A 120,676-nucleotide genomic window follows, 5' to 3' on the forward strand; every position below is an offset into this window, starting at 1 on the left:
CCAACCCGATAAAGAGCAGCCCAACCCGGTAAAGAGCAGCCCAACCCGGTAAAGAGCAGCCCAACATGGTAAAGAGCAGCCCAACATGGTAAAGAGCAGCCCAACACGGTAAAGAGCAGCCCAACACGGTAAAGAGCAGCCCAACATGGTAAAGAGCAGCCCAACATGGTAAAGAGCAGCCCAACATGGTAAAGAGCAGCCCAACCCGGTAAAGAGCAGCCCAACCCGATAAAGAGCATCTCAACATGGTAAAGAGCAGCCCAACCCGGTAAAGAGCATCTCAACATGGTAAAGAGCAGCCCAACCCGGTAAAGAGCATCTCAACCCGGTAAAGAGCATCTCAACCCGGTAAAGAGCAGCCCAACCTGGTAAAGAGCAGCCCAACCCGGTAAAGAGCAGCCCAACATGGTAAAGAGCAGCCCAACATGGTAAAGAGCATCTCAACATGGTAAAGAGCAGCCCAACACGGTAAAGAGCAGCCCAACCTGGTAAAGAGCAGCCCAACCCGGTAAAGAGCAGCCCAACATGGTAAAGAGCAGCCCAACCCGGTAAAGAGCATCTCAACATGGTAAAGAGCAGCCCAACACGGTAAAGAGCAGCCCAACCCGGTAAAGAGCAGCCCAACATGGTAAAGAGCAGCCCAACATGGTAAAGAGCAGCCCAACCCGGTAAAGAGCAGCCCAACCCGGTAAAGAGCATCTCAACATGGTAAAGAGCAGCCCAACCCGGTAAAGAGCAGCCCAACCCGGTAAAGAGCAGCCCAACCCGGTAAAGAGCAGCCCAACATGGTAAAGAGCATCTCAACATGGTAAAGAGCAGCCCAACCCGGTAAAGAGCAGCCCAACCCGGTAAAGAGCATCTCAACATGGTAAAGAGCAGCCCAACCCGGTAAAGAGCAGCCCAACCCGATAAAGAGCATCTCAACATGGTAAAGAGCAGCCCAACCCGGTAAAGAGCAGCCCAACCCGGTAAAGAGCAGCCCAACCCGGTAAAGAGCAGCCCAACCCGATAAAGAGCAGCCCAACCCGGTAAAGAGCAGCCCAACCCGGTAAAGAGCAGCCCAACATGGTAAAGAGCAGCCCAACCCGGTAAAGAGCATCTCAACCCGGTAAAGAGCAGCCCAACCCGGTAAAGAGCAGCCCAACCCGGTAAAGAGCAGCCCAACCCGGTAAAGAGCAGCCCAACCCGGTAAAGAGCATCTCAACCCGGTAAAGAGCAGCCCAACCCGGTAAAGAGCATCTCAACCCGGTAAAGAGCATCTCAACCCGGTAAAGAGCAGCCCAACATGGTAAAGAGCAGCCCAACCCGGTAAAGAGCATCTCAACCCGGTAAAGAGCAGCTCAACCCGGTAAAGAGCAGCCCAACCCGGTAAAGAGCAGCCCAACATGGTAAAGAGCAGCCCAACATGGTAAAGAGCAGCTCAACCCGGTAAAGAGCAGCCCAACATGGTAAAGAGCAGCCCAACCCGGTAAAGAGCAGCCCAACCTGGTAAAGAGCAGCCCAACATGGTAAAGAGCAGCCCAACACGGTAAAGAGCAGCCCAACCCGGTAAAGAGCAGCCCAACCTGGTAAAGAGCAGCCCAACACGGTAAAGAGCAGCTCAACCCGGTAAAGAGCAGCCCAACCCGGTAAAGAGCAGCCCAACACGGTAAAGAGCAGCCCAACATGGTAAAGAGCATCCCAACACGGTAAAGAGCAGCCCAACCTGGTAAAGAGCAGCCCAACATGGTAAAGAGCAGCCCAACCCGGTAAAGAGCATCCCAACACGGTAAAGAGCATCTCAACACGGTAAAGAGCAGCCCAACCCGGTAAAGAGCAGCCCAACACGGTAAAGAGCAGCCCAACCCGGTAAAGAGCAGCCCAACACGGTAAAGAGCAGCCCAACCCGATAAAGAGCAGATGGCTGTGTTTCTCTACGCCCAACCAGGTAAAGGGCAGATGGCTGTGGTTGTGCATTTTCGACTGGCATGATTGCCTCCCCATCTCAAAGAGACAAAGAGTACTTGCACAAAGTACCATATGCCCCAACGTTGCAGAGCATATGTTGCTGGCCGCATGAAATGGAAAAACATCATTCGAGTAATGAGGTTTCTTGTCAAAGCGTCCATGCACTTCAACCTGGAGGCTGGCACGGACATGGACTTCAGGCGCACAGTCCAGACGGTTCCACTTTAACCTTGGAATTGTAAAGGATGATATCATTCGACTGTGCCATCTTGAATGATATACTGATATGTGATGCAGGCAGCGGGGTTGTGTTCATTATGGGACATGGTGGAAACTGGTTTAAAATGTTATACAATGGAAAACAAAATTAGCGTTTCTTATTGGTCAAGTCCAGTGTCATAGACACTAGCCAACAAATGGCAGAAAACAGACTGAAAGGGGGAGGGACTACCTAAACTTGTCCAATAAGAAAATCTTATTACATTTTCCGTAGCGGTGTGCACTAATGAATACGACCCAGATAGTCCCTCTCTGTTTCTGTCAACTTTCATTCGTTTGATGCCTACTGAACACAACCCAGATATACTGATTGTGACCTTTGACCTTTGAGCATGAAACAATTACTCTTACAGCCTGTACGTGTGGAGGCAAAGAAAGAGCAACGGGAAGGCATGCATGTTACTGTGCCCAACACATCATGATTTATTACAAAAATCACAACCCAACCTCATGGTAAATAGAAGTGAAAATTAGCACCCTCACTTTAGAAGTGGTGCATTATTTCTCATGGCTCTCGGGACATTGATGTGTATGACCTCACTCAGTACAATGAAGGTGATTTAAACCGTTTCAGTGCACCATTGACTGTACAGTTTGAGGGGGAGCTGCAACGGGAGAATATAGTAGGTGCTATTCATCACCCATTCCTTAGTCACTTGTACTGTGGAGAATAGAGCACAGGGTCAAAGTTATTCAAGGTTATGGGGTTTACGAATAATAGACAGAGTACCCTGCTGTCATTATAGACTTCGTTATAAGAACCATTGATGGAATGTTGAAGCAATCTTTACTGACAAAAGTGTAAAGTGTGCAGGTGGCGCCACAGTTAGAGCAAGCCTTATGGGAGCCTTATGGGCCTTATGGGAGCCTTATGGGCCTTATGGGAGCCTTATGGGAGCCTTATGGGAGTGCTCGCCTGCAGAATGGGCCTGTGAGTAGTACCCTTGACAATAGAAAATGTCTCTGTCATTACAGTTTCATTCCTCAGGAGAAAAGTAACTGAAAATCAATAGAATGTTAGTATTCTTCTAGGAAGACTGAATCTATTCCAAAGGATGAAAACAACCTCTGTCTGTAACCTCCACCTCCCACTCACCAAGAGCAGACTGTGCGTGAAAGGGTAACTGGATGTGTTAAGCCTAATACGTAACAGTGTAGGCCTACACACGGTGGAGAGGCAAGCAGCATTTTGTCTGTGTCCTAGATAAACCTAGTATCTCCAAAACTTTCAGGAATTGAAAAATATATATATTTTCAGATCTATTGGCAGATCTATTGGCATAATGACTCAACACCTGAGATACAAGTTTTTTTCAGGATGTCGATGAATTTCTTCAACCATGGTGTTTCAATGTACTCTCTTAGGAAGCATATTATTTACAAAAAACATTTAGATTAACCATATGCATTTTTTGTTTCTGACTATCTTAAAAGGCCCGGTTTAGTCAGAAATGTGATTTTCCAGTGTTTAATACAATGAACAAAAATATAAACACAAGTTACAGTTCATATAAGGAAATCAGTACTTGAAATAAATAAATGAGGCCCTAAATCTATAGATTTCACATGACTGGGAATACCGATATGCATCTGTTGGTCACAGATACCTTAAAAAAAAAAGTACAGGTGTGGATCAGAAAAATAGTCAGTATCTGGTGTGAGCACCATTTGCCTCATGCAGCACGACATCTCCTTCGCATAGAGTTGATCCGGCTGTTGATTGTGGCCTGTGTAATGTTGTCCCACTCCTCTTCAATGGCTGTGCGATGGCTGTGCCAATGATATTGGCGAGAACTGGAACTAGCTATCGTACACGTCGATCCAGAGTATCCCAAACATGCTCAATGGGTGACATATCTGGTGAGTATGCAGGCCACAGAAGAACTGGGACATTTTTCCATGCTGAAACATAAGATGACGGCGGATGAATGGCACGATAATGAGCCTCAAGATCTCGTCACGGTATCTCTGTGCATTCAAATTTCCATTGATAAAATGCAATTGTTTTCGTTGTCCGTAGCTTATGCCTGCCCATACCATAACCCCACCGCCACCATGTGGCACTCTGTTCACAACGTTGACATCAGCAAACCGCTCGCCCACACAACGCCATACACGCTGACTGCCATCTTCCCGGTATAGTTGAAACAGGAATTAATCCATGAAGAGCACACTTCTCCAGCTTGCCAGTGGCCATTGAAGTTTGTGCATTTGTAACAGTATAACTTTAGACCGTCCCCTCGCCCCGACCCGGGCGCGAACCAGGGACCCTCTGCACACATCAACAACAGTCACCCACGAAGCGTCGTTACCCATCGCTCCACAAAAGCCACGGCCCTTGCAGAGCAAGGGGAAACACTACTTCTAGGTTTCAGAGCAAGTGACGTAACTGATTGAAACGCTATTAGCGCGTACCCGCTAGCTAGCTAGCCATTTCACATCCGTTACACTCACCCCCCTTTCAACCTCCTCCTTTTCCGCAGCAACCAGTGATCCGGGTCAACAGCATCAATGTAACAGTATAACTTTACGGCGTGCCCTCGCCACGAACCGGGCGCGAACCAGGGACCCTCTGCACACATCAACAACAGTCACCCACGAAGCGTCGTTACCCATCGCTCCACAAAAGCCGCGGCCCTTGCAGAGCAAGGGGAAACACTACTTCTAGGTTTCAGAGCAAGACCCTGGTGAGGACGACGACCACGCAGATGAGCTTGCCTGAGACGGTTTCTGACTTTTTGTGCAGAAATTCTGTCAGCTGTCCGGGTGACTGGTCTCAGACGATCCCACTGGTGAAGAAGCTGGATGTAGAGGTCCTGGGCTGGCATGGTTACATGTGGTCTGCGGTTGTGAGGCACATACTGCCAATTCTCTAAAATGACGTTGGAAGCGTCTTATGGTAGAGAAATGAACATGGTGGACATTCCTACAGTCAGCATGCCAATTGCACACTCCCTCAAAACTTGAGACATCTGTGGCTTTGTGTTGTGTGCACATTTTAGAGTGGCCTTTTATTGTCCCCAGCACAAGGTGCACCTGTGTAATGATTTATGCTGTTTAATCAGCTTCTTGATATGCCACACCTGTCAGGTGGATGGATTATCTTGGCAAAGGAGAAATGCTCACTAACAGTGTTGTAAACAAATTTGTCCACAACATTTGAGAGAAGTAAGCTTTTTGTGCGTATGGACAATTTCTGGGATCTTTTATCTCAGCTCATGAAACATGGGCCCACTATATGTAATTTTAACTTACATGTCCGAAAGAGCCCCTACAGATCCGAACGCGACTGCTACAATAGAGAGAAATTTAACAATTTATGCTGCTACTCTTGCATTTCACGAGAGCGGAGAGTGACGCTTGTTGTTGTTGGCCAATCATAAGTTATCAAAGCCGCAGTAGGCTAGTCATAGAGCCTTAGTATGTAGCAAAAGTTAGCAGATATCTAATTAATGGAATTAAAAGTTAAGGAGAAGGATAGGCTACAACGACCACGACTATATGAATGGAGTTATTTGTAAGTGTAGGATGAGAAAGCGCAAGCAATGCAGCCTCAATTGGCCTAGCTCGCTAGCTTCACTAGCTTCTCCCGGTTTGATGCAATCAAGATCTGTACTACGCAATCATATTTGATAAATAATTGAGCTATGGCAGCTATTCATATACTTGTTGCGTTTATAGTTTTGTTCAGTGTATATACAAAACTTCTGAGATCAAATTTGTTTTTTAAGGATAGAAGTCTAGTGGTTTAACATAACTGTTTACAATGGGCTTTGAGAAGATTGAAGATAATGAGTGATTTCTTGAAAATTTCTGCTCTAGAGCTTCTATAAATACATTTTCCCGATGGTTTGTGAAAAGTGTCACACTTGAATGGACTTGGTGTGTACAATTTCAGTTGTATTTTAATGTTACAGATCTATTCGTCTCTCGTTGACAAACTTTTTCTTTACAACATTTGAATCATTTTCAGTGGTGATTGGATGTAGTGTCCTAATATTTACCCAGAAAACACTTGATTCTAAATCGATCATATTCTATAACTTTTCACTTGACATCCTCAACAAGACACACAGATACCCATTCAAGTAATATCACTGAGACAGGTCAAATAACCTCCTAGACTAAGTCTAACAAAACCTATACAGGTCAAAGGCCATAACGATTAGGTTTTACAAGTCAATGATTGAGGCATTACTGTTGCAACACTTCAGTTTTAATTGGACAGCCCATCATGCTGTGTATTTTATGGCCGGAGATTGGTGAAATTTTACAGCCTTAGATTGGTTGAACTTGTCTGCTCATTAGCTAAAATCCAATGACCCATATGTTCGCCTCAGTAAGCCGCTCGTTGGAACAGAGGGGTATTTACCCTCAGATGTGTGTCTCTTTGTGCAGGTGTTGGTCCATTTGTGTGGACTGGAAGTTAATTGTGTAAACTCTTGCTCTTCAGTGAAGAGTGAATTTGAAATTATCTTGGGAACAAGCAATTATATGGCCACATTTACTACGTGTTTATTTTTTTCAGAGGAGAGTAAAAGACAGAAAACATAGCAACAGTTTAAGCTAGAATACCTTTTATGTTTCCAAATTCCTTCCCTTTGCTAATCAGCAGAGGACCCTATACAGCATATTCCTCAGCTTCACTAATATTCATTGTGAGCTGAGAAATATGACAACACCAGCAAAAGTGATACTCGCCATTGTTATACATATTGTTATATTGTCATGTTATACGTTGTTGTACGGTGCGGCAGGTAGCCTAGCAGTTAAGAATGTGGGGCAAGTAACCGAAAGGTCTCTGGTTCGAATCCCTGAGCCGGCAATGTGGAAAATTCAGCTGTTCTGCCCTTGAGCACGGCCGTTAACCCCCAACAACAACTGCTACAGGGGCACCGATGATGTGGATGTAGATTAAGGTAGCCTCACCTTTCTGATTCAGAGAGATTGGGTTAAATGTGGCACTCACATTTTGGTTGAATGCATTCAGTTGTGGAACTGACTAGGTATCCCCTTTCCCACCTTGGAGCATAACAAGGTGACAGAACTTGAAAGGGAAAAATCACTGTATCATTGATTGAGGGTGGAATTGTCAAATAATGTGAAATCAACAACAAATGTCACCATGTCATTGGATTTATGTTAAAAGTTGTGTGGAAAAAATATGAAATGCCCTTACATTGATGACTTTTGCAAATCCAATCAGTTTTCCACATTGATTCAATGTCATCACATAGATTTTTGGGGTTGAAATTACGTGGAAACATCGTTGATTCAACCAGTTTTTGCCTAGCGGGATAACACATGATTGGTTTCCTCTCGCCTCATACTGACAAAAGTGACAGCAAGAATAACCATCTACATGGGGGAAAGTAAACCCAGAAATACCGACACATACACATCTGAAAAATGTGATTTTCCCATTTGGCCCATGTTTTTTTTTTTGCGGCAGAGATTCAGATACTTGTTTTTCTTGCAAAAGTTTACGTCACTTTAAAGGGCAGATTACGTCAGTGACTGGAGCAGCTGCACAGAAAATGTAATTAGTAAGAGATGAACGCCACCCCGAGAAGCGCTGTGTATTTCCGAGAAGCTTTTTGGAAACAAATGTATCACAGCTCAAAACCCTTTCCATTATGACCTCATGCAGCCTATTGACTATGGTTTTAAGACCTAAAGTGCACCTTATGTGGCACCTTCAATTCTCCAATAGGATGTTGAGGAGACGGAACAAGGAAGTAGTGAAATAAATGGAAATACTTAAAGGTCCAGTGCAGCCGTTCCTATCTCAATATCAAATCCTTTCTGGGTAACAATTAAGTACCTTACTGTGATTGTTTTCAATTAAAATGGTCAAAAATAGCTTCTTAGCAAATAGCAATTTTCCAAGTAAGAATTTAGCTATGACTGTCTGGGAGGGGAAAACTGAAAACTAGCTGTTATTGGAAGAGAGGTTTGGAACTAAATTTCTTATTGGTCTATTAACTAATTTAACTACAGTATTTGAACATAGCTCAGCCTAGATCAGTTTACAGGCACCATAGTGATGTAATATTCTGGCGTTTCACATCTCCCAGAGGGGATAGAGACACGTTAATGTTCAATGCATCATTTGTCTGGCCCAGATGTGCTCCACGACATAACATGTTGTGCCAAAAATAAAATCACACAATCGATTGAATGTGTTCCCAAGCGGCTTTCCTGCCAAATAACATGCAATGTGGCTAGGACAAAACTCAAAGAGTGATTTAGGGGGGAAAAGGCATTGGTTTAGGTGGTGCTTCCCATACTGCTAATTCAATTAGCGCATCGGCTCTGGATAACTGAAATCATTCCTAACTTTTTTTCAAGGGGAGGAAAGAAAATGCATGTCCTACTAAACACACCGATCCACCACTAGGTTAATTTCATAAGGGAATGTCTCTCTCTGTTTTCAATGAAGGCTTGCACACTTTTAGAACTAGATTTAAAGATCTAAAAATGAATGTCAGTAAACTATCTCAAATTACAGGAAGGAAGGAAGTGAAGGAAGGAAGGAAGGAGGGGTAGAGGTGCATCTGCACATCTATCAGTCCAGTGTTAATGCTAAATTGTAATTATTGTTGTTTTTGTCGCACTTTGCTTTATCCTGGCCAGGTCGCAGTTGTAAATGACAACTTGTTTTCAACTGGCCTACCTGGTTAAATAAAGGTGAAATAAAAAATAAAAATAAAAAAGGAAGGAAGGAAGGAAAGAAAGAAAGAAAGAGACAGATACAAGGCTATCGAGTAATGTCTGGGGTATAGGGATCTGTGTCTATTTAGAAAAATGGGATGAACTAAAGAGGAATGTGCTCTGTGGGGATTTGGGGCTATACCTGCCTGCCACAGTGGAAACCGATGGAATTATGTTGAAATAAGGCCTTCACTGAGTGGCTTAACATACCGATTAAAAATGCCCCCAGCAGTCCCTTGTCCATCACGCTTCAATACTGCCAAAATCTGATGAGTCATTTCTCACCCTAGCTGTGTGATGAGGCTTCAAGCCTTCCGAATACTGGAGGAAGGGATTTGGATAGGAAAAATGCTAACTAGTCCCTATTAGGTAAATATTCATGAATCAGATGTGTAACACAATGAAGTATTTGTTCTTACCAATCCAGAAGATTGTCAACTGTGGCTGAATTTTGGTTCAAACAGGAAAAGCAGATGTTGGACGTGGAGACAGCAGCATTTCCAGGAAATGCACCACAATTTTGGCGGAAACAGGTCAGACCACACAATAAATTACTTCAAACAGGCAAATACAAAAGTATACACATTTTACTGTAATATAGGCACCTCTACCCTGTTACCCTGTTGACTTCGTTTTTAGGACATTTTTCAGTTTCATTCTGTGTAGGCTGTAAACTACGGCACCAAAATGCCCCAAAAATTATATTACATTTACGTGATTTAGAAGACACTTGTCCAGAGCAGCTAGGGTTTAGTGCCTTGCTCAAGATCACATCGACAGGTTTTTCACCTAGTCATCTCGGGGGAAACGAACCAGCAACCTTCTGCATACTGGACCAACGCCTTTAACCACTAGGCTACAGTTACACGGCAAACATACAGTAATGGCACTTTAACACATCAGCACCGAACCATCCGGATTTCACAAGAGCACTCTTGACATAGTATTGTCAATATGTTAAGAATTTGTGGTGCTTAAGATCCCGGACTGCATCTTTAAATACAGTAAAAGATGTTAATAGAATGTGAATGAAATCCACAAAGTATAATGTGGTTAATGATACACAGAGAGAGAGAGAGAGAGAAACAAAAGAAGAACAGGAATCAAAGAGCAATGCATGTCAGACAAAAGACATTGATTAGGTATTGTATATACGACATAAGAGAGGTTATGGGTGTAAATGTGAGTCAGAGAGCACGCGTGCCTGGGTGTGAATTGGTATTGCTCCATGCCCTTCCAGTGAACTTTAGGATACTTTTTTTTACCCTTCGTTGATTTATTGTATGTTGATTTATTGTATGTCTCCTCTCCATCGAGGAAGCTGACTACAGATCTTTGGCCAACAAGAGAACTAATTAAATGCAATTACGGAGGGGTTGGAGCAGGCTAGGCTAGGTGGTCTGTCCTAGCACATTATAGGAACTTAAGGTATTAGCTAACATGCTCCGCTGCCTTCAATCCCGACAGGCAAATAGCTAAGGTTAATGTCAAAACAGTCCACCAATGCACAAAACTGAGGACAGTTCTGTGCGACGAGGTCATTTGCACCAATGGTCATTCATTAGCAATAAAGCCCCATGTGCATGTGGAGTATTTTTAATCAACCCTCCATAGGGACTGACTGGCCTAGCTAATTATCATTGAATGACGTGTTTCGTAAGTCAAATAGTGGCTTTTACTTCTATACATTTGCTGAGTACAATTAACATGTTTTTTGATAGAAAGTCACAATTAGCTCTGTTTGATATAGCTTCAATTAAACCAAACAAGTCAAATGTCTGTCTACGAAACTGCAAAATACACATAGGCCTACTTTATCCTGACAACTGAATGATATATCTGACTGTGAGGGGGGAGACAGCCTGTATCTCTATTATTGTGCTCATGCTAAGTGCTATCAGGCCTAATTGAGGCCTGGGTCAGACTAGTGCTCTGACTTACAGTATGTTGCTCTTCGTTCTGTTTATTATTTTGTAAATATTGTAAGTATTTGGTGCTAGTTTATTTGCACTTTGCAAAATAAAAGACCTCACCTTGGGCAGAAAAACAATACTATTTGTGTGTGCCTCCTTACTGCAACAGTATATTCACTGTGGCAGCCTACCTCACAGACCAACACAAGCAAATGGTTTATATGCTAGGCCCACTGCGTTATAATACAATGGTGTTTTGAATTGATCCCATTCTAATGAAAGGGCTATGATAGCCTAGGCTTCTTCTCGGCCTGTCCTCTCCATGCCCTTTAAAGAAAATGCCATATCACAGTATAAAAATTAAAGTTTCCCAGCAGTCAGGAAACATAATTTGCACATAGGAGATAGGGAAATTATCCCAGGATATAAGTCAGTCCAGTTTCACACTGGGCCTGGTCTTTCAATTAACAGCTATTTCCTTTCTCCAGATTAGAAAACCATATGGTGTACAAAATCGATATAACTCATTATCGTGGGAAGATATGAACCTGTATGAATCCGCTCTGAACATCACATAACGTTAATGGTATTTGTAATTTGTTCATTCATATTTTTCTCCTTGAATATGGTCAATTTCATGTTTATTCTTCTTACGTTTATGCATGGATACAGTGCAATGACACTTTCCCTAGGCTACTTGAGGTGAAACATGTATTTTCAGCAGGCTATTATTATTATGATCACTTAAATAGCCATAGATTGTAAGAAAAGTACCCAAGTTATCCGAACAGTCAGAGATTGTGCCAAATGAGGTTTGATATTGACCTGTGACATTGAACTACTAACACATAAAATTATCAAAAACTGAACTTGATGCCCTCTCTGCACCAAATAGTTATATTTGCATAAAAGATAGGAGGCAGATAGGAGTTCATGTACGGCACTGGATGCATTGTAATACTGCAGCACTGTGAGGCACATAGCATCCTAATAATGCAATCCAGATACGCACCAATAGATTTGCATAGTTCAATTAGACATGTTGCGGAACACAATCTGATCATAAATAATGAGTGTAAATGCGTGGGCTGCCATTTTGGGAACAAATAGGCACAAGGTTCAGGCACGACATTTGAAGGCATCATTGCATAAACATCATTTATTTGCATTCTTAAACGTTAAAAGAGCTATAATGCCGCCTCTTAGTACGTTTCAAGCTGCAAAATAACCATCATTGTGTGTGCTAAAAGGGAGCAGAGTCAAGCCTCCCACTAGTGACTGCTAAACAAATGGGGTCAAAGCATGAATAAATGGCTGCACACAAGTACTCTTACAGTGCCGGCACAGAAGGGTGCATGTTCCTAATAGAGCACCAGCACTCAATCACAGAGATTATGTTGCAGATTTCAGTTGATTTCCCTGATAAGTGTGTTGCATTTTGTCATGGCACTTGTAACGGATTTCCTCTTCCTCTTCATCCGAAGAGGAGGAGCATGGATTGAACCAAGACGCAGCGTTGTGATAAGACATGATATTTAATAAACAAAACAGAAAACACGACGAACACTTGAATAATTACAAAACAATAAACGACGTAGACAGACCTGGACGACGAACTTACATGAAACACGAAGAACGCACGAACAGGAAAAATGACTACATAAAACGAACAAACAAACAAAACCGAAACAGTCCCGTGTGGCATAACATACACAGACACTGACACAGGAGACAACCACCCACGACAAACAAAGTGAAAACACCTACCTTAATATGATTCTCAATCAGAGGAGATGAAAACCACCTGCCTCTAATTGAGAACCATATCAGGTACCCATAAACCAACATAGAAACACAAAACATAGACTGCCCACCCAAACTCACGTCCTGACCAACTAACACATACAAAAACTAACAGAAAACAGGTCAGGAACGTGACATAACCCCCCCCTTAAGGTGCGAACTCCGGGCGCACCAGCACAAAGTCTAGGGGAGGGTCTGGGTGGGCATCTGACCACGGTGGTGGCTCAGGCTCTGGGCGAGGTCCCCACCCCACCATAGTCAATCCCAGCTTACGTCTCCCCCTTAGAATGACCACCCTCCTATTACACCCACTTAATTTAAATGGTAACATCAAGATAAGGGGCAGCACCAGGATAAGGTAGCACAGGACAGAGAGATAGCTCAAGACAGAGAGGTAGGTCAGGATAGAGAGGTAGCTCAGGATAGAGGGGCAACTCCGGACTGAAGGGCAGCTCCGGACAGAGAGACAGCTCTGGACTGAGGGGCAGTTCTGGATTAATGACAGCTCCGGGCTGAGGGGCTGCTCATGGCTGGCTGACGGCTCTGGACGCTCATGGCTGGCTGACGGCTCTAGACGCTCATGGCTGGCTGACGGCTCTAGACGCTCATGGCTGGCTGACGGCTCTGGACGCTCATGGCTGGCTGACGGCTCTGGACGCTCATGGCTGGCTGACGGCTCTGGACGCTCATGGCTGGCTGACGGCTCTGGACGCTCATGGCTGGCTGACAGCTCTGGACGCTCATGGCTGGCTGGCGGCTCTGGCAGATCCTGTCTGGTTGGCGGCTCTGGCAGATCCTGTCTGGTTGGCGGCTCTGGCAGATCCTGTCTGGTTGGCGGCTCTGGCAGATCCTGTCTGGTTGGCGGCTCTGGCAGATCCTGTCTGGTTGGCGGCTCTGGCAGATCCTGTCTGGTTGGCGGCTCTGGCAGATCCTGACTGACGAATGGCTCTAGCGGCTCCTGACTGACTAACGGCTCTGACGGCTCGGGACAGACGGGCGGCTCTAATGGCTCGGGACAGACGGATGGCTCAGACGGCACTGGGCAGACGGATGGCTCAGATAGCGCTGGGGAGACGGATGGCTCAGATGGCGCTGGGGAGACGGATGGCTCAGATGGCGCTGGGGAGACGGATAGCTCAGATGGCGCTGGGGAGACGGATGGCTCAGATGGCGCTGGGGAGACGGATGGCTCAGATGGCGCTGGGGAGACGGATGGCTCAGATGGCGCTGGGGAGACGGATGGCTCAGATGGCGCTGGGGAGACGGATGGCTCTGGCCGGATGAGGCGCACTGTAGGCCTGGTGCGTGGTGCCGGAACTGGAGGCACCGGGCTAAGGACACGCACCTTCAGGCTAGTGCGGGGAGCAGGGACAGGGCACACTGACCTCTCGAAGCGCACTATAGGCCTGGTGCGTGGTACCGGCACTGGTGGTACCGGGCTAAGGGCACGCACCTCAGGGCGAGTGCGGGGAGAAGGAACAGTGCGTACAGGGCTCTGGAGACGCACAGGTGGCTTAGTGCGTGGTGCCGGAACTGGAGGCACTGGGCTGGAGACACGCACCATAGGGAGAGTGCGTGGAGGAGGAACAGGGCTCTGGAAACGCACTGGAAGCCTGGTGCGTGGTGTAGGCACTGGTGGTACTAGGCTGGGGCGGGAAGGTGGCGCCGGAAATACCGGACCGTGCAGGCGTACTGGCTCCCTTGAGCATTGAGCCTGCCCAACCTTACCTGGTTGAATACTCCCCGTCGCCCGACCAGTGCGGGGAGGTGGAATAACCCGCACCGGGCTATGTAGGCGAACCGGGGACACCATGCGTAAGGCTGGTGCCATGTAAGCCGGCCCGAGGAGACGCACTGGTGGCCAGATATGTAGAGCCGGCTTCATGGCACTTGGCTCAATGCTCAATCTAGCCCTACCAGTGCGGGGAGGTGGAATAACCCGCACCGGGCTATGCACACGTACAGGAGACACCGTGCGCTCTACTGCGTAACACGGTGTCTGCCCGTACTCCCGCTCTCCACGGTTAGCCTGAGAAGTGGGCGCAGGTCTCCTACCTGCCCTTGGCCCACTACCTCTTAGCCCCCCCCCCAAGAAATTTTTGGGGTTTCTTCACGGGCTTCCGTGCTAGCCGCGTACCTTCATAACTCCGGTCTTGAGCTTGATTCTCCGGCTTCCAGCCACGTCTCCTTGCTGCCTCCTCATATCGCCGCCTCTCTGCTTTCGCTGCCTCCAGCTCAGCTTTGGGACGGCGATATTCTCCCGGCTGTGCCCATGGACCTTTTCCGTCCAATATTTCCTCCCAACTCCAATAATCCTGTGTAGCAGGCCACTGCTCGAATTCACGCTGCTTGGTTCTGGTTCGGTGGGTGGTTCTGTAACGGCGTTCCTCTTCCTCTTCATCCGAAGAGGAGGAGCATGGATTGAACCAAGACGCAGCGTTGTGATAAGACATGATATTTAATAAACAAAACAGAAAACACGACGAACACTTGAATAATTACAAAACAATAAACGACGTAGACAGACCTGGACGACGAACTTACATGAAACACGAAGAACGCACGAACAGGAAAAATGACTACATAAAACGAACGAACAAACAAAACCGAAACAGTCCCGTGTGGTGTAACATACACAGACACTGACACAGGAGACAACCACCCACGACAAACAAAGTGAAAACACCTACCTTAATATGATTCTCAATCAGAGGAGATGAAAACCACCTGCCTCTAATTAAGAACCATATCAGGTACCCATAAACCAACATAGAAACACAAAACATAGACTGCCCACCCAAACTCACGTCCTGACCAACTAACACATACAAAAACTAACAGAAAACAGGTCAGGAACGTGACAGCACTGCTGTGATCATGCTACACACGGTCTGCCACCAGCCGTTTCTATGGTTCATGGTCTGTAGACTGGCCAGCGTTTAGCATATGATTAAACAAAAACATACAGAGAAGAAAAATCTTAATGGTTTGATTAAACCTGCACTGTGTAACTACGTTTGTACAGCTGTTTTTGAAGACCCCTCTGGCAAGAATTTAGTATTTTTTCTAGTTTTAAACACGATATCCCAGAAACCCCATCTTTCATTGGTAGTCACCGCTGGGATGATGTAGCATCAACATCTGTTCTGAGACTTTGTGGCTCTGTTATCTAACTGAAAGTCAGTGTAGACCATTTTTACTTTGTGGCTGTGGTAACTAGTGACAACCCAACAGAGTCTGGAAATGTGAGACTGTCGATGCGATAACAGTTACGTACAAGATTGAAGATAACCCGATTCAATTTGAGCAACAATGTCGTCAGAAACAGTGCTAAAAAAGTTATAAATGTTATATTTACATTGTCAGCCAGAAAGATAGAAAGATAGCTGACGTTAATAATGCCCCTTCTTTGAACACTGTGTTAACTAACCTCGAAATGAGCTTCAATGCCATACAACTCTCCTTCCGTGGCCTCCAACTGCTCTTAAATGCTAGTAAAACTAAATGCATGCTCTTCAACAGATCGCTGCCCGCACCTGCCCGCCCGTCCAGCATCACTACTCTGGACGGTTCTGACTTAGAATATGTGGACAACTACAAATACCTAGATGTCTGGTTAGACTGTAAACTCTCCTTCCAGACTCACATTAATATCTCCAATCCAAAATTAAATCTAGAATTGGCTTCCTATTTCGCAACAAAGCCTCCTTCACTCACGCCGCCAAACTTACGCTAGTAAAACGGACTATCTTACCGATCCTCGACTTCGGTGATGTCATTTTGGAAATTAGCCTCCAACACTCTACTCAGCAAATTGGATGCAGTCTATCACAGTGCCATCCGTTTTGTCATCAAAGCCCCATATACTACCCACCACTGCGACCTGTATGCTCTCGTTGGCTGGCCCTCGCTTTATACTCGTCGCCAAACCCACTGGCTCCAGGTCATCCACAAGTCTCTGCTAGGTAAAGCCCCGCCTTATCTCAGCTCACTGGTCACCATAGCAGCACCCACCTGTAGCACGCGCTCCAGCAGGTATATCTCACTGGTCACCCCCAAAGCCAATTCTTCCTTTGGCCGTCTCTCCTTCCAGTTCTCTGTTGCCAGTGACTGGAACAAACTGCAAAAATCTCTGAAGCTGGAGACACTTACCTCCCTCACTAGCTTTAAGCACCAGCTGTCAGAGCAGCTCACAGATCACTGCACCTGTACATAGCTCATCTGTAAATAGCCCATCCAATCTACCTCATCCCCATACTGTATTTATTTATTTATCTTGCTCCTTTGCACCCCAGTATCTCTACTATTCATCTTCTGCACATTCTACCATTCCAGTGTTTAATTGCTATATTGTAATTACTTCGCCACCACGGCCTATTTATTGCCTTACCTCTCTTATCCTACCTCATTTGCACATGCTGTATATAGATTTTCTTCAACTGTATGATTGACTGTTTGTTTGTTTATTTCATGTGTAACTCTGTGTTGTTGTATGTGTCAAACTGCTTTGCTTTATCTTGGCCAGGTCGTAGTTGCAAATGAGAACTTGTTCTCAACTAGCCTACCTGGTTAAATAAAGGTGAAATAAAATAAAGGTAGCTGTTTTATTTATTTTATTTAACCTTTATTTAACTAGGCAAGTCAGTTAATAACTATCCTGGCAAGTTAGTTAAGAACAAATTCTTATTTACAATGACGACCTACCCCGGCCAAACCCTAACAACGCTGGGCCAATTGTGCGCCGCCCTATGGGACTCCCAATCACGGCCGGTTGTGATACAATCGAACCAGGTTCTATAGTGACGCCTCTAGCACTGAGATGCAGTGCCTTAGACCGCTGCACCACTCAGCAGCCTGTTGCATCACATTGGATGACCACTAGCAACTTATTAGAGCTTTTGAATATTTAAAAAATACAAACAGTTGCAGCTTTAAGTGTGTGATGTATAGCCATTTCAAGTGGTGTAGCCTACACACAAACCACCAGAGTAAGGTACAGGTATCAATATATCTGGGCCAAAAGTATGTATATTTCTTCCCTATGATAAGCTACATGCCCATACCATAATCATAAGTAGAGTACATTTAACCAATGTAATCCGTATCACATTAAGAATGTGTAGCAATTTGCATTTGAATTAGAAGAAGTAAGAATACTATAGGCCTATTCTGGACAATCTATGGATGTGTTACATTCTTGGTACATAGGAACTGCATGATTATGACGGAAAGGACTATTTAAATGGTTTTAAAATTCCTGTAACGGGCCTCCCGGGTGGCGCAGTGGTCTAGGGCACTGCATCGCAGTGCTAACTGCGCCACCAGAGTCTCTGGGTTCGCACCCAGGCTCTGTCGCAGCCGGCCGCGACCGGGAGGTCCGTGGGGCGACGCACAATTGGGCTAGCGTTGTCCGGGTTAGGGTGGGTTTGGCCGGTAGGGATATCCTTGTCTCATCGTGCTCCAGCGACTCCTGTGGCGGGCCGGGCGCAGTGCGCGCTAACCAAGGGGGCCAGGTGCACGGTGTTTCCTCCGACACATTGGTGCGGCTGGCTTCCGGGTTGGAGGCGCGCTGTGTTAAAGAAGCAGTGCGGCTTGGTTGGGTTGTGCTTCGGAGGACGCATGGCTTTCGACCTTCGTCTCTCCCGAGCCCGTACGGGAGTTGTAGCGATGAGACAAGATAGTAATTACTAGCGATTGGATACCACGAAAATTGGGGAGAAAAGGGGATAAAATTTAAAAAAATAAAATAAAAAATCCTGTAACTTTCAATAAATTACTTGGTTTACCCGAAATCTTGTTCGGAGGATTGTGGATTTAATGCTTAGTCACTCCTGACTCCGGGAATAATCCAACCAGGATTTCGGGAAAACCGGGGAATTTATTGAACATTCCAGGAATTGTGCAACCCTATACATAGCCCTGGGAGTAATATAGCACACTATTTTGTGTATCTGAGGTAAAAGAAGTATCGCCCCCTACTAATGCACCCATGTAAAACACCTACCTTTTACATACCTGAAGTTTCCAAGGTTTTCTACAGGTTTGATCTTCTGGTTAACATTCTCCTACTGTATTGATAATCATTACTCTCATTTTGGTTACATTTTTGTTGCCTGATACTGTAATTTCAGAGACATTATACCTTGTTAAAACACATTTCACCATGCCCGTTGAAACTATGGGGACAATTTTTGGGATACAATTATACAATACACTGAAATTATGCAAATCCGGGGATTTGGCCATAAATGCACCCTCAAAATGTTGTGCATGACACCACTGTTTTTCACTGTGAAGTGTTTCACTGACATTAGACCTACAAATACTTGTTGTTTGATGATGATAATTACATATTTTGTCACAGTGCCTTTCATTGAGTACGTTCACATGAACACTAATAATTTGATATTAATAAACTGATTATGGCAGTAGGCCGAGTATAGCATTAGTCATGTAAACACCTTACTCTTCTTATCTTAATCCGTGTAAACTCATAATCGAAGTAAGCATACGTTTATTAAAACACCTGGTTTTCTGAGCAATCTTTTGAATTATTAGGACATGTAAACGCCTTAATCAGAGTTAGAGCGATACATTTAATCTGCGCACGAGCAGCGCGAGTTTCCTTCTTTTGCGAGAGTAAAATTAGTTCGGAGAAACTAAAAGTATGCATTTAAGAAATAGTTTTCACATACAAACCATAAATGTCTGCACTCCGCATCAAATAGGCATCACAAAAATAACATGGTTGCTGTGGTACGTTTATTCTGATTGGCAATTTTCTGCATCAGGTGGCCTGATTTGAGATGTGTCGATGCAAACAGCATTATTAGGGCAATCATTCTTCTTGCAAAGCATGTAAACGTTTAAATCAAACCATTACTATTCACATCGTATTATTGTGTGCATGTAATCACACTCATTGTATTCATTCCTTAGGATAAATTAGACACTAATTATAAAACACATTGTAGATACCATATATGCTATAGAATATGTTGTTAATTCAGTTTATAATAGTAATTTAATATGGTTTTAGAGACAAGGAATTCCACTGTGGGCGTTGTATTGCAAACAAATAATTACACGTGTAGGCCTATAGGTAGCTTTTCTTGCGTGTGTGAGATGAACGTAAATGTGTGTTGAGAAGTGGGTGTCGCTGTGCATGCTGGTCCTGGAGCAACAGAACAACCGGGTTTTCACTGGTTACCACAGCCACAAAGTGATAATTGGTTATATTATATAAAAAATAAAAAAAGGTCTTAATTTGAGGTTAGGCATAAAGTTAGCAGTGGGTTTAAAGTTAGGGTTGAGGTTAGGTTAAGATTTGAAAATCAGATTTTAAGAAGAAATTGTAGAAATGGGCGGGATTTATGACTTTGTGACTGTGGTAACTAGTGACGACCGAACAACAGTGTAGAGGGGGAAGACGTTTCGAATGCTGCTTACTTTGGTAAGAAGCGAACAGTTCTTCTGCGGGAGCTGAGAGTGCTGTGACTGTCGGCGTAGCAAGGTTCAAAGTTGCTTCTGATCCGCAGCTTTGGATTTTTGCCAACTCGGATTGAGGTTGCTCTGTGAAAGCGGGCGAGATACAATGTATCCAAGCCTGCTCTCTCATTGCTCCGTGGTCCTCTGACGAGCTAAAACCCCACTGTCTATGGAGGGACAAACGAAGAGCGCAACGCTCAGGTACCAAGTACCCCCATTTCGGTTATCTGGGAGATGGTAACAAATGAACGGCACTGGAGGGAACATGGTTGAGAGGACCAGCAAATTTTTGTTGATCGTCGTCGGATCCGTCTTCTTCATGATGATTTTATATCAGTACGTGGCTCCTGGGGTGATGAACTTCGGGTCTCCACAGGGGTACCTCGCCGAGGACAATATGGATATTTTCCCTACTCCGGATCCCCATTATGTAAAAAAGTACTACTTCCCTGTCAGAGACTTGGAACGCACCGTTGATTTCGAGATCAAGGGTGAAGACGTGATAGTGTTTCTTCACATACAGAAAACTGGCGGAACCACTTTTGGCAGGCATCTGGTGCAAAATGTTAGACTAGAAGTCCCGTGTGATTGCAGACCAGGGCAGAAAAAGTGTACATGCTACCGTCCCAACAGAAAGGAGACCTGGCTGTTTTCGAGGTTCTCCACTGGCTGGAGTTGCGGGTTACATGCAGATTGGACCGAGCTCACAAACTGCGTTCCTGGAGTGCTCAACAAGAAGGAAAACAAATCGAAAAAACTGAGGTATGTTGTTTTGACATTCCGTTTGCCATCTCATCAGTGGTGCCGTAGGCTATATTAGACTAAAGAGCCACACAACCACAGCCTATGCTGTTGACCCTATGCCCCACTCAACCCAGCGGGCGGTGGAAACACAGGCAATCTGCTCCCAACTGTGAAGTGAAAGTGGAAAATTACTGCGTTATCAACAGCTCTTGTAAACACCGATGGGATTCCTGTTCTGTTTTAAGTGGTTGCAATAACACACCAGGGTACATGTTCACATCGGTGTCCTCAGGAGTAGAAAGTACACTTTTGCCACCTTTTTATCATGACATTATAGGCTACCTAAATGTGTCTATTTCCATGACTACATTATTTAGCACACTGAACAATATAATGATTCTCTATGATTTTATCACATTGCTGTAGCCTACCTCATGAATTCACTTGACTTCAAACCTGTGTTGTTCATGGTGCTGCAAAAAAGCACACACATACCATTAATTCACACATTCTGGGTTTGGACCAGATAGGGCCCACCCCATGCTTCATAAATGCCAGTTTTCACCTCAGTGTTGTTGAGATGTGTGGTACAGGCCTGGCTGCAGTGCAAACTTTGCAGTTTTTTTGGGGGGGAGGCTTTGTTACACTCTAGCAACTTCCAATGCTATTTTGACAACAGAGACCCTCTGCAGAGTTCTTCCCATTCATTTGGGTGGTGCGAGAGTTTCCCTCTTTGAGTCCGGGTCTCCTGGCACATGGTACCACAGTAAACCAGGAGCTTCACACTTGACATTTCAATAATCAGCATGCTCCCTAGCTGTGGACTACACTATTATGGGTGTAGTTTCACCTATCACTATGCTTCCAGGGCCATCTTTGTTTTATTCATTCCCTATGTAGTTTTAATGGCCAGAGAGTCCCAGTGCTGGTTTCTTTTAGTCCGGTGAAAACCAAGTTCCACATTGGGGCTTAACAACCACTAATAACCTAGTTAAATTTGCCTAGTTAAATAAAGGTAAAATATATATTTTTTTTAATAAATTAAACCCACCTGTCCTATGTTACTATCAAATCATCATACAAAGTTTGGTAACAGAATGACGGCACAAACGGTCATTCTGTTACCAAACTTTACATCTGCGCTGCTGTTCAACTAAATGTGTTTTTGTTCCATTTAAAGTTGTATGCACAGCGATTTTTGAACTTTTACTATTGAAAAGCGATATCCCAAGTATAAATACAGTGAGGTACACACACTAAAGGGTAAAACAAATTCCTTTTTAACAAAATAGTGTTGTTGTTTTTTTAGACACAATTGCAAACTTCTAGAAGTAGTGCATTCAAGGAGTTTGTCTAATGGTAATACGTGATGTCATCGGCCTTCCCCCTTCCTTGAGGAACAATAGAGAACAAAAGAGGAAAGCCCCCCCCCACTTGTGCCATGTCATGACTTATCTGGACCACCTATTGAGATGTGCCTTGTGTTAAGTAAATGAGGTGAAAAGCAGACTGGAGTGCCACTTTATCTTTGCAATCATTGGTTTTTATTTGGCATACCTACATTTTAAAGTGAAAAATCTTGAGTCTCGGCATCACTATGTTACCGTGAAATTGCCCTCATGCAGTATTATGAAAGTTGAGCCACAGTTTTAGGAGAGCAGTGGTTTGGAACATAGAATTGTGTCTGGGGTAATCATTCAAAAGGCATGCCGCCTGCATGTTGCATACCCGTGTTTCCATGGCCAGTGTTTTGTTGCCCTGATTCAAGGTCTCCTGACATGCTGTCAAATATGCATGGTGGTGAACAGTAATACATTTGGTTAGTTTTATTTTGTCGTGGCAGACGGAGCCAACATCTGAGATTGGTTTTATGAGGTTTATATTGGTTTACTGTTTTTTCTATGTACATTTCCATGTATATTGAGACATTCATATCTTAGAAATGCTTATTATATTTGTTTAGCAACATTTTTTGGAGCTCTATTTCCTGGGGGTGTTTTCATCTCTACCGTTGACCATTCATTGTGAGTGATTTGCCTCTTTCCCTTATATGAGCTCTGGATACCACTGGCTGTTGTCGTTCTAGTCTCTGATGTGCCTGTATCACTGAAGCATTTTAATAACGACTATATCCCTCCTTTCCCAACCACTGTGAAAAACAAAGCCCTGGATTGTGAGCGCCCCAAAATACATGAAAAGGGGGCTTTTTAGAATGCGGCACAATGGCCGACCATCACGGATGGTCCACCACAGGCTATACTGATGGAAATTGGGCATTTCATGGATGATTATGTCCAATCACTGGCTGAGAAGGGGGTAAAAATACAAGCTCAAGTGGTCTATTGCTGCACACTGCTGACTGAGCGCATCAATTATGTCCTGAAGCGCGGGTCTAATCTGGTTCTGCTGCCAGCAAAGCCTCATAGTTATTACAGATGTGCATCACAACCTGCAGCTCTGACCGATAGATCCACATCAACAAGTATCCCTCCCACCCACTTCTCTGTTTTTAACAACTTGGATTGTGTGAGTGAGTTGGCGTACCCTTTGGCTTAATGAATGCACCACGTTTTAGAAACCTGATTACGGTCCCCTCCAGCAGCTCATATTTTGTATTATATTCTACACAGCATGACATGGCATCTGTCTGATAATGAATATGCTAGATGCACATTACATTTCGGTTCAAAATAGACACATGATTATCTGTGTGGTAATGTGAAGTAAACATGAGCATGATGTTTAGGTACCTCAACCTCATCATTGCTGGGTTTGAGGAACTGGTCCCAGCCAGGGCATGATGTTCATGTGTTTGTTTGCACATCCAATTCAGAACCTCTAGAAAAGTAATGCAAGTACTTCAATCAAATAGTTGATAAGAGTGATGACATCAATGCCATTTTAAATTGTGTATTTGAAAGGAAAGAAATGCCCTAATCACATCATACAGGGCATTCAAAACCTGTCTGTTGTTTTGATTACTATAATGACCCTTTTTTTGCAGTTTTGAAAGTGGCTCCAGTAGATTGTGTGTATGTCTCTGATTAGTCCTCCTTGTTAGTTATATGTGGGTAATGTGGTCATATGATACTGGTGTAATTCAGTGCAGAGCTCAGACTTTTTTTTTTTAATATCCTTTAATAACCTTTAATGGATTTCATGGAGGGGGCAGTAACTCATTATGGCCATCATAAAGTCCACAGTAAAGGCTCATTATCAGCCCACGGGTTCTCCAATAGGCGGCCGGCGGGTCCCCCTCCCCCCACCCCCACGTTTTCTGCGCAAAAGCAAACCTCTTTTTTGTTGTTGTTGGTCGTAAGACTGTAAAGTCACCAGGGCATCTCCTCAAGGTAATTTTAAATTAGGAAATCTGTTCCCAAGTATTCCCATGCATAACTAGAGAGGCATATGTGATTGTAATGTAATCAATGTTTGCCAAATGCTATCTCTGTTTGGGATTCTAGTGGTCAATTTGCAGTGTACAAATGATTTAGAACTATGTTCCGGCCCCCCGACTACCCACTCAAGGAAAAATCGGTTGAATGTAATTGGGGACCCCTGGCCTATATGTTATCACACGCACTCATGCATATATTACATAAACACGTGTACTGTACACACACGTGGCAGGGGGGAAGAAGGTGATGAATGGGTGCTTTGGAGTTAATCTCCCTTGATGAAAGAACAGTCTGTTGCATTAAGGTCTTGAAGGCTCTAAATGAAAACATGAAAAAAGATCCCTGAGTGTTCTCACAGCAAAACCTCTCTGGGGAGTAGGACTCTCAGGGTACTCATGAAATATCAAAAGTGCTTCCCTCAAGTATTGGTGTCTTTTTCCCGAAGTCAAGCTTCATCACCGTTGTGGCAATAACAGCTGCAGTGAATGAGGTCTTGCGAGCCAACAAGTACCTCAAACTGAGGCATGGACCATCACCCTATCTCGTCACAAGTATGCTCATATCACCCATGTTAATCTCTTCCATATGTCATGGGTCATTCCACCTCAAAAACCACAAGAAAGAGGATTTTGACACCCACCATCTCGGATTGTTCTGAAAATGTTTCTGTTAGAAACTGATAAGATCAGCATTCCTGCAACATTATTTTGTTGAAATATAATTTGATCTCTTGAGAAATTAAGCTAATTGATTGTATGCAAATTGGCCATTTTTAATTTATAGGATTCATATAATATTCAATAAATATATAGTACCTAACATCCGATTTAGACTTTTTTCTAACAGTGAGTAGGCTGACATGAGGAATCCAAAGAAATGGTCAAAAGCCACACAATTAGCTTAATTTCTCAGAGATCAAATCATATTTCAACAAACTAATGCTGCAGGAATGCTAATCTTATGTGTTTCTAACTACAGAAATGATTTCAGAACAATCTGAGATGGTGGGTGTCATGGCTTGCTTAAATTACATGGAACGACCCTCATGTTTTCTTAACCTCCTTGCTGCCTTAAGCAGAAATGGGCCCATTTTCTAATCAGCTTGCATGATTAATTATAGAGTCCCTCAAGAATGAAGACAGATTTGCCCAGGTGTGTCAATGCTTTTGCTTGCATCGGTTTATATGGGTATGTGAACTTTGGTAGACTGAGTTTCTTTCACATTCTCTCAGATTCTGCAATATGTTTTTTCTAGAACGGCTGTGTCTGTATGTGCGTGGGACTGGGTCAGGAGAGTTGTCATATCAATTTTACAGTATATTGCCTAGTATGTGAAGTATGTCCTTCAAAATGCATTCAAAAACACTTTCTCCCCCCACAGCACAAACGATTAGTTCCTGGAAAACATTCCCGACCTAGAAACAAGTTTGTGTCTCTACTCTACCAGATTCACTTACAATGGTTGATTATTTGAGCACTAATCTCTTAAGTATCCCTTGGCAACAAACTATTTGGATTCCATGTGGGACTGACTGTCTTGTCCTTTGTCTGCCAACAACAGAAAACATAATATTTAGAAAATAGGTACAATTACCCTATAGCCTTTGTGTTTTAAAGGACCCTCCCCGAGGAAGTTGCCGACACTATTTCAACGTAATTCCCTGTCCTAGAGAGAAAATGCACGTTTAGGTTCCAGCTCTGAAGAATGACAAAGGCTACTTATACAAATTGGGTATTGGAATTTCCAGGTGGAGTTGATAAACATCAACAAATAGGGCACTGATGGCTTTCGGTGTAGCTAGCTAGCATGCTAAACTAATCTCGCTATTTTGCACATTTTTATCTAGCGAGCTAATGTTATCTGTTGCATTTTTTTTTCTTCTTTTTACTACACCATATTCAAAAGATTAGCCAGCTGGCTCTGGCTGATTCTGGAGCTGGATTTGTCAAACGCATTGATTTATGGAAATCTTTGCCACCGATAGAAACCACTGGCCTATCTTTGAAGTCTGATATGTGTTTTTCTACATTGTAATGGACACTGTGCAACGTTTGCCGGCTGCGGCACAGAAAAGCCAAGTCAGTCCATGCTCATGGTTCTCACAGGGGAAGTGAAATGATAGGCTACAATGACCTTTGAATTTTATTTTGTGGGTGCCTTTTCATTATCTGGTTTCTAGCTAACAATACACCAATGAAAGCAGTGGAGCATTTAGTGAAGCAAATCTTTAGTGGTCAAAAAACATTAATCTTGGGGGGACTGGGGGAGCAGGTCTGCAAAATGCTATCATATCATGCAATTATACAATTTTGTAAAATGGTCAGATACTGTATATGAATTTTTAATACAGACTAACTAAAAAGGAAGGGAAAATTGACCAATTATCCAATGGATTATGGTAATTTTCACGTAAAAATAAAAAGCAGAGGTGCAAAAACATACAATTTGCATCCCCTATTTTAATGTGCTCCATGGTTCAGGTGGCCAGGTGGACACAAGGCTGTTTGGCTCATCTCAGTCGCGAAGAGGACTGACGTTGCATCTGTTTCTGATTAATATACAATGCCAGGCTAGTGGGTGGTAACATTCAAATAAAACCCTTCTCTGAAACTAAATTTAGGCTGAAAAAATGTGAATGTCATATATAGGAAAAGACACCGCATTTACACAGATTTTCACAAAGTGGGCAGTTCAGATTTGTCACTTCAAGCCCAAATATATCATACTTTGAATAAAACAATGATTTATTGACGTAAATCGTTGAGCAACATCATGGATAAGATCTGGCCATCTTTAAGCTTTCTACTGGTGTGGCTGTTTTAAAATTGTCAGTCTAGTCTCTTGCTTTGTCATTTAGACAGACATCAACAATTCTTCCCCCTAGAAATTGAAGTGAAGAATTAGTTTGGAGTTTACCTACTCAACCTGCACACTGAAGAGGATCAGTTTGCTGAAACATTTCTGCATAACTTTGACTGCCACGTGCATTTACAAATTTGGCCTAATTATAATGAATAGAAAAATGTAATGTCCCTAAGAATGTTGTGTATGAACAACAATTCGCTAATGCGCTGGTATTCCTGCAATGGACAAATGTCGTCTACTAGTCCAGCAGCCCAGACTGCGGAACAACATTGGCGTTGAGTGTAACTACTGCCACAATAGCAGCTTGCCTTTCGCACAAGTGATGCCATTGTTCCAGATTTGCCACTGTAGCTTTTCTTGGAACTGAATGTGGTCTATTTAATCTATTAAAGGACACTGTATATCCCCCAGATCTGATTATTAGTGAGTGGTTGTGGGGATGCCCATTTGGGAGGTTGGACATTTTATTGGATGTACCACACTTACCACCTCAGATTTGAATGCTGGTGACAATAATCATTAATAATAATAATCAAATTGACTAATCATCTTGTATTTATTAATATTAGGAATTTTTTATGATTTATACTTTTACTTTTGATACTTAAGTATATTTTTGCAATTACATTTATTTTTGATACTTATGTATATTTTAAACCAAATACTTTTAGACTTTTACTCAAGTAGTATTTTTACTGACTCACTTTTATTTGAGTCATTTTCTATGAAGGTATCTTTATTTTTACTCCATTGCTGAAAACCTTTTACCATCCCGAAAAGTATTATTTGCACCGCTGCTAAATGCATATAGGGGAAACACTGCACACAGAGGGAAAGCAAGCCAGAGAGGCTTTGGCTTTTCATTTGTCTCCACAGACAGCCGTTAGTAGCTTAGCCATGGCCCCCATACCCTGCCACACGCTGGCCGGGCCCTGTCCCACAGCCATGCACTAAATCACATTCGTAAACCACCGGTGCTATTATTACCTCTAAGGAACACCTTTCAACGGGATTACAGGGGTAGGAGGATTCCCCAATTGACAGGTTATTTATATCTGCTCATCCCCCATACCCTCCTGACCCCTTTTGAAAAATCAGCCCAAGTCCATTGCTCAAGCTAGCCTATATTTTAATACACCAAGCACGTTATCCCACCGAGCCTCTATAGGTGATATTGTGTAGTTACTAGCTCACCACATTATCCTTCATCTAGAATAGGCTACTGAATTCCTGTTCTATTTAGAGGATGGTAGAGTATGCTATTAAAAATATCTAGGGTCTCTCTTTATATTTGCATCAATTAAGCATTTGTCACCTAATGATAAGAATTTACGGATTGCCAGCAGCACACTCAAACACTTAGAGAGCACAAATGCATAATTTGTGAGTCTGCCATATCAGAGGAAGTAGGGATGACCAGGGATGTTCTCTTGATAGGTACGTGAATGGGACTATTTTCCTCTCCTGTTAAGCATTCAAAATGTAATGAGTACTTTTGGGTGTCATGAAAAATGTATAGGGTTAAAAAGTACATTTATTTAGGAATGTAAGGGAGTAAAAGTTGTCAAATATAAATAGTAAAGTACAGATGCCTAAAAATTTACTTAAGTAAAAATACTTTCAAGTACTACTTAGGTACTTTACACCACTGGTTTTCAGTGTAAACTAAAATGACTAAAACCAGATATAAAGCATGTAAAAAGATAATGGAGTATTCTATTTTTTAATAACATCATCTTTTAGAACTAACATTCACTGTCCGGGAGAATATAAAATTCCAAAAATGTAAAATTCCATTTCGATGGCTTATGCCTTGTTCTTATGCTATGTCACAAATGTGTATAATTGAAGGGAATTAGCTTTGAAACTGACATTTTTTCTCTCAGCCCCATGACAAAATCTATAGAATTGCAGTAAACTAGCTTTATTTAAATATATGTGTGTGTTATATATAATATACACAATTGAAGTCGGAAGTTTACATACACCTTAGCCAAATACACTTAAACTCAGTTTTTCACAATTCCTGACATTTAATCCTAGTAAAAATTCCCTGTTTTAGGTCAGTTAGGATCACCACTTTATTTTAAGAATGTGAAATGTCAGAATAATAGTAGAGTGATTTATTTCAGCTTTTATTTCTTTCATCACATTCCCAGTGGGTCAGAAGTTTACATACACTCAATTAGTATTTGGTAGCATTGCCTTTAAATTGTTTAAATTGGGTCAAATGCTTCGGGTAGCCTTCCACAACCTTCCCACAATAAATTGGGTGAATTTTGGCCCATTCCTCCTGACAGAGCTGGTGTAACTGAGTCAGGTTTGTAGGCCTCCTTGCTCGCACATGCTTTTTCAGTTCTGCCCACAACTTTTCTATGGGATTGAGGTCAGGGCTTTGTGATGGCCACTCCAATACCTTGACTTTGTTGTCCTTAAGCCATTTTGCCATAACTTTGGAAGTATGCTTGGGGTCATTGTCCATTTGGAAGACCCATTTGCGACCAAGCTTTAACTTCCTGACTGATGTCTTGAGATGTTGCTTCAAGCACCAGTCCCTCCTGCAGCAAAGCACCCCCACAACATGATGCTGCCACCCCTGTGTTTCCCGGTTGGGATGGTGTTCTTCGGCTTGCAAGCCTCCCCCTTTTTCCTCCAAACATAACGATGGTCATTATGACCAAATAGTTTTATTTTTGTTTCATCAGACGAGAGGACATTTCTCAAAGTACGATCTTTGTCCCATGTGCAGTTGCAAACCGTAGTCTGGCTTTTTTATGGCGGTTTTGGAGCAGTGGCTTCTTCCTTGCTGAGTGGCCTTTCAGGTTATGTCGATGTAGGACTCGTTTTACGGTGGATATAAATACTTTTGTACCCGTTTCCTCCAGCATCTTCACAAGGTCCTTTGCTGTTGTTCTGGGATTGATTTGCACTTTTTGTACCAACTTACGTTCATCTCTAGGAGACAACGCGTCTCCTTCCTGTTCGGTATGATGGCTGCGTGGTCCCATGGTGTTTATACTTGCGTACTGTTGTTTGTACAGATGAACGTGGTACCTTCAAGCGTTTGGAAATTGCTCCCAAGGATAAACCAGACTTGTGGATGCCCACAATTTCTTTTCTGAGGTCTTGGCTGATTTCTTTTGCTTTTTCCATGATGTCAATGAAAGAGGCACTGAGTTTGAAGGTAGGCCTTGAAATACATCCACAGCTACACCTCCAATTGACTCAAATGATGTCAATTAGCCTATCAGAAGCTTCTAAAGCCATGACATAATTTTCTGGAATTTTCCAAGCTGTTTAAATGCACAGGCTACTTAGTGTATGTAAACTTCTGACCCACTGGAATTGTGATACAGTGAATTATAAGTGAAATCATTTGTTTGTAAACAATTGTTGAAAAAATTACTTGTGTCATGTACAAAGTAGATGCCCTTAACAACTTGCCAAAAGTATAGTTTGTTAACAAGATATTTGTGGAGTGGTTGAAAAATGAGTTTTAATGACTCCAACCTAAGTGTATGTAAACTTCCCACTTCAACTGTATATAATGGTATTTTTCCTTTTCTTTGTTTTTTTTAAACATTTGAAAACAAACTCTTTATACATTTCAACGACAACTTCTAGACACATAAAAACAACGACTACATCTGATCTGCCCAGCCCCGCCTGCTCACACCCCCCCCATCCCTAATGCCTGCGTTATTGTTTGCCACCTGGTCTTAAATTGTACCAATTTTGTTTTTCTCAGTCGCCCATGCTATTTCAATATTTCAATAATAAATCATTTGATATTTCTATTGTGTCAATGATGGTGGATTGATTGACTTTACTTTGTTTTCAAAATGAGTGATGACAAAATAGAATAGTCCAGCCCATCGAGTATCTCACTAAACACCTATGTCATGTCTTGAAATATGCAGACAGATGGATTAAAAGTAGGTTTATACTGTAATACTTCTGACAGCCAACTTTCTAGCTCCGCCTACAACTTCAGAAATTTGTAGTGTTACCAAAAAGCATGGAGTTTTATTATTAGTTTTACACTTATTTTGTCTCTTGCAGTCTCAGTGCATTCGAAAGTATTCAGACCACTTGATTTTTGTCCACATTTTCTTACGTTGCAGCCTTATTCTAAAATGGATTCAATTGTTTTTTCCCCCTCATCAATCTACACACAATACCCCATAATGACAAATCAAAAATACTCTTTTAGACATTTTTGAAAATGTATAAAAACTGAAATGTATCACATTTACATAACTATTCAGACCCTTCACTAAGCACTTTGTTGAAGCACCTTAGGCAGGAATTACAGTCTCAAGCCTTCTTGGGTATGATGCTACAAGTTTGGCACACCTGTATTTGGGAAGTTTCTCCCAATCTTCTCTGCAGATCCTTTCAAGCTCTGTCAGGTTGGATGGGGAGCATCGCTGCACAGCTATTTTCAGGTCTCTCCAGAGATGTTCGATCAGGTTCAAGTCCGGGCTCTGGCTGGGCCACTTAAGGACATTCAGAGACTTGTCTCGAAGCCACTCCTGCGTTGTCTTGGCTGTGTGCTTAGGGTCAGTCTCCTGTTGGAAGGTGAACCTTCACCCCGGTCTGAGTGGCTGAGCGCTCTGGAGCAGGTTTTCATCAAGGATCTCTTTGTACTTTTCTCCGTTCATCTTTCCCTTGATCCTGACTAGTCTCCCATTCCCTGCTGCTGAAAAACATGTCCACAGCATGATGCTGCCACCACCATGCAGTTTGGCATTCAGGCCAAAGAGTTCAATCTTGGTTTGATCATGTGCCTTTTACTGATGAGTGGCTTCTGGTCACTCTACCATAAACGCCTGATTGGTGGAGTGCTGCAGAGATGGTTGTTCTTCTGGAAGGTTCTCCCATCTCCTCAGAGGAACTCTAGAGCTCTGTCAGAGTGACCATCAGGTTATTAGTCACCTCCCTGACCAAGGTCCTTCTACCCCGATTGCTCAGTTTGGCCAGGCGGCCAGCGCTAGAAAATTTCTTCCATTTTAATGACGATGGAGGCCACTGCTCTTGGGGGACCTTCACAGCTGAATACATTTTTTGGTACCCTTCCCCAGATCTGTGCCTTTCAACACTGTCCTGTCTCAGAGCTCTATAGACAATTCCTTCGACAACATGGCTTGGTTTTTGCTCAGACATGCACTGTCAACTGTGGGACCTTATATAGACAGGTGTGTACCTTTTTCCAAATCATGTCCAATTAATTGACTTTACCACAGGTGGACTCCAGTCAAGTTGTAGAAACATCTAAAGGATGATCAATGTAAACAGGATGCACCTGGGCTCAATTTCCTGTTTTCCTGTTTTCACTTTGTGGTATTGTGTGTAGATTGAGGAAAAGCATTTATTTTATGAATTTTAGGATAAGACTAATGTAACAAAATGTGGTAAAAGTGAAGGGGTCTTAATACTTTCCGAATGCACTGTACACTGGATTAAGCATACAAACTGTATTAAAACTGTAAAATATATGTTACATCTGCCCCATTGCAAAATGAGTAGAAATGTGGAAAATGTGCTTTGACACAGCAATATTCTGGCTCTGCCGCCAAGAGGAGGGCCTCTAAAACCGCACAAATCCTAGTGGAAACAGTGTGTGTGTGTGTGAGCGAGCGACTGGTGTTAACCCAACCATATTTTACGAGTAATTTCTTTACTCTGGGATCTTGACCCCGAGTGTGTTATCCTAACCCTGTAGTATGTGTAGACAACAATCTCTCTTGCTCATTTCTTTACCCACACTGTTCTGCTAATAAGAAAACAAAGTGCTTAACCAGATGATGATGTGTTCAATAGCTGCTGTTTATTTTAAAAATGGTCACAGTTATCATGTGTGGTCAGTCTGGGCTTTTGACTGTGGTAGGTTATTTACGAGAGGGCATTTAGCTGACTTGATTCAATTGCCCGAGCCAATACCCAAGCCAATACCCGAGCCATTTGTCAGGCTATCAAGTGTTTCCCCTGTATTCATTTAGCAGGGGTGGGCAGTGGCTGCAAAATCGTTACCGCCACTCCAACAAATAATCATTTTCGGGATGGTAAAACGTTTTCAGTGTAAACTTAAACGTTGTTTTAGAGAATTTGGCAGTACATCAAACCGGCCTCACAACCGTGTAACCACGCCAGCCCAGGACCTCCACATCCGGCTACTTCACCTGTGGGATCGTCTGAGACCAGCAGCCCTGACAGCTGATGAAACGGTGGGTTTGCACAACCAAAGAATTTCTGCACAAACTGTCTTAGGGAAACTCCTCTTCGTTCTTGTTATCCTCACCAGGGTCTTGATCTGACTGCAGTTTGGCGTCTTAACCAACTTCAGTGGGCAAATGCTCACCTTCGATGGGCACTGGCACACTGAAGAAGTGTTCTCTTCACGAATGGCATCGTTTGTAGTTTGCTGATGTTCAATGTTTTGAACAGAGTGCCCCATGGTGGCGGTGGGGTTATGGTATGGGCAAGCATAAGCTACGGAAAACAAACACTATTGCCTTTTATCGATGGCAATTTGAATGCACAGAGATACCGTGATGAGATCCTGAGGACCATTGCCGTGCCATTCATCTGCTGCCGTTACCTCATGTTTCAGCATGGTAATGCACAGCCACATGTTGCCAGGATCTGTACACAATTCCTGGAAGCTGAACATGTCTCAGTTCTTCTATGGCCTGCATACTCACCAGACATTTCACCCATTGAGCATGTTTGGGATGCTCTGGGTCGAGGTACGGCTTGTTCCAGTTCCCGCTAATACCAGCAACTTCGCACAAAATTGTTGTCCACATTACACAGTCCACAATCAACAGCCGGATCAACTCTATGTGAAGGAGATGTCGTGCTTCATGAGGCAAACGGTGGTCACACCAGATACTGACTGGTTTTCTGATCCACGCACCTACTTTAAAAAAAAACTTCTTATGGCTGCAATCCCGTTAACAGCATCGATATGACAACAGCCAGTGAAAGTGCAGGGTGCCAAATTCAAACAATCTCATAATTAAAATTCCTCAAACATATATGTATCTTATACCATTTTAAAGGTAATCTTGTTGTTAATCCCACAAGTGTCCGATTTCAAATAGGCTTTGCAGCGAAAGCACCACAAACAATTATGTTAGGTCACCGCAAAATCACAGGCCATACTTGACACAGTCATTTTTCCAGCCAAAGACAGGAGTCACAAAAAGCAGAAATAGAGATAAAATTAATCACTAACCTTTGATGATCTTCATCAGATGACACTCATAGAACTTCATGTTACACAATACATATATGTTTTGTTCGATAAAGTTCATATTTATATCCAAAAACCTCAGTTTACATTGGCGCCATGTTCAGAAATGCCTCCAAAATATCCGGAGAAATTGCAGAGAGCCACGTCAAATAACAGAAATACTCATCATAAACTTTGATTGAAAGATACATGTTTTACATAGAATTAAAGATACACTTGTTCTTAATGCAACCGCTGTGTCAGATTTCAAAAAGCTTTACGGCAAAACACTATTCAATCATCTGAAAATAGCGTTCAGCCACAAAAGCAAGCCATACAGTTACCCGCCAAATTGTGCAGTCAACAAAACTCATAAAAACCATTATAAATCTTCACTTACCTTTGCTGATCTTTGTCGGAATGCACTCCCAGGACTCCCACTTCCACAAGAAATGTTAGTTTTGTTCAGTAATGGCCATCATTTATGTCCAAATAGCTATTTTTGTTAGCGTGTTTGGTAAACAAATCCAACGCCAGGAAGCGCGTTCACTAAAAGCTGACGAAATGTCCAAAAGTTCCGTAATAGCCAGTAGAAACATGTCAAACGATGTATTGAATCAATCTTTAGAATGTTTTTAACATAAATCTTGAATAACGTTCCAACCGGAGAATTGCATTGACTTCAGATGAGCAATGGAACAGAGCTCCCTCTCATGTGAACCCGCATGGTCAAAGCATGGTCAGGTCATGGCAGACCTGACTAATTCCCCTCTCATTCGGCCCCCCTTCACAGTAGAGGCATCAGACAAGGTTCTACAGACTGTTGACATCTAGTGGAAGCCGTAGGAAGTGCAAACTCATCCATATCTCGCTGTGAATTCAATAGGATCTTGGTTGAAAATCAACCAGCCTCAGAATTCCCACTTCCTGTTTGGATTTTTTCTCAGGTTTTTGCCTGCCATATGAGTTCTGTTATACTCACAGACATCATTCAAACAGTTTCAGAAACTTCAGAGTGTTTTCTATCCAATACGAATAATAATATGCATATATTTCCAACTGGGACTGAGGAGCAGGCAGTTTACTATGGGCACCTCTGTGCACCTTTCATCCAAGCTACTCAATACTGCCCCTGCAGCCATAAGAAGTTAAAGGTATCTGTGACCAACATGCATATCTGTATTCCCAGTCGTGAAATCTATAGATATGGGCCTAATTTATTTATTTTAAATTGACTTATGTGAACCATCTTGAAATTGTTGCATGTTTTATTTTTTTGTTCAGTGTAGCTTTAAAACGGGTCATTTTCTCTCCCCCATAGATTTATTTTAGAATTGCAGGAAATTAGCTTTTAAACAGCAACATTTTGTCTCTGCGGTCAAGTGTAGGGCTTCCAAAATATTTGGTTGGATACAGTGCTATTGGCCACGCCCACTACTATTTTCCCCTAATCCTACCACACTTCCCCTAATTGGAGTAAACTAATGGACACCAACACTTAGGCTTCTACTTCCAGTATGTACATACTATATACTTTTTATGGACACAGTATATTTTACGGTAGTTATCTTTTGTTTGTTTTTAATCCCGTCCTTCAGCTACCCTCAACCTCTCCCATATATCTCTTGGTTTCTATTTGCCATATATTTTTCAGCTGTGCAGTGATGTTTTACAATTTCTGAACCTTTCTATTCTCATAGTTTCTACAGATTGTAAATGATTAATTATTTTGTATTTTTTGCTAAAAGTATTATATTATTGATCGATTGACTATGACTTTTCAAATCACCCAGCAGTGCTATTTGCAGAATTAGCTCAAGGCAAAAGTTCAAATTCTTCAGCCATTCCTAAACCTGCTGCGACCAAAAAACAAGCTACATATGGACAGTACCAAAACAAATTATCTAGTCTCTTCGCAGAAAAATCTGCGCTGAATTTGCCACCCCTGTATAAAAAAAGATCCAGTGGGCTATCCGCATTAGCCTCCATCCATGAGGACGGCCACCCCAGCCACACATTCCAAGTCATTGGGAGTCTTAGTCACTCTCACTCCCACCCAATCCCCTTTGGCAACAGTGCATGAACTGTTCAGTCAAGTATGGCCTGCCTGCTATAACACCATTAGCTTTGAGGAGAAACTGCTTAAAGTGGCTAAAAAGGGGAGAAGTTAGGAGAGGGAGGATGGCTTAATTGAAGTAAATTATTGAAGAGGCCCACTTCGCCACTGCCAATAAGCAGAAGAAGGTCAGACCCAAACTATTTTAGTTCTGACTCCTCTGGATTTAATTTAGCTGCTCCTCTGAACCTTGTTTTGCTCTGTCTCTGAGCAGAGTGGAGAGAGGGGTCTGTGCCACGGCATCTTGACAATCTATTTCAAGCTTATATTTGATTTCTGTCGTTATCTATTGGAGAGTGCGGGTCTTCTTGCCGTGCATCTGTTGCCAAACCTTCAGTTAGTGAGTTAGTCGGTCAGGGGCAAGCTAATACGGTCATTGGCGGAACTGAGGGTTTGGCTTCAAAATGGAAGTGCAGATGGAAATGGAATGCATAATGCGATTTCATATCAGATAGCGCCCTTTGTGCCTATTTGTGCGCGGTCAATCTGTCTGCAATGGTTTTTCTCGTCTTACGATAACCTGCTAACCAAATGCCAGTATTAGCCTACCTCACGATAACCTGCGAACTGGATACCAGTTGACAGTCTTTAGGTCACCCGAGTTTCGCCTAAATCATTTCTCGCCGTCGAATCCGTCTGACCTGACTTTTAGGCGAGCCCAAGGCACCGGAGCAAAGCCATGGCTTTCTGAGCCAGCCCCAGCATAGTCCTCGTGTTAATCCTATCAGATCAGTGGGGATTAAAGGCCGCCGGCACCAAAGAAGGCTCTGCGGCTTTGAAAATCCTTCAGCTTTGTTTGCCTGGGCAAGGATTGTACAGTGTTCGCTGCTCTGTTGCTGTATACAAGACAAGTTAGTAGTATTTTATTTTTTAGGCAGTAAATCCAGTACATGCCTGAGGAGGATTTCTTTTGATTATATAGTTTGGGAATATTACAGCATAAGCGATGCACTAATAATAACGTGAGAAGACACTGGGCTTAGATCCACCTGTTTGACTTGATCCTCTAAACAAATCATTTGATGCTTGCTATGATCTGATTGAGAAACATTTTACCGGTGTTAGCTTATTTCAAGGCAGGCTATAATGGCTTACGTTGCTCAGATCACATATTCTAGGCTTTCTTTAACATGGTTCATCATAAACTCACTAGGAGGGCAAGGACAAAAAATGTGCCTGATGAGTACAGGGCATTCGGAAAGTATTCAGAACCTTGTGTTATGTTAGTGCCATATTCTAAAATGGATTAAAAAAAAAAAATCCCCTTATCGATCTACACACCATAACCCATAATGACAAAGCAAAAAAATCAGGTTTTTAGAAATTTTTGGAAATGTATTAAAAATAAAAAAACATGATTTACACAAGTATTCAGACCCTTTGCTATTAGACTTGAAATTGAGCTCAAGTGCATCCTGTTTCCATTGATCATCCTTGAGATGTTTCTACAACTTGATTGGAGTCCACCTGTGGTAAATTGAATTGATTCGACATGATTTGGAAAGGCACACACCTGTCAGGTAGGTAACCAAGAACCTGATGGTCACACTGACAGAGCTCCAGATTTCCTCTGTGGAGATGGGAGAACCTTCCAGAAGGACAACCATCTCTGCAGCACTCCACCAATCAGGCTTTTATGGTAGAGTGGCCAGACGGAAGCCACTCCTCAGTAAAAGGCACATGACAGCCAAAAGGCACCTAAAGGACTCAGACATTGAGAATCAAGATTGAACTCTTTGGCCTGAATGCCAAGTGTCATGTCTGGAGGAAACCTGGCACCATCCCTACGGTGAAGCATGGTGGTGGCAGCATCATGCTGTGGGGATGTTTTTCAGTGGCAGTGAATGGGACACTAGTCAGGATCGAAGGAAAGATGAACGGAGAAAAGTACAGAAAGATCCTTGATGAAAACCTGCTCCAGAGCAATCAGGACCTCAGACTGGGGTGAAGGTTCACCTTCCAAGAGGTGAACAACCCTAAGCACACAGCCAAGACAACATAGGAGGGGTTTCGGGACAAGTCTCTGAATGTCCTTGAGTGGCCCAGCTAGTGCCCGGACTTGAACCTGATCGAACATCTCGAGAGACCTGAAAATATCTGTGCAGCGATGCTTCCTATCCAATCTGACAGAGCTTGAGAGGATCTGCAGAGAAGAATGGGAGAAACTCCCCAAATACAGGTGTGCCAATCTTGTATCGCAATACCCAAGAAGACTCAAGGCTGTAATCGCTGCTGAATGTTCTTCAGCAAAGTACTGAGTAAAGGGTCTGAATACTTAATTGTACTTTATTGTACTTTTACTCCTTTTCTCCCCAATTTCGTGATATCCAATTGTGTGCGCCTCATGGGTCTCCCGGCCATGGCCGGCTGTGACACAGCCTGGGATCGAACCCGGGTCTGTAATGACGCCTCAAGCACTCATGCACCCAGTTTCTTTTTCTTTTTAATACATTCGCAAAAATAAAATGAACTGGTTGTGCTTGGTTATCATAGGGTATTGTGTGTAGATTGATAAGGAGAGAAAAATAACTATTTAATCAATTTTAGAGTAAGCCTGAAACGTTACGAAATATGGAAAGTCAAGGGGTCTGAATACTAACCAAATGTGCTGTGTGGTTAACCCACAGAAATCTGTAACAATCTAGAAAACATGCCGACGCGTGAATGACCCAGCCATAGAAATTGATTCTATTTTCAATGGACCCAGCTATCATTCCTGAGCGCTACTGTTAAAGCTCTTCTGTAATATAGCGTTACCATGAAATGCCCCAGAAAATGCAGCTAGATATCGACCTCGGTCGCTAAACACACGACGACACACGTCGCTAAACAGAAACATTCAATTAATCCCTGCCTTATCTGTTTGCTGAGTTCGACAGAAGAAAAGCAAGCAGCATTGACTTTCCCCAGGCCATTGCACAAACAAGCCGCTTTTACCTCTTTTAGATCTATCAATTGAAGGTATACCTGACTCAACTGGAGCAATTTGACGAAACACGGCTTAAGAGCTCTGTTAAGGGTTATCATTTTCTGTCAGCCATTGACTTATTCAACCCAATTGATTCTCCTTGAGTAATTCTAGCCTCCTTATAGGCTCTACGTTCCTATGATTGACAGCTCATGGAAAATGTTGCCTCATGATGTCAACGCTGCCATCGCATGATGTCAACGCTGCCATCGATTACAGTAGATATCATATAGGATTGATCTTATCAGAGCAACATGTCAGCAAGCCTTTGGAAAATGTCATTCCCATTGGTTTTTTTTGCGAAATGAACTTGACCTTGGTGGTGGGGTGTCTTTCTCAAAAGAAAATATTTGAACCATGCCTTGATGGAGTGGCGTTCTGTCTTCTATCACACGCCGGCTAACTTATGTTGAAAAATGGCACCCGGTAGTCATTTATAGCACAAAGACATGGTAAATGGGACATCTTCTGTGTGCACTAAATTGATTCTCCCGACAAGGGACAAATTGCAATGAGATGACTGATTAGCCGGAAAAGGCTTCTTTAATTAGGACTTTGTGGCCTTAACGTATGAGTTTGAAGGACAGCGTTGGAGCGATCATCGCATGGTTTGGTTGTGTTCATGAGTTGACAGTGAAATAACAACTGATTTTGCAGCTTTTTCTCTACTCTCTTCCCCATCTTTTTTTCTGTGACCCGAACTTGAATAAAGAGTCCTCAAATGGTTCAGTCTAATAAAAGATAAGAGGCCTATCACATCAATCTGAGGTAATGTGTCTCCTACAACTCCTCTGGAAGGGTAAGTTCCTCAGAGGCCACCGCTGTGTCAAGGAAACACTCTGATGGGAATTGAGCACATGCCAGCAGGATGTCTAATGGTTCGCTTAATTTCGGTTTATGTGACAAAACAGGCAAGTATAATGTAGAGAGTCATTGTACTATCTAACCCGCTATAGAATTATATTTTTCATAACTAAAAATATTGTATTTTCAGCTGTTTGAAGCTGGTGTACAAAACCAAAAGTAAAAGACGCAAAAACAAAACTTAAGAATGGGAAGCATAGAAAAAGTGCACATAGAACAGAGCTACCGCTTCTTAGACTTGCTTTTAATGAGAAAGAAATGTGTGTTATAGATATGTCAATGTGCATTTTGTCGGGTCGCCCAAAAAGTTACCTATTGCTGCTTTAAGTGTTCATACCCCTGAGTCAATACATGTTAGAATCACCTTTGGCAGCGATTATGACTGAATCTTTCTGGGTAAGTCTCTAAGAGCTTTGCACACCTGGATTGTACAATATTTGCACATGATTCTTATTCAAATTCTTTAAGCTCTGTCAAGTTGGTTGTTGATCATTGCTAGACAGTCTTTTTCAAGTGTTGCCATAGATTTTCAAGCAGATAAAAGTCAACTGTAACTCAGCCACTGAGGAACATATGCTGTCTTCTTGTTAAGCAACTCCAGTGTAGATTTGGCCTTGTGTTTTAGGGTATTGTCCAGCTGAAAAGTGAATCAGTCTCCCAGTGTCTGTTGGAAAGCAGATTGAACCAGGTTTTCCTCTATGATTTTGCCTGTGCTTAGCTATATTCCGTTTCTTTTAATCCTAAAAAAAACTCCCTAGTGCTTGCCGATGACAAGCATACCCATAACATGATGCAGCCACAACCATGATTGAAAATATGAAGTGGTACTCAGTAATGTGTTATTGGATTTGCCCAAAACATAACATGTTATATTCAGGACATAAAGTTAATTTCTTTGACACATTTTTTTGCAGTTTTACTTTTAGTGCCTTATTGCAAACAGGGTAGATGTTTTTGGCAGGCTTCCTTATTTCCAATCTGTCATTTAGGTTGGTATTGTGGAGTAACTACATTGTTGTTGATCCATCCTCAGTTTCCTCCTATCACAGCCATGAAACACTGATGGTTTTAATTGGCCTCATGGTGAAATCCCTGAGTGGTTTCCTTCCTTAGGTGCCTTTCTTTGCTAGGCATTGGAAAACCTCCCTGGTCTTTGGTTGAATCTGCGTTTGAAATTAACTGCTCGCCGGCAGGACCTTACAATTATCTGTATGTTTAGGGTTCAGGTCATTCAAAAATCATGTTACACTATTATTGCGGAGTAAGTCCATGCAACTTATTATGTGGCTTTTTAAGCACATTTTTACTCCTGAACTCATTTAGGCTTGACATAAAAGGGGTTGGATACTTATTGACTCAAGACATTTCAGCTTTTCATTTTGAATTAATTTAAAACTTTTCTTAAAACATATAATTCCACTTTGACATGATGGGTTGTTGTGTGTAGGCCAGTGACACAAATCTCAATGTAATCCTTTTTAAATTCAGGCTGTAACAACCAAATGTGGAAAAAGTCAAGGGGTGTGAATAGTTACTGAAGGCACTGTACATGACCCATAGGGCTGATATTTGCCAGGGATTTCACAATACGATATTATAACTATACTTAGGTGCCGATATGCATTGCGTTGCTAACGATTCTATATGTATTGCGATTCGATACTGTGATTTTGTTGCGATTCGATGTTCCAAACATATTGCTCATCATATGTCTCCTGCGGAGGGACAAGAGGGAGCCATGAGAAAACGAGTTTTGATCAGTCATGGAAAGAAGTGCTAAAAACAAATTGGCGTTTTGGTGCAGGTACAGCAAACTAGCGCAAAAATAATATTGCGACATTGATATACCGTCAAATAATATCCCGATATGTAACTGTATCGATTTCCCCCCCCCCCAAATACAGATGACCTACAACATGGTCAATCAAGTTAATGTTTCTGACATTTTAAGACTGCTAAACAACTATTGATTTACCGTACAACCACAGAGTTGCCGCAAGTCACAAAAAAACAGGAGCTGCCTCTGCTAACGTCATTTCTGCACCATTTCAACATCCTTAAATCACCTATTCTTAGGCTAACACAGTGACAACTTACATACCAAAAACATTGTAGTCCAATCAATGTAAGCTAAATATCATGTGGCTGTCCATGGTACTGATTTCTGTGTGTGTGGGTGTGGTGTGGTGTGCGTGTTTTGTTGTTGTCGTCCTAGAAAAGGCTACCTGTCTATAAGGCTTTTTAGTTAGCCTATCTTTAATTGGTAATGATGAGCCAGCTAGTTAACGTTAGCCTACTACATCTAGCTACATATTGAACTTCCGTTCTCTCAGGCCAGGGGCACAATGTATGAATCAGCATTATAATCATTGGCCGGTACACCAAGTCCAAATCCCTATCTCCATTCATGGTTGCCTGAGAGGACGACGACACAACAATATGCAACAATTCACGTTTTTTTCTTGTCATTGACGTTTTGCCTGTGATGTGAATGGTGTGAAGCCAAATTCAATCTGGCTTCCCATGACAATTTCTTCTTTTGGTGCGCCAGGACCATTCAGAGTTGGGCTCACTCAGTTTAACTCAACGCTGATTGGCTATTCTTTTAATAATAAAAAAAAAGAGGGAGGCCAAATGCTTGCTTGCTTCCCTTGCTATTGAATTCAGTGCTACTGGCGGCAACAATGTCATACTGTTTTTGGTCAGACAGCATCAGATAGATGGGCTACACATACTGAGACAGAGGGCTGCTGTTTTGCTCATTCGGATGCTTTCTCTGGTGACATACATTCAGCCACTTGTGGGATGAAGGACAAACACAGAGAGAGACTAAATACATTTTTTATATTATTTATTTTTTAAACATTTTTTTGGGAAGCCTGGCTTCCCTTGGCATCCATGAATACACACCACTGCCTATTGGCCTTTATATATGACATTGGATGAATACTATTTTGATCCATCTCACTGATATGATGGACTTCTCATCATATCACCGCTGTAGTTCTAGTAATGTGATGGTCGTGCCATACTACACAATGTGAATGAGAAGGGGACGGGGAGAGGCAAGGAGAAAATGCCTGTAGTGATGTATTGCCCCTGCAGTGTTAGACAACTCAAGATGATCTGCTGCAGAGGGAAAGGGAGAGTGAGGGAGGGACAAGGAGAGAGGGAGGGAGGGAGAAGAAGAGAGGGAGAGTGAAGCCAGGGACAGTTGCTGCAGTGTTACAGCATGGTTGTTAGAGGGTTTCACATTTAGTTTGTAATGGTACACCATTCACACAATTGTTTCCAAATGTGGCTGCATCTTGACTGTATTCGCCCCATTTGTGTGTTCCTTCCCCCCACTTCAGTGTGTGAGTATAAGTCAGTGCAGTGGCTTCTAGTTTCCTAGGGTCTACACCTACAGGAGAGGCCTGTTTGCCTATTCCCTCTTCTGACATGTATCCTAATGCCTCCCATTTAGAGCTGAGCTAGATTACCCTTCAGTTCTGCATGCTGCTGCTGCTACTGCCGCTTATGGTGCCCACGACTTAGCCTACCACTCCTCACCGAGCACAGCCATCAACAGAACCCCTGTGGGTTGGAGGAGACCTATGCTGGGTTCTGTAAGAAGGTGCTCCCATTTTAAAACCTGTGGCATGCAAATAAGCGGAGGAAATTGTGTGTATCCATTGGTTACATATTGAGATCCACTTCTCTCATAGTGTGCATCATTCAATGGGACCACCCCGGGCTAGTAAAACAAATGATATGGGTTCTGACAGCAAGGGTTCCCATTTAAATCATACATGTGGGGAAATGAAAGCCATCCATCATGTAACTTCTACAGAAAGTGTCAGCCATTTTGATTTGGCCGATTTTGTATGAGTCTAACCAATTTGTCCTTAGAGGCATTGCTCATACTGTACATACCACTGGGGTTACAGCATTTGACAAGCAACCTCGACTCGGAAGCAATTTTGGTTACGTTCTATGCCTCACTCATGCCTTGTGCGATGGCTGACTTGGGATACAAGTCTGTCTCACCAAGCTACATACTCAATTCCAGCTTACTGTCAAGAGCATTGATAGACAAGAGGCTATGGTAAAGGAGAAACCCAAAGCCAGGAGAGAAATCTGAGGGAAGTGAGTGTCTGACAAGTAGGCGAGAGATCTCCTACCCGGTACGCAGAGAAATGTGACACGAGTGGGAGATGGGACTAGAGAAAAGATTGATGCGCATTCCACAGCAAAGATATTAATATCTATGTGGGCCACTATTTATATCAGTGCTATTGCGCTATACAAGGGGGATCCGAGGGCAGATATGTGGGGATTGCCAGAGGGTGAGTTACTCTACCAAGCATGATATACACTCACCGGACAGTTTATTAGGTACACCCATCTAGTACTGTGTCGGACCCCCTTTGCTTCCAGAACAGACTGAATTCGTCGGGGCATGGATTCTACAAGTCGGAAACTATCCACAGGCGTGTTCCATGCTGATGCGATGGCATCACACAGTTGCTGCAGATTGGGTCCATGGACTCATGCTTCCTACGCCAAATCCAACAGGAATCCACTCCTCAATTGTCCAGTGTTTGTGAGCGAGTAGCCACTAGAGACCCTTCTTGTTTTTAGCTGGAACCCGGTGTGGTCGTCTGCTGCAATAGCCCATTCGTGACCAGGTTCGGCGAGTTGTGCGTTCCGAGATGCTTTCTGCGTACCACTGTTGTACTGCACCGTTATTTCTGTTTGTGGCCCCCATGTTAGCAGGCACGATTTTTGCCATGGCCCTTCGACCTCTCTAATCAACGAGCTGTTTTCGCCCACAGGTCTGCCGCTGGACTGGATGTTTTTTGTTTGACGCACCATTCTCAGGAAACCCCAGACACTGTCATGCGTGTAAAACCCAGGAAGGCGGATGTTTCTGAGATACTGGATACGCCGAGCCTGGCACCAACGATCCTACCACGCTCAGTCACTTAGGTCACTCGTGTTTCCCATTTCTAACGTTCAATCGAACAGTAACTGAATGCCTTGATACCGGTCTGCCTGCTTTATATAGCAAGCCAAAGTGATTCACTATCTGTAGGAGCAATCCATTTTTGTGAATGGGGTGGTGTACCTAATATTCTGTCTGGTGAGTGTATATTACTGGAGACAAGGGTCAGAACCTCATGGCAGATAACTGCAGAAGAGCACAGTAAAGGTTGCTCAGTACTAACTTATGTGATGGAGTGTTTTGGAAATGCATATACCTTGGTCAGGGTGGGAACTTTGCATGATACCCACTGCGATTTACCAACAATGCAGTGCTCTAGGTGGTGGTATTCTTTGTGTAGGCCCTCGAACGGAGAATGCATTCGCTCATCTGTGGACCCCATTTGTGACTCAGTCAGCATGAAGCCAGAAATTGTGCAGCATTTATCCTATTTCCCCTCCCTCCCGCCGATATTATTTGCAGTTATTCTTGGACCCAGCCTCCACTCCCCACAGCTGTTCTATTGGATGACTCGCAAATGTGCCCATCAGTGCAGAAAAAAATTCCAAACATTAGGCTGGAAGAAATCATGGATCAAGAAAAAAAAGGTAGGAAGACGAGGTGAAATGAGGGAGGGGGTGAGAGAGACCGAATGTACAGTCCTGTAGGCTCCACGTTGACCTCCAAAACTGTTGCCGAAGAGTAATTGATGACAAAAGCGAACAATCGTTTATCTCCTCCTCTTCATCAGGGTACACAAAGGCGTCGCTCCGGAAAATAACTTGCCGCCTTTCGTAGTCGTCTATACCCCAGCTTCCCGAGGGGAGCTCATTCACTCTGTCTGCCGGGCCGATAGTGTCGGCGTCAGTCTTCCAGGAAATCATGTCTTCAATCCAGTCCGTGTGTCTCCCCCATACCCCCACCCTGCTTCACTTTATAGCTCGCCGTGAATGAGCTGTCCATCAAAACCCAGATGTGTTTTCCCCTACGCTAGAAATCCACGTCAACTCTGGCATAAATCAAGTCACCTTTTTTATTCAAACCTGCAGAAATCTGACAAGTTATCGCTCATCTTTAATGTTTTTTTTAAAGGTTAGTGACTGATAACAGTTTGACTACTCTCTTAATTCCATTTTAATAGTCACATACAATGTTCCCGCAAAACATATTTTCTGGCACAGAGCAAATTTCAGGTCTGCTGAGCACAAACTTGAAAGTTGTGAAAAGTTTACGTGACTTCCAGTGTGCGTTTTACTGTAAACACTGAGTCTGTACCCCTTTACGTTACAGTGGTCACGTAGGCTACTGTGGCTATTTGATCATAATGTAGGTCTACCAGAGTGGCCTAACATCAAAAACAATAGAGAAAATGCATCCCATAACATTTTAACATGGAAATAGCTGTTCTATCATTCAGCCTACAGTAGCAGCCAATGTGTGTTGTCCAATGTAGGCCAACATTCCATGAGACTTTTGAAAAAACATGCAGGACTTGACATTAACCTGTTTAACCACTTGACCTTCAGATAAGGTGACTGAAAATGCTGTTGTGTTTTGATGCAAGAAACCACTTTACAAAATAAAATGAATTATAATTCTCATACCGTTATTACAGAGAATCAGGCAAATTATGCTTCCCTCTGCTACTTAGCTTATTCAAGCCTGGCTCAAAATACAACCCTGCCCCTTTCGGACAAAAAAAAGCTAGTTACCTGACTACATGTTTTGTTCTCTTGTAGGAAGCAATCACTCCCCTATTGCGGACTACAAATGATCTATAACTGTGCGAATAACTACCTAACTAGCAAAGGATATGGAAAAAAAATGCACACATGGCTACATGCAGCTCTTACTTTAATCTCAAAACAAACCCATCTACTCACGACCACTCATGCTGTAAACACAATCCAGTTCAAAGTAAATGGCACAGATCCGTATATGGCAATGGTCTATCTGCATATAGGCCTACTGCAGCTCTGATTGTTTATGCCGCACAGGTCTGTGTAGAGTACGGGCTGAGTAGTGCGTGTCAATGCAATAGAATCCTACTCCGATGCGTTCTGCCTACAACAAAATTTCTTGCATAAATCGTTTTGTTTCGGTATGTTGCATTGAAAGTGGCTAACATTGCGGTTGATTTGACCACAATTGTCACAGTAAAGGGAAATGTTGATAGTGTTAACAGGGAAAACTTGAGAACAGTGGTCACCAAACTTTTCTGAGTCAAGATGAAAGCCAAGATCTACCGTGTAAGCCTATGCAACATTAGCCAATTAAAACCAGTTCTGTAGAAATGAGGTTTGTGCAGTAATCTATAGGCCCAATACATTATCACCACATATCAACTGTCCTTGAATTGCCCTGCCAATGCATTGTTGTTTTGGGCCATACATTTATTTATTTTTTAAATCCACATTTGAGGTAGGCTATATGATCACACCGGTAATAGATCCGTTGTTTTATTACTTGTGAGGCACAGCTGAGTGAGCATACATTTTAAATAATTTGCTTTTTATTTTACTGGGCTGATGCCTGCATCTGATAGTCAGTATCAGCAGAGGGAGAGAGCAGCAGACTGAGGGTCCGCCTCTCAACATCCCTCCGCTCTCCCTTTCCTCCACTGACACCGTCTTGCAGATGATGGCGACACTCGAGTCACACCGCTTTATTTCTGCCTCCTGCACAAATTCATGTTGTTATTCCTATGAACAGAGAGAGTGAAATATTCCTCAATATTAAAGGCCAAAGCCTCTAATAATATAGATACACTTTTCTACTCATTCATTACTGCTGCAGTGCTTGTTGTAGCGCTGAGTGGAAATGGGAACGGACATTTTATGGCTTATAAAAATGTTGAATACAAAGTGTTGACAGTCTCTCTAGTCATGGTTTTAAACATTTTGATATCTCACAGTATCAATTTTGCTGTAGCTTTCTTTTATGCTTGCTACGTTACTGCAGACTCGTTAATCTGAGCAATCCGATTGGCCAGCGGTAGGCCTATAGTGCACTTGATTTGCTCTCTGGGCCTGCCGTGAAGGCAGAGTTAGTACCTTCAGACACATGAAATGGTTCAAAATGGCAACCACTCGCCTAGCCGGCGCACAGGGCAGCTGAATCGGGTGCACCTACCGTTAACAGCATGAGACAAATAAAATATGAACAAGGCGATCGATTGGTTGGTGACCACTGCTCTAGAAAGTTGAGTGAAATTCAATCTCGTGCTTCTCTCAGTGGGGCAGTCCCGGGGAGCTGTGTGGCAGTCTCTGGGTACTGCATGCGTGCAGCTTAGAGGGAACATTGGTCACATAGGACTACTGCTGTAGTAGTAGCAGTATTACTATTGAGTTTCATTGGAAATGGAACAGGCTGTGGTTAATGTGTTAGCAAGGTAGCAAATAACATCAGGAGATTCCAATTCAACAATCTTATGTCATGCTTTTAAGGACCTGAAAGATGACACGAGGGTTTCAGGCGATTTCATTTTAGTCCAGTTGGCGCTATCTGTGAAATACTGCAGCTCCATGTCCTGCAACATTCAAACATTTTGCTTTGAATTACTTTCAATACCAAACTCTGGCGCCGGTCCTGCATCTCTCCAGAGTTGAAATGTGATTCAGTGTTTTTCTTTCATTTTTTAAACCACCATATGGTGGACTCCCCTCTCTCTCTCACCACCGTCCTCGGAGGAGATGACATGTTTTGTATTAATGAGATAAGATGTAGTAGGGGCTGTATAAAAAGACATGAAACTGCAGCCGGAGAAGCTAATTTGATTTTGAGATTGCCCATACTCGATTGCCTAGCGTTTGGTTCCATTGTTTCGCTTCTATCTGCTCTGGCCTGGAATATTTCACCGGCAACGTTCCCAGGGAACATCAACAAAACAGATTGTTTATGTTTTTTGGAGAAGACTTCACCATGCCCCAAAAAATGCATATGAATATTAAGATATTAAAACTGTCTGATAGGAAGTTGAGGGATTTGTCTGATTGATTGCCTCAGGACAGACCGACATTAAAATAGAAGATTAAAAGACTCCTATAAAAAAAAAAAAACGTTTAAGAATGTGATGGGACTTTTTTTTCTCACATGCACTCGACTAGTGGCTTCAGTCCACTTCTCCACCTCCTCTCCCTCTCACTGCGTTGTAATTATTAGCCCTATGGAGCCCTGGTGGAGGGAATTCTTTAAGCTGCCATCTTGGCGGCCTTCCAAAACAGATGTTTTTGAGAACACAGAACAGAGACTGGCATAATCCTCTGTTAGTGCACTACTGAGCGGCTACCAGAGCTTGTTCCTTGAAAGAGATTCAAAGAAAGAGTACTTGCAGAGGGTGTTTGAGGTGCGTTTCTCGTTCTGTGCCGTCCTTTGTACGCTCTTTTGCGTCACAACAAGGTAACACCTTTAAATAGCCCCTTCAGAGGTCAATGTTTCAAGTTGGATTCAAAGCAACCCACTGAGTGTTGTGTTGGGCGAGCTTGAGAGTGTTGGGGTGGGGAGAAAGCTGGAAGGGGTGGGAGGGGTAGCATTAATTCCCCCATAAAGCTTAGAAGGGTCAGTGTGAGTCGCGGGGTGCCAGTCTTAGTTGGACGGCATGTGAACAGGCCCAGGCGTCTGACAACCGTGCTAATTGAATTGTGGGAAAATGCAAATGCCAAACCGAGGGAAGTATTGGGTTCGCTCTTAAACCGTGATGCACTGCCTTCCCATTGATTCATTCATTATATTTCTCTCTTCAACTGACCACAGACAACAGCAGCTGCAAGCAAACTTGCTAGGCAGGTGGCGTCGTGGAGAAGTCGATTTCAGGCGTTTCACTCTCCCCTGCAGCTATGTCTTGAATGCACAGCTACGGGGCTTGACGATTCAGTTCTGGTCTTTGAATTCATTATATACTGTTTACCTAAGGGCATTTTTATACTTGAATTCCTGTGGCCAATGTTAGCCCTGTAGTTGGCTAGAATTGTAATGGAGTTGAACCCAACCCCTCTGTATTGCAATAGGAGCTTCAATTTGTAAAACTGGGAAATGGACAAATTTGTGACTGCTGTTAACCCCTTCATTCTAGCCTTATGCATTGCTTACCCGTATTCCCTTACATGCTTTTGTACGCAATGTAGGCCTACTGCATAATGCTATTTATTGTGGCATGTTTCTGCAAAATGTATTCTCTGTGGAAGTGTGACAGCAATAACTAGTGGATGATATTTGCAGGTCACACAACATAACCCCACGGTAATGGGAACCCTTGAGAACCTGAGGGGGAGAGATATATCTTCTTAGCTCTTAGGCCTTCCCCCACCCCATCCCGCTCTCCCTTTCTCTCTTCCTCTGAGCTCTGTTTCTCTTGCTGTCTCGTATTCTCACTCCCTCTCCATCTCAGCAGGTTATGAATTAAACTTTGGAAGAGACAAGAACCCCGTCTCAACACTGTTTCCGTTTTACAGCGGGAGTTGAGAGGACAGGCGTGGGGCAGAAGCCTAGTCAGATTGACGTTGCTCTCACAAACACTGAGTGAACAGAAATTTCAGCAGATCCGAGTAAGAACAGTGCACAGGAAGTTCATAGGGAGGTATAGAACCCAGACAATACACCCCCCACCCCCATGTCTCTCTCTTGGAACCTTCCGCTCTCAGAGCATGCACAGTGCATGGACTGAATGGAATGCCCCGGGGGTGGGGGTGTGAAATGTGTCTCTCATGGAAGGAAAAAAAATGCCTTATTCCCCCAGAGTCTTGTCTGCATTTGTAGTTAACAGAGGGGTGGGGTAAAACGTTTGCAGGTCATGTTCTTCTTTAAATTATTTATTTATCGTGCCGCAAACCCGCACAGGGTGTGGACATGCACCAGACAAAGTCATGTGCAAGTAGTTGAATGCGAGCAGAGAAAGAAAATGGGATATCTATTTCACTACCCCCGCTCTTATCTGCAGGATGCATCTCTTCCGCAGTGTGAATTTCACATCTTCTAAGCTTTTGTTCCCACCTCAAATGTTTTATGTCAGAGGAAGACTGCAGTGCTGAACACTTGTTTTTCATCTCAAGGACAAAGGGGTTTTACAGTCTCAGGGCCAGAACCTGGCCATGGCAAGAGCCTGTCATTCCAGACTACAGCGACATGAGCTAAAGTCCACATTTGAGGCACAGTACACATGCACATTGTCTTTATAATGTATGCGGAAGTATACCTTCATGACTATAGATATCGTAGTTAAACGTTTGCCTCCTTGAGTCAGGATTTGCACCATTGGTTTCAACTTGTTGAAATGGCAGTTAAACGCTGATAATGTGGTTCCCAAAATTGTTGGGGTTGAGGCCATAACCCACCCAAAGCTGTGCAAGGGATCACGTCACCACGCAATAAACAACGCAAAAGCCTCCAGGGAGCCATGTTCAAGCCCATACATACAGTAGAACCTGGGAAGAATTGGTCATGTTCCACCGGCCATTCCTCCTGATCTGCCATTTGTGAAACACCACCATGCTGCAGGCCTGCATACCCAAACTGCATACAGATTCCTACGGGTCTCTCTCCATCCCCAACATGCAGTATGTCTCTCCAATTCAGCATCCCCTCCAACACCACACTATCCCCTGCTTACTCTTTCGCTCTTGCCCTCTCTCTCCATGTGGATTTGGTATGTTCCAGGCCGTGCACTTCAAAGGGCCACCAGGCTCATCCCTCATTCAGCCAGAGACACGGAAAAGGAGCGCGGGAAGGAAACAGGATATGGACAGGATAAAGAGAGAGGGGGGAATCCCTCTCTTCGTGATTTACTGAGCCTCAAGTTATTCTGAGGTCACCGTATGGAACGTAGTAGTGGGTAGTGGAGACCCCACTGCTTCTTTACACATTGTGTAGACCGCTCTCCTCCTACCACCACACGTGTCAGCCGGCTTCAAGTTCTTGCTTTTGTCCCATTTCATCCACCTCTCGCTCTTTTTCTTTCTCTCTCAACCTCTGTTTTCCTTCGTCTCCTTTGGTTGTCTGTCATTTTTTTCCTCCACATTCCTTCGTATCCTCTCCGTTTTGTGAACTTAAAAGCTCAGTTCAAATATCTATGGCGCTCGTGTGGCTGTGTAGCATATCCCCCTCAGTGCAAAACGTTTTTCTTTAAAGCCCCCACCCCCTCACCCACACAAATGTCATGAAGCTCTCTTGGCAGTTTAACACTAGCTTGTGTGTTCATTACAATATTGACCAAATGCATTTGTTTGCATGTGTCAGTGTATGAATGTCTGTGTGTGCTTGGGGTACACAGACACACATTGCCATTATAGACTGTTGTGGTCAAGGACCCCTGCCACCCCCATGGCCATTAAATACAGGAAACGACCACTGGTTCATTGTAGCAGTAGTCACTCTGTGTACCAGCTCCCCTTCCCAAATGGTCACGTTATTAGAAAGCGCTAATTACATGTTTGGTAGCTGAGGGTAGTTGCCACACAGAGGGGACGGACGCTTCCGCTTATCAAAAAGGTGGCAGCTGTACCTCATTATCATTTACTGGGGTCACAGTACCCAGGTAGCCTTTCAATGACGGCTGTTAACCCTGCGCCAACGGGTGGTTAATGTAAGACCCTGGACACTACCACAAAAAGCCCAGAATCTTCAACGTACTGCCATGTGTCCATTTAAAAACAAACAGCAGCACAAGCCTTTAAAACGAATTAGGGGGTGAGAGGTCAATTTAAAGCTTTTAACATAGGCATAACATTTATGGGACCTTTTAACGCGCACTGGTTTCCTTGAAAAGGTTTAAATGGATAAAACTGCCCATCTCTGTCTGAATACACCTGAGGTTGGCTTCTGAAATAGAAAAAGAGGACTATGGTGTCCATATTCAGTCCTAATATGGACAACGTAGAAGGAGAAAGAAGACCTGCTATATCTTGACTGATTGTTGACTCAGGAGTTTCTCTTCCGGAGTTTCTCTTCCGAGCATTTTCCTTGATACTATGAGACATTTTAATCTCCTATGCACAGGTTGTGTAGTCTTCATCAAATGGATAGCTGCCTGGAGTCTTATTAGAAGACAAATGCCATGTTGATAACAGTATGGCTACTTACAAGCTCATGCATCAGTAGAGATTGTGCCTTACCCTGACTACTACCGTATTCATGCTTATGTATTTCCTAGAAATAGTAACGGCTCATTCAGCTGTGCTATTTCCAACACAAAGCCTTGGGGGACAGTGTATTGATTGCTAATGGTCTGCTCTACTGTGTATAGACACATCTGGGGTATTGAAGGTTTAGACCACTGTATAGCCTCAATGAGGCCTGGCCAGGGCTCCTGTGGGCAGGAATACATTAAAAAATATATATTAAGTGGAACACAAGAGGGCTATTAGAAATCAATCTTACGTTTGTTGATTTTTTTTTTTTCTCCGGATGGTGTCAGATTGTTATTTTTTTGAGTACTTAATGATATACTGTGTGTTCTTGTTTGGTCAATGATGATTGTCCGTGGTCTACGAGGTGAGACCACACTGTTTGAAAAGGGAGTAGGGTCACTGTTTGGGGTAATCAGTAACTATGAAGAGTGTTTAAGCCTCTCGTTGGTTAATGATAGCCTCCCATCTGAAACCAATTTTGGATTGTGTTAAGTCCCTTTTTTTGTTTGAGTTTTTTTATTGTAATAAAAAGCAGGAGCTGCCGCACACCCAGAGAAAAATATTTAGTGTAGAGGTGCTGACTAACGGTGAATAAACTGTGAGCTATAAAAATAAATAGGCGCACACTCATAACTCCCAGTAATTTATTGGGTAAACCACCAACGTTTCGGCATCACTCTGCCTTCTTCCGGGTTTTTATTGTAAAAATTGTTCTGGCTCAATTGAATATTGTGTTTTCCTAATCATACGTTTTCAGAGAAGACCGAGTTTATGATTTAAATATAGTCAATGGGAACAATTGACATAACATAACTTTCAGCTGCACTTAACCTTTATCATCCCTAAAGTAACATGGCACTTGGAAAAATTCCAGTAGAACATTTGGGAAAGAATGAGGACAATGATTGAATTCACTGATCTAATTTGACCCTGTGTAAAAAAGCAATGTAATTACAGCTCAGAGAAACTGCTTGGCTGGTCTGTGAGACACAACAGACCGACACTTGTTATTCTACAGCTCAGACTTTTCTATTTTCCTGGAAGATCACATTTTAACATGCCAAAGCTTCTTCTCCATGCTAAGTAGTAAAATGTTCTGGTACCTTAGCATATACAGTACATTCGGAAAATATTCAACCTCTTCCCCTTTTCCACATTTTGCTAGGTTACAGCCTTATTCTATAATGGTTTAAATATTTTTTCCCCTCATCAATCTACACACAATACCCCATAATGACAAAGCGTAAACAGGTTTTTTGAAATTTTAGCAAATTTTGTTCAAACTAAAAACAGAACTTATTTACATAAGTATTCCGACCCGTTGCTATGAGACTTGGAAATGAGCTCAGGTGCATCCTGTTTCCGTGGATCATTCTTGATGTTTCTACAACTTGATTGGAGTCCACCGGTGGTAAATTCCTTTTGTTTGACATGATTTGGAAAGGCCCACACCTGTCTATATAAGGTCCCCCAGTTGATATTGCATGTCAAAGCAGAAACCAAGCCATGATGTTGAAGGAATTGTCCGTAGAGCTCAGAGACGGGATTGTTTCAAGGCACAGATCTGGGGAAGGGTACCAAAACATTTCTGCAGCATTAATTGTCCCGAAGAACACAGTGGCCTCCATCATTCTTAAATGGAAGAAGTTTGGAACCACCAACACTCTTCCTAGAGCTGGCTGCCTGGCCAAACTGAGCAATTAGGGGAGAAGGGCCTTGTTCAGGGAAGTGACTGAGAACCCGATGGTCACTCTGACAGAGCTCCAGAGTTCCTCTGTGGAGAAGGGAGAACCTTCCAGAAGGACAACCATCTCTGCAGCAATCAGGTCTTTATGGTAGAGTGGCCAGACGGAAGCCTCTCCTCAGTAAAAAGCACATGACAGCCTGCTTAGAGTTTGTCAAAAGACACCTAAAGGACTCTCAGACCACGAGAAACAAGATTCTCTGGTCGGATGGAGCCAAGATTGAACTCTTTGGCCTGAATTCCAAGCGTCACGTCTGGAGGAAACCTGGCACCATCCCTACCGGGAAGCATGGTGGTTGCGGCATCATGCTGTGGGGATGTTTTTTAGCGACAGGGACTGGGAGACTACTCAGGATCGAGGGAAAGATGAACGGAGCAAAGTAAAGAGATCCTTGATGAAAACCTCCTCCAGAGCACTCAGAACATCAGACTGGAGTGAAGGTTCACCGTTCAACAGGACAATGACAAACGTAATATTGAATTGTCTAATTTTAATACATTTGCAAAAAAAATGTAATCTGTTTTTGCTTTGTCATTATGGGGTATTGTATTCAGATTGATGAGGGGGGAAAACGATTTAATCCATTTTAGAATAACGCTGTAACAAAATGTGGAAAAAGTCATGGGTCTGAATACTTTCCAAATGCACTGTATGTCGGGTGTATGGTTGACTTCTAGGCATCCGACGTATAGCAGACATTATCACTCACTGTCTGTGATGTACATATCACCAAGTCTTACACACTGGCGTGCAGAGGATATCTGCCTCGTTGCCACTGTCTAGTCAATAGAGCTATCTTACACTGTGACTGTTTCCGCAATAAGCTAAGAGGGGCACTTGTACGACTTTATCTCATAGGGATGACAGCTGAACTCTTGCTCTGGTTTTTCTTCAAGTTTCGTAATCATACGCCTGGTGGTTGAGTCTCTGCCAAAAGGCAGAAAGTCTGTGCTGCAGTTTTTTCGGCCAGCATCTGTTTGAGGTTTGCGGTGCATGGGATAGTTATGGTAGAGAGCTCATGGAGTGACAAATTAAAGAGTTTACCCACACAAGACACACTATGCCCTCCCTCATTGTTTCAAAGAAGGCTGAAAGCCTGGTTAGCGTAGCTACGCCGTTCAGGTTACCATTTAGTTAGGCTGTTATTTGTCTTGGATAAGCCTTGTTTTGGGTTCTGTACAGTCTGAACTGACTCATCAAGCCAGACCCTTTCTGTAGCCCCCCCCCCCCCCCCCCCCCCCCACACACACACACTATCCAGAAGGTCACAGTTCATTTAGCATGGTTGCCTGAGTGGTTGCCACCAGACAACGGAAGGAGAAAGGTCAAAGATCAGCATGGGAACACGTTTCCGAGGGGCGCTCCTTTATTGGTGTGATTAGATTACCGCTCCGGAGGGGGAGGCATCTCGTGTCAAACGCTGCCGTTTATCAAGACCTTGGTGGTGAGGTACTGTCCAGCAGACAAGGCAGGGGGCCTAGCACGGTCCCAGCACGGTCCCAGGATGCCTGGGATTTATCGCTCTTTTCCTTCCTCTGATGTTTATCGTATATGACCACTCTCTTCGAATATTGATTTAAAACCAGTAGCCTTGTTGAATCCGTTCATAGTACTATGTCCATGTTCTCCCAAATCCAATCCGGATGGGACAATCTAGCTAAAAGACCATTATGGTAATAATCTTGATTGATGGTTGGTGTCTTGGCTCTTGGGGAGGGGGGTGTCATTGCATGAGCCTGACCCCCACTGGTCCCCATCACCCTGTTTTATACTCAGCCAAAGGGGGTCAGAAAGGGGTCAAGTGCCCAGTCGTCATTCATGTCGCAAGACCTTGAGATCAAAGTACCCATCCACTGGTCCTCTAACTCGTAATAGTGGAGGAATCATAGTGGTTGTGGGGTACCAAAGGGAGTGATGATGCAATCAACCATGAGACCAAATAGAGTCCTGTCAGATAGCATTGTCAGCAGTGCCTAGCATCGTTAAGACAAGGTTTGGTGCATCCACTCCTGACAGTTAATGCCAACAACAGCTGTGGTACTGACAGTGTTTTATATTACTATAATGATGATGGTGATTATGATTGTGGCTCATTTGTTAGATCAAATGACGGGGTGGATATCCCACTCAGTGGGTATCTCTTTGTAAATCCACACCCAGAGTTCAGGAGGGCTTCTGTGGATTGTCAGTCCCTGGTGGTTAAGATTATCCCTCGGTGAGATCCCCTTTGCACATTGTAAACACTACTAATCTGTCCCCCACAGCATATTGTGTGGCATTTAGGGGCCCTATAAAGCGATGATATACTGTACTGCACACAGACTGCTCCAATGGGGGTTCACTGGCACACATAAAAGGTAAAGATTGAGGCTAATATAGGCTATCCATCCTTCAACTTCTCCAACATCCAGCATCATTCCCCCCTCTCTTGCTACCTGGTCTGGAATTAGTCAACAGGAAACGGATGGATTATGAATGAAATATTTTTTTAAATGCAGTTCAAGCCGCCATTAGCACACAAAAAAGCTGCACTGAGCTTATTTCTCAAATAAGCTATTTCACTGATCCCTTTCTCCCCTGCCCCCAACAGTGTCAGTTCCCCTCTGTCCAATTACAACATGCAGTAGTACAGCTTGATTTGCAGCCTCTTTCAACACTAACCAAAACATGACGTTGTTTGTGAACACTTCCTGCCAGGAAGGTAGAAAATGATAAAAACGTGCATTTGGCAGGAAAATATGTGATCCATTTCTCTACAACGGCAGCTTTTCCTTCCCCATGTTGCTCTCCTTCTGGTCAGAACAGCAGCTTTTCCTTCCCCATGTTGCTCTCCTTCTGGTCAGAACAGCAGCTTTTCCTTCCCCATGTTGCTCTCCTTCTGGTCAGAACAGCAGCTTTTCCTTCCCCATGTTGCTCTCCTTCTGGTCAGAACAGCAGCTTTTCCTTCCCCATGTTGCTCTCCTTCTGGTCAGAACAGCAGCTTTTCCTTCCCCATGTTGCTCTCCTTCTGGTCAGAACAGCAGCTTTTCCTTCCCCATGTTGCTCTCCTTCTGGTCAGAACAGCAGCTTTTCCTTCCCCATGTTGCTCTCCTTCTGGTCAGAACAGCAGCTTTTCCTTCCCCATGTTGCTCTCCTTCTGGTCAGAACAGCAGCTTTTCCTTCCCCATGTTGCTCTCCTTCTGGTCAGAACAGCAGCTTTTCCTTCCCCATGTTGCTCTCCTTCTGGTCAGAACAGCAGCTTTTCCTTCCCCATGTTGCTCTCCTTCTGGTCAGAACAGCAGCTTTTCCTTCCCCATGTTGCTCTCCTTCTGGTCAGAACAGCAGCTTTTCCTTCCCCATGTTGCTCTCCTTCTGGTCAGAACAGCAGCTTTTCCTTCCCCATGTTGCTCTCCTTCTGGTCAGAACAGCAGCTTTTCCTTCCCCATGTTGCTCTCCTTCTGGTCAGAACAGCAGCTTTTCCTTCCCCATGTTGCTCTCCTTCTGGTCAGAACAGCAGCTTTTCCTTCCCCATGTTGCTCTCCTTCTGGTCAGAACAGCAGCTTTTCCTTCCCCATGTTGCTCTCCTTCTGGTCAGAACAGCAGCTTTTCCTTCCCCATGTTGCTCTCCTTCTGGTCAGAACAGCAGCTTTTCCTTCCCCATGTTGCTCTCCTTCTGGTCAGAACAGCAGCTTTTCCTTCCCCATGTTGCTCTCCTTCTGGTCAGAACAGCAGCTTTTCCTTCCCCATGTTGCTCTCCTTCTGGTCAGAACAGCAGCTTTTCCTTCCCCATGTTGCTCTCCTTCTGGTCAGAACAGCAGCTCTTCCTTCCCCATGTTGCTCTCCTTCTGGTCAGAACAGCAGCTCTTCCTTCCCCATGTTGCTCTCCTTCTGGTCAGAACAGCAGCTCTTCCTTCCCCATGTTGCTCTCCTTCTGGTCAGAACAGCAGCTTTTCCTTCCCCATGTTGCTCTCCTTCTGGTCAGAACAGCAGCTTTTCCTTCCCCATGTTGCTCTCCTTCTGGTCAGAACAGCAGCTTTTCCTTCCCCATGTTGCTCTCCTTCTGGTCAGAACAGCAGCTTTTCCTTCCCCATGTTGCTCTCCTTCTGGTCAGAACAGCAGCTTTTCCTTCCCCATGTTGCTCTCCTTCTGGTCAGAACAGCAGCTTTTCCTTCCCCATGTTGCTCTCCTTCTGGTCAGAACAGCAGCTTTTCCTTCCCCATGTTGCTCTCCTTCTGGTCAGAACAGCAGCTTTTCCTTCCCCATGTTGCTCTCCTTCTGGTCAGAACAGCAGCTTTTCCTTCCCCATGTTGCTCTCCTTCTGGTCAGAACAGCAGCTCTTACCGGCAGCTGACAAAGGGCAGCTGACAAAGGTCTCTCTCGCACTCGGGAGAACAGGAGAATACCACTCCGCTTGCCCTGTGTTACAGCGAGCCATGCATATTGCATAGACTCCTTTCTCTCAGAATCCCTTAGAATTGTACAGAGTGAATACAGATGAACATGGGAATGAGATGTATTGTACACATCCTAAGAATAGTATCGCTTAATGTGGTCTGGCACCTCCTAAATCTTTAATGCGCCATTGTTTCACTCTCTTAAATGAACTTTCATACGCGCATGTGTGCGCACACACACACACACACACACACTGAAATTCCTTTTTTTAAAGCATTCTGTAGTTAATCCGTTGGCGCAACCCTGGCTTCAAAATACATGTTTTGATGAAGCGTAAACATCTTTTGGTGACTGTATTCATATTCTCTGACACTAACCCTTTTTTTATTTTCTGACTTTCTCTCCTATTTGGTTTGCTCGCTGGCTGCTTCCTGGCTTGTGGTGTAACACCTACTACCTCGGGTCAAGGTAAGAGAGAACAAGTCTTTTTTTCTAGTACTTCCACATCACTGTCTCTTTCTTGTCCTTTGTCCCTCATTTCATGAAACATCAGTTCGGTGTGGATGTGTCAATTTGATTGAAACACAGTGTTTGAAATATTTTCTCATGTGGATGCCAATAGGAATGCCCCACGGGGAACAGTGTCCCATTCCACTTCGGTGGCACTGCCTTTTGACCATATGGGCCCCAAATAAGGCGGACATGTGACAGCAAGCACCACCGAGGCCTTGAATGAACTGGTGCTCTTTGATGTGGAGAAGGGGACACTGGAGGAAGACAAATGACTTGTGTGGAGGGAAGGAAACACAGTCAGAAAGATACCAGGGCTGACAACAGGAGAAGAAAGTGTAGGCTGAGGAAGTGGTGAAGTGGACAGGGAATAAGCACAAAGATGTAGAAGCAGGATGACAACAGCATTGCTCAATTTTACTTTTCAATTTGTTTTCATGACAAAGATGAAAGCATATTGGCAAAGCCAAGCTATTCTTCATATCTTCCTGTCAGTGTCCTCTTTTATACTTATCCTAGCATCTCTCTGAGGTTTTTGAGTTGCCTTCTTGGCCAGGTATTTCTAAATAGATATTCTATATTTCAGGATAACATCCTTTTTTAACCCTTGGTTAAAAAATACAAGCTAAATAAGGTCAACTATTTATCGAAGTTGTGCATGAAGGAATGGATCTCAAAACCCTGCCACGTTGTCTTATCGGGGAAAACACGTTTAAAGGTTAATCACCCATCAGTGTGTCTTCTCTCATAAAAAGTTACCTCACTGTTAAATGTATCAAAGCAGTTGAAAGGGATGAAATGTCAAGAAGTGGATGGGAAAGTAATTTTTTGAATTTGAGACTCAAGTGTCGCTTTCATGTGTTTAATAGATATTTGGTGTGCTGATAAGAAATACACTACATGACCAAAAGTATGTGGACACCTGCTCGTCATCTCTCTAACATCTCTTTCCAAAGTCATGGGCATTAATATGGAGTTGGTCCCCCTTTGTTGCTATAACAGTCTAGAACACTCTTCAGTAAGGCCATTCTACTGCCATTGTTTGTCTATGGAGATTGCATGGCTGTGTGCTCGATTTTATACACCTGTCAGCAACGGGTGTGGCTGCTATAGCCGAATCCACTAATTTGAAGGGGTGTCCCCATACTTTTTTATATATAGTGTAACTCTGCCTCTTGGCCCGTACCTCAGTGGTGTCAAGCAGTAGTTGGCCTATACCATGTTTTTTTTCTGACATGCTTATTTTTGCCAGTGAGAGATTCATGCCACTGACCCTATGGCTGTTCTAGCATTGGGAACATGCATTATGGACAACCATTGCTGCTCCCAGATATCATAAGGAATAGATGTCATGACCACTGTGGTAACATTCTGTATGGTAAATTCACCTTTCTCCAATTTCTCTGGACTGCTGATGCCTTTTAAGCTGTTTAACATGTCATAAGGAGTATGTATCTATTGGAAAACCACCCTTTTCCATATGTGAGATTAGGCCTATACTCTTGTCATGAGCCAATGAATTTGAATGAATTGTTCAATATAGAGGAAATGTGGGGGGGAAAGCAAAAACCAAATTTGATAAGATTAAGGGGTTTATGTGTGAGTATTGTGTGTTTTGTGTTGTCTCTCCTTGGTGTTTTGTTTTTACTTCTGAGTTTTCCTTTATCTCCAGCTTTGACTCAAGGGTTTTGTTTACAGAGACATGTTGAAAGGTCGTGCCCTTTCAGTGACCCCCGGAGGAAGTTTGCGACCCTCTGGCATTTGTGTTGTGACGTGCCACTGTGGCCGGAACCTAGCTGGCTCTGAGCGTTTGAGTTTCGCCTGTACATTTGTGTGAGAATTCTCTCAGCAGTGACCTTCCCACAGATTCTTATGCGTTATGATTAGGAGGATGGGTCCTGACAGTGGAAAGCAACACCAGCTATCGCCATACAAACAGAATTATGGTGGTACGTTTTGCAAGCCAGTTTTTTGCAGTGTCAGGTAGAGCTTGGCTATATGGACAAAAATCCATATTGCAATAAATTGCCTGAATTGATGGAACAACGATAAATGGTAGGATAAGTTTAACATTAATGTGCACCACATGTTTTTATGGATGATCTTTGAAAGTACTACTACTAGTTTGATGATTGTAGCTATTAATTGTCACATTAACAATCATCTATATTAGCAAACTTATTTCATTTTAAACTTCACATTTCTCTAGTATAGGCTACTTATCATAATGAAGGATATCAGCGAAATTCCTGCTGTTAGTGATCAGTATGGTCGTGTCGGTCATGTTCGGTTTATCGTCCCAGCTCTATTGTCGAGTGACATCTCTAAGCTCACTGCTCAGCCCATGAAAGGTGGGTGATCAGACCTGGGTGTTATAGATGCTTAACTTCATACAAAGGTGTATGTATTGCATGGAAAATCCAATGCCCCTCTCTGCTTTATGTAAATTGAGATAAAGAGAGAACATTTTGCCACTGTTTAATGACCATCATGCATCACTTTAACTCCACAGGATGAGTCAGTGTGTAGGAGTGTTGAGAGGTAAGAGAAGCTTCAGACCCTGTTTCCAACTTGACACCCTGCCCTTTAAAACAGAGATGGGTCTAAATTTAAACAAAGATATCTTGAGATGAGAAGAAAAGCCAACTTTCAATATAGGGTCTAGCATGTATTAAGCACTTATTCTTTAGACATGCTTAGTCAGTCGACACATCCCCAAACCTTAGAAGAGACCCCCCGCCCCACAATCCCACCCACTCTTTTGTTCATCCCATGGTCCCATCACTCCCTTGTGGGCATGTCTTGAGACATAATGTGGAGAGCAGAGCAAGAACTCTGAGTAAGAGCCGTCTGTGCATAATACATGTCCCCAGCACCTCCAGAATGGATGAAATATTCAGCGGTTTCAGGGGATGAAAAAATGATGAACCGAGTTGGAAGGAATCCCACTAATTTCAAACTAGTCAGCTCCTTCTCCCACTTTGTAGCCTAGATAAGAGAAAATGCCCTATAACCGGGAATGGAGGCCAGCAACATTTCTGTTGTTTACAACCAGTTTGAAAAGATTACTTCCTGACCCCCTTTTCTCTCGATGGACTGGAGAACACCTGGATGGAACTGATTTGTAATTTCTTTTTCATTCCATTTTGTTTGGTCTGTTGTCCTGAAATTGACTTCTTTGTTCCCGGTTCAAACCAGCTGTGATATTGTTGTGCTCTTCGGTGCTTCCCCAGCGTAGCAGACAGACACCAGCTAGGATCACACTGTGATTTGTGTTCTACTTTTTACCTTGTACTGTGAGCCGTTATCAACTAAACCCACTGCGTAAGCTTCCGCGTTAGTCTGCCAAAATCAACCACATGAATAATGATAAAAGGAGCCGCGCCATCTTGCAGGACAATGCTCTGTCTCTACAGTCTTATGAAAGTGAAACTTGTCTGAATCAGACTCTCTCTTATGTGTGTGTGGGGGTTGGCAAGAAGGCTATGACGAGAGGGAATGTGAATACAGTTCATAGATATCGGCATGCCCCATAATCTAATAACCCCTCCTTGCAGGTGCAAGCGTTTGGCACAGTTCCTAGCCTGCACCTGCCTAAGCATGTTTTTTACAAGTATTTTCCACCTGCATCCAACGGGGATCCATTCCATAGTGCTTTAATTCCTCCATCCCATAGTGCTTTGATTCCTCCATCCCATAGTGCTTTGATTCCTCCATCCCATAGTGCTTTGATTCCTCCATCCCATAGTGCTTTGATTCCTCCATCCCATAGTGCTTTGATTCCTCCATCCCATAGTGCTTTGATTCCTCCATCCCATAGTGCTTTGATTCCTCCATCCCATAGTGCTTTGATTCCTCCATCCCATAGTGCTTTGATTCCTCCATCCCATAGTGCTTTGATTCCTCCATCCCATAGTGCTTTGATTCCTCCATCCCATAGTGCTTTGATTCTTCCATCCCATAGTGCTTTGATTCCTCCATCCCATAGTGCTTTGATTCCTCCATCCCATAGTGCTTTGATTCCTCCATCAGTGATTCACGGCAGAATTATTATGCACCAATTATGTTTAAGCAAAATTATTCAAGGTGCATATGGCCTTGACGGTAAACCTTGTCTATTAGTGTAGTGGCCAAGTCAGGCAGAAGGCGCTGAGGAATGATAGCAAGATTGGTAGGCTGAGGCTACCGGGGAGGGTGGTTATGCTTGTAAAGGCCCTTATTAGCTAGTGGGGTTTAGCTTATGTCTCTTCGCGAGTTAAAGGAGAACAGGAGAAGGGGTCATCGGGGAGCGGCTATTACAGAGCTCAGTTCAGGCCCTCTTCGTCTCAGAGGTTCTTCTCAGCGGAGCGGTGCGCTTCTCTGCCCCGTATTTACAATAATGGCGATTAGCTCTTCGCTACGGTTCCGCCGGGTCTCGGCTAATATCTTTCTGCATGCACTCATTTGTTTATTCCTTCGCACTTTGAGACCTCTCCGATTTATAAAAGGTGAAGCAGGAGTGCTTGAGACGTCAGCTGTTTTTTTGGCTTCACTGAAGGAGAGTAGCAGAAGGATACTGCTAGAAAAGGCTATGGCCTTGAACATGCCTTACATGAAAACGTTACATGAATAGGTGAATATATTACCACAGAACAAAAGGCTGACTAACAGATGGAGCCAATACAGACCCGAGACAGCGAGTAAACACTTGTTCTTTCGCAGACAAAGGTGGACACAGGGAGAAATCAAAATGATGGCCATCGTGGCTAAATTGAACAGGAAAATTGATGAGAAAGACACACAAGTACCAGGTTTAGGGAAATCCAAACAAAGCATAGGTTACAAACGCGGGTGTCATGTCCAGGACAAAAGATAAATGGCAGGCTGGATGTCTCCTAATGATTATGGAGGTATAATTTCATTTCACGTTCGCTCAACATGTCCTTTTCACTCTCTCTCTCTGTCCATCTTTTTTTAAATGGTCGGTTACGGATGCCAGACATAACTCCCGACCTTAAAGGGGCAACAGTAGGCTAATACTATCTACAAAAATGTGATCTTCAAATGTAGTTTATTTGATTAACTGGTTTAGACCTAGAAATGTATGGGCTTAATATGTGCCAGGGAGAGATGAAAACAGACCCAAAGACATTAGTGTTGTCACCATACCAGAACTTTGACTTCGGTACCAGGCTTAGTGTCCCGATACTCGATTCCAAAATGATACCACAACAAAAAAAAGAAGGCATATTAACCAAAGTCACAGAATGGCACCTGATCCACAGAAACTCAACTACTGCTCAGTTCAGTCGTTGGGCATCTTTTGAGTTCAATGTCATTACATTTGAATATTTTTATTGACATTTTTTTAGAGACAGCCATGTATGCATTACGTTTTTTTTTAACTAGGCAAGTCAGTTAAAAACAAATTCTTATTTTACAATGACGGCCTACACCGGCCAAACCCTCACTTAACCCGGGCGACGATGGGCCAATTGTGCGCCTCCTTATGGAACTCCAGATTTAAGGCCGGTTGTGATACAGCCCAGGATCGAACCAGGGTCTGCATCAATTATACAAATACAATCAATTTGACTTTGGTAAAAACAATCTAAATACAAAATGGTAATAATTTATTTGAAAAGGTAAATCTATATTGATAAGCTGGGTAAATCAAGATGTAGCTAGCTAGCCTAGGTCTAATCACAATTCAGGTGAATGCATATTATTCGCTAGGAGAGTGTGCATGCATTGAGTTATTGAGCTTGTTTTAGCTGATTTCATGGCGCTACAGATGACAAACAATCCTTTCCATTTAGGACTTATTTTATTGACAACTGCTAGGAGAACATATTTTATTGTACTGATCAACAGCATTTGCATGGAAGAAGCCATCTTCTTTTATAAAAGTGTGTGTTGTCTCTAAGAAAGTAATGATGTCATTTTCAAGGCAGAATGTGGATATGGAATCTAGTGAAACCAGACAGGAGACAAAAAATAGTTTTTGGTGGCGAGGGAGACAAAGTGAATTAATAACGTTTTTGGTGACAATCAGCATTGAAATCAACATATTTTGTGTTATGGTTTGCATATAATCACAGAGTACTAGGGTAGTGAATTCCACTGTAAGCTAGCAAGGAAAGTTGGCCTACAATTAAAGCTGGAAGCTACAGGTATCATCTTGCATTGTGAAGTGTTTTAGCCTGTACGGACGTTGTTTTGTTAACAGTAATGAACAGTTTCAACATTTATACATGCCATGTTTCATTATTCAAGTGTGTTAACTGCTGTGCAGCATGAGTGGGGAGCTAACATGGGTCCTCACATCTTCGAAAAGTTCTACAGCTGCACCATCGAGAGTATCATGAATGGTTGCATCACCGCTTGGTATGGCAACGGCTCGGCATCCACACTATAATGGGGCTGCGCTGATACAGACTTGATCCTCAATCACATGACTCATTTGACAGAAGTACCGAACGTAACAAACTATTTTATTTTAGTCAGAAGTACAGGAGTTTTGGTATACCACAGAACACCAGAAGACACTGCATCCATTGAGGGCCGACGTTGTGCAACCCTGACCTAAGATTAGAATAAAAGACTGATATTGAACTTTAGGACTCGTGACTCAATTTTCACAGAACATTCTCAATTCTATGCATTTAGAATCAGAATGAAGAATAATCTTGTTAATACAGTGTCCGAATGCATTTTAAATGTGCCTTTTAGAGGCCATGCAATTCAATACTCGTCTTTTAAAGCAAAAGCAATTTAGGTCAAAATAATTCATATTAACAAAGGAAATAGAGGGACTAACAGTACAGATGGCAATAAAAACTGTACCATAGAGGCACACAATACGTTAGAAGAAAAACAAAAATAAATGGAGGAACTTATTCAAGAAAGATCAAGTGTAATATATTGTAAAATACATTTTAAAGGTATTCAGACCCTTTACGCAGTACTTTGTTGAAGCACCTTAGGCAGCGATTACAGCCTCAAATCTTCTTGGGTATGACGCTACAAGCTTGGCACACCTTTATTTGGGGAGTTTCTCCCTTCTCTGCAGATCCTCTCAAGCTCTGTCAGGTTGGTTGGGGAGCGTCGTTGCACAGCTATTTTCAGGTCTCCAGAGATGTTCGATCGGGTTCAAGTCTGGGCTCTGGCTGAGCCACTGAAGGCCATTGAGACTTGTCCGGAAACCACTCCTGTGTTGTCTTGGCTGTTGGAAAAGCATTCCAGGTGAAGCCTGTTGAGAGAATGCCAAGAGTGTGCAAAGCTGTCATTAAGGCAAAAGGTGGCAACTTTGAAGAATCTCAAATATAAAATATATTTTGATTTGTTTAACACTTTTTTGCTTACTACATGATTCCATATGTGTGATTTCATAGTTTTGATGTCTTCACTATTATTCTACAATGTAGAAAATAGTACAAATAAAGAAAAACCCTGGAATGAATAGGTGTGTCCAAACTTCTGACTGGTACTGTATATATTTACAAACAACAATATATGGGGGATTGGAAATGATGCAGACAAGTACATTGATGGAAGCTACAATCTATCTGCACTACTAAAGCTGATCTACCCTCTAAAAAATAAAATAATAATCACTATGCATCAACTTGATAGGCCAATTAGCATGCACTGAATGTGAGTTGTGCGGTATCCAGATTTTCATACAGGGTTATACAGTATTACCAGAAGTGCACACAAGGGACGCTATTTCTAAACCAAAATACATTCTGTATATTTATTTGTATTTATTTTTTTACACGCAACTGGATATAATTTATTTGACATCTTAGATTTCATATAGTTATAAGCAGTGGCGTAGAACGCAACCCCTGCGATGCGAGGGTGCCCCCAATGGTATTGAAAATCATACTGTAGGCATTAGAGGTCGACCGATTAATTAGGGCCGATTTCAAGTTTTCATAACAATCGGTTATCGGCATTTTTGGACACCGATTATGGCCGAATACATTGCACTCCACGAGGAGACTGCGTGGCAGACTGACTACCTGTTATGCGGGTGCAGCAAGAAGCCAAGGTAAGGTGCTAGCTAGCGTTAAACTTATCTTAAAAAACAATCAATCTTAACATAATCACTAGTTAACTACACATGGTTGATGATATTCATGTTAGCAGGCAATATTATCTAGGCAAATTGTGTCACTTCTCTTGCATTCATTGCACGCAGAGTCAGGGTATATGCAACAGTTTGGGCCGCCTGGCTCGTTGCGAACTAATTTGCCAGAATTTTACATAATTATGACATAACATTGAAGGTTGTGCAATGTAACAGCAATATTTAGACTTGTGGATGCCACCCGTTAGATAAAATACAAAAACAGTTCCGTATTTCACTGAAAGAATAAACGTTTTGTTTTCGAAATGATAGTTTCCGGATTTGACCATATTAACGACGTAAGGCTCGTATTTCTGTGTGTTATTATATTATAATTAAGTCTGTGATTTGATAGCGCAGTCTGACTGAGCGGTGGTAGGCAGCAGCAGGTTCGTAAGCATTCTTTCAAACAGCACTTTCCTGCGTTTGCCAGCAGCTCTTCGCAATGCTTTAAGCATTGCGCTGTTTATGTCTTCAAGCCTGTCAACTCCCGAGATTAGGCTGGCAATACTAAAGTACCTATTAGAACATCCAATAGTCAATGGTATATGAAATACAAATGGTATAGAGAGAAATAGTCCTATAATAACTACAACCTAAAACTTCTTACCTGGGAATATTGAAGACTCATGTTAAAAGGAACCACCAGCTTTCATATGTTCATGTTTTGAGCAAGGAACTTAGCCTCTCTAGGGTATGTCCCACCTGGCCAACATCCGGTAAACGGCGCGCCGAATCAGGTCTGCAAAGTTCCTCTGTCCAAAATGGCTGTTTACTCGTCGTTTTTCAAAATACAAGCCTGAAACCATGTCTAAAGACTTGACATCTAGTGGAAGCCATAGGAACTGCAATCTGATTCCTAACCCATTGGATTCTCTATAGGCATTGAGTTGAAAAACAGCCACATGAAAATAATTCCACTTCCTGGATGGATTTTTCTCAGGTTTTCGCCTGCCATATCAGTTCTGTTATAGTCACAGACATTATTTTAACAGAAACTTTAGCGTGTTTTCCATCCAAATCTACCAATTATATGCGTATCCTAGCTTCTGGGCCTGAGTAACAGGCAGTTTACTTTGGGCACGCTTTTCATCCAGAGGTGAAAATACTGCCCCCTACTCAAGAGAGGTTAAACGTTAGCTTTTTTACATGGCACATATTGCACTTTTACTTTCTTCTCCAACACTTTGTTTTTGCATTATTTAAACCAAATTGAACATGTTTCATTATTTATTTGAGACTAAATTGATTTTATTGATGTATTATATTAAGTTAAAATAAGTGTTCATTGTTCATTCAGTATTGTTGTAATTGTCATTATTACAAATATATATATATATTTTTTTTAATCGTCCGATTAATCGGTATCGGCTTTTTTTGGTCCTCCAATAATCAGTATCGGTGTTGAAAAATCATAATCGGTCGACCTCTAGTAGGTATTTCGAAATACACCGGTATTTGGTATAAACTGTATATCGCCCAAGCCGATGACTCACAAAACTCAAAGGCGCAGTCTAAACTTAGACTCAGACTTGAATGCAGTTGTGTTCCTACACAGGTTTTAATTGTTGCTGAATTCTTCTGTTGCAGTACAGACCTTTTAAGTTATCAGTGCACAACACCTAGAGCTTATAGGTTTCTGATTCATCTCGCGCCAGCGGAATTGTCTCGTGGGAGGCCAATATTGATTCTGGAGAGAGTTTACTACCCGGCTATAAGCGTGTGTCTGCTGAAACAACGTTTGCTCACACAGCCCAGTCTGTCTGAGTCTGAGCGGGCAGTTCAAAGCAAAGTCTCATAAGGGCCCTTGTTGTTTTTGCCAACGTTTCTTCCCACCACTGTTTTGCTGCTATAAATAAAATTTGTGGAGATGAATGCCCTCAAGGTGTTCTTAGACAAAGCTTGGAAGAAGTTTTAGCCACTTCATAAACTCCCTGGTTTCTCCATGGCTGGTTGGTTGTTTTGCCTCAGTGATGTGACCACTTCTGCCATCATAGGCCTGTGATGCCTGGTTGGCAGATGCTGATACAGTAGGTTGTCTGTTTACATGGCAAAAGGCTCCGAGTGGCCACAGGTCAGATCTTGGGCCAGTGCCAACGACTTGGCACTGTTGCATTGTTGGCACTGGCAGATTAGACAGAGGTGCGATGTGATGTTGGGTTCCTTTGATTAGGGTGGGTGTGTCTACAGAGTGAAAGCCTTTCAATCTAGGGGGCCCCTGAGCACTAATCTGTCATTTAATTAGCTGGGCTATCCGTCACTCTAATTGGGGGGCGGTCACAGCCTGTCAGATTGGCCCTGGCATACCCGCTTTTACCCCGTCCCCCGTTCAGGAACGGCAAGGGCTGTCTAACCCCGGGGAATGTGGCACCTCGTTCTGTAAACGAGACAACAGGCTGCAGGCTTTCCTTTGAAGCTCCATGCCGCTCCTGCCGAAGTATAACCAACCCTAACTCTCCTCCATCCGACTCCCTGACCACAATGTGCGAGTAAGCACTTGTCAACGGGGGTGTCTAGCAACTCACCCAAGGCATATATTGTTCATAAATGTTTCAACCACCTTAAGCCTCCTGAAATACAGTATCAATCAAAAGTTTGGACACACCTACTCATTCCAGGGTTTTTCTTTATTTTTACTATTTTCTACATTGTAGAATAATAGTGAAGGCATCAAAACTATGAAATAACACATGGAAACATGTAGTAACCAAGAAAGTGTTCAACAAATCAAAATATATTTGAGATTCTTCAAAGTAGCCACCCTTTACCTTGACAGCTTTGCACACTTTTGGCATTCTCTCAACCAGCTTCATGAGGTAGTCACCTGGAATGCATTTCAATTAACAGGTATGCATTGTTTAAAGTTAATTTGTGGGACTTCTTTCCTTTTTAATGCATTTGAGCCAATGACTTCTGTTGTGTGTGGGGGGGGGGGGGGGGGGGGTATACAGAAGATAGTCCAAGTCCATATTATGGCAAGAACAGCTCAAATAAGCAAGATAAACAACACATCATTACTTTAAGACATGAAGGTCAATCAATCCAGAACATTTCAAGAACTTAGAAAGTTTCTTCATGTGCAGTTGCAAAAACCATCAAGTGCTGTGATGAAACTGGCTCTCATGAGGACCGCCACTGGGTCTTCCTTTCCTGAGTAACCTCTGCTGCAAAGGATAAGTTTATTACAGTTAACAGCCCCGCAAATAAATGCTTCAGAGTTCAAGTAACAGACACATCTCAACATCAACTGTTCAGAGGACACCTTCATGGTTGAATTGCTGCATAAAAACCACTACTAAAGGACACCAATAAGAAGAAGAGACTTGCTTGGGCCAAGAAACACGAGCAATGGACATTAGACTGGTGAAAATCTATACTTTGGTCTGATGAGTCCAAATTTGAGATTTTTGGTTCCAACCGCTGTGTCTTTGTGAGATGCAGAGTAGGTGAACGGATGATCTCCGCATGTGTGGTTCCCACCGTGAAGCAGGAGGTGTGGGGGTGCTTTGCTGGTGACACTGTCAGTGATTGATTTAGAATTTATGGCACACTTAACCAGCATTTCTACCACAGCATTCTGCAACTATACGCCATCACATCTTTTTTGCACTTTAGTGGGACTATCATCTGGTTTTCAACAGGACAATGACCCAATACACCTCCAGGCTGTGTAAGGGCTATTTGACCAAGGAGAGTGATGGAGTGCTGCATCAGATGACCTGACCTCCACAATCACCTGACCTCAACCCAATTGAGATGGTTTGGGATGAGTTGTACCACAGAGTGAAGGAAAAGCAGCCAACAAGTGCTCAGCATATGTGGGAACTCCAAGACTGTTGGAAAAGCATTCCAGGTGAAGCCGGTTGAGAGAATGGCAAGAGTGTGCAAAGTTGTCATCAAGGTAAAGGGTGGCTACTTTGAAGAATATAAAATATATTTTGTTTAACACTTTTTTTGGTTACTACATGATTCCGTATGTTTTATTTCATAGTTTTGATATCTTCACTGTTATATTATAGAAAATAGTAAAAATAAAGAAAAACCCTTGAATGAGTAGTTGTGTCCAAACTTTTGACTGGTACTGTATGTCCGAGCAGCCTCCGTTGCTTGAGTCCAAGCAACAGTATCACCCCCACACTCACCTCACCCCAGAAATACAGAGTGCTATTTGTATCGACTTACACAAACAATTGCCAGGCACAAACCCTCATGCAGCTATGCCCAATATCAATACGGGCCTCTTTCCTTCTCTAAAGGAGCATTCCTAATCAATGTATGCTTCTTTGGATTGGATATCTCCTATCACTCTCCCTGTCCCTGTATGAACTGGAATGAAAATAATGTACTCCTTTGGCATATTAATTATCGGCATGCGGAATTAAACCAGAATTGTCCCTGTCCCCGAGGGATGAGCTGTGCATGGGGAATAAAGAGACTTTATCTTCTGAGGGTATTCACTCTGAAGCATGACAGTCAGGCTCACCCTTTTCTCACGTAATAACACACTGTAACCAACTATTGAATCATATCAGCACCTGTAGTGAAATACAGCCCCACTGGGGATTGTCTCTTGGGTGATTCTACTTGGGAGATGTATGAGAGAGGGGGGGAGGAGGCGGCTGGGACACCATATGTGAATTGATTGCCCCCCATCTATCTTCAGAGTTCGTTCTGTTAGGTGACCTAAACTGGGATATGCTTAACACCCCGGCCGTCCTACAATCTAAGCTAGATGCCCTCAATCTCTCACAAATCATCAAGGAACCCAACAGGAACAACCCTAAATCTGTAAACATGGGCACCCTCATAGATATTATCCTGACCAACTTGCCCTCCAAATACACCTCTGCTGTTTTCAATCAGGATCTCAGCGATCAATGCCTCATTGCCTGTATCCGTTATGGGTCCGCGGTCAAACGACCACCCCTCATCACTGTCAAACGCTCCCTAAAATACTTCTGCGAGCAGGCCTTTCTAATTGACCTGGCCCGGGTATCCTGGAAGGATATTGACCTCACTGATATAGCCCTTGGTTCACTCCAGACGTGACTGCCCTCGACCAGCACAAAAACATCCTGTGGCGTACTGCACTAGCATCGAATAGTCCCCGCGATATACAACTTTTCAGGGAAGTCAGGAACCAATACACACAGTCAGATAGGAAAGCAAAGGCTAGCTTTTTCAAACAGAAATTTGCATCCTGTAGCTCTAACTCCAAAAAGTTCAGGGACACTAAAGTCCATGGAGAATAAGAGCCCCTCCTCCCAGCTGCCCACTGCACTGAGGCTAGGAAACACTGTCATCACCGATAAATCCACGATAACCGAGAATTTCAATAAGCATTTCTCTACGGCTGGCCATGCTTTCCTCCTGGCTACCCCAACCCCGGCCAACAGCTCCGCACCCCCCGCAGCTACTTGCCCAAGCCTCCCCAGCTTCTCCTTCACCTAAATCCTGATAGCAGATGTTCTGAAAGAGCTGCAAAACCTGGACCCGTACAAATCGGGCTAGACAGGCTAGAAAATCTGGACCCTCTTTCTCTAAAATTATCCGCTGCCATTGTTGCAACCCCTGTTACTAGTCTGTTCAAGCCCTCTTTCGTATCGGCTGAGATTCCTAAAGATTAGAAAGCTGCCACGGTCATCCCCCTCTTCAAAGGGGGTGACACTCTAGACCCAAACTGTTACAGACCTATATCCCTCCTGCCCTGCCTTTCTAAAGTCTTCGAAAGCCAAGTTAACAAACAGATCACTGACCATTTCGAATCCCACGTACCTTCTCCGCTGTGCAATCCGGTTTCCGAGCTGGTCACGGGTGCACCTCAGCCACGCTCAAGGTACTAAACGATATCATAATCGCCATTGATAAAAGACAGTACTGTGCAGCCGTCTTCATCGACCTGGCCAAGGCTTTCAACTCTGTCAATCACCGTATTCTTATCGGCAGACTCAACAGCCTTGGTTTCTCAAATGACTGCCTCGCCTGGTTCACCAACTACTTCTCAGATAGAGTTCAGTATGTCAAATCAGAAGGCCTGTTGTCTGGACCTCTGGTAGTCTCTATGGGGGTACCACAGGGTTCAATTCTCGAGCCGACTCTTTTCTCTGTATATATCAATGATGTCGCTCTTGCTGCGGGTGATTGCTTGATCCACCTCTACGCAGACGACACCATTCTGTATACATCTGGCCCTTCTTTGGACACTGTGTTAACCTCTTTCATCTTGGGGGCACTATTTTTTTTGTTTAGAAAAATAACGTTCCCAAGGTAAACGGACTGTTTCTCAGGCCCAGATGCTAGAATATGCATATAATTGACAGATTAGGATAGAAAACACTCTAAAGTTTCCAAAACTGTCAAAATATTGTCTGTGAGTATAACAGAACTGATTTTGCAGGTGAAAACCTGAGGAAATCCAACCCGGAAGTGCCTTTTCTTTGGAAAAATCCCTGTTCCATTGCCTGCCCCTCCATTTAAAGGGGTATCAACCAGATTCCCTGTCCAATGGCTTCCTCAGGCTGTGACCAGGCTTTAGACATAGTTTCAAGCTTTTATTTTGAAAAATGAGCGAGATTTATCAAAACGCGTCAGGTGTCCTTTGATTAGTTCCTGCGCGCGAAAGTTGTAGCTCGACATTTTCTTTCTCTGTAGTATTGAATAGTTTACCGTCCGGTTGAAATATTATCGATTATGTATGTTAAAAACAACCCGAGGATTGATTATAAAAAACGTTTGACATGTTTCTACGAACATTACGGATACTTTTTGGAATTTTCGTCTGCCCTTCAGGACCGGCACGAGCCTATGGTTTTCTGAACATAACGCGCAAACAAAATGGAGGTTTTTGGTTATAAAAATCATCTTTATCGAACAAAAATAAAATGTATTGTGTAACTGGGAGTCTCGTGAGTGCAAACATCCGAAGATCATCAAAGGTAAGCGATTAATTTTATTGCTTTTCTGATTACCAAGCTAATTTGCGGCTAGCTGTTCTTACTGTTTTGTCTAGTGATTGATAAACTCACAAACGCTTGGATTGCTTTCGCTGTAAAGCATATTTTCTAAATCTGACACGATAGGTGGATTAACAACAAGCTAAGCTGTGTTTTGGTATATTCCACTTGTGATTACATGATTATAAATATTTTTTGTATTTTTCTTTGTAATTTGGCGGTCTGCAATTCAGCGGTTGTTTACGAAAATGATCCCGCTAAAGGGATCCGTGTGTCAAGAAGTTAACAAACCTCCAAACGAGTTTCAATGCCATGCAACACTCTGACATGGCCTCCAATTGCTCTTAAACGCTAGTAAAACTAAATGCATGCTCTTCAACCGATCGCTGTCCGCCCGACTAGCATCACTACTCTCGACGGTTCGGACTTAGAATATGTGGTCAACTACAAATACCTAGGTGTCTGGCTAGACTATAAACTCTCCTTCCAGACTCATATTAAGCATCTCCAATCCAAAATTAAATCTAGAATCGGCTTCCTATTTCGCAACAAAGCCTCCTTCACTCACGCTGCCAAATACCCTCGTAAAACTGACTATCCTACTGGCCTCGACTTCGGCGATGTCATTTACAAAATAGCCTCCAACACTCTACTCAGCAAACTGGATGCAGTCTATCACAGTGCCATCCGTTTAGTCACCAAAGCCCCATATACCACCCACCGCTGCGACCTGTATGCTCTCGTCTGCTGGCCCTCGCTACATATTCATCGCCAGACCCACTGGCTCCAGGTCACCTATAAGTCTTTGCTAGGTAAAGCTCCGCCTTATCTCAGCTCACTGGTCACGATAACAACACCCACCCGTAGCACGCGCTCCAGCAGGTATATCTCACTGGTCATCCCCAAAGCCAACACACTTTTAGCCGCCTTTCCTTCCAGTTCTCTGCTGCCAATGACTGGAACGAATTTCAAAAATTGCTGAAGTTGGAGACTCATATCTCCCTCACTAACTTTAAGCATCAGCTATCTGAGCAGCTTACCAATTGCTGCAGCTGTACACAGCCCATCCAACTACCTACCTCATTCCCATATTGTTTTTATTTACTTTTTGCCCTTTTGCACACCAGTATTTCTACTTGCACATCATCATCTGCACATATCACTCCAGTGTTAATTTGCTAAATTGTAATTACTTCGCTACTATGGCCTATTTATTGCCTTACTTCCTTACTCTATTTGCACACACTGTATATAGATTTTTCTATAGTGTTATTGACTGTACCTTTGTTTATCCCATATGTAACTCTGTGTTTTTTGTTGCACTGCTTTGCTTTATCTTGGCCAGGTCGCAGTTGTAAATGAGAACTTGTTCTCAACTCTCCTACCTGGTTAAATAAAGGTGAAATAAATAAATAAAAGTTGGCCACGGTGCTGGTCCCAGATTTGTGACGATGTTGTCTTAACCTGTATATTTTCGACCTAGGCGAGTGTACCAGTAGGAGCAAAGCAGGAAGTAAAATATGTGCTGTGATTTGTTGATTCAACTCAACTGTTTTTGTTTTTATATATAGTTTTTTATTCATAATAGAAAAAACAACTTACATTGCTACATCAAACATGTCTAACAAAACAAAGGTATTAACAAGAAAATACTAAAACGTACAAAAAATATGAATACAAATAAGAATAAACATTTCTAGCTGTATTCACTCTGAAAAAATCTTGTTATGATTCAGGAACATGTTATTCTTGTTGTTATTCACTAGGGATAATGTCTTAACTAAATTCAATCAAAAAATAATAATTTTGGTATAGAATTCTAGAATTCGTTTTTTGTATGAAGTATTTGGCAACAAGAATTTTTTTTAAATCACAATTTCAATGGTCTTGTTATCATTTCAATAGTAACATATTATATCCTTCATGTCAAAAACATGGGTAGTGTTCATAATGGTAAATAAGTATTCTGCAAGGTTTTCCCAAAATTCTGACATGAATTTACATTCAAAGAACAAGTGAGTCAGATTCTCACCTTTTTCTCAAACTCATATCATCAATAGCCACAAATTTGGACAACGTAGAATTACATGGAAATATCATATGTAGAATTTTAAAGCGCACTTTCTTGAATTTGTTTTGTATACAATATCTGTAAGGCCTTAACCAAATGTTCCTCTAGGCGTAAGTTGGTTCCGTGAATGGAGAATTTGTCTTATATATTTATTACAACAAGATTTTTCAAGTAAGCCCACGCCTTCCAAACTGAGTTCTGGATACGCTTTGCGATCATCACCAAAGCTAAGATTAGTTTGTTAGTGTAGTTAGACCACTGGGAATGGCTTTGATCACAGAAATAAATTATCTGGAAGGTATTGGAAACTCATTCAATGTTATAAGTTGTTCATATGTAAGAATATTACCCCTTGTCAAAAACATCAAGAACAAAGTCAATATTCCTCATGCCAGCTGGGGTAGAACAATGACTTATTCCTTACAGTTATGTCTGAATTATTCCACAAACTAGCTTTATGTGGGGAACAATTGTGCAGAAAACACATTTTCCAGGCCAATAAAGCTTGTTGGTGAAACCTAGCCAATTTAGCAGGTAATCTTTCAGGAATATAATTACATTTCAGTAAAAATTGAAGACCTCCCAACTTATTAAACACATTATTTGGAATGAAATACCATATTGATTCAGTATTGATCAAACATCTTCTTGAAAGTGTTATTCATGTCGACAAAATCCAACACTTCCAGACCTCCAGTTCTTTTATTAGAGAGGACTGACTTTTTTAGTTTGACTTTTCCAGATGAAGGTCTTGTTGATCTCTTTACAAGTAGAGGGATTTACAAATAAAGATAATGAGGTTTACACAAAGCGAGACAGTCCCTCTTCCTTGGACAGAAGCACTCTCCCAAGTATAGAAAGATCCCTTTGTAGCCAATTATTAAATATATTCCTGGTTTTCTTAATTTTAGGAGAGAAATTCATATGTTGTTTGACTAGGTATTTTTGACAGATGTATTCCTAAATATTTAACAGTCCTTTACAGGAATATTTTATATTTCTTTATCATCAGTCATAGAAACATTCAGTTTTAATCCTGATGAAGTAGAGAATGCAGTGATCGCTTTAAGGGCATGGGCAACCTGGTCTTTGTCTCTTTAAAAAAATAGTAATATCATCAGCCAGTTGGGAAATTTTTATTTATTTGTTAAAAATGGTTAAGCCATGCAGATTTGCATTATTTAGAATATCTAGAGATAAAGTTCGACAACCAAAATGATTGAAACATCAAATCTTGGGTCATGGAAGTAGATGGGAATTTTTCAAAATATAAAAGTCAGAGTTGTAGCCATTAAATGTGCCAAAGAGCTGATGCACTTAAATAACCTTAAAGAAAAATAGTTGGTGAGAAAGCTTGACAGTTTTCTAAAGAAAAGAAAATCTATCTCAAGTCTGTATTTACATCTTTACAACTAGAATTAGAATAGCTTTGCAAAGATCAAGAGCAAAATGGATTGAAGAGGGGGAAAGAAACACTAGTTACTTTTTTGCACTTGAAAAGAGAAACAACAAAAGACTGCACTCAAAATTAATGATGTGTTAGGCAAAGATCCCATTACAATATCAACATATGTCAATTCCTTTTATGAAAACCTTTACAACTCACAATTTCAGGAAGATGGTTGTTGAAAGCTACATTTGCCACATTCAGAATTATGTCCCTGTAATTGAGGATGATTTCCACTCAGTTTGCGATTCACTTGTGTAAATTGAAGAAATTAGAGGCCCTGAATTCAATGAAATTCTATAGACAGTTTTGGGAGTTACTAGAAGACCCTATTTTTAATGTAATTTTTAAGATTGCATTAAAAATGGGGAAATGGTCTCCACTATGAAACTGAGGCCAGATTCACCAAACCTTCTTAAGACTACATTTCTTCTTAACTGCCATTTTTTCCCTTAACTATAGACTTAAGAAGAAAGTTAAGCAAAGTTGCTATTCCTCAAGAACATTTCCAATAACTTTATTAAGGTTTTTCCTCAGTTTCTTCCTAAGAAAAAAGTTGGAATGAAAAAGAAATGGGATTCTTGAAAATAATGCTTTAGGATTTCTTCTTGGAAAGGTACTTAACTATAACACCTTGCCCAAACCGGTTGCGCGCGTGCGCCATCGTGCGCTATCGTGCATAAATTTATTTTGCCCCCCCACACCAAACACGATCACGACACGCAGGTTAAAATATCAAAACAAACTCTGAACCAATGACATTAATTTGGGGACAGGTCGAAAAGCATTAAACATGTATGGTACTTTAGCTAGTTAGCTTGCACTTGCTAGCTAACGTTAATTTGTCCTGTTTAGCTAGCTTGCTGTTGCTAGCTAATTTGTCCTGGGATATAAACATTGAGTTGTTATTTTACCTGAAATGGACAAGGATCTCTACTCCGACAATTAATCCACACATAAAATGGCCAACCGAATCGTTTCTAGTCATCTCTCCTCCCTCCAGGCTTTTTCATCATTAAATTATATGGTGATCGCATCTAAACTTTCATTGTATTACCACGACTACCGGCAAAACAGTTTGTCTTTCTATCACCCACGTGGGTATAACCAATGAGGAGATGGCACGTGGGTACCTGCTTCTATAAACCAATGAGGAGATGGGAGAGGCAGGACTTGCAGCGCGATCTGCGTCAGAAATAGGAACGACATCTATTTTAGCCCTTGGTGTCGCAGATGCTCGTTGGCGCTCGCAAGCAGTGTGGGTGCAATAATTGAATAACATGGGTTTCTAAATGTATTTTGCGACGCTCGCGCACGAGACGTGTCCGGTCTGGTCAGCATGTTAGACAGCTAAACCCTTGTCTTGAGACGAATGGATACTTTTGGAAACATTAACATTTTCTTGCACCACAGACACAGTTGGCTACCGGATATTTAAATACAGCAAGAAAACAAATTAAACATGCATTATCTAGCTAGCTAGTAATTAACAATATTTGAGAAGTGTTAAATAGCAAGCGTTAGCTCGTCAATTTGCTAAGAAGAACTTGGCTAACTTAGCTAACGATGTTAACGTTAGCTATGTTGTTGGCTATAATGTCGGGACGCGTTGGCTAGCTAAGGTAGCTAAATTACCGATTGCGCAGTACCTCTACCACCACCTCTCCTATCATGGACGACACCTTCTCCTCTAGTTGGTCCACATTAATGGTCTCTCAGCTCCCTTCTTCTTAGCAGCCGACTTGATGTCGGACCACTTCTTTTTTTATGGCGTCACTGTCCTTTGCCATACCCCCGACGGCAGAGACGGACTCGGCCACTCTCGCCCACCCTCTCTTTTTGGTGTCTGCCGTGACCCCGCAGTTATCAAGTCTCCCCAACAGCAACCTTTTCCTGGCTGCTATTTCCTCCACCATCACTTCAAGCTCTTGTTTGCTGAAGTTTTTATTGCGCTTTCCTTGGTTATCTATTTTTGATTTTGATGTGCAGTAGCTAACATTAGTCTGGCTATAATGTGTGAAAAATAACATTTTTTGTGTGTGTGTATAAAGGGTTTGCGAGCCAACTACAACATTTTTATTATCAAGACATAAAGCAAAAAAATAAATGTAATAAAATGTAAATATCAACACTTTATTATAGTGGGCCAAATCCTATCATCCCTGTCACATAGGCTTATTTATTAGTTTCAAGCGTGTCACTAATGTCAAAGCCACATAACAAGACTACGAATTCCTAAGAACATTGAGGAATTGCATTTACGAACTATCTTATGAACTTCTTATTTTTTGTCTTAAGCAGCTTAAGTTTTTTTCGTAAGTAATGTTTTGTGAATCCGGCCGCGGGGCCTTATTTCACTGATTCCCGAAGCCCGATAATGATTCAACTCAACTGACATTACAAGAAATACATTCCATTGCATGAGCACACATCAGTTAACATAATTTCAATTAACATTCTACATTACCATGGAAATTATTGCATCACAATACCAGGCACCCATGAGTTTACTAGTCAAATTGCTAGAGTTAGAGGTTCCAAGCCTGTTATTTGGTAGGCTAGTATTAGTCAATTAGTTTAACTTTCACATAATTTAAATGACTAACTGCTTTTTAGGGGTTTTATTTTCAGTTGTTAGTTAGGCCTCCTTGAAATTACCTTGTTCTATATGGTGAGTGGTTCTGTAAGATGATTTACTAGCCTGGTAGGTGGGAGTAGTCTAAGCTGTTTTGCCATTAGCGGAGGTGACAGACTGACATGACGGGAGCAGGGTCAACCTCAGCAGGGTTGCTCCACCCGCTGCTCCACCCTCATTCCCAGCTGTCATCCACTGCGCCAGACAGGCACGGTGGCATTCCCCGGATAGCGGGAATGACTACACAGCCAACAGAGTGGCAACGGAATGGAACTAGATCTATTACGCCCCGCTCTTTCCCCGTAATTATTTTCTCCGTAAGTGAAAGAGACCGACATGCACATTCCCCTGTGACCAAAACCTCTTTCCATATTGGCATTCTAAGAAAAGTGAGCTGGCTGTACGACAGTAACACACAGCTGTTATTTTAATACTGGTATGGGAAGCGTACTCTCTTCTGTCTGGGAATGTTTGATGTATCAAGGTGATCATTCCTTATGGATACAGTTCCAGATTCTCTTGGAAATGTGTTTTGAGTAAAGCCTCCCCTCAGTGATTTTCTCCACCTGTATCCTCTGCTGCTACGTAGTATCTGTGTGCAGAAGTAGGCTAGATGGTGCAAGGTCTCCATTGCAGCGTGCACTGCATATTGGAACAAAGGTCTTGAACCTTACACAAGGCCTCAGCCCATTTCTATCCAAATGCACTTTCTTACGCATCCCCACACTCTCTCCTTCTTATGACAGAATCATTTATTATAATCTTTTTAATAAATTGACACTTCCGAATATCCTTGAGGATGGAAAGGATTTTAGTATGGAATTGATAATACATTTCCAAGTTTATGGCCCACTACTTTACACTAATGATCTGTTAGAGAAATGTTGAAGCTGTTTAGAGCGAGTAAACACACAAATCGCTCCCTAATAATACCCAAAGGAAGAGACTGACTGAGTGCCTTGAAGCAGTTTTTTTTAAATCATTTATTTGAACCTACTGAAACTATTTACTTTTTGGAACGCTTTCTGCTGTGGGGAAATAGCCTACTTAAAAGCACTTTAGGTTGTCAATTGATTTTAGTGTTTTCTCTTATTTGCAAGGCCATTCCATAATGAAGGGTACTAACACCTAACAATTTAGAGATGATTGCGATTTCCTTTGTTGAAGAATACATTTTAGAGCTGACTTTCTTTGCACAGCATTATCCAAATAAAATCTGGTGCAGAGAGTTGGACATGAAGTCCTGTTATAGCCTTTTGCTAAGGTTTTATACTTCCTTGAATAAGAACCAATCAGGAAATGGGTGATTGTGTTAGGGCCACAGTCTGAATGAGCCCAGAGGAAAACTCTCTACAGTCAGCCATCTTACATTCAACAGTATTTCCATTCTGCTGGGCCCATTCTTCCCCTAAAGAGGGGCGATGCAGAGGGCAGGGGATCTTTAACCTGCCACAACATTCCTTTATTCTGCCGTTTTCACGGCTTATCCTATCGCGCCTCAAGTCTATGTTTACAGGGCTTTGCAGATTTACCATGAGAATAGGGCCACGTCGGGGGATTTTTGCCGTGCACGCTCGACTGCATCTTGTTCAATATCACAACACTTTGATTTGCATGTTAATATGGCCCCCGCTGAAGTCGCCCCATGAGACTCAACAATAAGCAAAGAAAGGATAGAGACTATATTCTCCGTATGTCTGTCTCTCTCTCTCTCTTCCCCCAGGAATAGTGATATTTCTTGTATCTTTTTTTCGGGGGGTGATCTTTTCTCCTCTTCGATATGCTCATAAATCAAAACAAGACCGTTGCAACATAATTGAGTCGTTAAAGGCCAAAACGGTCATTTATAGGATTGCTATTGCAATTTGGGAGAGTACTCCCCTGCAAATGAACGCCGGCATCCATCTCGATCGATACAGGGCTGTGTGGTTGAGTCATCCAATCTTTCACGGATGCCTCCGTGAGACTAGGGGGTTTTCTTGCTCTTCTGTGTGTATTCTAGTTTTAAGTTTTAGAGTTTTTTTTCTTTTCCATTCCTATAGTGAATTCATCCTAGGAGTTTCAGGGCGATTTGTCAGATTCATTCTCTCATTAGGTACACATCTTCTCCCATAAACCCATCCAGCGTTGCCTCAGTAAGGAGCCTCCATATCCTGGGGGCCCGGCTGCTTGTTGGGCCCCAGTGCTCCTGCTGTGTCTTTCTCCCCCCCAACCCTCTTCGCTCTCTGCCCCCTACCTCATCTTGACTGGCTTACAGTGTGCAGTAGCATCCTGCCACAAGACGTTGGGGAAAAACATGTATCTTTGTGTGTCATGATGGGATTTAATCCTCACATGCACAAACAGTCGCACTCTCTCACTCACACACACACATACATTTGAATTAAACATAAGCTATGGAAGGTAATTGTGTCAAAGCTTCACAGGGAGGTAAAACTGAAAAATGAGGCCCATTAGCATACTGAGCAGGGGAGATGGAGGGAAGAAGAGATGGGGAGGAAATCCAGCGAGAGCGGGAGGATTTCTGGAGAATTTCAAAGAGCACGCCTCACCATCGTCTCATTAACTCTCTTTAGCTGAGGTGGCATGTCGAGTTTGGGTCGGAGAATCTTCGAGGGTTTCTCAGATCAAATCATGTTCCCCCCCAACAGCTCTCAGGATCTTTTATCAGCCTGTGTTTCCCTAGGCAGGGTGATAGGTGAAAAATGGGCAAATGACAAACGGATAAGCATGTAGATGACAAGTGAAGGACAATAGCTTGATTACAGTGGGAGCAGCAGATGACGTAGTCTGAGCTTTTCATACATCGCTCAAGTTCAAACACGATTTTGGTGGTGTTATTTGGATGTTTCTGAGATGTTTGGAGATTAGGAGTTGTTCGAGATGTTTTTAATCCACCGGGTACTCAGGATTAGAAACACAGCTGCAATCCCTTAGGGGAAAAAAAGAGAACGCTGAATGGGATTGGAAATTGAAGGAACAAATGTAAAGAAAAAATTCAGTCGTCGTAAGAGTATTGGTGTACAGTGTACTTGGCAGGGGCGTTTTGTTGTTCAGTCCGGCCATGATATGTTTATGCCCAGGCTTCTGTCTCTGGATCTGCCTCGGCTGGTTTTGAAGGACTGGAAGAGCTGACTAAATCTCTGGGTTGTTTTAGCGAGTCTTTAAAAGCCTCGTCGGAGCAGGCCGCTTTCATACCGCACGCCCACCAATCAAAAGACTGTCTTTTCCCATAATCCCCAGCACAAGGCCTTGAGAGTGACGGTCGTTTGGAGCTCTGACTGCACCATCTGTTTCATCATTAGCCCCATTAACTAGCACTTAATTACCCCATGGCTGATTGTCACTTCTCTGACACACACACACGTCACGACCGGCCTCTTGTTTGGTGCAGTGTACAGTGCCGCACTGTAATTGTGTAATGGTAATCCACTCATCTTGGTCTCTCTGAGGTGCTGGCCTCTCCCTCCAGAACTCACACAGGTCTGTACCTCTTCTCTTCTCTCCCACTGGGTTGTAAAGAGCATCTCTTAGCTTCCTGTCCTACACAACCACTGATTTGATTGCACTTGACAGGAGACCGCAATACCCAGGCCTTTTCTCTCTATCTAGTTCACTCTCCCTCTTTTATCAGTGGTAGTGAAAGAAAGAAAATGAATATCTATAGCAAGGCTGCTTCATGATTTTAATCCTTAAGTTCATGCAGCTTTTGTTGATTTGTGGGGGAGGGGAAATCAATAGTAACATATTGCAATATTATTTTTAGATGGTAGTATATTGGTGTGTGTGTGTGTATTTTTGCTACTGTAGGTAGCGTTAGCTTGTGCTAGTTGGCTGTACCTGCCCCAAAACGTTCATATTTTTGATCCTACAGTACAGCTTGTTCTCCATCTTATTTTAAAATAGTTAGCCAACGTGTTTTCAGCACTTTTATTTCCCTGACTGATCAAAACTCGTTTTCTCATGCTCTCTTTTGTCTATCTGCAGAAGACGTATAGAGAGCAATATGTTTAGATTGTCAAATCGCAGTGTCAAATCACAATACATATACACTGAACAAAAATGTAAATGCATTATACAAGAATTTCAAAGATTTTACTGAATTACAGTTCATATAAGGAAATCCGTCATTAGGCCCTAATCTATGGATTTCACATGACTGGGAATACAGATATGCATCTGTTGGTCACAAATACCAAAAAAAGGTAAGGGTTGGATCAGAAAACCAGTCAGTATCTGGTATGACCATCATTTGCCTCATGCAGCGCGACACATCTCCTTCACAGAGCATTTCAGGCTGTTGATTGTGGCCTGTGGAATGTTGTCCCACTCCTCTTCAATGGTTGTGCGAAGTTGCTGGATATTGGCGGGAACTGGAACACGCTGTTGTACACCTCGATCCATTCCAGAGCATCCCTAACATGCGCAATGGGTGACGTGTGGTGAGTTTGCAGGCCATGGAAGAAGTGAACCATTTTCAGCTTCCAGGAATTGTGTACAGATCCTTTGGGACATGAGGTTGTGACTTATCATGCTGAAACATGAGGGGATGTCGGCTGATGAATGGCACGACAATGGGACTCAGAATCTGGTCATGGTATCTCTATGCATTCAAATTGCCATTTTATTTTATTTATTTATTTATCCTTTATTTTACCAGGTAAGTTGACTGAGAACACGTTCTCATTTGCAGCAACGACCTGGGGAATAGTTACAGGGGACAGGAGGGGGATGAATGAGCCAATTGTAAACTGGGGATTATTAGGTGACCGTGATGGTTTGAGGGCCAGATTGGGAATTTAGCCAGGACACCGGGGTTAACACCCCTACTCTTATGATAAGTGCCATGGGATCTTTAATGACCTCAGAGTCAGGACACCCGTTTAACGTCCCATCCGAAAGACGGCACCCGACACAGGGCAGTGTCCCCAATCACTGCCCTGGGGCATTGGGATATTTTTTTTTTTAGACCAGAGGAAAGAGTGCCTCCTACTGGCCCTCAAACACCACTTCCAGCAGCATCTGGTCTCCCATCCAGGGACTGACCACAACCAACCCTGCTTAGCTTCAGAAGCAAGCCAGCAGTGGTATGCTGCATTGTGTTCATTGTCTGTAGCTTATGCCTACCCATACCATAACCCCACCGCCACCATGTTGCACTCTGTTCACAACATTGACATCAGTAACCTGCTCGCCCACATGACGCCATACATGCTGTCTGGCATCTTCCCAGTACAGTTCAAACCGGGATTAATCTGTGAAGAGCACAGTTTTACAGTGTGCAAGTGGCCATCAAAGGTGAGCATTTGCCCATTGAAGTCGGTTATGGCACTGAACTGCAGTCAGGTCAAGACACATTTTTTGCCCCAAATTTGAGAGAAATAAGCTTTTTGAGAGTGTGGAACCTTTCTGGGATCTTTTATTTCAGCTCATGAAACATGCGACCAACGCTTTACATGTTGCCTTTATTATGGTTCAGTATAGATTCGTGAGAATCGCAATGCATATCGGCACCTAAGTAACGTGATCATATTGTATCCTGAAGTCGCTGGCAATTCCCAGCCCTAGTATCATTTGCACTGCAGCAATGAACACAATTGTAATATTTTATAATTGTTTGTTGTTTCTCTGTGTGCTTTCTGCTGGATGTTGTCACACCCTCGCTGGCCTTGTCCTTGGCCCTGGTTTGCTGTAGGTAAGTCACTTGTTAATCTCCCGCCTCTCATAAAGCCAGCTACTGTGACGAAATATGGCACTAGTTTGTCCTGTCATTGAAACGGTGGCCACTACTGGCAATAGATGTTCATTGTAATTTCAACATCCTAGCCCTGCCACTTTGTTCGGGAAGCTGAGGGATGGGGCTGGTGAATTGTAAAACCAATGGGTATATCATTCATAAGCTATATCATTCATTGAAATGACCATTGAACAGAAAGATGATTGTTCCTTTAATTAAAATAGGAGAAAGAGGGTTTTCTTGCATACCGCCATTATATACAGTATAGTGTGTGTGTGTGTGTGTGTGTGTGTATGTATGCCAAATCTAGACACAGTTGGCATTTGGCACTACTGAAAATATCTAAAATCCCATCAAAAGAATCCTGGATTGATTTTAAAAAAGTAATATTTTATTTTCACCTAACTTGTTTTGTAATTGTAAAAGTTTGATTTGAAACAGACCTGCATAGTCTATACTGAATTGCTTTAGCAACAAGGCTGCTAAAGTAATGGCAGAATAGTGTTATCAACAAGGCTGCTAAAGTAATGGCAGAATAGTGTTATCAACAAGGCTGCTAAAGTAATGGCAGAATAGTGTTATCAACAAGGCTGCTAAAGTAATGGCAGAATAGTGTTATCAACAAGGCTGCTAAAGTAATGGCAGAATAGTGTTATCAACAAGGCTGCTAAAGTAATGGCAGAATAGTGTTATCAACAAGGCTGCTAAAGTAATGGCAGAATAGTGTTATCAACAAGGCTGCTAAAGTAATGGCAGAATAGTGTTATCAACACGGCTGCTAAAGTAATGGCAGAATAGTGTTATCAACACGGCTGCTAAAGTAATGGCAGAATAGTGTTATCAACACGGCTGCTAAAGTAATGGCAGAATAGTGTTATCAACAAGGCTGCTAAAGTAATGGCAGAATAGTGTTATCAACAAGGCTGCTAAAGTAATGGCAGAATAGTGTTATCAACAAGGCTGCTAAAGTAATGGCAGAATAGTGTTATCAACAAGGCTGCTAAAGTAATGGCAGAATAGTGTTATCAACAAGGCTGCTAAAGTAATGGCAGAATAGTGTTATCAACAAGGCTGCTAAAGTAATGGCAGAATAGTGTTATCAACAAGGCTGCTAAAGTAATGGCAGAATAGTGTTATCAACAAGGCTGCTAAAGTAATGGCAGAATAGTGTTATCAACAAGGCTGCTAAAGTAATGGCAGAATAGTGTTATCAACAAGGCATATAGCATCCTGTTCACGTGTGTCTAATGACACACAACAAAAGAGAACAAAACAGACCAACACATTACTACCAGATGGTGTACCCCATCGCGGCGGTGCGTAAATAAATAGCCAACAGCTCATTTTGCCAGCGCTAACTGGCATTTAGTGCATTAAGCGACATCAAATGCCTGATGATTTATTTTCAGACGACTTTCATTGAGTTTAATCCGCCACCACTAAAAGGTGTTTAATTGCCGGGCTGCTCTTAAGAAAAGGAACCCGGGTAGCAATAATGCAGATTCATCTAATAGCGTCAATTTGTATTGCTATCATTTTAAGAAGACTTGTGTAAAAATAGTTTTTTGTTTGTTTGTGTGTGCAAGGCATTTTGCCCCAGGGCGTTGGTAGCTATAGGCTATATTGGGAGTTGCTTACAATGATATTTTATTGGTATGCGTGCTCTTATAAATGTAAAGGTAATAATGTTTATGGAGTGATGTGTTTTTAGTGAGAAGTTCTGATTAGAGTTATGTCAATGGGTACCTGCGGTAGACTGTATACTGCCGTGAGACAATGTCTGCTTAGACAGGTCATTACTCTTGTTGACGAAACCTAGCACTAAAGTCACATGACGTAACCCTGTTATAACCTTGTTATAAAGCATAGAACAGTTATGATCGTGCACAGTGACGTTATATCGCCACAGTTACTACGTCTGGTGTGTGAAAGGGACAGGCGCTATATCATTCCCATAAGAGTTCATATAGGCTTGGTGTGTTTGCTAACATCACAGAGAAGTGTACTGAAGTAAGTCAATGCTGCCCAAGGACAAAATAATTACCTGTTAATCCACAGCCAGTGTGTGTGTAAATGAAGACAGAAAGGGGCTGTCACACTTGACAGGTACCCACTCCAGGCTTTCCAATAGGGGGGATGTTTATAACTTACTGACTGTTTTAAGAGGAGAGAAAAATGTCTTGCCACCTCACTATATTTTCCTCGGCTTGACAATTGTTAGTAACGCCATCTCTTGTTTTGATGGATAACAACAATGGGAATCTGGAATCTTCCGTGGAATAGAAAGGCATGATATACTATACCTGCCTGCCGCAGCCATCTGGGGTTTCCAAGGTGACTGAATTATGAAAAATAAGCAAAGGGTTGGTAGACTGTGGGGGCTATCAGCTGTCAGGGAAAGTCCGGCTATTGACGGTGTTGGAGCCCATCTAGAACGAGTGGCTCCTACAATAGTTGTGTGTGAGATACGGTTCGGATGCTGGGTGAAAGGAATTCCGTTCAGTTTCTGTGTTTATTTCCTCAGTGAGGTCTGAACTGTGAGTTGCGACAACCTTTTCTGAGACCTGTGTGAAGTAGGTGTACCATTGCATGTGTCTTGCATCACATTCCCATCGTCAGATGGCATTGTCGTTGTCTTTGGCCACGGCAGTCCCTTTTGACAGAGTTGCCCCGTACAGTACTAGTCAAAGTCTTCCCAGTTCTGTTTGTGCTGTCTTGCCATGGTCATTGTGTTGGCATGACAATGACCATAGGAGTTTGCTATGTAGAGCTCTGAGACAAGGCTAATGCAATACGTCAAGGAACTGTGAAATTCTCATTTGTCCTGCTGACATTCTCTTTGACACCTCTGTTAATGCCATTCTAGCCTTTGTGCGTGTATGTGTGTGTGTATGACCGCCATTCAGGAAGTGGTGACTCACCACCTCTCCTTCCCGGGGCCATATTCCAACACCTCTACAAGCGCACCACGCAGCACGGCCACGGGATATATCAAACCTGTACAGACCTGGGGTCAGAAGTCGTTTGAAAATGTGTTTGTGGTCATATTCAGTATAATTGCTAGGGAGACAACCTCACTGTGGATCTCTAAAGTAAGGGTCGTGGACTGACTCCCTCATCAACACATGCCCTGTATTGTAGGAACAAGACTGACAATGCCCCGGGCCAAGCAACGTTTTTCCCAACGATGGTATGTGTTGGCACATAGTGCAGCTGGGGCCCTACACTGTACTTTAAACTTCACATGCTCTGAAATATGAGGGGAATGGAAATGGTGAATAAGCAGTGTTGAATGAATGGAATGAGTTTTTCAGAGAAGTCAGGATGTCATCTATTGCCACAGATGAGCGAGCAGAGGCAGTGAGAGTTCCCTAAAACAAGGCAGTCGTTTCTAAGTGCTAGGCCGCTTGATGGGATTCCTTCACGGTATTGGGCAACACACTCATGTACGCACGCACACACACACTCTTAAACTAAATGCGGAAGACACATTTCAGTTGAAGGCATTCAGTTGTAAGTTGTACAACTGACTAGGTATCTCCCTTTCCCAAACGCACATGATGTTCCCCGATATTAATCTATGAAAACAGCTATGAGAGCCATGGTACAGACTGGGCAGGACCACCAGAGGTCCCCGTGCTAGTTGATCTTATCACATGTGTGCAAATAGGTTTCTCTGGGATTGACTTATCTCTGGCTTCTGTCAAATAAATAGGCAGCTTTATACACACCGGCCACAAAGAGAGAGGGAATGATTGAGGAACGTAACGTAATGGTGTGTGTGTGTCTGTCCGTACGTACGTCCGTGTGTGTCCACATTTCAAATCAAATTTTATTAGACACATGCGCCGAATACAACAGGTGTAGACCTTACAGTGAAATGCTTACTTGCGAGCCCCTAACCTACAGTGCAGTTTAAAAAAAATACGGATGAGATAAAAGTAACAGGTAATTAAAGAGCAGCAGTAAAAAATAATATATACAGGGGGGTGCTGGTAGAGTCAATGTGTGGGGGCACCGGTTAGTTGAGGTAGTATGTACATGTAGGTAGAGTTATGAAAGTGACTATGCATAGATGACAACAGAGAGTGGCAGTGGTGTGGGGAGGGGGGGCAATGCAAATAGTCTGGGTAGCCATTTGACTAGATGTTCAGGAGTCTTATGGCTTGGGGGTAGAAGCTGTTTAGAAGCCTCTTGGACCTAGACATGGCGCTCCGGTACCGCTTGCCGTGCGGTAGCAGAGAGAACAGTCTATGACTAGGGTGGCTGGAGTCTTTGACAATTTTTAGGGCCTTTTTAGACACCGCCTGGTATGGAGGTCCTGGGTGGCAGGAAGCTTGGCCACAGTGATGTACTGGGCCGTTCGCACTACCCTCTGTAGTGCCTTGCGGTCGGAGGCCGAGCAGTTGCCATATCAGGCAGTGATGCAACCAGTCAGGATGCTCTCGATGGTGCAGCTGTAGAACCTTTTTTGGATCTGAGGACCCATGCCAAATCTTTTTAGTCTCCTGAGGGGAATACGTTTTGTCGTGCCCTTTTCACGACTGTCTTGGTGTGCTTGGACCACGTTAGTTTGTTGGTGATGTGGACACCAAGGAACTTGAAGCTCTCAACCTGTTCCACTAGAGCATCGTCGATGAGAATGGGGGCGTGCTCGGCCCTCTTTTTCCTGTAGTCCACAATCATCTTCTTTGTCTTGATCACATTGAGGGAGAGGTTGTTGTTGTCCTGGCACCACACGTCCAGGTCTCTGACCACCTCCCTATAGGCTGTCTCGTTGTTGTCAGTGATCAGGCCTACCACTGTTGTGTCATTGTCAAATTTAATGATGGTGTTGGAGTCGTGCCTGGCCGTTCAGTCATGATTGAACAGGGAGTACAGGAGGGGGCTGAGCACGCACCCCTGAGGGGCCCCTGTGTTGAAGATCAGCGTGGCGGATGTGTTGTTACCTACCCTTACCACCTGGGGACGGCCCGTCAGGAAGTCGAGGATCCAGTTGCAGAGGGAGGTGTTTAGTCCCAAGGTCCTTAGCTTTGAGGGCACTATGGTGTTGAATGCTGAGCTGTAGTCAATGAATAGCATTCTCACATAGGTGAAATAGAAATTGCAAATAGAGATTGCATCATCTGTGGATCTGTTGGGCGGTATGCAAATTGGAGTGGGTCTAGGGTTTCTTGGATAATGGTGTTGATGTGAGCCATGACCAGCCTTTCAAAGCACTTCATGGCTACAGACGTGAGTGCTATGGGTCGGTAGTCATTTAGGCAGGTGACCTTAGTGTTCTTGGGCACAGGCACTATGGTGGTCTGCTTAAAACCTGTTGGTATTACAGACTCGGACAGGAAGAGGTTGAAAATGTCAGTGACGACACTTGCTAATTGGTCAGCGCATGCTTGCAGTACACGTCCTAGTAATCCGTCTGGCCCTGCGGCCTCGTGAGTGTTGATTTCTGTGTAGTACAGTGTTACGTGCGTCTGTATGACTGTCTTGTGTGTGTGTATCTAATGTGTTTACCCCCTGTATTTAGACATTAATAATAATATATTTGGCTTAATTACATTTCTAATTACACATGTTTGGCCCCATGCTGGCTCCCTCTGCAGGGAAGTGACAGCTGTTCATTTCCTGGCTCTGACTCAGACACTTGCGTAACTCTGGAGTCGAAAGGGAACACATCTCCGGCAGCTCCATCTTTCTGAGAAAATGCCCCTGGCTTCTTCCCGGTCTGAAGGAGCGTTTGCGGGAACGTTTGGGGAAAAGGCAGGCTGGTAGTGTGTTATAGGGGAAAATGGAAAACTGTTCTGCAGAGAAAAGACACGCGCGCACGCACACTCTGCATCTGTGATGGTGGTGTCTGCCTTATCAACGTAATTAATGTCAACATTAGTGCCTGGCTCAGCCCATAATGGTCTCTCTCTCTCTCTCTCTCTCAATGCAGGCATTGCTATTATACTCAGCCACAAACTACCTCTCTTTGAAAGGGACAGTCTCTTATCGATCCAAAGCCCAAATCTGTCTGTCCTCCTCCCTCTACCCCCCCTTGCACCTGACCGTGTGATAGTGGGAGACGTGCTCATCCAAGCCTGACGCCCAGTTGGAAATGGGCAGAACAAAGTCGATATTAGGGAGGAGGGAGGGCTGACAAAATGCGAAGACCCAAGTTAATGTGCAGATTAACTGATAATCATCTCAAAGCCAGAGTACAGCTAGTGGGAGAGTGAGCTCAACAGCTGTGGTGCGTACAGCACTAAAATACCGTCATTCATCCACCCCGCAGTATGTGGGACGACAATGTATGAGCCAAATGTTACTGAAGGATGTACACACAACAAGATTTGATGTTCAAGATTTTCTATATTGTCATATACTGTCATTCTCTCTCAAGTCATGTTTTACTACCTACCCATTCTCCTATCACCCTTATTTTATTTTTTAGGGTGATAATGTTGCCAATTCAGTCAGTAGTCACTAAATAATACACCACCAATGTCATTATTGCTCCCCCATTCTCCTTTTCACCCTCTCCTTTTTCCCTGTCCATCCATCTATCCCTCCATTGCTCCATCCCTCCTTACCTTGCCCCCCCCCCCCCCCCCCTCTCTCTGTGAGATTTGAGCCGTATAGTATTAAAATGTCAAAAGGCCTGCTCTTTTGGACTCTCCCGTCAATGAAGGCAAGTGGCGATGTTTAAGGGATGTGAAGTATGAGGATGTCGGAGGGCAGAGCTCCAACTGTTTACTTTGCCATGTCACGTATCATTAGGCCAGTCGGTAGGGCCTCGCTGCTCATCTCATCTGGCCCTCCACACCAATGCCTCCCCCACCATAACATGCCCCAGGCCGCTCATTGATCAAACTCAAAAGCCTTTTAACAGCTTTTTTATTTACACACACCATGAGGGGCATGGTGTGTGTAAATAAAAAAGCTTGTGTGTGTATGCACACGGGAAAGTAAGGAGGATTTTGGAGGCTAAATTGATTCAATACCCATCTATATCTATTGGCTCTGTATGCAAATCTCATTTATTTCTGGACGTGAGCACTCCGATGATTCTGTTAGCAGATTTCTCACCTTACCCAAGGAGCGAAACAATAAACAAACCTGCCGCATAATGAGCTCGGGGGAAAAAAATAATGTTTTTCCCAGCAAGACTTGGTGCTTCCAATTATCACTGTTACTGTGACAGGCTCCCCGCGGGCTGGGATCTCAGCGCTCCTCCTGAGTGTCTGTTTACACATGTGTACAGTATGTGCCTTAGCATTTGTCTCTGAGGTGTCAAAGAGGCAGTGTGCATCTGATGCTCCTTGTCCTAACAGAGTTTATTCGCTCATAAGCACATAACCCACCATACATTCATCTTATGTGATAACTCGCCTGTGCGGCAGGCGGCTGCTTTAATCCGACTCCACTTGGGAGTCATTCCGAGCGTTGCACGGAGCTAGCTAGTTCCATAATACACATCGATATGCAGGAACTGTGGTCGACTGTTAGAATAATCATTTTTCCTAATTTTGTTGTTATTGCAGAGTTTGAGAATCTAATTTGGCTCAGAAGCTTATGAGATATTAGTGTCATTCATCAAGAGTACGCTGTTGTCAGCCAGACAGAGAGAGAGAGGGGGAGACGGGGAGGGAGAGAAAGAATAGACGACTGATAAAGAGGGACTCCGAGATGGTGAAAGCGAAATGGACAGAGAGAGGGGGAGAGGCTGTCTGAGAGAAGCCTTAGGTGCGGTAAAAGCTATGGCGGGCTCCCCGTTGTGCCTGTCGCTCACCCTCACGGCTGAGCTCTGCCAAAACCACCCAACCAACCCTAAAACTTGAAAGCCCTGGCCCACAAGAAAATGACAGCATTTTGACAGCAATTTTTCCCCCCCTTCCCCTTTTTACTCCCACACTTCTCTTCATGTGCAGCCCACCCACTCTCTCCATATTGTTTAGGCTGACAAGACAGGAGCTAAGCGACCGAGCAAGCCAGGAAAAGGAGAGGGAGAAAAGAAATTGGCAGTTCTCCAAAGAAGGCAAGAATAAGGAGAGCTAGTAAGGAGAATGGAGGACGGCGAGAGGAGGGGGGAGAGAAGCAGGGGAAAGGCATCTGCTTCTCGCTTCATCGATTCTCAAAAAAAGAGGGGAAAAGGAGCCACGTTCCTTTCAGATGGAAGGGGAGCAGCACGGCTGCTATCAACTGCCTGCTACCTCACACGGAGGTACATTTCCATGGCAACCCTATTAGAAAGCCAATAGAAAGGGACCTAAGGGTGAAAGGGGAATGCCAAATGCTGGGGCAAAGATGGTTGACTGTGACAGATGGTATAGGCCAGGGTACGGAGAAGGTTATTACAGAGAAAGAAGGGTGGAAAGCCCTACAGATGTTGGATCTTAATTTGATCACCCTGTTGCAGGATAACTTTCCATTGAAAACTTGAACTGTATGAGGTTTAAAAAGGCTTCTGAAGTTGTCATTTCCACTTCATCACTTGACTTGATTTTCCCTTACGACAAATGCATCAACCCCTACATAAATGTCCATTAATTATAATCCACATAATAATCCACATTTTATTTTGCTGCAGGATTATTTTCCTGCTGTAGCAAAAGGAATCAAATGTAAGTCCTACATCTGTAGATAGATGTAATCGTGTTAGGTACGTCTCTCGACCTCTTCATGTAGAAATTCAGGAAATATTTGCGTTCATGTAAGTCCCCGACCATGTTTTTCTCAACTGTATCGCTGTCTCTATGTATTGTGAATCAGCCCTACCCTGAATTTGAACCAGCAAACCACAGCAGTTTGCACCCACAAATACACTCACTGTGCTCTTCAGGCAATAGCTTCTTGTTTCTCACCCTTCTACAGATCTCTAGCAAAGTAACACAGCATCAATACCTAAACTATTATGCCTCACATTCATTCATTCACTTTCCCTCTTAAAACACAGACACACACTTGCTGTAGACACAAGCACACGCATTCTGGCTCTGAAAAGTTCCACACAGCCGGCTAGCCAGCGCTCCTCTAAAGCGTGTAATCTTCAAAAATGTACAAAGCCAAAATCCCTTTGCTTCTGCAAGAAACCTCTGAGGTAATATGCGTGTAAAATATGACGATTGAGATCCAAGGCTTTCCCTTTTTCTCTCGTCTCTTCCTGCAAGCTTGTTTAGAACACACACCTCTCCCTGAATGACAAGCAGGATCTCCGAAATGAAAAACCTTGAAGTTCATGGATTGCGGGTCAAAGGTCGCCGAGAGGTGTCCCACCACCGCTCTTATCTCCTAGATTTATGGAAGCGTTTCATTTTCCTATCCTTTATTATTCCGCCAGGCTCCACCTGGCAGGAGTTAGTCATAAATAACCATACAGTTAACCATGAAGCTCTCTGTATATCACTCGGGGTCTGTCGAGTTTGAAGAATAACAAATGTCTTTATTAAGTAGCCATACCTCTGCAGTATATCAAGTCTGACTGTAATTCCAAGCCCCCTCCCTCTGTTCTTTCCCCATGTCTTCTCTTTCTCTCCTATGTACATTCCCTACTGCGTTCCTGTTCATTAGTTTGGAGATATTATTCAGCGGGGTTCTGGACATGATTCACCGCCATGACACCTCCTCACGTCGTCTCCACAATGGTTCAGTTTAGTGCACATTTATATCTCTGCTTGACTCAAGCCCGGCACTTTCCCTGGCTCCTACAGAGACCCTCCACCAGCTTTCCCCAGTTGAAATGGCAATCTCACATGGACCCCCAACTGTACCCAGTTAAAATGGCAATCTCCAATAAGTGGCCAAAAAGGAGAGTTAAACGGCAACTGTTGCCCTTAGCTTTCAGAAACTGCTAGAAAGGTTAGATATGACCTATACTTTGCTGTGAACTCTAGATAATCACTGGTATTACTACAGATAGGTAGTTTTTGTAAGTGCAAAGATCAAAAGAAGAAAGGAAGGAAAGACTATACATTTCTTTAAACAAACTGTCAAGTGAAAATCTCACTTTTAAACGTTCATATTCTATTAATGCATACACAAATAATGTTGACTCATCCTATTCTCATGCTTGTGGCCAAAGCATACATTGGAGAGAAAAAAACACTTCAAAAACCCACCTCAAACTTGTACCTCAGCAAACATTTCTGAAACTATTTCCTAATTGAACATGTCATCCTCCACCTCCACACCATTCAAACACAGAAAAGCTGCTTTTTAACATACTCAATTAAAACATTTTGGAAGGAAAACTGTTTCACTCATATTGTAATTAATTATAGGTCATATTTCATAGAAATCTGGAAACACTGGACAGTTACTTTAAGTAAGATAATAGGCTGTGTAATGCAGTTTAGTTATGGCTGTTCTCTCCCCTGGCCTTGTATATTGGCAATGTTGTAATGTAAATGAAGGTAGACCTAATGCTCATACCAAGTGCAATAGCCTTTATCTGTCCTTGTTTGTACTTCTGCACTCACCCTGAAGGCTGTAGCTAGCTAAGTGTAAGCCTTAATTGCTAATGCTAATAGCCAGTCATTATGCGGTTGTGTCAAGATGGCGACTGCTGGGTTGGGTATTTGGTTACGTTCATTAAAAAAAAGATACTCTGGTCCTTCCGTACTGCAGTCAGAGCTTTTGTATACCGGCCATTATCAAAGGTGTCTAGCATATCATACAGGATGATTTGGGGCTGGTTTCCATGTATATTAGATAGACTAAGATGATCAATACAACCAAAGTCATCCACTGATTTTACGACAATTGTTGTTTGACACAATTTCTAGCTGGAAGACTGGGACCTGATTGTTTTTTGCCTCATTATTTCCGACCTACTCTCTCTTGCAGAACACCTGCCACTGTCGAGCATTGTTGACCATTTGACCCCCCCCCCGAGTGACAGGGAGCCGATCTTGAATTCCACCAGTGTCCGGATTTACCATGCAGTTCTGTTTGGCACACCTATCTGCACAAAAAAAAATACTATCTTTTATTTCACCACACTGGGTCCTCTGGCATCAAGGGGGCATCTGCCAGTATCGGACATGGCCGGTGTTTACGAGACCCCGGTGTGACAGTAGAAGCCAATGCTTTTTTTCCAGCCAAAGGTTAATTATCTACCAATGGTCCCAGTACTGGAAACCCTGGCCGTATTAAACATGTCGGGAAAAACCTTATTTCTTATTGCAGGAAATGTCATCTAAAATTGTAAGAAAAAAATCTTAGCTCTATGGACAAATTCAGAGAATTACAGGAAATGTGGCTTAAAAATGCAAAAACCCACCAAGTTGGGGGCTTCTAAAATGGTCTTTAAAATTCAGCCACACCAACAGCGCCCATTGCCACGCCCCTTCCACACCCACCACCTAAGCCATTTTTAAAACCAGAAAAAACCCTGGACATGTTCACAGTTCCAAGAAAAGCCTGAACTGATCAATTATTCTGGCTCCCAAAAAAGAAAAGGTTCTGAGCTTCTTTGATAGTAGAGGGAAACCTAATTGAAATTCTGCTCCCTGCCTTTCTTTCTCTCTCGCCTCTCCCTCTTTTTATTTTACCCACTTTACTGCCTCGCTGCTGACACTGTGAAATTTCCGCCTACTGCTGTCGCCGCTACCAACTCTGCACCCACACCGCTCTTTGAGCGTTTCAGTGGGAGAGCAGAGCACACCATCCGCTATCCATGTAACCGCGTGGGGGGATTACAGCTTGTCCTAAAATGCCACTGTGTCTTTATCACTGTGTACTTTTCTCATCGAAGTGAAACACCCACCTGCACAACCATCCAGTTGTTTCTATTTAATATAGAAATGGATGTTATGATCCTGGGCGATTTCTGTTTTATATTTATCTCTATGAATGTAACCTTCATTTCTTGATTATGGTTATTATATTCAATCTCCTCTGGATGACTTGTGGGTCTTAGAATAAATAACTCACGGTTACAACGGGTAAAGTACTTTATCTTGTATTAGTTCTCCAAACACAATAACACAGCCAAGTAGGAATCACATCAACATCAAAAGGTATTTTCTTTCCCTTTGGACTCGCACAGGTGCCTTCTGGGAATAATTAAGTGCTTCACAATAAAAGGTGTACTGTCAGTAATAATGACTCAATATACACTACCGTTCAGTTTGGGGTCACTTAGAAATGTCCTTGTTTTTTTAAAGAAATGTCCTTGTTTTTTTAAAGAAAAGCACATTTTTTTTTTTGTGATTAAAGAAGCAATAAAACTGGCCTTCTTTAGACTAGTTGCTTATTTGGAGCATCAGCATTTGTGTGTTCGATTACAGGCTCAAAATGGCCAGAAACAAATAACTTTCTATAGAATAGACAAACTCGTCAGTCTATTCTTGATCTGAGAAATGAAGGTGATTCCATGTGAGAAATTGCCAAGAAACTGAAGATCTCGTACAACGCTGTGTACTACTCCCTTCACAGAACAGCGCAAACTGGCTCTAACCAGAATAGAAAGAGTGGGAAGCCCCGGTGCACAACTGAGCAAGAGTACACTAGTGTCTAGTTTGAGAAACAGATGCCTCATGAGTCCTCAACTGGCAGCTTCATTAAATAGTAGTCTCAACATCAACAGTGAAGAGGCGACTCCAGGATGCTGGCCTTCTAGGCAGAGTTCCTCTGTTCAGTGTCTGTGTTCTTTTGCCTGTCTTAATCTTCTTTTAATGGCCAGTCTGAGATATGGCTTTTTCTTTGCAACTCTGCCTAGAAGTTGTGCACCAGGGCCTCCCATTCCTCTTTCTATTCTGGTTAGAGGCAGTTTGCGCTGTTCTGTGTGTTTCCAGCTACAATAGTAATTTACAACATTAACAATGTCTACACTGTATTTCTGATCAATTTGATGTTATTTTAATGAAAAAAAAATGGCTTTTCTTTCAAAAACAAGGACATTTCTAGGTGACCCCAAACTTTTGAACAGTAGTGTACACTGAACAAAAATATAAAACACAACATGCAAAGTGTTGGTCCCATGTTTCTTGAGCTGAAATAAAAGATCCTAGAAATTTCCCATATGCACAAAAAGCTTATTTCTCTCAAATTTGGTGCACAAATTTCTTTACATCCCTGTTAGTGAGCATTTCTCCTTTGCCTAGATAATCCATCCACCTGACAGGTGTGGCATATCAAGAAGCTGATTAAACAGCATAAATCATTACACAGGTGCACCTTGTGCCAGGGACAATAAAAGGCCACTCTAAAATGTGCAGTTTTGTCACACAACACAATGCCACAGTTTTTAGGGAGCATGCAATTGGCATGCTGACTGCAGGAATGTCCACCCGAGCTGTTGCCAGAGAATTGAATGTACATTTCTCTATCATAAACATCGTTTTAGAGAATTTGACAGTACGTCCAACTGGCTTTAGAACCTCAGACTCCAGCCCAGTACCTCCACATCTGGGTTCTTCACCTGCGGGATTGTCTGAGACCAGCCACCCGGACAGCTGATGAGACTGTGGGTTTGCACTAGGGTTGGGCAGTATGCAGATTTCTATACCTTCGTACCTGTGGCATCCCGGGATATATATGGTATTACCGGTAGTGCACACAAATGGCTAAAAAAGCCCCAAAAACATAATTTACCAGAATGCTAACAAGTACTAAGGAATTCTCATAGTGGATGCTAGGTAAATGCTAACGAGTGCTTGCAAACTTTTACTACTAGGACAGACAAGCCAGCTCATAAAGTTATGCAAATATCTCGAAATGCAGTTTGCAGCACGCACAAAACAAATATTAGGCAGCAGGGATCTTAATCCAGGAGGGAATTGTTACCAAGTAGCTTGATCTTGCAAGCTAATGTTAGCAATTAGCAAAACCCAGCTGGAGAGAATTTATTTGGCACATTTTAGATATATACCTTACAAACATAAGTAGTGAATGTCATACAAGTGTAACTTGATCACCTCACTTAAGTTGCGCTGCAGGAGTGACTCACCTCATAAAGCTCACATTTTGCTTGTTGTACTTCTTTGTAAACAAACACACGTGACTGTCTCAAACCGCTGTTTTGGGAAACTAGTACTAGAAAGCTTCATGCTAACAACATTTTAACACGTACTAAGGAATCCTCAGAGAACTGCTAACGAGCGCATTGCGAACATTTCGTGACCTAAAGTATACAAGTAACTAAAAAAATGCTACACAGTTTGCTGCGCGCACAAAACAAATATTAGCCAGCAAGGCTCTTGATCCAGGAGGGGATTGATTCTCTGCTGTTACCAAGCAAATGCTTGATTTTGGAAGAAGCTAACCACTTAGCTAGATAGCTAACTAGCTACTAAATTAGCAAACCAAATGCACAACTGAAGAACATTTATCACATTAGACTGTTAGCTTATAAGATATCTAGCTGGCAAACATTTAGTTGTGAATTACAAACTGTAATTATATCACTCGGCGTATGCTGCACGACAGTAAGTGACTCGCAAGACTCCGGTCTCGTCATTGTGTGCTTGTAAACAATCCCCACGTGACTGGGGGACTACCGTAAACTACATAACAATGTCACAGGTGAAATTAAGAATGCAATGTTCTTTATCTCCTAACGTATTGCTCAATCTACTTAAAAAGTAGCTACAAATATTCACATTTATTAAGACTTTCAACGGTATTGAAAAACCATCCTGTGGCTTTTTCCAAATACCCCGGTATACGGTATATAAGGTATAACGTAAACTCACCACATTCCGTACAAATGTGCATAACCGCGATATTCAAACGAGGCTATAAAGAAAACTAATGGGACTGTAGCGACTGTGTTAACTTCAATATCGGGGGTGTGAACTAGGTTTCTATTCAAGCGTTGATCGACATGGTAATGGCTCTATAGTATTGGAGAAAAGTTTAAAAAACTGACCCTCCGTTACATCGTGACGTGTCATGTCGTAACGTACAGCAAGCATAAAGCAACTATTTCTGTCTTACAATCTCTCTCCACCAGGTGTAGCACTTCTCTCATCGTTTAAAAACAAGAAATGGACAGTGACGGGGGTAAGGGGGGGATACCTAGTCATTTTTTTCGTCATCATTGCATGCGATCATTTACATTTAAGTCATTTACATTTAAGTCATTTAGCAGACGCTCTTATCCAGAGCGACTTACAAGTTGGTGCATTCACCTTATGATGTCCAGTGGAACAACCATCATCATTCTCAAAGCCGCTGTTTACTTCTAAGATCACTTTAGCACCGCCCTAAAAACCTGATTCAAATTCGACACAAACCTTCAAATAGGTATGTAATGACACATTATATAAACTCTTTATAGTGTTTTATTTACATTTTAGAGGCAATAAGGTGATAAGTTGGACAGATCGAGTGAAAAAAGCTATTTTCCCACACGAAATCTGTCCTTCTCACTATCACGCATTAGTTTCGCTTCCCCACCCGCTATTAAAAAAAATAAATTTGCCTGCTTGAATTATGCAGAAACGGGCAGTGTTTAGGTCATGTAATTGATTTTGTTGGAAAGGGGAGAAATTGTGCTTTACAATGGTATTGACATTACAGTTGATCTGGAAGTATTACGTTTTTGGGGCGCTAAAATAAGGGCAATTGTACAGACCAAGGCGATGTACGAGTTTACGTGAGTTTACGTTACCACACAAGCCTAGTTTGCCCAAACTGTCAGAAACCGTCTCAGGGAACCTCATCTGCGTGCTCCTCGTCCTCACCGGGGTCTTGACCTGACTGCAGTTCGACATCGTAGCCGACTTCAATGGGCAAATGCTCACCTTTGATGGCCACTGTCACGCTGGAGAAGTATGCTCTTCGTGGATTAATTCCTGTTTCAACTGTGCCGGGCAGATGGCAGACAGCGTGTATGGCGTCGTGTGGGCAAGTGGTTTGCTGATGTCAACGTTGTGAACAGAGTGCTCCATGGTGGCGGTGGGGTTATGGTATGGGTAGGCATAAGCTACGAACAACAAACACAATTGCATTTTATCTATGGCAATTTGAAAGCACATAGATACCGTGTCGAGATCTTGAGGCCCATTGTCGTGCCAGTCATCCGTCGCCATCACCTCCTGTTTCACCGTGATAATGCACGGCCCGATGTCGCAAGGAACTCTACACAATTCCTGGAAGCTGAAAATATCCCAGTTCTTCCATGGCTTGCATACTCACCAGACATGTCACCCATTGAGCTTGCTTGGGATGCTCTGGGTCAACATGTACGACCGCGCCTTCCAGTTCCCGCCAATATCCAGGAACTTCGCACAGCCATTGAAGAGGAGTGGGACAGCATTCAACAGGCCACAATTCACTCCCTGATCAACTCTATGTGAAGGAGGTGTCATGCTGCACGAGGCACAGTGGTTTTCTGATCCACGTCTCTACCTTTTTTTTGTACGGTATCTGTAACCAACCGATGCATATCTGTATTCCCAGTCATGTGAAATCCATAGATTAGGGCCTAATGACTTTATTTCAATTGACTGAACTGTAACTCAGTAAAATCTTAGAAATTGTTGCGTTTTTTATATTTTTGTTCAGTGTAGGTTTAGAATAAAAGTATCATTACAAAAACGTAGGCTACAGTCGTCCCCTGCCGCAGAATAAATGGCCCCGTCCCCTGCCGCAGAATAAATGGCCCCGTCCCCTGCTGCAGAATAAATGGCCCCGTCCCCTGCTGCAGAATAAATGGCCCCGTCCCCTGCTGCAGAATAAATGGCCCCGTCCCCTGCTGCAGAATAAATAAATTTCAGGCACTTAAATATAATTATAATTTGCTTAGGCTGTATACCATAGAATTAACAATTTGCTCAACAAACTGAATTGTAATCAGTACATGATGATTTAAAAAATAAAATAATAACTAGCATGTCACAACACTCATGCAAAAATAGCATGAATCGAGAAAGGCACTGAACATAACTGCATCTTTTGTAATAAAGTCAATGACTCAATATAGTTTCTAAGTAAAACTGTAATACCAAACCCCAGGCTACATGTTCAATATCTTGTCTATTTAGAATCTAAGATCAAGAGTGTCTATTTAAAGGAAGTACTCCCCCTTCATATCTACAGTATTAAGGCTGAGAGAAGGATCACCATTTCTATTTTGTATTTATCTTTGAATGTTAATGTTCATTCTCTATTTATTATCTATGATCAGGAAAGACTATTTAACGGAAATACTCCACTCCCTGTCTGTCATGGTGCCCCTCTGCATCTCGTTATCTACAGTATTATATTATGGCTGTAGAGGAGGCTCATTTGAGCCTAATCTAAGATGACATGTTCCACTGGAACGCAGAGTAGAAAGAACAGCAACCTGGAAGATGTTACTGTGTTAATGATATGCGGCCATCTTGGTGAAGTGCACAGGCAATTTGTGGTAAATGTATTAATGGTCTCTGTGATATCAGTATCGCCCAACCCGTTATTTAGGCTATGGGCCTATTGATGTTCTAATGGAGATTCTTTGGTGTCGTTTCATATTTCTGTGTTGAGATGTTGCTGTCCAAATACCTCACAATGGTATTATCATTGATAAACACGGAATAAAAATAATTGCAATGTTCAAGACGAGTCAAGTTCCGCAGTTCACACTGATAATCCCAGAGAAGCACAAAATGAGCCATCTTTTAAGTATCTACTTCAAATGCACGTCCAATACCATTGTCTTCGATTCCTATAGATGCCTTTTTATCTCTTTCTCAAAATGGACACTGATGAAGCAATAGTAATTCAAATGGCCTCGGGATACAGACACTTAACTCCCTCTCACTTACTTAATGCACTCCGAAAATCTAAAGCGCTTTCTTTGAGAGAAACTTTCCGTTGAGAGTCAACAACGCTGTTGTGTTCGACAAGGCCTCTGAAAGGCTATGCAAATCCTTGCTCTATATCCCCCACGTTCAAGTCAAGTACTTCTGGCCCCCGAAAAGCTGAAAAGAGACTGCGTTTTGAGTTGTTTGCTGTTGCGGCTGAATGCTTGGTTAGACGCCCTGAAGCCAGTCTGTGCAGCCTCTCGCTGTAGCCTAAAAACGACGGTGTTGCTTGCCGTGTTCCCACTACCAGTGTTATTGATGTGTTTTCCTTTGAAGATTCCCGGGAACACAGGATTTCAAAGGCTATTTAATGGGTTTTAATGTGACGTTGGAATTAGACGCCTCACTGTTGCGGCGGTGGCAGGTTTAGGTGTAACTAACCCAGTGGTGCTCCACGAAGTGTCTCTTCCCCCAGTGTTGAATTATTCAGCGTCGCTCTATTTTCACAGTTTGAAAATGCCAGCGGGGTGTTCTTAGTGGAAGACGAATAGAGATGGAGAATTGTGTGTGGGTGTGCCTCACTGCCTGCATATGTGCCTATGAGGTGGCCTTCTTCAACCAAGTAGTACACCACTAAGTCCCTGTCTGGCGACACTAGGCTGCATACTAATTGAAATACCATGAAGCCCCAGCAAATACAAGGAAAGTGCACGTGTGGATTGGTCCAGAACCAGTGTGAATCTAGTCTAGCTCCCGTCTGTTTTGACCATCTCTCATCTCTCCATCTGTGTTTTTCCTTTCTCCTTTCTTTCTTTCGTTCTTCAATCTGAAATGTGTGTTGAGTGCCTTTAACATCTGGCCCCGGGCCCCCAGAGTCCTCTTCAGCACTGAAGCCCCTCTCAAATCCCTTAGACTGTCGTCTCTCCTATCAGCACGACAGGGCCTCTCTCTCTCTCTGCGGGTGCATCTCAATAGTCTAAGCTGGCTCATCTCCTCACTTCCATCTGCACTGATGTGGAAGAACCTGACAGGTGAAAGGACATGACACTCATACACAATCCATGTCTCAATTGTCTCAAGGCTTAAAAATCCTTATTTAACCTGTCTCCTCCCCTTCCTTTACACTGATTGAAGTGGATTTAACATCAGGGTGACATCAGGGATCATAGCTTTCATCTGTTCAGTCTGTCATGGAAAGAGCAGGTGTTCCTAATGTTTTATCCACTCAGTGACAGTTTCCAGATCACTGCAGATGAAAGAAAATAGAGGAGAAGAAGCTAATTTAGACTATTGAGATACACACTTGCTCTAGGACTTACTAGCCACAGCCCCACAGACCTCTCTCATCTGCCCATCCTTCTGAGAATATTACCAGCTGGACAGTGTTTCCCCTGCCATTGTATAGGCAGAGCGGGCACCCCACCTAAAGGATTGGACTGTTGGTGTCAGAGGCCCTGGATGTGGCCTGGAGAAATGAACTGGGGATAAGACTGCAGTTGAGTGATGCTGAGGTTAGTCAAAGGTGTCACACTTAATAGTAACCAACTTCATTAGGACGTTGTAGTAGGTGCATTTACTTTGTTCCCTTGCCGTTGTATCCGCCAAACTCTACCTCGGAACAGTATATTCAGGTGTTGACGTCATGCCAATTGAAGACGACATCAAGTCAATTCAAGGTGGACAACCAAGGACTTCATCACTTTCTTGCTGTCCCTTTTGGCGCTGACGTCCCGCTTAGAAATGTAGGGATTCCCCTGTTCCCTGTTTGTCGTGTAGAAAATAATTAGTTTAAAATCTAGTCCCTATGGAATCGGAGTGGAGAATGGGTAATCCTCCTCACCCAGAGGGAGCTTGTTTTTCTGCAGAGAAAGAAAAGAAGTGAGGAGTGACTACTAAATATCAGATGGGAGGCTTAAGAGACATCCCACTTCGCCTCGCACACACTATGTAATATAGTCTGTCAATGACCTACTCTTTGAGAAACACACACATACATTTATATCCACAGATTTACACACACAGATGCTATGAACAACATACTGAAACCGTAGTCACACATATAGACTACACATCAAATAGGCTAGTGGCCAATCCTCAAAAAGGCCTTTCGTTTTTGAAACCCTAGTTTTTGCATTTAGTTGTTGATAACAAAACACAACAATTTCACATCTTTAATGTCTCCCATTTTATGAAATGGATGGTTGTGGGAAAATATTTTACTGCAAAAGTGGTTAAATTGATAGATATTGTGACACACCCCCTAAACTCAAAACATGCAGAATAATGTCTGGCTGGACGGGGGTGGGACACATAAGATCATGTAACCTAATATTACAAGCACTAATATTGCAAAAATTGTAATACAAGTAGTCCGTTGTCTGCCCTACATACACAAACAAACAGCATTAGGAGATCTTAATGCTTCTTGGAAATATAGACCTGTAAACACAGAGATGCAATAGGTGGAAATATCAACCACAAATGATTTATGATGAATGTAAGCCTTACTTTTGGGTAGCTGATAAATGGACAACTTTCCAAGTCAAATGTGCTGACATTCAGTGGTTGTTGGTCCTGCCTGACAAAAATACATACAGTTACATGTTTTTTGATGATGTAGTTATTGTAATCTAATGGGCTTTAAGGAAAACAAGTGGGCTGAGACGGTGAAAACTGTAATTTATTTTCAGTCAAAGATTCCGATGTAGATGTTATATGTTAAGCCTCTTGCAATTACGTTAGGGGGCTCCCCTAGATTTGACTGCCACAATAACATTAAATGGTGGTTTAATCACCTGTCTTTACATGTTTTAAATTAGACATCTTTCAAATTTGTGTAGTCTACTTATGACCTGTACTCAATAATATTTAATGTCCAATACAGTATATTGGGTATCCAGTAGTCCTGCCATAATGGCACTCAAACACCATTGTCTGGATATAGAAAAGGCAGCTGACTGCTTGGCATGGCAACACCAAGTATTCCAAGTCACGAGCGTATTCGAAGATCAATGAGGCAACTGGGAGGCTCCAACGGAAGGAAGGAGAACCCTGGGCACCAACTGTGTTATAACCTGTACCTCCAGGATTGGGCTCTTAAGTCACCTTATTATTTAGAAGTAACTTTGATCCATTGCTAGTCCGAAAAGGCTGCCTGAATCCAACATGACCTTCCGCTGGCTCGCTGCATTTGTGATGCGCATTGGGACGTTGTCGTGCACTCTTATGCTGTTTGGGTTGAGCTGTCTGCCCTGTCCTCGATAGGCCCACGCCACCATCAGTCCTCCCCTCTGGCAGTTACTAGAGACAGAGACATGTCAGGGGGCCATTCACCAGCCAAGATGCCATCTGGAAAGTGCTGCTGTGCATTGCCCTTATATGTACCTATTTTGTTACCACCCATGGCTGGCCAGCCCGTGTGACACCTGAAGAATGAGCTCTCATGCTGGGGTGACTCATGCATTGATCTGGGAAACTGTGCACTAATCCCAACACCCCTATAAGGACATAATGCCATCTTTGGCAAACAAGAGGCCCCTTAGGATGGTGGGACTTATAGAAAGATGTTGTATGTCATTGTGTATGGTGGCTGGGGATTGACTGGGGGATAGTGGTCTTTATGCCCCGTGCTTGATCAGCTCTACCACCTCTGCAACCCCTTTTTACTTTTCATTAAAGGAATACATTTTCAAATATGTATGTGGCTGGGGCTGTGCTCATAACCAACGCCTCATAACCAACGCTTCATAGTCTATGACCTATACTCTAAGTAACCTCTAGGAAACCTGAGGTCACCCTCAGGTTTTGTCACTCTCCTCATGTCCTGCTGGTCCTGCCCCCAGACCCTAATCACAACCAACTACCCATAGTAAATATTGGTCAAATAATCATCCTACATGACTTCCAAAGGAATATAAAGGAAAATGTAGGACTTTTTGCCACATTCAACATAACAAACTCTGGTCACGCTTTATTTGGATAGTTCCTCTGCTCTACAGATGGTCATACTATCTGCAACTGCTTGCTAAGGTTACGGTTAGGGTTAGGTTCAGAATAAGGTTAAGGTTAGAGCTAGGGTTAGTAGATGGTTAGTTTAAATGTTTCTGATTAGTCTGTAGAGCATGGACTAACCAAATAAACTGTTACCAAAACTCCAACCACACGTCAGTTAGGTGTTGGAAAGATCTAAGGGAAGATCTGATTCTGACAGCTCTTTCACAGACTCTCTCTTAAACAAGCGGACAACCAACCATTCCACTACTGGAGTCGATTCAGATGTTACTGGGATCCCCATTAGCCGACGCCAATGACTACAGCTAGTTTTCCTGGGGTCCGACGCATAACGAAAAAGATAATACAGACAAAAATACTTTACTATTTACATTTTAAAAACATTAACAAAGAAGTTAGACTTACACGTATGGTTATTTTATCTTTATTTAACTAGGCAAGTCGGTTAAGAACAAATTATTATTTACAATGACGGCCTAGGAACAGTGGGTTAACTGCCTTGTTCAGGGGCAGAACGACAGATTTTTACCTTGTCAGCTCGGGGATTAGATCTAGCAACCTTTCAGTTACTAGCCCAACACTCTAACCACTAGGCTACCTGCCTCCCTTATACATGCATTACTGTTATACATTCAGGCTGAGATAACATTCCAGTTAGTTAATGGGTCTCGTTGGCATTGAAGCGTCGTCTGCCTGAATCCAACTGTGTTAGAAATGGAAACTGATCACCTCACAGCCCTGAATACCCTGCCAGCCATACAGGAAGGATACTGGCCTTGTCGCTGCAGCTTGCCCAGAGTCAGTTAGCTGTGCAAGCTGGTCAGGCCCCAGAACTACAACCACTACTGGCTACTGTGTCTACTCACCTTGTTAGGACACACTCATGTCCTGTAACCTCAAAGACGTTGAATACACCTTGCACACTTAGTTTCAGAGGGGAAAAGAGGGGACATGTTCCAGCTGTACATATACGCTACTAGAGTGACTGACTGTTGTGTTACAGGTTGCTTTCCTGTTACTTGGTTATGCTACTATGTACTTGTGTTGTGAAAAACATGAACACCATCTAGTTGGCTTCAGCTTTTCATACACAGTGGAGGCATGACCGTGCCACTCACAGTTCTCATACCAAGAGACGTATGTAACCCTTCTAAAATATATCTATCAATTTACCCACTTTTGCAGTAAAATATTTGTACACAACCATCCATTTCATATAGGGGAGACATTAGAGGTGAGAAAACATGTTTGTGTTTTGTTCTACCTCAGGTAGGGGTATCACATTTTTTTGGAGGCCTTGCCAATAGCCTAAACAAAGTCACATGGCCATAGAAGGGACACACATCTTCCAAGCTAATGCTAACAGGATGCCACTGAATCTGGACTTTCCCCCAGCCCTCTCTCCTAACCCCATGTTTCCCCCAGCCCTCTCTCCTAACCCCATGTTTCCCCCAGCCCTCTCTCCTAACCCCATGTTTCCCCCAGCCCTCTCTCCTAACCCCATGTTTCCCCCAGCCCTCTCTCCTAACCCCATGTTTCCCCCAGCCCTCTCTCCTAACCCCATGTTTCCCCCAGCCCTCTCTCCTAACCCCATGTTTCCCCCAGCCCTCTCTCCTAACCCCATGTTTCCCCCAGCCCTCTCTCCTAACCCCATGTTTCCCCCAGCCCTCTCTCCTAACCCCATGTTTCCCCCAGCCCTCTCTCCTAACCCCATGTTTCCCCCAGCCCTCTCTCCTAACCCCATGTTTACCTGCGGTATCTTATACTTTTCACCCATTTGAGCCACGCGCCAAAGTGCTCGAGAAAGCAAAATGGTGACTTCTAGAGAGATAATGAAGCAGCACTACTTCAGCAAAGTGTCAGTCAACAGAGCTAAATCCTGAGCCGTATGACCAGCCTGCTACGCCTCAGTAATAAGGCTAAAGCCTTGGCCAGTATTAGTATTGACTGGCCGCGCGTAAAGCGGGCAGGTAGGTAATTACCAGGTTATTGGCTCATGCAGCCATCCTCTAATGCTGTCGGGGCATGCACACGGCTGCCCAGTTTAATCACTGTGGAAACAGGGGGAGTTGGGTGATTAAAAAGGGGGGGGTCTATCAGTAGTCAGGACTCGGCCTCGCACCAATGGGCTCCAGGGGCCTGCAACACCATAATGACCTCATAGGAGAGAGGAATGGAACAAGGCCTCTCCCCTTGGCAGCAAGAGAGATGGGAAGATAAGCAGGAGATGGAGAAAGAGGGGTGACAGAGTGAGATTAGAAAAGAATGAGAGAAAGAGAGGGAAGATTGGTGGTAAGTGGACAAAGGGGAAGGAGAGGAGTGTGAACGATTTGGGGGGAAGGCGAAGAAAACATTTGGGCGACAGACAAAAAAAGAGAAGAAGAAAGAGAGCGAGATTTTAGAAGTGACACGGGTTAGAAGGAAAATACTCCTAATTCTCCCTCTTCTCTCCTCTGTATTACTGCAGTGCACCTCTCCCGCCCTCCCTGCATTGGGACTTTGGCTGAAGTGCCTTTGGTTCTGGTCCAGATATGGCCGGGGAGGTGGCGCGTGTATGCCTGCGCGGATGGCAGGTGAATGGGAGGATATGTCATCGTAATGGCTCTGTGTAATGTGGTGTCACGCCGTGTGAGGAACAGGCACCATTGTAAAAGGGTGCCTATGCTAGCGTTATTCAGAGGCTTGCACAGCAGCAGCACCGGCCCCGTTCTCTCTCCTTCCTCCTCTTTGCCATTTTCAATCTTTCTCATTTCACCTCGTGCTGTTTAATTTCCCTTTTCATTCTCTCATTCTCCTCTGTCTCTTTTGTCATGGTTATATTTAACGTTTTCTCTTTCTTCCTTTTTTGAAGCTGTCCTCTATTTACCCCCCCTCACCCCCTTTCTCGCTCTCTCGGTCCTCTTCCCACTCTTTCTCTTTAACTTCCTCTTCGTATAGCTGTTGCCTCCTACTGTGCATATCTTAACGTCAACATTGTTTGTGCTACTTCTCTTAATCTCGGTTTGTCTTTCATCTTTTCAACCAAAGGCGGCCGACCTATGGTCTTTAGGTTGTTATTTTGAGAACTGGTTGATTTTTAAACTACCACTTGAGAATCTATTGAGTTTAGTGTTACCTAATTGTTTGAGAAACACTACTCTGTCCATCTATCTCACTCAATGTTGTGAACATAAGAAAACATGGCCTCGCTTATCTTTTTAGAGAACACTGTAAAAACGGACGTCACGCGGCTGTGTGGCTTTTCTAAATATTGTGGTATGGATATCTCTTGCGATATGGATATTGGACATGTGAATTGATGTGAATTCAATTAATTGTGCCGCCTTAATGCATGTGACTTAATTTACTATACAGTAATTGTAAATCAACATGTTCTCAGTGATTCAGGGAATATTTTGTGCATACTGCCATCAAGTGGCATTGTTGTGAATTACATCCTAACTAATAATGTGCTGCATCCAAGTGTCTGTTTTTAAATGTATGTAAAGTATTTTGTATGTAATGTCTTTTTCTTTATGTGTCGTACCCCAGTAAGACTAGCTGTCAACATTGGCGTTGCCTAATGGGGATCCTAATCAAATCCAAAATCAGTCATGCCTGTGCTACTACACAAAGAACATGTGTGTGTTATAACACTCTATCCATCTTGTGAGACGCTGTCATGTTTCTGAAATACCTATCTTGTGGCAAATTGTCATCATTATTGCTATCCCATTAGAATAGCGCAGTCAGCATTTTTGGCTGATAGATACTACCAGTATTGGGCCCATCCATCAACAGTGGTGCAGAGTTGCTCCGCTGTGGGTGGGTGTGGGAATGAGACTTCATCGTCCGCGGTTTGGTTGCTTGTGCGTGAATGTGAGTGTGAACTAGATGGTCTGTGTGTGTATGCAAGAGAAAGACACATACACACTCAAATACAACAGCATGGTGTCTAGCAAAAACTCTGAGAGAGAGCAGACACACAAAGTCTCTGTGTCTCTCTCTTTGTCTCTTTCTGTCTTTATCTCTCCCCCTCTACCCACCAATTCCAACCCCATCATATCTCATTCTACCAGGTGTGCTGGTGTAGTGAAGGCCCCCGGGGGGGGGGGGGGGGGGGTCCTGCCGTGTCGTACACTCTGATTCGCTCGCAATGTTGACTGAGCAGAGCGCTAATTTGTTATGAGATCAGAACTCCCAATTGTAACCCACCTCCAGACTCCAGTTCTCCCCAATCCAGCTCAGCCATTCATCAAGAAATGCTCATTTTTTTTCACTCTCTCGCATTAGTTCCCCCTCTTATCTTCTCTAGTCATACCAGGGGGCATGGCTGGGAGTTGAGGTGTGATACTCTATTCTACTTTTGTTTTGTGCATCTGTATGCTAAAGGGGATGAACTACTTTTTAAAAAAGTTAACAGTCTTTTGTTTCTCAACGTGAGAAAGTGTTGTCTTTTCAACACCCAATTCACTCCAATTATACAATAACTCGCTAATGCGGTCAAGTCCCCTGGAATTTTCCTGAGAATCGCGAAAACCCCAAAGGCCTAGAATTCCAAACTCAAAAATATTGAACCTTGACTACTACACTGATACTAGACAGAGGTGGGCGTGATTGGATACGGAATGAGAGACGATAAGAAGAGTAGTTGTCATCCCCTGTGTACCCCTTCGAAGACCTGAAAGTCTGACCTTTTCACCTGCACCTGCCAAAAACAAGGGGCTCCTCTTTTCCCCCTCTGTTACCTGGCACAAAATGGCCACCTTGTTGCGTCGCTGTCTCTCTTTTCCAGCCAGGGGTGTAAACTAAGTAGCAGTTGGCTCTATTGTTGATTGAATTGAACTTGGCATTACTGTGGCCACTGTCTCTGTTTTAAAGGTTGTGTTATGACCCGGCAAATGTAGATAAGAGTATAGGGATCACTCTGAATCATTATCAGACCCCATCTCCAGCTCTCTAACCCAAATCCTATTACCATGGTCTGTCTGTTTTGCTAAGGCAGTGACCCTTGGCTGTTTCTCTGCAGTCAGATTGAATCTTAATGTTATGACATAAGTACAGGCCAGACAGTGGAGTTTAATGGGAAGAATAGCGAACAGTTTGCTCATCTGGCGTGTAAAGGAGAACAGGGTTGTGTAGGCGAGGGCTATGGATGTTGGGGTCAGGGTTGGTCAACAACAATCCACACACACACACACACACACACACACACACACACACACACACACACACACACACACACACTGCCCCCCGGAGTTGGAATGTATTTACTGTTGTCTCGGTGTCTGTGAATGTCTGGCTCCCGCTGCAGAGCAGTAGAATACCACACCAAGGTCAGGCCTCTTGCCATTGCACGACAGGTATTTCTGATTACACAGATGCAGAGGAATGTTCCGCCCCTGTTTTCTCTCTCGCTCTCCCCATCTTTTATCCTCTGGAGATGATTGTTTCAAGATGTGCGTCACTCCAGGTCTCTGGTCTGGACCCCGTAGCCCCTGAGGTCTGGAATTTTTGCTATCTGGTTAAGCGCCAACGATAATTTCCCCAATATATCAAAACTGAAGTCAATGTCAACATTCACTGCAGTGATTTGTGGTGACATGAAGCACCCCTGATTCTTCAGACTGCCTCCCCCCATTTGAGTACATTAATACGTTTCACAGGTGTGCTCTTCATAATTCACTTCAGTTTTTGACAAAACTTCAAGTGGTCGGTAGAATGTACATGAAAATCTTTACATTGTCACTGTTGATCCTTGAAGGCTTCCGTAGTTCATCTCATGTTGAGGAGACCATAGCGAAACCAGATTTGATCCTGCTGACTTAGTCAGTCGTCACTCATTCGTGTTTCTTGAAAAATCACTGTGTTGATTTTGTTTTCAGTCACTAAGTGTGTTTTCCTCTGTTGTGTTTTGCAGGAAGTTCTACTACATCACCCTGCTGAGGGACCCTGTGTCACGCTACCTGAGCGAGTGGCGCCATGTGCAGCGCGGCGCCACCTGGAAGACGTCCCTCCACATGTGCGACGGGCGCACGCCCACGCCCGAGGAGCTGCCGCCCTGCTATGAGGGAACGGACTGGTCCGGCTGCACGCTGCAGCAGTTCATGGACTGCCCCTACAACCTGGCCAACAACCGGCAGGTGCGCATGCTCGCCGACCTTAGCCTGGTGGGCTGCTACAACCTCTCCACCGTGCCCGATAAGCGGCGCTCGCAACTTCTCCTGGAGTCGGCCAAGAAGAACCTGCGCGACATGGCCTTCTTCGGTCTGACGGAGTATCAGCGCAAGACGCAGTTCCTGTTCGAGCGCACCTTCCGACTGCGCTTCATCCGCCCCTTTGTGCAGTACAACAGCACGCGGGCAGCCGGCGTGGACCTGGACAATGACACGGTGGCGCGCATCGAGGAGCTCAACGACCTGGACATGCAGCTGTATGACTACGCTCGCGACCTCTTCCAGCAGCGCTATCAGTACACTCGGCAGCTGGAGAGACGCGCGCACCGCTTGGCGCTTCGGGGTCGCGGTCTCGATCCCCGGGATTTTCTCAGAGATGAGGGCGGTATGGGGGGCGAAGGGACAGCCAGGCTGCCCACAGAGGACTACATGAACCACATAATTAACAGGTGGTAGCCCCCACCCCAACCACCCACCTAGACACCCACTTTCCTGACCTCCCCATTGTCTGGTATGGTGAGGTTGCATCAGAGTGAATGTTTAGGAAAGTTTAAATTTGGCACTTGTGGTTTGGGAAGGAGACAATTGCAGAGGATTGGGTGACTTACCTATGGACTTTGCATGAGCCAAGCTGTGGGTTGCGGACCAGATGATATCCCTTCTAGCTCCTAGATGACATAGACGTTTTGGTCTTCTTAGACTATGTGGAGAGGTCAGATATTTGTGATTGGAAGCCCATGATAAACCTGAGTCACCCTCTGGAGTTCTAGAAGCAGCAACTGTCTCTACACTCCTCAGATTTTCCTTTACAAAGTAAACAAACTTGTTTTACTTGCCGTTCTATGTCTTAGCCCACAAGAATAACCTATGTGCTTAATAAGTTGTTTGAGGAGTTTCAAAGCAGTGAGATGAGAAATTACCTGTACTTTGGGCCAAAAGTATTTCAATAGTGTCTAAGCAAAGGACATTTCCGACAAGCTATCTTTTTATTTATTCAATTGCTTTCTGATCATTTGAAATAGATATTTTTCCAATGTGAGAGACTATTTGGCCCACCTTGATATACAGTATGGCACTTGTAAGTGATATAAAGTCATGATTGTCATAACATACCCATCAATTTGCTGAAAGTTTACTAACATGTATCAAAGTTTAGAGTTATATCTTAATATAAATGACGGATAAACAGATTTTTTTTTTTACACTTGTATGTTTTCACCATTTTGTCTGAATGTCTATGAAGAGGCCAGTCTCTTTGGTTCCGATGTATTTTAATTCACCCGTTGGATTGTGATCTGTACACTAAAGGAGATGTACATGAATGAGAAGGTAAATGATTGACATGAAGGTTCGTCATGTGATTGTCTAGGAACATTTTCGACCACATAATCTACATACAACAAAGGATGCTCAACAGGAGACGGACTGGGGGTCTCATACTGAAGGGAGACACTAAAAACAGGAAACACTGTCATTCTTATTACTTGTACAAAGGTGTGTGTGTGTGTGTGTGTGTGTGTGTGTGTGTGTGTGTGTGTGTGTGTGTGTGTGTGTGTGTGTGTGTGTGTGTGTGTGTGTGTGTGTGTGTGTGTGTGTGCGTGTGCACTTTTGTTTCTGTGCTTTCATGCTCAATACATTTCCCTTCTCTGTTTGGGATCAAGTGTGTCATTTAAAACCAGAATACAATGAACATGTGTAATGGATGGATTATTAGCCGAGGTTGCCATGCTCCCCAAGATGTGTTTTATTTTTAATAATGCATATTTAAATGTATAAAAGTGCAGGTAAAATATTAAAGTTGAAGAATGGACAGCCTCTTGCCAACCACAAACTCTTTTTGTTAATAATCTTTTAATTAAAAAAAAAAAATAGAATGATCCCCTGGAGAGCGGTGTGTTTAATTAAAATTCAAACACAATGGGTATGGACATGATATAACCATTATCATTAAATACTGGTGTATATGGAACCTCCATATTTGTCCTATTTATAATTCTGCTCATAAAGTCTCCAATCCAACAGCAAATACTGTGATCCCACAGGCATGGCCAGTACTAAAAACAGGGCCACATCTGAATGTTTTGGGAGTGTTAAGATGCTAAGGAATTATTATTATTATTAAGGAAATATGGACCAGTGTGTGCAGATCCTGCAAATGACTCATAGTCTTGTCATCAATAGCAGAATGTTTGTTTGAATGAGTTATACTTATGTCCCAGGGCTCATAAGCAACCATTTCACGGTAAAGTCTACACCAGTTGTATTCGGTGCATGTGACAAAATAACATTTGATTTGATTTGACCCTCTCCAGAGCAGAGGTCAAACAATGGGTTCCGGAAGATTCCGCTGATGCAAAGTATTTTTTATCTTATTTGGGAAAGATAGTTTTGGGGAGGATTGGTTACAAATCGTGTGTGTGTGTGTGTGTGTGTGTGTGTGTGTGTGTGTGTGTGTGTGTGTGTGTGTGTGTGTGTGTGTGTGTGTGTGTGTGTGTGTGTGTGTGTGTGTGTGTGTGTGTGTGTGTGTGTGTGTGTGTGTGTGTGGACATGTTTAACTATACTTGTGGGGACCAGTAGTCCCCACAAGAATAGTAAACAAACAACATTTTGACCAACTGGGGACATTTTGTTAGTCCCCACAAGAAAAAGGGATATTTCTAGGGGGTTAAGGTTCAAATTAGGGGTTAAAGGTTACTGTTACAAGTTACGGTTAAGATTAGGGTAAAGGGTTAAGTTTAGGGTTAGGGAAAATAAGATTTTAAATGGTAATCAATTGTGTGTCCCCACAAGGTTAGTTAAACAAGACTGAGTGAGAATGTAGTGATGTAGGACATTTGTAAACAAAGTCTCCGGTCTGGTTTTACCCATATTGTATTATTGCTGTGAGTATTTCTGTTCTTCATGCAGATTGGATCTTCTATTCAACAATAAAAATAAAAAAAGATATTCCTTTGTATTTCAGTCTCTGCTCCTATTCCTTGTACTCAGAATGGACCGGGCAGAATCCTAAAAACTGCTCTGAGATCAACCTCTCATGGAGCGAGCTACAGCATGTTGCCAAGGACTGAAAGACATGGGAGCACATTGTGGTCATGTCCCATAGGGGATGAAGAGGGTAGAGTAAGTAAGTATTGGTTGTTTCAGTTCACACACAAATTACCTCATCAATGACCTGCAATGAAAAGGATGAGGCTGCTAATACATATCATGGTAGCATCTCTATGAAATGTTTTCAAAAGTAACATAGCCCATTTCATTTGATCAACACAGAAGTAATTCCCTTTATGAATAATGTCCACCCAAATTGTGGCCAGATGGAGAAAAAAATCAGTTAAAACATCTTCCAAGTAAGAGGCCTAGCAGACAATCACTCTGGCCTTTCACCATTTTGTCAGGCAGACTCATTGCCAAGGTAAGTTGACGCTTAAGCTTAAATTAATAATCCACAGATGAATGAGTTGCTTTGGGTTGAGAACGGAGACTTGTTCTCAACCCAGTGTCGTCTGCACAAAGTCAGGAAACGGAAATCAGGAAACGTTTTGAGATTGTGTAGGGTTTGAACAAGCGGCAGTGGAAACGGAGAGGTTTTTGGACTATCATGCTCTCCCGTCCCTGCAGAGCCAGGCAAACAAATGGCAACAGCTGGCCAGGTTTAACCCGGGGGGAAATCTGCTCGAGTTGAGCTCCACATGAGGCATAGCTAAGGGCATACCAAGGTCACATTCATTCACCCATTATGTATAATTATTCTCTACAGAAAAACATTGCATTAACAATGTATAAAAGCACTGCCGCAAAACACACGACAGCACCACAGCTGTTCTCTTGGAATACTGGTAGCATGTTCTCTGTGTTCATGTTTTAACTTATCAGAACATACAGTAGAGCAAACCGCTTGATTGGAAATTGGGTAATTTATAGGTGAAGTTAGTCCTAAACGTTTTAGTATTTTCTAGTGTAAGCATGACTTTGATAAACAATGTAAACCTACATTTGTTGTTGTCATATGTAGTACTTGTGAATGCTATGCGGCGAGAACATCAACATAAAGCTGGAATCCGCAGTACAGGGAAACAGTGCCACTGGCTGCCCCACTGCGTTATTGTTTTGGTAGCAGAGCTGAGGAGCGTCGCGCTGCTCGCCCAGCAAAACAGAAGAAGAAATACATTATTGTGCTCTTCTATTGCTCGTGCAATGATGTCTGTGGCGGAGAACTCTGTTTATTGTTGGCAGTAACATCTTAGTTGGTGTAATATTGCAAACTGACATGTCTGTTTCACCATTAAAGATTCCAGCTTTAAGGGTTCCGTTGTTCTTTTCTTCAATTTGACTGTTGAAACATTACTTGAATTTGTTTCCCACTTACCTCACAATTACAGTTCCATTTTTACAATTTTCTTTCAAATGTGTGTGTCCCTCTTTCTCACTGTGTTTAAAATGAACATGTGTCCACAAACACAACAAGGTGCACTTGTTACTATATCTGACCTAAACCCCAGACATCATGAATGAACTGAATAACAAGTCTTTATACTGATATAGATACACATGTTGTTTCATGTCTGAATCGCAATGAATAAGTCGGGTCAACTGGTGGCTGTGTTTGGAGAGAACTCCAAAGAAAGATATCATCAAAACACTGCATTGAAAAATCTGTGGATTTGGCAGAGAAAGAGAGAGGCTGAGGAAATAGCAGGAAGATAACCCATGTAGTATTGTGCATTTTTCGGTTTGCTCCAGAAATGCCATTTTCCTTATACTTCTCATTACATTTAAATTGTGTTAGTGGGGACAGAATTGAATTAGCAGAGGTATTAGTGTATGTGAGATAAAACAGTTTACTTCGTATAAAGGTCTATATGCCACAAGATTGAAAGGGGGAGGCAGGTAGCCCAGTGGTTAGAGTGTTGGGCCAGTAACTGAAAGGTTGCTGGATCGAATCCCCAAGTTGACAAGGTAAAAATCTGTCGTTCTACCCCTGAACAAGGCAGTTAACCCACTGCTTCCCAGTAGGCTGTCATTGTAAATAGTAATTTGTTCTTAACTGATTTGCCTAGTTAAATAAAATAAGACTGCTTTTGTTATGGTCTCAATGATTCAGACTATTTGTGTATTTGGTCTCCCTTGATGAGTGATTCTAACTGTTACATTAATTGAATCAAACACAACAGCATTCCAACTCTGAGCGGTATTTATATCATTGAGCAAAGTATTTATTGACATAACAAAATCGTTTTTGTGAGGTGACATAGGGTGACTGCACCAAAACTTTTCACTGAGCCTTGATGTTGATTAAATATTGAACTGTTTAACAAAGATTAGGCTCTGTCTCCATCTGCTGGCTATATGCTGCCTGTCAACAACAATTCCTGCTCATGTTAGCTGGACACGTCCCCATTTATTGTTTGAGTGAAAGATTAACTTAGAGCCAACATGTATACTGTATAATTACTTGTAATAAGCATGTATAAGCAGTATAAACATTTATAAAACCTTTATATTATATTGTTTTTCGATGCTGTAATTTTTCAAGTCTGACAACATATACAATTGCATTATATAACCACATACAGTTGAAGTCGGAAGTTTACATACACCTTAGCCAAATACATTTAAACTCAGTTTTTCACAATTCCTGACATTTAATCCTAGTAAAAATGTCCTGTCTTAGGTCAGTTAGGATCACCACTTTATTTTAAGAATGTGAAATGTCAGAATAATAGTAGAGAGAATGATTTATTTCAGCATTTATTTATTTCATCACATTCCCAGTGGGTCAGAAGTTCAC

General features: G+C 43.0%; 1 protein-coding gene across 1 annotated transcript; it reads left to right on the forward strand.

Annotated features, from left to right (window-relative positions):
* The first annotated feature begins 20,086 nt into the window (after positions 1–20,086).
* On the forward strand, positions 20,087–117,304 carry LOC120051014 (heparan-sulfate 6-O-sulfotransferase 1-B-like). Its single transcript, XM_038997588.1, has 2 exons — positions 20,087–20,906; positions 114,633–117,304. Exons 1-2 carry the CDS (start codon positions 20,389–20,391, stop codon positions 115,342–115,344), a joined length of 1,230 nt encoding a protein of 409 aa, XP_038853516.1. The 5' UTR covers positions 20,087–20,388; the 3' UTR covers positions 115,345–117,304.
* Positions 117,305–120,676: the final 3,372 nt, after the last annotated feature.

This window comes from Salvelinus namaycush, chromosome 7 (genome assembly GCF_016432855.1).
Source record: "Salvelinus namaycush isolate Seneca chromosome 7, SaNama_1.0, whole genome shotgun sequence".
In the NCBI taxonomy this organism is placed as follows: Eukaryota; Metazoa; Chordata; class Actinopteri; order Salmoniformes; family Salmonidae; genus Salvelinus; species Salvelinus namaycush.

Bases quoted from the DNA above. Each gene is read 5' to 3' on its own strand.
- LOC120051014 (XM_038997588.1), top strand. From the start codon at position 20,389: ATGAACGGCACTGGAGGGAACATGGTTGAGAGGACCAGCAAATTTTTG. The intron at 20,907-114,632 runs GTATGTTGTTTT...TGTGTTTTGCAG, and splicing joins AACAAATCGAAAAAACTGAG to GAAGTTCTACTACATCACCC.